Raw genomic sequence first — 144179 nt, forward strand, 5'->3', positions numbered from 1 at the left:
GAACTTGCTTTTCCCTAAACCCTCCTCCACCCCCAGCACTGATGAAAGCAGTGTACACATGCTTTGTGTACACACACACACACACACACACACACACTATTGTTCCATATGTGTTGCTATATATTGAATATATTTTCCCCTATCTTTCCATAATATATTAGCTTTTATTTGAGGACTATTTGAAGACTGAGTCTTAACTTTATTTGATATGTCTTCCAGAGCAACAGAATATATAAATTTTTTTATGTATTAAGTACAATTATTTGAAGATTATAACTAGAGTAGGTAAGGTATTGTCCAAATTCCTAGTCCCTTTTGGCTTGGAGTAGAATGGATTCCCTGGTGGGACCAAAAAATTCTTCTAACCATCTACAGACAAATAATCTGACTCCAGTCCTCCTGTTGTTCTTCCTGTCTACATAACAGCATATCTTCAAACTAATGCCTTTATTAATGAGGTACTTTGGTGTCCTGCAGAGGCTCTCTGTCACAGTCAAACACAGGATTCTCAAATCAAAAAATACATAAAATTAACTTATATAAACTAATCTATTATATACATGTATATATATATATATATATATATATATATGTAAATGTGTGTATACACACATATATACATATATGTCTATTATATATGCATATATAAATGTAGATTATATATACACATATACCTATATAAACATGCACATAAATCACTGCTTGGCAAGTTCAACACCAAACTCAAAGGGGAAGTACATACAGTTTTTTTTTCTTTTTCTGGGCCCTCTCACCTCTTCTTCAGGGCTCTTGGAATTAACTTTCCCTTCCAATATGACTGCACTGTTAATAAGGTCATTCCTCTTCAAGTTATTAACTGAAATGTCTTTTTCATGTGGATTTTCCTGAGGAAAGAATTTTGTAAACAAGCCGTAAGCTTCTGTAAATTCAATTTGCCAAACATTTATTAAGTATTTTCTATGTTCAAGGAAATGCACTAGGAATTGGAGAACAATGTCAGAAATGTTTAGGAATATTTATTTTATTTTGTTGTTCTTCCAGGAACATTTCCTTAGAATGTGGGATTCAACAATAGAACTTCAAAATTCCATGAGATGAAGCAACAACAATGAAATGCCTGGTAGTGAATTTATTTTTGTTCAAGAGTCCATGAAAGTAATTTATTCAGTTAATCAGTCATTAAGTACTTATTAAGAATTTACCTTATATTAGACTTGGTGCTTTGTCTTGAGGGAAGGGAAACCAAGGAAGGTAAAAGGGATCTCACAATTTAATAGGGGAGGCAACATGCCAGGAATATAGTTCCTATGCATTAGACCAATCTTCCTGGAATTCTTTGAATATCCATTAGAATTATAAAATTATAAAGGAAAATCTTTAAATGGCAAGCAGAAGAATTAATATTTTGTCCTAGTGGTAGTAGTGAGGCACATGATTTTTTAGGGGGTTAGTGAATTATCCAAACCTTTCCTTTTGGAAAATTAACATAGTGAGATGTGTGGAAATGGGAAGGAAGAAACTGGTATCATGTAGAACAAATAAAATACATATTGCAGGTATTTGTAACATTTTTTTCCCCAGGGGATTTCTGAAGACCCTAAATGTTCATTGAAAAGAGAGACTACAGGGGGGGCGGAGCCAAGATGGCAGAGAAGACACACACGACTTTCTAAGCTCTTCTCTTACCCTCTTTATCAATATTATATAGAGCCTCAAAAATACTCTTGACTGCTACAATTCGTAAAGATAAGAAGTAGAACAACTCACCAGCTGAAGAAAATCTGCAGTCTAAAAAAAGGTTGGTTCGGGGCCAGGGGAATATGCAGACTGGGAGAAATTGTTTTGAGGAGGCCTCAAACGAAAGTGAAACCAGATCTCGCCAAACCCAGCCCCAACCTGCAGTAGGGGCTTTTCCCTTGGGGGGTGTGATCCTGCTCTGAAGGAGGACACACCCGGGTTAGCCTCCAATCTGCACAGTGGGAGCTCGGCGGGGCCATAGAGTTTTATAGGGGCCGAGCATCAGGCAGAATGCTGGGGCAGAGTTTGCAGGGTCTGCAGTCTACGGTCAGCTGCTAATATTTTGGGGCTTCCTGGGGCAGTGACATTTCACCCCTTAGTCCTGCCGTGGGCAATCCTCCCAACAGCCCTACTGGACTTCAATACCAAGGGAATCCACTTCCTGTTGGGGAAGGGAAACTTCCTCAGAGCACCCATACCTCAGAGGGGAAATTGTTTCATCTCCCCTGCTCTGCAGAGGAAGCTGGAAACTTTCCTGGAAACCCAAAGGTTTAACTGGGGTTAAGGATGGCAGGAAATACAGATTTAGTAATTCTAACCGTAAATGTGAATGGGATGAACTCCCCATAAAGAGGGAAGATACAGACTGGATCAAAAGTCAGAACCCAAATATGTTGTTTAAAAAACACATTTAAACAGGGAGGTACAATAGAGTAAAGGAAAACGGAGCAAAATCATTATGTTTTGGTGAAGTCGGCAAGGGTGCCATCCTTATCTCAGATCAAGCAAAAAGCAAAATCGATCTAATTAAAAAGATAAGGAAGGAAACTATATCCTGCTAAAGGGTAATAAAAACGAACAATATCAATATTAAAATATATGCACCAAGTTAGGCATCCAACTTCCTAAAGGAAAGTTAAAGAGTTGAAGAAGAAATAGACAAAAAACTGTAATAGTGGGAGATCTCCCGCACTCCAGAATTAACAAATCAAACCCAAAAACAAATAATAAAGAAATTAAAGTAAATAGAATATTAGAAAAAATTAGGTATGTTGGATCTTTTGGAGAAAATTGAAGGGATAAAAGGAAATAGTTTTTCTCAAGTTCAGGAACCTGTTCAAAAATTACCATATATTGGGACATAAAGACCCAAAATTAAATAAAACAGAAATAGTAAATGCTTTTTTCAGATCATGATGCAATAAAAACTACATTCAACAAAAAGTTGGGGAAATAGACCAAAAAGTAATTGAAATAAACAATCCATCTTAAAGAATGATTGGGTGAAGGCAAATTATAGATACAATTAATAATTTCACCAAGATAATGCAATGATGAGATATCTACCAAATTTGGATGAGCCAAAGGGTATTAAGAGGGAATTTTAATCCTTAGAGGCTTAGAAAAAACAGAAAAGAAAAAGATTAATGAATTCTTGCAAAAAAAAACTAAAAAAAGACCAAATTAAAACCCCAATCAAATACTAAATTAAATTTAAAATTAAAAGGATAAATTTATTAAAATAAAAAAAAAACTTTGAACTAATTAATAAAACTAAAAGTTGGTTCTTGAAAAGCCAATAAAGTAGATAAGCATTTGGTAAATTGATTAGAAAAAGGAGGAAAAAAATTATAGTCTTAAAAATGAAAAAGGAGAACTTTCCCCAATGAAGAGGAAATTAGAAAGATTAAGGAGTTATTTTTCCAACTTTTATGCCAATAAATTTGATAACCCATGAAATGGATGATCCTAAAAAATTAGACTTCCCAGACTAACAGAGGAGGAAGCAATTGTTTGAATAGTCCCATTTCAGAAAAGAAATAGAACTGCTAATTAAATAACCCCCTAAGAAAAAAGTCCCCAGGACCAGATGGTTAATGTGAATTTTACCAAACATTTAAAGAACAATCCCCAATCTATATAAATTATTTAAAAATAGGGAAAGAAGGAGTCCTACCAAATTTTCATGACACAGACATTATGAACATAAACCAGGTAGAAAAAGAAAAAAATTAAACCAATCTCCCTAATGAATATTGATGTAAAATCTTAAATAAGATATTAGCAAAAGACTAGAAAATCATCTCCAAGATAATAATAGATAAGTAGGATTTATACCAGGAATGGGGGTGGTTTAATTTGGAAAACATCAATAAATTGGCCATGTTAATAACCAAAAAAAAACTATATGATCATCTCAATAGATGGAAAACTTTTATAAAATCCAACATCCATTCCTATTAAAAAACACTTAATATAGGAAAAATGGATTTTCCTTAAAATAATCAGTAGCATCTATTTAAACCATCATAACATCATTTAAAGACAAACTGCAACACCCAATAAGATTTAGGAAAAGGTTGCCCACTATCACCTTTACTTTTAATATTGTACTAGAAACGCTAGTTTAGAAAAGAGCTAAAAGAGATTAAAGGAATAAGAATAGGCAATGAGGAAACCAAATTATCACCTTTTGGATGACATGATGGTTATTAGAGAACCCCGAGATTCTACTAAAAGTTATTAGTAATCCACAACTTTAAAAGTTTTTATAAAATAAACCCAATAAGTCATCACATTCTTATAATCACTAAAAAATCCAACAGTCAAGTTACAAAGAGAAATTCATTTAAAGTAACCCTCAATAAAAATATTTAGGAATCTATCTGCCAAGGGAAAATCAGAAACTTTATGAGCAAAATTTACAGACCACTTTTCCACAAATTAAGTCTGATCTAACTAATTGAAAAGTATTAAATGTTCTTGGATAGGCCAAAAATATAATAAGGATGATTTTAACCTAAACTAATCTATTTATTGAGTTATACCAATCGAGTCCAAAAACTATTTTAATGACCTAGGAAAAATAACAACAAAGTTCATATGGAAAAAAAAGGTCAAGAATTTAAGGAATTAATGAAAAAAAAATCAAATGAAGGTTTAGCTGTACCAGATCTAAAATTATATTATAGAGCAGCAATTCCAAAACCATTTGGTATTGGCTGGAATAGAATTACGGGAATAGATTAGGTTCAAGGATAAAACAGTCAATAAAATAGCAACCTAGTCTTTGAAAACCCAAAGTCCCACTTTTGGGATAAGAACTTACTGTTTGATAAAATTGCTGGAAAAATTGGAAACTAATATGGTGAAACTAGGAATCCATACTTAACCCGTACACCAAATAAGGTCAAAATGGGTTCATGACCTAGGAAAGGAAATTATTAATAAATTAGAGGAACATAGGATGTTTACCTTCAGACCTTGGAAGGGGAAGGCTTTAACCAAAAGAACTAGAGATCATTACTGATCACAAAATAGAAAATTTCGATTTACCAAACTGAAAAGTTTTTTGTACAAACAAAACCAATGCAGACAAGATTAGAAGGAAGAAAACAAAAATATTTTTCAGTCAAAGGCTGATAAAGGCCCTATTTCCAAAATATTAAAATTAACCTAATTTATAAAAAATCGCCATTCTCCAATTAAAAGGTCAAAGGATATGAAAGACAATTTCAGATGAAGTTGAAACATTTCTAGTCAATGAAAAGATGCTCCAAGTCATTATTAATCAAGAAATGCAAATTAAGAAACTCTAAGATACCACACACACCTGTCAATTGGCTAAATGACAGGAAAAAATATGATTGTTGAGGGATGGGAAAACTGGGACATTGATGCATTGTTGGTGGAGTTGTGAACGAATCCAACCATTTTAAGAGGGAATATGCTCAAAAGTTATCAAACTTGCAACCCTTTGGATCCAGCAGTTTTCTGGGATTATATCCCAAAGAGATTATAAAGAAGGAAAGGGGGTATGTGCACAAATGTTTGTGGCAGCCCTTCTTGTAGTGGTAAAAACGAAACTGAATGGTGTCCACGTTGGAGAATGGCTAATAAATTGTGGTAGATGAATATTATGGAATAATTGCTGGAAATAAAAGGATAATTTCAAAAGGCCTGGAGACTTACGAACTGATGCTGAGGAAATGGTAGGACTAGGGAGATCATTATATTTAACAACAATACAGATGATGACCAGTTCTGATGGACCAGGCCATCCTCAGCAACGAGATCAACCAAATCATTTCTAATGGAGCAGTAATGAACTGAACCAGCTATGCGCAGAAAAAGAACTCTGGGAGATGACTAAAAACCATTACATTGAATTCCCAATCACTATATTTATTCACACCTGCATTTTTGATTTCCTTCACAAGCTAATTGTGCAATATTTCAGAGTCTGGTTCTTTTTGTACAGCAAAATAACGTTTTGGTCATGTATACTTATTGTGTATCTAATTTATATTTTAATATATTTAACATCTACTGGTCATCCTGCCATCTAGGGGAGGGGGTGGGTGGGTAAGAGGTAAAAAATTGGAACAAGAGGTTTGGCAATTGTTAATGCTGTAAAGTTACCCATGCATATATCCTGTAAATAAAAGGCTATTAAATAAAAAAAAAAAAAAAAGCTAAAAAAAAAAAAGAAAAGAAAAGAAAAGAGATACTATAGACATTTTGTAGTAGTCTGTTAAACAAAATATTTGTGGGTAGCAGATTTTAAAAAATTGAATTACAATTTTAAAAATTTACCAGATAGCTATCCATTTGATCTATAGATAAGGTTTTGACAATAGATACAGATTTTTATTTAACAGTTTACTGATATAATGGAAGGAAAGTTATACCATTCAAATGTGTATTTGTTAAGGTGATATATAAATGACCTTTTTGTTATTGTTTTTATCCATGCTGAGTATATTTTTTCTTCCTACACAGATGCATCAAATAGCATCCCCAAACTTCATCAAGTTCTACTTTTTTAAAAATAAGCCAAGGTCATTGTTTCCTGCAATTTTCCTGATTTTGTCATTCTAAATTGCCTTATGAAAATTTCAGAATACCTGATCATAATTCAATTGGTTCAAAGAGTTGCCCTTTAAAAAAGTTTAGACTTAGGAATTGAGTCTATGATTTCATCAGTATGGTAACCACTGGGGGAGGAAACATCTAACAGTGCTTCTCTGTAACTCTTAAAAACGTACGCAAGTTATTAAAACTTTAAGTAACTTGTCAGAGACACACTAATATGCATCAAAGACAGAATTTGAAACTGGGAATTTCTGGTTTCTACCCACTATACAATTATGCTTCACTATTAAACTATATTTATGAATATAATTTTAAAAATATACTAAATATATATTATATAAATGTATCTATATACAAAATTTTGCATGATATACATATAGATAGAGGATGTATATGAGTATGCAACATTATCACAGTCCATATCATACCTTGCATATATGTTTATATATTCACATACACACATGTGTATATATATATATATACATGCGTGTATATATGTGTATGTGTATATTATGCACACACATATGTGTATGTGTTTGTGCACACATACACACAAACCACACACACACAAAGATAGAGAGAATAAACATCTTTTTTAAAATGAGAAAGCATCATTTCTTTCTCATGTACAAGTGAAAAAGTAAAAGGAGGAAAAACATTGAAATGAATGGGAAATTGAATAAAACTAATAACTAGCATCTCTTATTGAGAGGAGATATGAAAAAAGGATTACATATAATTAAGATTGAGAGAAAAGAGGGATCTATTTTAGGGATTCCATTGTCTCCCTGGAATATGTTTTCAGATTATTTGACTTGTGATAAAGAGTTATTTTATATATGTATTCAACTACCAAATTAGGTGTGTGTGTGTGTGTGTGTGTGTGTGTGCATGCGTGTGTACATGCTCACAAACACACACACACACACACACACACACACACAAATACCTGCCCTGGAAGCTGAATTGGGTCATCTGAACTATAGTGTTATTATTGTTGTTAAGAATTTTCTGGAATTAGTGTAAGGAAACTGAATGTTATGAAAAGTTGTTAAAAAAATGAATTAGCAATGAATAATTCTCCAGGCCTGGAAAATGCTAAGCATTGTTGGGATCTAGAGTGAGAGCCCTGGGCACACAGATGGTACAACAAGAGGAAAAGGGTGAAATATTCTGATTGAACATCTTGACTTTGAAAACTTTGCCTTTGTCAGACACAAAACACTAAACATTTAGCTACTGTTGTGCTGTCTTACACTGCCTTTGGCCCAAAGACCCTTCTCTTCCCTAAAGGCAATACTAAAACTTTTCTTGACATGTAACTGGAAGAAAAATAAAATACTATTTTTAAAAAATTGAAAGAAGCAACTGAGATACTAAATCTCTTGGTATAGGAGGACCTGGATTCAAACTCATATTTGAGCATAAATTTTAAGTATTATTTCCATAATCCATTGTTCCTACTTCTGCACTGTCTCCATACAAAATTACTTTAATCATTCCCTTTCTTCCTTCTTCTCCCTCCTCGCTCTTCTTTGCTTTCTTCCTCCTACCTCCCTTCCTTCCTCCCTTCCTTCTTTGTCAGCAATTAACTAGCCTACCTGGTAAAAACAGACAATACAGTATTTAAGAAAGTGGATAACATCTTTTGCTCCATCCTAAGTGTATAGCAAATCTTGTAAAGTACAAGTTAAAATATCCTGCCATCTTATTCAAGACTAAAACCTTAAATAGTATTAGGTGATTTGAATAATTTTGCTCAGTTCATTTCAGGAGCACTTTATCCTAAAGGATAATTGAGGGGAAGGAGTTAGGATCTGTTTATTATCCAGAACTGAGGGAGTTATTGAATAAGACAAAGTTACATTATTTAGGAACTGGAGAGGAAGGATATCTGAATGTTGACCTTTCTTGGAAGATAAAAAGGTGGTATGACAGACTAGAGGGTAAAAGGCAGAGATAGTATCACCTGGAAATACTTATGAATTCATTGATCAAACTGAAGATATGATCCAAACTTCAATACAGTCTACTGTGACAGGAATACTAAAGCACTCCTGGCCAATGGAGTCAATCCCAAAGAACTGATTTGCAGGAAAGGAAGGACTAAATCTTAGCTGGGTGCTACAAAGAACAATAGGGAGAAAAGTAGGTCACAGGACTGTGGATGAGTCATTAGGAGCACTGGTCACAGGAAAAAACAACTGACATCTGTTTTTAGTTGAGGAGAAAGGTGCCATGATACTCATTATAATCACATTAGAAAGGTGGTAATGCTCATTAGAATCACTGGAGAACTATCTTATGTCACCATCAGGACTTGGGAATAAAAGGCATCATTTTCTGGGAGCTGTCCACATGCTTATCCTTTCATTCTATCTTTTGGCAACCAATGAGGCTTATGGCTGAGAGATCTATTCATTATATGAATAGGGGTGACTGAGGACATACAAGTCTGTAAGAAGAGATACTTGTTGCCAGATGTTATTTTCTGTTAGCTCCGAAATGAATTCTCTTTGTTTCCATTGTTCTGCAAACAAATTTTTCATTGTTTGTGTTTCACAAATAATGTATGTAGAGAAGGTGTGGGTAATAACAGCTAGGGTGATGGCAGAAAGTGAAATTTCCAAAATATTCCAAAAGAAAAAAACATTTCTATACCTTCCAAGGACCTTATTGTAATTGGAGAGTCTCAGAAGCAATGGTTAAGTAAGCATTAAAATGAAATGGGTAATGCACTTAAAGTTTTAGTCTAAATAATGTTGTTTGATGCAATTCTTATTTGGCTTAAAAATAAAAGGCCATCTAGTACTGCTTCACCGTGGCAAAATTCCCTTGCTTACAGCAATGCTAGAGAGTAGAGATGATAATAGAATAGCATCTTAAAGGATGCTAAATCAAATATCATCCATAAGAAATATATGGTTATTTAAAATTGATCTGTAAGGCTATCTAATATGGAGGCAAAGATGTTTCTCTTGAGGAGATATGCATGAGACTGGTAGATACATGAAAAGTGACTTTACCACTCAACCGTGATCCATTCGTTCTGTTGATATTATAACTTTTATATTAATTCATCAATATATTAAATATTCATTTAGTCCCTCATAAATTAGTGAATATGTTATATATAAAAATGTGTATCATTTTGTTCTCATAGGGCTAGCCATATGAGACCTACTTTCTTTTTAAGTAATATGATGGATTGTAGTTATGCAATTCTATTTAAACATACAGTAAAATCAATGTCCTAAAAATTTATTTGTCAAAATCAGGAAAATATTTATAATTAATATAAATTTCTTTGTAGCTGTAAAGAAAAGAAATCTCATCTAAACTTCAATTAATGAAGTTATTTTGGAGCATAATGACTTAATACTTAAATCCTTTCTGTGAAGGATTCATTTTCATGGATTTGAATGCCTTATACCTTTCTGTCTTCATTGGTTTCTTTGTGTTTCATTTACTTAGGTTTGTTCTATGTTTTTTCAATAGGAAAAAAAAAACTAACAAGTAAACAAAAAGGAATGCAAAAATCAGCTGTCTATGAAAATAAAAAAAGAGGAAAAATGCTGCTATCAAGAAAGAATGAAAAGCAACAAATGCCTATTATTTGCCTTGCATCTTTAAAGGAGCTAGTCCTAACTTTGTTGGTTCTCTTGCCCTCTTCACTCAACATCCTCCAAGGTGTTTCTTTTCTTCTTCTTTTTATCTCTGTTTTTGCCTTTGAATATCTGATTGAAGTCAAAATTTAATATTTCTCCTGACCTTTAAAAAGTTGTTTTTTTATTCTTTGTTGAATAACTTCAATATACTCAGGCTGCACTGTGCCCTCTCTCATTTGACCTCTATAAACCTTTCATTTAATAAAGATGAGAATGAAAGGCAAACCGATATAGTGATCCTTCAATTGGCAGGCTGTGTTTTAATGACATCTATACTGAAAGTCTGCCAGGAGTCTAAAGTTTGTCAACTGGAAATACTGGATTTCAGTTCTCATCCTCTCAATACCAAAATTTTATAGATAAAAATGCACCACAAATATGCTTTTGAGACCAAAAAGAAAAAAAAAATCTTATTTCAATAGTTATAAGGAGAAATATACTCATTAAAAAGTATATTTTGATTGGTGCATCATAAATGCATCTAATAAATGTATTGCTATGTGAAATGTAAATTACATTTATGCTTTGTAGAAGTATTCTTGTGTTGTTTCCCCATAAACAACATACTATTTCCTGCCTTTGTTTCTTTGCCAGGGTTTTCCAGTGTGTTTGTAAAACCCTGCCTTCTCACTTGGGATTCTTAGTAAGTCCTACCTTCCTCCAAAATAAGTATTGTTGCCAACTCTCACATTAGTCCTTTACTGATATGGTCCATTTCTATTTCCAACTTCGATTGATATTCTCTGTCTTGACATTACTTTGTAAATAACTTAATGTTGATATATGTAATATATATATACATATATACATATATCTGTTATATTTGTATATATATTTATACGCTCTCTACCTCCCTCTGTCTAAATGCCATATCCCACAATTAGAATGTATGCTCCTTGAGGCGAAAAATTATTTCTTTTTTTCTATATGTACTTAATCTCTAATATGGTGAATTGAACACTGTAGGTACTTAGTGTTTGTTAAGAGGCATTGCATTGCTTACTTAGTTGAGATTTCCTCTTTAATGCGTTCAATTATTCGTATTTTCATTGCCTCCTTTCTCATCTGTCTCTAAATGAGAACATACTTCCTTCTAAATTATATCTTGAAAAATCATAGTGCAATGATTTTTCAGTTATGGGAGAATGGAACAAATGATTTTTCCATAATAATAAAAAAGGCAACTATCTTATACCTCAATAATAGATGGAGCTTTTATATTCAGACATAGCATAAATACAAGTCAGTGAGGAAATAAAACAATGAAAAGTGTGAGGAAAAACTGGTAATATTTTAAAAGTTTCAAAGCTAAGAAACAATTGTGTTTGAACATGAAGAGAGTGACATCTTTCAATGACACTTCATTTTACTTTTGAAGCTTATCTCCCTACTGGAGCTGACTCTGTTCAGAATGTCTTCAGGATTAATTTTATTTGCTGTGGTCTTGAACCTAGTTCTCTTAAGAGCTACTGAACACATTGAAAGCAATGCTTTAAAATGAATTTGCTAACATTAAAATGTACATCTGAAATTAGATGCTTATAAGAAAAGGTATTTTTCTCATTTATCTTTACAAATTTGATGAAAGTTGAGTTTCAGTGTCTATACATCAGGTTGTATCCTTGTTAATAACACAAATCTTTGTTTCTCAGGGAAGGGGAAAAAAGTCCTCTTTAATCTGTCCTCTGAACTAATTGACATATAAAGTTGCTTCCGAGGCTTTCTATTGCAATATAACTGAGATCTCAGAAATGGATTCCCATGTTACCAATGATAAAATTGAGGTCTAGAAAGCAAAATAAATTACCCTAGTTCTTATAGGCAATAAGTAGCTCAACTAAGATCTGGATCCATTAATCCTAAGAGAAACATTTTTTCCAATTATATTGGGTATCTTCATAAATGATTAAATTTGTGCCCATTGCTGTATGAAATTATATACAAGCTATAGGGGGAAAATGTCACCACAAAAGTTTGAATTACTAGAGATGTGACAGTTACCAATTTATTCACTAACCTCTAGATATAGTTTTTATTTTGTGTGCTTTGCAAGTATAGGTATACTATTGAACTTGGTGCCCACAGAAATTCAGCCTGATATTAATTCATTCATAAATGCATAATATGAATGAATTAAAATAATACATTATTATACATTAATACATTCATATTAATATATTCATATTATTTTGCTGGCCTCATGGAGTTTATACTGTAGAAAGATAAAGAGTAAAGAGACACACAGCAAATAAACAATAATGCTATGGAAAATACTAGGTAAGAGCCAAGAAAGAAGACTCTTTATGGCAGGGGAAAGGATAAGTCAATGAGGAAGGGTTCATGGAGGAGGTGATATTTGAACTGGACAAAGGGAGGTTTTGACTATTCCAGCATAGGGGAATAAGGAACAAAGGCTGAGATAAGAAAACACTTTTGGATCCTATGATAATGAATAAGTGAATTATTATCTGTCAGATTTATTGTCCTATATTCTTACAAGTCATTTATTAATTCACTGATATTTTTTGTGTACTTCCTCAAAGAGATAAGGATTATAGAATAACCCCAGGATTCCATTATCACAGGGAATTCCCAGAAAAGAGAATTCCTTCTAGCAATGGAGGTTAGTATTGCAACTTATACTTTCAGAGAATTGTCTTAATAACTGAGAGTTTAAGTGACTTACACAGAGTAATAAGGTCAGTATATGTCTTAAGCATGACCTGAAATCAGATCTTCCAGCTTTAAGGCCAGTTCTTTATTGACTGTATCATGCTGCCGCTACATGCATCATCATAACAAATTCAATAATGATATAAGCATATGTCTATTATAACATAATAATATTTATATAGCTCTTCATATTTAAAAATGCAATATTTCAGTTCAAATATCATTACTGCTATTTGAAAATGAGGAAACAAATACTGAAAGATTGTGACAGTAGCACTGAGAAAAGAATGTAGTTTGGACACAGAAAGAAAGGGATTCAAATCCTGACTCTGACTTTAATTGCTATATGACCATAATTTACTCAATTTATTCCTCAGTGAACAAGTTGCTACATTTACAGAATGAGGTGGGGTGGACAAGATAATCTAAAAAGCTGTTTTTTTCCCTTGTCCTAAGACTCTAGTGACGGTTCCATTCTTTTTTTTTAAGATTGAAAGATCATTTTTTATTCAAGGAAATCAAGACTTAAATGTGAAGTGCACTGTACAAAGTCTCACATCTAAATGGCAGAGCAAGAATTGAAATTAAAGTTTATGATTTCAAATTCCATTTTCTTTCCCTTCTATCACACTTTTCTGCTTATGATTCACAAAACACGTATTTTAAAAATCCTTTTGTTTTCAGGTAACATTTTTACATGTAAAAGTTCTCTCTTTTAAAGTAATTCTGAATCAGTAATACCCAGATTTTTTCCCCCCTCATCTTTGTTTAACATAAACTTTACAGCTTTCTTCTTCCTTACAAGACAGCTAAATAGCTGCCTTCATATTAATTCATTTGTGTATTATTTCTGAAAAATCACTTGGGAAAATGCCAATTTATTTTTTTAGAATATCATTTTATTTATTTTTTTATTATTATAGCTTTTTATTTACAAGTCATATGCTTGGGTAATTTTTCAGCATTGACCCTTGCAAAACCTTCTGCTCCAACTTTCCCCTCCTTCCCCCCACTCCCTCCCCTAGATGGCAGTTACACAATACATGTTAAATAAGTCAAAGTATATGTTAAATGCAATATGTGTGTGTGTGTGTGTGTGTGTGTGTGTGTGTGTGTGTATTTATACAGTTGTCTTGCTGCACAAGAAAAATCAGATTTAGAATAAGGTAAAAATAACCTGAGAAGGAAAGAAAAAATGCAAGTGGACAATATCAGAAAGAGTAGAAATGCTATGTTGTGGTCCACACTCATTTCCCATAGTTCTTCTTTGGGTGTAGCGGGTTCTCTTCATTACTGAACAATTGGAACTGATTTGGATCCTCTTATTGTTGAAGAGAGCCATGTCCATCAGAAATGATAATCATATAGTATTGTTGAAGTGTATAATAATCTCCTGGTCCTGCTCATTTCACTCAGCATCAGTTCATGTAAGTCTCTCCAGACCTTTCTGAAATCATCCTGCTGGTCATTTTGTACAGAACAATAATATTCCATAACATTCATATACCACAATTTATTCAGCTATTCTCCAATTGTTGTGCATCCACTCACTTTCCAGTTTCTAGCCACTACAAAGAGAGTTGCCACAAACATTTTTGCACATATGGGTACCTTTCCCTTCTCTAAGATCTTTTTGGGATGTAAGCCCAGTAGTAACATTGCTGGATCAAAGGGTATGTACAGTTTGATAACTGTGAGCATAGTTCCAAATTGCTCTCCAGAATGGTTGGATACATTTACAATTCCACCAACAATGTATCAGTGTCCCTGTTTTCCCACATCCCCTCCAACATTCATCATTATCTTTTCCTGTCATCTTAGCCAGTCTGAGAGGTATCTAGTGGTATCTCAGAGTTGTCTTAATTTGTATTTCTCTGATCAATAATGATTTGGAACATCTTTTCATATGGCTAGATATAGTTTCAACTTCATCTGAAAATTGCCTGTTCATATGGTTTGACCATTTATGAATTGTGAATGGCTTGATTTCTTATAAATTAGAGTCAATCTCCTTATATATTTTAGAAATGAGGCCTTTATCAGAACCTTTGATTGTAAAAAATGTTTTCCCAGTTTATTGCTTCCCATGAAGGTTCCAGTCTTAATAAAGATAGAATTAAAGGGCAGATCATCTAATTGCAAGTCTATTGCTATTACCACTAATGAAAACTGGCTTAAAGTTGATTAAAGGTTAATTATAAGTCTTAAAAAGATAGCTTTTGCTTTAACCAAAACAATCTTCTCGAAGGGAAGGAATACATATTTGTGATATTTTCTACATTTTTACATTTATAATTTTGTCCTGTTCTTGATAATTCACAGACATAATTTATATCATTAAACTTTACTAATCCAAGCATTTTGGAACTGAATGAGCTTGTATAAACCATGTAATACAACATGCTACTTTTGCAGATGTTCATACTTCAACAAAGATGTGAAATACTACCCACTTTTAGATGACCTGATCTCATGACTAGCAGCATTATAATTTTGCCATATTCTGGGATAACTCTCTATTGAAACCTGCAATCTAGATTTTTTCTGGCTTTCACTTTTTTAAAGTAAACTAAGTTAATATTCTTCCCAAAATAATCAATATTCAGTATAGAGTAAAGAAAACTGTCTTCAGCTGAATTAAAGTTATAATTTAATGAACAATCAAACATATACCACTAAAGATAAATAGATAATAAAAGGGAGGGAATCAAGTAATCTCAGAGTTTGATTTGGCTTTAGATACTCTATCCAATTACCTTCTTCCAAGTGGTAGGTATTGGAGGAGGGAGAATCCTGAGCCTTAGAATTAGTAAATCCACATATGCAAAAATATTTGTAGCAGTCCTTTTTGTAGTGACAAGGAACTGGAAACCGAGTGGATGCTCTTCACTTGGGAAATGGCAGAATAAATTATTATATAGGAAAGTAATGGAGACTTATTGTTTTAGAAGAAATGACAAGCCGGCTGATTCAGCAAAGCCTGGAAAGACTGATATGTACTAATGTTAAGTGCTTTTGCAGAATAAAAAGAAAATTATGGAGACTGAATGTGGATCAAAGCATAGTATTTTCATTTTTTGTTGTTGTTGCTTTTTTTCTTTCTCATATTTTTTCCTTTTGATCTGATTTTTTATTTTTCTTTCTTTTCTTTTTCTATTCTTTTTTGTGCAGCTTAATGAATATGGAAATGTTTAGAAGAATTGCACATGTTTGGCCTATATTGGATTACTTGCTGTTTGGGAGGTGGTGAGGGAAGTAGAGGAAGAAAAAATTTGAAACACAAGATTTGGAAAGGTAAATGTTGAAAACATTTGTATATATTTGGAAAAAATAAATTACTATTAACAAAAGAAATAATTAGGCAACCTGGATTCAATTGTCATCCATTTGCTTATTTCTGTTACTGTGGTTTTTGGTCTTAGTTTGCTCATTTGGAAAGTAAGAAGTCAGTGCTTGTTGAACTGTATCTATTGAATTCCTTCTACCTTTAACATTTTGTGCTATAGAATTGTAATTGAAATCTTCAATTAAAGTCATTATTATCAGATACAACTAGAAAGGAGAAATAAAATAAATGATACATGTGTGAGTATGTGTTTGATGGTCTAATGGTACAATATAGTTTTTTTTTTAAAAAAGTATGTTAAAATATCCCATCACAAATCACAATAGGTATATGGAATATAAAATGTGTTTAATTTTAAAAGTCTGATTTCTTATTCTTATCTAGACATTTACTCAAGTTATCTTGCTATCAATCTAGTCAAACGGAGCTAGGTTACATTAGACCACAGAATAATGCTTCACCTTTTCATCCCTTTGAGATGTCTACCCAGACTACCTTGTGATTTTCCTCTTCCTGCCCATCACCACACTCCTTACCATCTTTTGTTCTGGACTCAGAAATCAAATCAATATGACTATTGCCTCTGGAAAGGCATGGCCTGACTGTCCTATTATTCTGCTCACAATCGCTGTGACTTACTGGTCCAAAATTTCCTTCTGTACTGTCATTCACCTAAAAATGCTGCTTTCTCTTATTAGAATATAAACTACTTGAAGGAAAGGACCTTTTTACTTTTGTATTTATATCACTAGTGATTAGCACAATGTCTCTAAGATAGTAGGAATGTATAAAACTTTATCCATTTTTTTTTAATAATGTCTTCTATGTGTCACTGTATCCAAAAGAAAGGGTATTTATTCATTTCTTCTTCTGGATTGTAAGATTCTTGAGAAAAGCATGTCTTGCTAATTACTGTAAATACCTCAATATTTGACTCAATGTCTCTTATATAATATCTATTTTATTATTTGAAATAGGAAACAGTAAACTACCCCAGTATCTTTGCCAAGATATCTCCAAATAATGTCAGAAAGAGTTGGACAGTACTGCAAAGACTGAAACATATTCCATAAATAATTGTTGAGTTAAATTTAGTTAAGCTTCCTGGTATCTAATTTTTTTTAAGAAAAAGATATAGAATAATAGAATTTAAAGCTAGATGAGAAATTGCTTGTCATCTAATTCAATCTAATTTCACAGATGAAGAAACTGAAGATCAGGGAGGTTGTATTATATTTTCCTCCAATTTTTATTTTAATCAGCCTTCTATATACAATCTCAGTCTTCAGCTTGTATACCTTTACACAGAGCCTCACCATGTTTAGAATGTGATCCCCTTCTTTGCCTCTTAGGACTCTGAGAACTTCCTTCAAAACATTCCTCATATATATCTTCTATTACTTCCCTGATCCCGTATTTGTTAAGAGTCTCAAAATTTTAAAATAACATTATTTCACATGCTATTTATTTCAGATTACTTGTATCTACTTAGATTGCCAAGACAGACAGACATATGGAAAGCAGTTACTGCTTTTAAGGATCTTGCATTCTACTGGAGGAGGGGAATATAACATATCACAATGAGTGTCGCATCCTAAGCATTTAACAAATTTCAATGAAATGACTTGGCCTGGAAGTGTTATGTTCTGGCTAACAGGGCCTTAATATAGATTAACATTAAACTGAAATTGGGATAATTTCATATATCTCCCCTCATTTGTTTGTGTGCACTACTGAAATAAAATGTAGAGTGATTTTTGTAAAGACTATGACTATAGTTAAATCATTCAGTATCCTTAGGTTCCTTTTCTTAAGTAATATTCTCAAAGACAGGTTTAACTTTTTTTTTCTTATAGAAAAGTTCAATGTCTGGGATCGTGCCCAGGTTTTTGACAGCTGTATCTATCATGTAAAGGTTGAAAGGTAGGAGACAGCTTCCAGAAATAATGAGAACCTAGAAATCCAATAGTCATCTTATCACAATTTAGTTAGGGAGGGCTGGGAGCAAGCCAGAAACTGAAATTGAAGACACAGAAATTAATGGTGGAAATGGATAAGGGCTAAAAATCACCTAAATTTGCATGTCATTGATCTTGTCAAGAAAAATGATTGAACTGTGATTGACAAGAAAGGGTATTAATTTGACAAGATAAAGATTTTAGCTTTAATATGATTTGATCAGCTCATTGGATGTATAGAACAGAAATATTAAAATAGATTGATAGTAAAGTGGGATCAGAAATTATATTACTGTGATGAAAGATCTTAAATTTTGACATATGGTGTTGATAATTGCCATGGGATTTGGTGAGGGAGTAAGAACAAGATAACAGGCATCAAATGAGAGTATCTTCAAAACAGTATATACAGATTTATTCTGTAGTGTACATCAGGATATGTGATATATATTTATTAAATATTTTGCATAACTATATTAAGCTTCACTTAAGTATTAACTATTTTTGTTATCATCTTCCACTGGATCCCTTGCTCACTTAAATTCAATTAACTTGCATGTCATGGCATCATCTCCTTGATATCATGGTCTTCTTGGAGAATGAAGGACAAATAAAAATCTCTGTGGGTAAAGCTGATATGGAATTGGTCATTAGGAAGATTCCTTTTTTTCTTCTTTCCTCCCTCCCTCTCTCCCTTCCTCCCTCCTTCCCTTCCTTCCTTCCTTCCTTCTTTCCTTCCTTCCTTCTTTTCTTTACTCTCTCCTTCCCTCCTTCCCTATCTCCCTTTTCTTCTTCCCTTCCTTCTTTTCTTCTTTCACTCCTTCCTTCATTTTCTTCCCTCCTTCCTTCCCTCCCTCCATCTCTTCTTCCCTTCTTTTATCCACATAGGGTATCACTTTTACCTACAGATGCTCTTAAAAGCATTTTTTTCCCTCTTTTTTCATCTCTAAACCTTCCCAAGATATCGTGGGGTTTATTTCTTAGATATCTTTTTTAAGTACCAGGCCTAAAATCAAAACCATCTGATTCTATCTGGCCATCAATAGGTCCTAAGCCAAGCCCCATTTGGTCATTGTTTGAGTCCAGATTGATTCATATTGAATGTAATAGCAATCATTTCTGGTTTTACCAGAAATCCTGAGGATCTTCTCCCAGTTTCATTCATTCACTTTTAATTTAGATTTTTTTTGGACTATGTGAAAGAGAAGATTTTTTTTTTTGCCTCAATTACTACCTGTTCCTGATCACTGAATGGGTGTGGCCTCAGTTAAAACTGAGACCTGATGAAAACCTTACTTTACAAAGAACAAGGTCTATTGCATCCAGGGCCATCTTCAATCATCCTGATCTATATCTGGCCATTGGTCCCAGATGAGCCTGGAGGGAAACGTGAGGCAGGTAACATTGCACAGCTTTCCCTTACTTAAATTCAATTCACTTGCATGCCATGGTATTACCTCCCTAATGTCATAGTCCTCTTTGAAGGACAAACAATAGTCTTCCATCTACTTAAATTAGCATTTAAAAATGTTTTATAGATTGAATTCACTTGATTCTATCTTGAAAGTGCTATTATTATTCTCATTCTAAAACTAAGAAAACCAAGGTAAATAAAGAATAAGGATCGTGCTCAGTACAAGAACAACCCTATGCACTATATATCTACATACAAACACAATGCATATGTACATATGTATCTATCTATATACATATAAATTCATATAGATATACCTAAATACATGACATATAGATTTTAAACTGTATACAATAAATGATGCCTATGAATATGAGGCATTTAAAAGGCATTCAGGAAGGAGAATTGCCATAGAAATAAAATCCTCGATTTGAGTCATGTCTCTATCATTGAGTACATGAATAGGTAACAACATTTTCATTTGTAAATTGGGCATAACAATATTTCATATAAGATGTTTTGTAAATAGTAAAACTCCTCCTTTTCTTTCCTCTCTATTTTCCCTTCTCTTCTCCTTCCTCACTTTTCTTTCTCCTGTCTTTTTCTTATTCAATTTCTTTACCATTAGTAAGAGAATACCAATGGTAACAATGGCAACTGCTTTTATTGGTGGGCTAACCATATATCAAGAATGAGGGGAATGGATGGGGAACTCTAGAGCTACATTGCTAGAAATTAGGAGACAGACTGAGATACTTAAATGTTAGAGAGTTTCTCTACAAAGCATTTTTAGAAATACATGGATATCCAGGGATATATTGGTAAATTTTTAATAACTGGGACTTCCAAAAACCTGCAATCCATTTTAAGTTTCACTTGAATTATTAACAATTTCTTAAGTCTAGGCAATCAACACTCAAATTATCTCTGATTTGTAGTGCTTGCTGATTTCTAAGGTGTATTACTCACACTGAAATTTTAACAATTGGTTCTGGGGAAGCTGTTTTAAACTCTTTCCAATAAAGTCCCGTAACATTCCATAGGATGAGAAGGTATGAAAGTGGGTATTTATTAGTGGAGGGAGTAACCTGCCTCCACTGATGAACTCATAGATTTATTCAAATATTAGTAGGATCAGTACAATAGTAATAAAGAAACTTTATCCTGCTTATTGGTTATATCTTATAAAATATGGATATGAGAAGCAGCTGAGGATTTGATTATTTGAGGGAAAAAAACATTTATCCTGTTTTATTTAATGTAGACATAAAAAGGCAAAAAATATCGATGCCACTGGCAGAGAGGACTCCTTTTCAGTTCTCCCTCAGATGGCATCATTGTGATATTCTCTTTGGTCTCTACTCAGGCAAACCTAGAGAGCTTTGAAAACATTTTCTTTGAGTCTGTATTTTATTAAATACCATATGATTTGTCAGATCAACAGACTGTGAAGATTTATTCATGACATTTATTTTCCCAACCATATACATACTTAAATTAAGAAGAGTAGGAGCTGATATTGTTGGTCAAGCTGAGGTAGAACTTGAAAATGGAAGATTCCATTTTCTCACTGAACTTCAAGTTCATCTGTCCTTTGGCAAACATAAGTTGCTATTTTAAAACAACAACCTATGTCAAATATAAATCAAATAGTTTCTACCAGATCATAACACACCAAATCACATTTGTATCACTTATGTCAAAAGGATGAGAATAAGACAGTTCAAATGGCAACTAAAAGAGATTTGGATTTTTTGCATCGTGGCAAAAAACAAACAAACAGGAACAGAATATTTTTATCGTGTTTCTTAGTCTCTTCTAACTAATTTCAATATTAAAATTTAGAAGCATAACAGGAAAAAAGTTTGCATAGGTTTCTCTACTACAACTCTTTTAGGTTCTGATCCTGGGACAGACCATTAGCAGTAGGGAGCTTGGTCTTTAGGAAAAACAACAATATTTTGAAAATGTCTACATCAAAAAGAAACCTCTCACATAAAGAGAATCATTAGGAATAAAGTATACAATTAATTTCAAAAGCAGGGGAAAGAAATATCTTGCTAAAATAAATTCAGGGTTTTGGACTCAAGGAAACCTATTTTGAGAGAGATCTGAGAAGAGTGTTTTCACAAAGCACTTGAGATTCACTGCTTTGATGAGTCCTATACCATGTCATTTTTAGGTTATTTTGATTGTTCTCATGTGCTTTGGTGTTACCTCCCTTTGTGCAAATACCTGTTATTTTTTCTTACCTTCTCTTTGTGTTCAATTTGTGAAACATTGCCTTTTTATTATTTATCAGTGGCATAAAAACTTAAACATCCCTTCCCATTTCAGAATCCTTCCCTTTCTCATTTTATATAACGATTTCCTTAGGTAAACTGTATTCTGTATTTCTGGAATTTAAATGTCAATTTTCTGTTCCTCTTATTTTTTAAAAATAATTCTATAGATAATAATTGTATCTCTATGTTTATATATAGAGTTACATTTAACTTTGGGCTATTTTGCATTTCACAATCAAGATCCAACGTAAAAAAAATCCATTGTTCTAATTTATTTAAAGTTCATTTAAACATTCTATTGCATCACTTTGTCTTCTCTGCTCACTGTATAATTACTTGACTCAGCACATATAGTTCTGGATTAACATATAGGTTTTATTGAAATATATTTGTAATTTAATAGATTGTCTCAGACCAGAACTTGAGGTTCAGACAATTTGTGATTTATTTGTTATCTTAGAAGTAGTGTGAGAAGCAAGATTTTAACCTAGGTTTTCTTGACTGGAGATTCAGAACTTTATTCATAACAATATCTTGCTAGTTTGATGTAACAGTGATTTGTCTTCATTCTTCTACTATTTTATATATCTTTACAACTGTTACCATTGATGAGGTAATCTTATTCCTTAACAAGGTTAACCCCTCTATTTCTTCAAGCAATTCCATTCTATCCCATCCCCTTCAAGAGATTTTCCCATCTGTCATTTTCAGTCTCTGATTTATTTTCAATCTCCCCCTCTCTACCATCTCATTTCTCAGTTTACAAACATATGCATTTCTCCTCTTAAAATAACAAAAACAAAAAAAAAAAAATTCTCACTTTATCCTTCTATCATTCTCTCTTCTATCTTTTATAATGAAGTCCCAGAAAAAGTCATTTACAATAGATGCTTCCACTTTCTCACCTCTCACTTTTTTTGGGGGAGTGAGGAAATTAGGTTCACACAGTAGTAAGTGTCAAATATCTGAGTTTGGATTTAAAGTCCTGACTCTATGTTGTTGCTTTATGCATTGCACCACTTAGCTTCTCCTCACTTTTTCTTAATCACTTGTAATCTGGCTTCTGGCTTTATCATTCTACTAAAACTGCTCTCTCCAAAAGAGAGTTATGATTTCTTAGTTGACAAATACAATAGCTTTTCTTAATCCTCATTCTTCTTGAATCTCTGTAGCTTTTGATACTGTAGAGTACTCTTTCTTCCTTAATACTCTCTTCTCTCTAGTTTTTCAGGATTTCACTCTCCTGATTTTGTTCAACTTTTGATTTCTCCTTTTCTTTCTTCTTTATAGGATCCTTCTCCAGCTCATGTCCTCTAACTATTACTATCATTGAGGATTTTGTTCTGAGTCCTCTTCTTATATTCTCCCTTCCTTCTTCACTTAGTGACCTCCTCAGCTCACATACATTTAATTACTTCTCTTTGGTGATGATTCTCAAATCTACCTATCCTGCCCTGGTCTCTCCACTGAAATCCAATCACTTATCAACATCTGATTTTCCATTATTTTGAACTAAATATGCAGTAGCTATCTTAAAATCAGCTTCTAAAACAAAAGTCTCTCCCTAAACCCCTCCCCCTTGCAACTTCCCCTGCTCTTGCCTTTCCTATTACTGTAGAGACAAAATCATCCTCCCATTCCCTCAGGCTCACAACCTAGAAACCATTCTGGATTCCTCATTATGTTTCACTCCCCATATCTATATATATTTTTTTGCTAAAACCTGTCAATTTCAACTTTTCAGCATTTCTCAAATATGTCCCCATCTCTCCTATCACAATGCCACCACATTGGTGCAGGCAATCATCACCTCATACCTCAATTACTACAATAACCTGATGGTGAGTCTGCCTACTTCAATTCTCTCTCGACTCCAATCCATTTGACATTAAGTGTTTGATAATATCTTAGCTCTAGCTAACCAGCTTAAGTATAGCTGTTGCATGAGACACAATGAACTGCTTAGACAATGTACAAATAACTATTAAATATATTTTTGTGTTGCTTTGCTAATTTCTAGTTATATAGAATAATTATAGGATCATATGAAATTGGAATTATCTATAGGTTACCTAGACCAAAACTTCTTAACCAATGGGTCATGAGTCCATATGGGGTCATATAACTGAATGTGGGGGAAATGAAATTATAGTTTATTATCAGTAAATGATTGATTTATATGCCTATTTTATATACCTATATGTCTGGAGTCACATAAAAATTTCTCAGGCTAAAAGGAGCTGCCAGTGGAAAAAGTTTAAGAAGCCCCAATATATACTTACCCTCTCATTTTACTTAGGAGAAAATTTAGACACAGAAAAGTTAAAGGAAATGACTAAGGTGACATAGATAGCATTTTAGGTCCTCTGATTATGGAAATGCATCTTTTCAATAAGATAACTTGATGATATAATTAATCTTAATTAGATTTCAAAATGTAAGACAGAAAATTTTTTGAACCAGTGTGAATGGTATGAGCTGGTTGCCCTACAAATAAAGTTTACTAGTGAAGTAAAAAAAAAAAATAGAGTATTTATTAAGCTTCCAAGGGTGAAGCAAAGATATCAAAGAATATGTCAGAGGAAAGCCAGGATGCTGCTTGAGCTCTTCTAGTTTCCCTTGAAAACCACATGAAATCAAGTCTCTAACCAAAATCTGACAGAATGAAGCCACTCTCCAGCTCAAGATAGATTGCAAGGACTTCAAGAAATGTCAGTCTCATGGGTGGAAGCATGACAGAAGAGTAAAGGCAGGAACTTGGCTCACCTCCAATGTAAAGTGCTCCAAATTCCTTTAAATGATAACTCTTAAACAAATTTTAGAGGATCAGAATATACAAAAAGATGGAGTAGAATAGTTTTCAGCCAAAGACAACCTAGAAAGTAAGCAGAAAACTTCTGTGACACTAGAGAGGGAGTGCTAGCAATACTGGTGGCTTCCAAATCTCTCAGCCCAGAGACAACAAAGAAGACCTAGAAGGTCAGCAGAAAGAGTCAGTGGAACCAGTGTGGTACCCCAGCCGGTAATGACAGTGGAGGCCCACTCTGGTTCCAGCTCTGGACTGGACCCCAGTTTTAGCGAGCCAGGACCTCTGAATCAATAGTAGTGCTGAAAGCTTCTGGATTTCTCATCCTGCGGACACCAGGAAGGACAATGAAGTTCAGTGAGAGAATCTTTGGCAATGGGGTTGGGCTCTGGTGTGCAGTCTTAGTGCAGTCACGGTCAGTGGACCCCTGCCCAGATAACATACCAGATCTTACAGCAGCAGTAAGGCAGGGACATACCTAACAGCTCTAGGGCAGAAAAGAGTGTTTGTGGTCAGATTTTGTAATGTCTGGACTAGCTCTCTGGAGGACCTCTGGACAGGCCTTGGTCTTAGGTGGAAAAGTGATGAAGGCAGGAGAGCCACCACGAGGATGATCAAGGATGGAGTCTGGAGTCTCCAGTCCTCTTAGCCCTTAAATACCTTTGTACGATCATATCACTACAGCACACTGAGCATGTGCCAACTGGGGAACCATTACATCACCATATTGCACTAAGTGTTTACCTACTAGTGATTACATCATTACATCACACTAAGTATATGTGAAGAACCATTATCTCATCAATCCCACAAAGATCCTGGATATCATCTTTCAAGAAATTATCAAGGAAAAATGTCCTGATATTTTAGAATCAGAAGGTAAAATAGAAATTGAAATAATTCACTGATCACCTTCTGAAAGAGATCCCAGATAAAAATTCCCAGGAATACTATAGCCAAATTCTGGAATTCACAGGTTAAAGAGAAAATATTGCAAATATCCAGAAAGAACCAATTCAAGTATAGTGGAGCCATAGTCACACAAGATTTAGTAGCTTCTACATTAAAGAACTGGAGGGTTTGGAATATAATATTGTGAAGAGTAATGGAGTTGGGATTGCAACCAAGAATCATATACTTAGAAAAACTGAGTATTACCCTTCAGAGAAAAAGATGGTCATTCAATAAAACAAAGGATTTTCAAGCATTTGTGATGAAAAGGCCCGAGCTGAATGGAAAATATGATTTTCAAATACAGGGCTTTGGAGAGACATTAGGAGGTAATTAGGAAAGTGATATCATAAGGGACATAATAAGGTTTTTCTGTTTACATTCCTACATGGGAGGATGATACTTGTAACTCAATAGAACTTTCTCAGCTAGGAATGTATACATACACACATATATATATATATATATATATATATATATATATATATATACACACACACACAAAGGGCATGAGTGTAAGTTGAATATAAAGGGATAATATTTTTTTAAATGATGAAATTAAGTTATAAGAGAGGAATGTACTAGGAGAAAGAGAAAGGGAAAAGTGCAAGGGGGCAAATTATCTGCCATAAAAATAGAGGCAAGAAAAAGTTTTTACAATGGAGGGGAAGATGGGGAGAAGAAGGTGAGTCTGTGAACTTTACTCTAATCAGAATTGCCTTAAATAAAAAATAAAATGCATACTGAATAAGGGTATAGAAATCTATCCCTCTCTGCAGGAAAAAGGAGGGAATGGGATAGGGGATTGGAGGAAAGATGAGAAAAGAAAGGGCCTATTAGGGAGGGAGTGGTCATTAGCAAATACTTTTCAGGAGTGATAGGGTGAAAGGAGAGAGAGAATAAATGGGAGGAAATATGATAAGTAATAGTAATTGTTAAAAAAAAATTCAAAGCAAGTTTCACTGATGTAATATTATTGTTCTCTTGAAAGTTATGTGCAAGATACTTTCAGAAAAAATAAAATCTAGAAAGTCTTCCTTGAACAAAGTGAAATGAACTATATACAAAGTAATAGCAATATTCTGGGATGACCAGATGTAAATTATTTTGTTATTCTCAGTAGAAAAATCATCCACAACTACTCTGAAAGACTTATGATCTAAAATCCTGTCCATACCCAGAGAAGGAACTGATCATATTTGAATATAAATTGGAGCATTCTCTAATTTCTCCTTTCATCTTTCTCTGTATTTTAAATTATTTTTTTCTTTAGGGTTTTTATTTTCTCTAGTGTGGCAGATTTATGTTTTCTTTCACAAGAAGAAAAAAATTCACTTTTATTGAAATGACTTGAATAATTTTCACATATGGTTTCTTAATTGTGGGTGGGGATAAGGGAGAGGAGTTGGAACTCAAAAAGTTTAAAAACAAATGTAAAAATGTTTTGAATGCAACTGAGGGAAAATATTAAATAGATAATTTTAAAAAATGAATAAAAATAAAATTTTAAATCAATAAAAAAAGAAAGGTTAGTTTCACTAGAGTGAAAGGAGTATTCAGCCCATCTCAGACAGTGACTTGGAAAGCAAATGAGAGAGTCTTAATCACAGCAGATCAACAACTGAGACTGTCAGTTATTGCTCAATAGCACAGCAGACCTGTAGAGCCTTCTTTAAAATAGAGATGCCAACAAGAAACAGAAAACAAGACAAAAATCCTGAAAGGATAAAAGCATCTTGCAGTAGGAGAAGCCTGCAGTGGCAGAAGGGTTTTCCACATTCAAAAGGAATCTTGAGCATAGTGGGAAAAGAATTATGAACAGTTTGTGGGAAGGGAGGGGAATCAGAGAGGAATGAAGGAGCAATCAGTCCCCGGGAAGAAATAATTATTCATAAAATGGACCACAGGACTGGAGGACTCTTTCAAGGCAAGAAAGCTGTTATGGTATGGTTGTGGAGGATGCTTTCAGAAGGAGAATAGTGAGGGGAAAGTTTTAGAGAGTCAAGAAAAAGAGGAAGAAAAAAATGAATGTAAATAAAGGAAAGCTTATAGTTAGCTAGTTTTAAAAAAAATCCCCAGAGGACATAAAGAAAAATAACCCTTCCATAAGGTAGAAATAAAAATCTCTCCTTTTCAACTCACCACTGATCTCTTTGTAAAGAATAGCTATTGTTTTGGGGTAAATGAAAATTAATATATTACTGGATGTGAAGGATGTAAAAAAAATCTTGACGAAGTTGGATTTTTTCCCCATTTGTAATGATTTGAAGTTTAGAAATGCTTTTGATACTTAAGATTTGTTTTATTATAAAAATTGTTACAAGAAAATCAATGCCATTAGTAAATTAGACAACTCTTCTCTGGTGAAAAGACAATATATGATTGAATCATATGAAGCTTTCAAAGTTCCTTCTATTATAGATAATTGGAGTTATTGCATGTGGAAGTGTTTTCCATAAATGACATAGCTGTTTTTCTGACTGGATTTCAATATATATCTAGCTAGCTGGATAATATGGCTATTATCCAGACAACTTAAAAAATGCAGCTTAATTGTGAAACTCAGTAAGAATCTATTGTGTTTGGACAAGCATGGGAAAACAAACCTGTTTAATTAAGTTGAGAATATTAAAACTTATTCAAAATGTATATCTTTAGAATTATTTTTTTTTTATTTTGTGATTTCTCAAAGGTAGAGAAAGAAATCTTGGAGCTTGGTACTTCTAGTAAAGTAGAATGATAACACATCTTTGTCCAAATAACTGAACCATAAATTCTTTCACACTCAATTTGTTGTTAGTGGTCCAATGGTATACAACCTTTTGGTTAGGTGGTGTTTTATCATTTGTCATGTTTCCTTTATGACTAGCTTAGTGTCTTTTGTATGATTAACTATTTTTAATAGCTTTTTATTTACAAATTATATGCTCGGGTAATTTTATAGCATTGACAGTTGCCAAACCTTTTGTTCCAATTTTTCCCCTCCTTCCCACCATCCCCTCCCCCTAGATGGCAGGATGACCAATACATGTTAAATATGTTAAAGTATAAATTGGATACAAAATAAGTATACATGTCCACACCGTTATTTTGCTGTACAAAAAGAATCGGACTCTGAAATAGTGTACAATTAGCCTGTGAAGGAAATCAAAAATGCAGTTAGACAAAAATATAGGGATTGGGAATTCTATGTAATGGTTCTTATTCATCTCCTAGAGTTCTTTTGCTGGGTGTAGCCAGTTCAGTTCATTACTGCTGCATTGGAACTGATTTGGTTCATCTCATTGTTGAAGATGGCCAAGTCCATCAAAACTGATCATCATATAATATTGTTGTTTAAGTATATGATGATCTCCTGGTCCTGCTCATTTACAATTAACTCTTTAAAGAATATCTATTACCCAAAAGTTCTTGGAATTCCTCATTCTTTATAATATAAGAATTTTTAGTTTGTCTTTCTATCAAACCTTAACTGAGTTAAAGATTGTTCTTGATTTTTGTCATCAGCTAAAATTCCAATGCAAGTCAGAATTACAATCAGAATTGTGGTATTAAATATTTATTTATTAAGCTTTCTGGACATTCCTCCCCGTTCTTCCTTCCTACAGCCACTACTATAATATAATCCACTTGAAGTTTTGTATTAGTTCCCGAAAAAGTATCCTTAAATCACTCTACATTGAAAAAAAATCACTGAATCCTTATTTCTACATACTTAATAATCCACACATTGCTTTTCCTATAAAAATGCTGTGAATAATTATTGATTAGAGAAGTGAAGATTAAAGAGATATCTCATATCTAACAAATTGGCTAAAATGACAGAAGAGGAAATGAAAAATATTGGAGGAGCAGAAGAAAAGTTGTGAAACTTGTACATCAATGATGGAATTGTGAACTAGTCCAAATATTTTGGAGAACAAGCTGGAATTATATCCCAAAGATTTAAAAACCTGTATATACACTCTGAGACAGAAATGACATGATTAGCTGTGTTTTCCAATGTAATTAGGGAAAACAGAAAAAATAAACTCTACATTCTAAAATATTTATAGCAGCTCTTTGTGAGAGCAAGGAACAGAAAAGTTAGGAGATGTCTATCAACTAAGGAATGGCTAATCAATTTGTGATATTTGACTATAATGGCATGCTACAGTAATATAAGAAATTATGAGATGGTTGGTTTTTAATAAAACATGGAAATTGCAGAAATAATGAAAAGTGAAGTGAACAGAACCAAGAGAATATTGTATACAGTAGCAGCAATATTTTTTTGAAGAACAACTGTTAATGACTAAGCTTAAATCTGATACAAATAACATGTCAAAAAATACTCGCCTCCATTCTGGTATCTTGCTGGATAAAGTCTAGGCATTACACTACCTTGTCTTCAATTTTATTGTTTCTCGCGACCAAAGTCCATTTGATATATATTTTGTTTTAAAAAGTTTAATTCTGACCTATTAAAAATAAGGAAATCCAAAGTAATAAAAAAAGGATTTTTCTCCCCATTTCTTCTGATTATTATATTTTAAAACCCTAATTTAGCACTGACTTCCTACTTAAAGAAAAGTTTGCTAAGTTGATTAAAAGAGAATATATATATATATATATATATATATATATATATATATATATATACATCTATGTCTATATGCATAGATATATCTATATCTATCGATCTATAGCTCCTAAACAACATATAGACATTTCAGTGTCTGTTAGTGTCCAAAATATAAAAGTTCCTCTGTGATAATTCTACATATCATATATTACATATATATAATATATATATATATATATATATATATATATAATGATGATAGAGAAATCTATCTCATCTTATCTCTTATCTCTCTTATTCACAAACAATCTGAACTCTAATTCATTCCTCCTTTGTTTAAACAATATATATTATATATATTCATCTTCAAAGAATGAACTGATGAAAGTATAAATAGTGTGATTGTTCATGCACACACACATCTAATAACCTAATATATATTAAGATACTATTTTTCTAACAGATTTATTTCATAGCAGTTTAACCATGAAGCTACTTTGCACTAATTACTATAAACTTCTATTTCCCCAAATAAGTGCAAATAACAATTTTGGACATTGGGAAAGACAGGTGGTTTGAGATTAATCCCATTGTATTTTTGCCTCTTCTAAATGGCATATTTTGTTTTAGTATCAAAATTTCTAAATTTTGTTACTTTGCTTATATTAATTTCCCTATAGCACCCAATTAGTATGCCTTAAGCTGTGGGTGGCAATGCAATAGAGACATGAAATAAAGTTTTAAAATCAAGTTTTAATAGCAACAGCAGTTTGCACAATTAAGCTGGCAAGTCAGTGACTACATCTTTTAGAAACTCCCAGCTTTGACACATCATGGGGTGACTTTAAACCCTACTGTTTTCACATCCTTGTTGATATCTTGAATTAGCCAAGCATCTGTTATCCCAATGAAATCAGATATCTATTTCCATGCATTAGTGCAGTTGTGTTCTGATTGCTTTTTGTATTTACATAAATGAAAAAACATCATTCTATCTGTTGTTTTCCTTTTAACAATCTTAAAAAAGAAGCTGATAAAATGATTTTTGCTATTGTTTTTTTTCTTTTCCTTTTGAAAAAACTTTGCTTATTACAAGCATTATGTGTGGTTCGAGTTCATCTTCGTTAGAGCAGCATCTGTCACAATTTCTACTTCTCTCCTTTGCATATGGGGTTAGAAAGAAGGTTGGTTAGAAGAGACAAAATATATTCCTAAATATAATAAAATAAATTGAACAATAGGTACTAAATGACTTTTTTTGTTTTATATCTCATGAACCTCTATTTCTATATAATTATCTTAAATATTATTATATATTCACTTGCACACTATTCTTAGCCAAACACAGACATGACAAGTGCACCCCATCCCATCCACCTTCACACAAGGAGAATTGTCAGTCATAAATTCATTAAAGGTAGTTTCTACCACTCCAGAGGATAAATTGTTAGAAATGTTTGTATAAACATTAAAACCTTGGAAACTGGTAAATGTTACAAAAAAAGCATTTTTAAAATTATCTAGCCTTAAAAAAGAATGAAAAAGTGTTAATAATTCAGATTAATTTAAAAATATATCATTAATACATTTTTCCCAGAGAGCTCATTTACTGATTCCTGTGGGAAAATGTAGGAAAAATCTTAAATAGATATCTCCTTCAATACTTTGTCTTTGAATTTAATGATATTCATCATGAAATATACATTTCTTAAAAGCAGTAACTAATTTCTTAGTGTGTGTTTGTGTGTGTATGTGTGTGTATGTGTGTGTGTGTGTGTGTGTGTGTGTGTGTGTAAGGTGGGGCTACCACATTATTGTACATGTAGTATATATCTCTTTGGATTGGTTTATAGAATATCAAAGCATGAAAAGTCAATACTCTAAATGTCAGACTTGAATTTCACATTTAGCCAATTAATTATATGATTACATTTATCATTTATTGAGCTATATTTATAAATCTTATAAGTCAATGAAAAGTACATAGTAAAATATGTCCATATAAGGTGAATTTTTCCTAAGCATGCAAAACAATAAAAAGGAAACCTTTAAATATTTTGCTTTATCCATTCTACTCAGGGACTCATCCTAGAAATAGGTATGTCATATTTAAATCCTAAAGCTGACAGTGGAGTGACTGTTGTGAAAAGAAACAGAAAACTTTTCCTTCTTTATATTTTTTGGTGAAAATGTAACACTCTTACCTAACAACTCATCATTTGAGACCAAATTTCATTTTGTAGGTACAGTTATCTCATAAAAAAGAACACCAAGAAACATCACTCTGAGATGCTGAAGTCATTGCTTCAAAACATTGGATGCTATGAGAGTTATAAGTGATGTTCTGGTGCATACAAAACAAAAAAAAAAAAAAGAAAAAATGATTGAATAAAAGAAAAACTAGTTTCAAGAAAAACAATGGCAAGGCATGGTTTATAAATTTTCTATTGGAGAGAAAGAAGAAAATTCAATCAATCACAACAAGTGACTGAAACTTGGTTTTTGTTTGTTTTAAACTAGGTGAATGACATATAATATAATAATGACATATAGAATTCATTCAGACACCATGGCAATATAAAATTGGTATTTCTCCATAAGGGCCCCCCAAAATTATGTCATAATATGACTCTCTCATTGACCCTAGGACTCATTTGATGCCTAAGAAGAGAAAGAGAATAAGGAAAGAAAAAAGATCCCTAAAAAGAAATTAAGGCAGTTCTCTCACTCAGGTCTTAAAGAATTAGCCAACGAATTGCAAATTCTGGAATATTTGGGCTAGGGTGTTGTTAGAGGCTAGTGCTGAATACATTGGAGTAAGGAAAAATTAAAAATGATGGGGAAAAAGAGTTTTGTTTGATAGGCAATAAGAGGGAAAAAACCTAACAACCTAGAAGATGAGTTTTTATAGAAGTCTTCTCAGATAAAATCTTTAGTATATAATGTTTGTGTTATGGTCTTGAATAGAGACTTTGGGGAGATGAGTCTCCCTTGGTAACCTCTCCATTTCCCAATGGATGGGTTGTTTGCCACAGCGATTAACTTTGAGAGATTTCTAAGGGAGCTCAGTTTCTGAGAGTATGATGATCAGAGGAATTCCTCCACTAAATTGTAGTGACTATAATTTATTTGCATATTTGTTGGTATCAAGTAAAATAAAAACTATATCTCATTAAGAAGAAAGTCAAAGTTCTTTTAAAAAATTCTTTGCACCCCTATCATCTTAAAATTTTGACAAATTATGAAGGCAAACCTGGGTGTTGTCTAAATACTATGGATTAATAGAGAATGAGTTTCCAATTATTAAAATAAAGTATGTGGAGAATCTCATGAATTAAAATTTGCCCCAAAACACTTGTCATTTACCGCAGCAAGTAATGTGGGAAAATAGTCTAAGAGGTATAGTATAATCTCAAAAAAACATCAAATGCAAGAAACTCAAATTATTTCAGAGGAGAGCAAAGCAGGCTCTTTAAACAGAATTATGTGAAGGTACAGGGAACTTTACATTCCTTAAAATATGTGTACAAAAGATGAAAGGAAGGAAAGAGTAATTACAAAAAAAGAGGTACATTCTTCAAATAATAGTGTCAGAAATGTTAAAAGTTCATAATTAACTTAAGCAGTAAATACTAAAATAGCAACAAAGATATGTTTTTAAAAATAACTTTGTAAGCTCTGAGGAAGATTAAAACAGGAACACATTTGCAAAATTCCATGACCAGGATGTCAAGGGGACTAGATGCCATATAAGGATTGTGTGATGAACTGAAGATTTCTAGCCTGAAGAAGCTAAGATGAAAGGGAAAGAGTCTAAGTAGACTTGACAGCTGTCTTCAAATATTTGAAAAACTGTCAGATGGAATACCCATTAAGCTAATTTTGCATGGACACAGTGCAGAAATATGGATGGTGTGAAACATAAGATTTATGGTAAAACAAACAAACAAACAAAATATCTATGAGTTTGAATCCAGGCCTTTCTGGATAATCTCTTGTTATTTCAGTTTCCTCTTCGATTTTTTTTAAAGATAGTATATTATTGATGAATGTTGGAGGGGATGTAGGAAAACTGGGACACTGATGCATTGTTGGTGCAGTTGTGAACGGATCCCACCATTCTGGAAAGCAATTTGTAACTATGCTCAAAAAGTTAGCAAACTGTGCATACCCTTTGATCCAGCAGTATTACTATTGCACTTACATCCCAAAGAGATATTAAAGAAGGGAAAGGGACCTGTATGTGCCAAAATTTTTGTGGCAGCCTTTTTGATAGTGGCTAGAAACTGGAAACTGAATGGATGCCCATCAACTGGAGAATGGCTGAGTAAATTGTGGTATACAAATGTTATGGAATATTATTGCTCTATAAGAAATGACCAGCCAGGTTAATACAGAGAGGTTTGGAGAGACTTGCATGAACTGATGCTAAGTGAAATGAGCAGAATCAGGAGATCATTATACACTTCAACAAAAATACCATATGAGGATCAATTCTGATGGAAGTGGCTATCTTCAACGAGAGGATCCTAATCAATTCCAATTGATCAATAATGAACACAACCAGCTAAACCCAGTGAAAGAACACTGGAAATCTGATTTTTCTTGTGCAGCAAGATAACTGTATAAATATATATACATATATTGTATTTAACATATACTTTAATATGTTTAACATGCATGGGACTTCCTGCTATCTAGGGAAGGGGGTAGAGGGAAGGAGGGGAAAAGTTGGAACAAAAGTTTTTGCAAGGGTCAATGTTGAAAAATTACCCATGCATCTGTTTTGTCAATAAAATGTTATGATAAAAAGATAGTATTTTATTTCATTCTAGTTATAAGAAAAAAATTAGTTTTCATTTTCACAAAATTTTGAATTCCATTTTCCTCCCTTCCTCCTCTCACATCTTCCAAAGATGGCAGGCAATTTGATATAGTTTATATAGGTGCTATCATGTAATACACATTTCCATATCAGTCACAGTTGTGAAAGAAGAAACAGACTAAAAGGAAAAACAAACTATGAGAAACAATAAAGTGTAAAAATATGCTTTGATCTGCTTTCTTTACATGGATATGGATTGCATTTTCCTTTGTAAATCCTTTGTATTTTTTCTGGATCTTTATGTTGCTGAGAAGACCTTAGTCATTCTGAGTCGATCCTCACACTATTGTTGATATTGTTTAGAATGTTTTCCTGTTTTTGTTCATTTCACTTGTATCAATTCATATGTCTTTTCAGATTTTTCTAAGAGTGTTATTGCTGGTTTAAAGGGTATGCATAGTCTAATTGCTCTTTGAGCATAGTTCCAAATTACTCTCCAGAAAAATTGTATCAGTTCAGAACTTCTTCAACAGTTCATTAGTATTACAGTTTTTCCACATCTTTTCTAACATTTATCACTTTCTTTTCAGCCCTTCTGTTATGTGTAAGGTAGTATCTCAAAGTTGTTTAAATTTGCATTTCTCTAATCAAAAGTGATTTAGACACTTCTTTACATATCACTAAAAAGCTTTGAGTTCTTCATATGAAAACTGCCTATTCATATCATTTACACATTTATCCATTAGGGAATGGCTTGTACTCATAAATTTGAATTAATTGTCTCTATATTTGAGAAATGAGATTTTTATGAGATACTTAAAAGTGTAAAGATTATTAACCAGCTTTGTGCTTTCCTTCTGATCCTTCCCTTGTTTTTGTTTGTTCAAAAGTCTTTTAATTTAATGTAATCAAAAGTATCTATTTTTCATTTTGTAATACTCTCTATCTCTTGTTTGCTCATGAATTCTTTTCTTCCCCATATATCTGACAAGTAAACTATTTCTTGTTCTTCTAATTTGATTATAGTATCACCCTTTAAAAATTTGGATGTTATACTAATTGGTATATATATGTTTGTACTGACATTACTTTATTATCAGTGGTATCTTTTATCAAGGTGTAGTTTCCATTCTTATCTCTTTGAATTTTTGCATTTGTTTTGCTGAATTTAGGATTACTATTTCTGTCTTTTTATTTTGTTTCCTGGTTATACATGTATATTCATTTAAAAAAAAACATGTATTTATGAATCATGTTGGGAGAAAAAGCAGAACAAAAGGGAAAAAAGCCTTAAGAGGACAAAAAACAGAAGAAAAAGAAGATAAGTGAACATGCATGTGTGATTTTCATTCAGTTTTCATAGTTCTCTCTCTGGATACAGATGGCATTTTTCATCCAAAGTTTATTGGGATTTTCTTGGAATACTGAACCACTGAAAAAAACAAGTCTTTCATAGTTAATAAATGAACAATCTTCCTGCTACTGTGTATAATATAGTCCTGGTTCATTCTGGAGAGTAGTTTGGAACTATGCTCAAAAAGTTATCAAACTGTGCATACCCTTTGATCCAGCAGTGTTACTACTGGGATTATATCCCAAAGAGATTATAAAGAAGGGAAAGGGACCTGTATGTGCACAAATGTTTGTGGCAGCCCTTTTTGTAGTGGCTAGAAACTGGAAACTGAATGGATGTCCATCAGTTGGAGAATGGCTGAATAAATTGTGGTATATGAATATTATGGAATATTACTGTTCTGTAAGAAATGACCAACAGGATGATTTCAGAAAGGCCTGGAGAGACTTACACGAACTGATGCTGAGTGAAATGAGCAGGACCAGGAGATCATTATATACTTCAACAACAATACTATATGATGACCAGTTCTGATGGACCTGGCCATCCTCAGCAATGAGATCAACCAAATCATTTCCAATGGAGCAGTAATGAACTGAACCAGCTATGCCCAGAGAAAGAACTCTGGGAGATGACTAAAAACCATTACATTGAATTCTCAATCCCTATATTTATGCCGACATGCATTTTTGATTTCCTCCACAAGCTAATTGTACAATATTTCAGAGTCTGATTCTTTTTGTACAGTAAAATAACGTTTTGGTCATGTATACTTATTGTGTATCTAATTTATATTTTAATTTACTTAACATCTACTGGTCATCCTGCCATCTGGGGGAGGGGGTGGGTGGTAAGAGGTGAAAAATTGGAACAAGAGGTTTGGCAATTGTTAATGCTGTAAAGTTACCCATGCATATATCCTGTAAATAAAAGGCTATTAAATATATATATATATATATATATATATATATATAGTCCTGGTTCTGTTCGTTTCACTCAGCATCAATTCATGTAAATCTTTCCAGGCATTTCTAAAATCAGCTTGTTCATCATTTTTTCATAAAATAATAATATTCCATTACTTTTATACAATATTATAGGATATTACAGGAACTATCAGAAGATTACTTGTAAAAACTAGATGAATACACCATCTTTTAAAAGAAAAACTTGGTTCACTTTTTTTGTTTTGAAAAAAACGGAAAAAATGTAAAAAAAAAATAATACTGACATAGTATACAAACTCAAATCATAACTTATTCAGCCATTCATCCTAATGTGGGTTTTCCTTTATGTTCTATGTGTTAGTTCTATTTGTTTATTTGGAATATTGTTTCAGATTTCTCTGCCATACAGCAATAATTGTAAAATGTTCCTTTAAAAAAAAAAAAGACATCTTATGTCATGATAAACTTGGAGTTTCATTGGTTGTAATGACACTTTAGAAAAATTATGACAACTGATTAAGGAAAAATAGTTATATACATACTGTTTAAAAACACATTAAATATAACAAAAATTTAGTTTTTTATTGAAGTCTCTTGTTTCCTTTATGTTGAAAGATTTCTGTTTATTAAAAACTAATTTCATCATTAAAATATTTATTTTTAAAATGTTATTGTAGTACACATGGATATATCCTAAAATAGCCCTGCACAGGATCTGGTAAATATTAGAAAAATAAAGATGATACAAAGTTTCCTATGGACCCAAAAAGTCTCAATCTGCAGAGTTTCCAAGAGTACTGACAGCAAAATAAGGCATCTTCTCAATTCTTTTTTGATTTCCCTTTATGGAAAAAGACAGGAAGGATGGGAAGAATGGTAATTTGATTGAGAGGTAGAGTGAGCACCCATTTGATTTCTCACTTATGAATTATTCATTTAATATACATGAACCTGCAAGAAATATCGAAGGAATTCAGCCACCAACACTGTGACTGACAATAAAAGGAATGAGTTTTGATTTCAAATATAGATAATTTTAGTGACCAATAGAATTATGTTTGGAGAAACATAGAGCAAAATTCCATAAAAACATATCATCCTCATGTTAATTTGCATAGAGAAGTATATTTTTGATTAAGTCAAAGAATTTAAAATTCTCTTTATATTTCTAATGCATTAAACTCTTGAGAAACAGAGGTCATCATATATTCACATGAAGGCTTCCTTAACATTGAGCCTAGTTATTCCCCAATTAGAAATTAATAGACTAGTGATTTGATAGTAATAAAATTTATTTTACTATCAGGAAAGAAACAATCTGCCTTTGACTTTTCTTGGTTAATAACATTCTGTAGCTGAGAGACAGTTTGGCCTTGTGGAAAGAAGCCACTGCATCCTATTTCTGCCCTGCTATTGCAGTGAAACAATTAACTGACTTAAAAAAAAAATTATAAAGGAAAATCAAGGTTTATAAAACTGAGAGTGACTAAGCATCCTTATCATAAGATGTGATCTAAAAGATGAATGGTGGTATGAGTGTAGGGACTGTCTGGAGAAAATGGACAAGGAAATTTGACAAGACTGTCAAATGGATACCTAGCACCCATTTTTTATGTGAAAGATAGCACATACTTAAATTTGGACAAGAAACAGAGGAAATTGTTTTACAGGACAATTGGGATTGTCTACTTAGGGAAGCAATCTGCCTTTGTCTAACTTTTGCTTTATTTCTCATTACAACAGTAATGATGGAGGTGAGTGCTTTAAAGAATAGAACCAAATAAATTGGACAAGGCCAAACAGCCTGATAATACAGTGCTGCTGAAAGCTCTCTTTCTTTTAATCTATAGTCATTACGATTTCAGGGACACAAATTGCCATGTAAAAGCTTTAAGGAGGGACTGTTGCAAGAGTAATTGGTATTTATTCCTTATGCTACATTCTATTTGATATGAAAGTCTTCTATTGGTTTCATGGTATGTTTTTTCTAAATATGTCTTTCAGACTCTGAGGGTTTATCTCAGACTGGCTATTACCTAAATCACAATGTGATTTCTATGTAATTCATCAGAACTTGTGAATGATTTATTAATGTTGTAAATTAATGACTCAATTATAATTCTTTTGAAAAAAGTGTGATGCTGGATTTTATGCAAATTTGTTTGCTTACTTTATACTAAAACAAACGATCACTAACTTACTTTGCCTTAAAGTTAATAAATTTCACAAAAACTTGAAGGCAATTGATATGATAGAAATAAATTCATATCTAAGATAATAATTATAACTGAAATGTATTCCATTTAAATGGAAATTATTGCTAAATGCTTATGTAGATTTAATGAGAGTAAAATTATACAAGCTTTATATTGATCTAAAATAATTTGATGTATTTTCATATATAGTTGAGCCAAGTTTAATTAACTTATTACTACTTGACATGCTAAACTACTTTTAATAACAGGTTTCATATCACTCAGGATATAATTTAGTAAATTTAAAGTCATTATAATATTGTATGTCTATCTGCAACCTCCCACACACATTAGAGTAAATTTGAAATTCATTTGTTCATTGTTATTCATTCATAAAATAAATATTGAATGAATGCTAACATATTTAAACAGTACATAGTAGGTAATCTGAGAATTCCAAATAAATATTACTTTCAGTGACATTTTTGGAAAAATGTAATATATAATGTAATCTGGTAAGTGCAAATGAGATATACTAGATAAAGTTGTAAGTTAGGCCAGAGTAACAGGATTATTTTCAAAAGTGGGGATCTTCTGAAGAATGTACACTTAATTTGAGTTTGAAGGATATATGAGAATTTAAGAAGTGAAAAGAGAGGAGAGAATTATTCTGGGGATATGAAATATTGTGAGAAATGATGAGACTAAAATGATAATATATACACAAAAGAGATGGTAATATTGCATAATAGAAAGCATTGAATATCAGTCAAAAGTATTTGTTTTAATTAATCAACAAACATTTATTAAGTGCCTACTATTAGCAGACACCAAACAAACAAAAACCAAACCAAAAGAAACCAAACCAAACCACACCAAACCAAAACAAAGCAAAATAAAACAAAAACCAAGCAATCCCTGTCTTTAATGAGATGATAATCAGATAATCTAAAGAAGACAATATGTGCATATGTGAAATGACTTTCCCTTGATAAAATGTAATCTTAGATGATAAACTGTTAGTCTGTGAATAGGTCTGTTAACAACTCCTCTTCTTAAATTAGAACTGGGGAGACTTACTATATTTGTAAGTAAATGGGAGAAAACTGAAAAAAAAAAGATTTAAGTTTCCATAGATGGGAGATAACTTCTAGAGTGACCCTAATCTTATGACTACCACTATTCTCCAAATGCCCCCATACCTTTTGTCTTTCTTTGTTTTTCTATGTCATTTATTTGATTTCCCTACCTGCTTTTCTCTCTTTCCTCCCTTCATTTCTTTTTTTCTCTCTTTCTCTCCCTCTCATTCTTCTTCTTTCTTTCTTTCACCCTCCCCACAGATTCCACATACCCATAAATACAGGGAGTATAACTTCTCTCAACTTTTTCTTTTCTTCAGTGGTCACAGTTTCATTATTTCTCTACCAGGAAGAAAATATACATTCAAGCTGAATAGTACTCTCCCAAAATTGAATCTGATAAAAAAACAAAGTTTGACATTGATTTAGGACTTAATCACAACATTGGAATGTGATATACATTATACTGTATCTGTGAAAATTATGTAGCACATTCATATGTTCAGGGGGCAGGGTGTCCTAATCCAGGAAGTATAATAATAATAATAATAATAATAATAATAACAGAATATATTTATCATTTTGTGAAGTTTTGAAAATTGCTTTATGATGTCAGTATTTTTTTCTCAGAACAACTCTGGAAGGAATATATTATTATCCCCTTTTTTATAAATGAGTAAAGTAAGACAGACAGGTTACATAACTTCTCCAAGATCATAGAGGTAATAAGTATCTGGCATGGGATTTGAACCTAGGTCTAGTACACTGGCCACTCACCATCTTACTACCTCTATATGTCAAAATGAATCAAAAGTAATGGGCAAATCAATAGATAGCATGTCTTTAAAATTTCTCATCATGATAAAATATTCACACTGTAAAAACAAAATATATTAATAAAAACACTGTACATTCCATCAGTTATGTTACCTATTTACACTCTTTTGGAAAAATGTTATATAATATATTTCTCCTTTTCAGGGAAATTTTAACTGTGCTATTATGATTGGATTAGCAGAAGACTTAATAAAGTATACAATTTGAATATTTGTTATAAAATTGCCATTTTTATTGTTAGTTCTAAAATATGTAGTATAATGTCATAAGTAATAAGATGTGATATAAAATCATAAGTTTTAATTCTTGCTTTATTGGTACAAGAAATATTAGGGCAAAAAGGACATGTCACTAGATATTTAATAAAAGCTTTTGAGGAACACAATATCAATTATTTTTGCCATCTTATTTGCATCCCTCTCCTTGTTTCCTCCTTTTTCTTCCCATTCTATTCCTTCCCATGTCTCTTGTTTTTTTTTTTTTTTTTTTTTTTTTCACCTTACAAAGGACTTTAGTTGAAATATAGAACAAAAATAAGAGTAAAAGAATTTCACCTCATTGACTGGCCCAGTCTGTCTTCATATTACTTCAGTGCCGAGGGAGAGTTGGTATAGAATTAACACAATTTATATATGATATTCATCCCCAAGTGTTCACACCCAAAGTCAATATAATTTATGGATGCTTCAAATTTTGTATAGATGTTAGTGTGGCTGGCCAAAAAAGTACACTCAGGATCAATACATCTTATTCCTATATCACAATGCATATCCTAATAGGTCCTCACTGATTCTCTTTAGACAAATACTGAATCTTTCTACAGATTCATAGATTTCAAGGAAGCACTAGAATTAAAACAAAACAAAACAAATCAAAAATTATAAAGTTCACTGACTTCTTATGCAAGGAACTATAGATTTGGAACTAGAGGGAGTGAATTAAAATTCCAAGTATCCCCTGTACTTTCTGTGTAAACTTGTGTGTCACTTAAGTATTCTTGACCTCAATTTCCTCATATTTGAAATGAGTGCTTGAACCAGATGAATTCTAAGGTCTCTTCATATTCTAAATAAGTGACTAAGTTTCTCAAGAGCTTAGATTTCTGCAAACACTTGACATGCAATAAAATTCTAAGACAGCAAAAGATGGCATCCTTATACTGTAAGGCATATCTAGTTAGCCTTATTACATTCTGTATGATGTACAAAAGCATCTACAGAAACGGTTAACCAAACTTTTTGAGTTGCATCTGTTTTTAATGTTAAAATTTTTGAAGAGCCCCATGTGATTACACTTGTAGTTATAGCATGTGTAAACTAAACACAGAAGTCTGTGATGGATTCAATTATATTTTGAAATAAACTTGTGTTTTGTGCTCAAGAGAGCATCTATATACAATAAAAATGTAATAGAATATGATATTTGATACACAAATGTGAATATGACTCTTATCAACCTGCATGTTAAGGGAAAAGAATACAGTTATAAGTAGGCTTCTTTTCATTTCTTATGAAAGCTCTTTGATGACTGAAGGTCAAGACTAGCATTGCAAATTAAAGTGATTCATAATATGAAAGACTATTTTTGCTTTCTCTTTGGCCTTGAAGTTTTTCTCTGGTTTTCCAGTCTAAATAATGACACATATGGAAATATATCATCCAATTCCATATTTCTTTTATACATTAGGGGACACAATATAGCAAAATTAACAATTGTGGCTGCAGTGGGAGGGTTATCAATTAGAGAGAATTAGGCAAGCATAAGAGAAACTGCCTTTCTGGTGGGGTTCAAGTGCACTAAGATGAAGTCAGGGATATGAATTAAAGAGGGAAAGCTTGAGAACTGCAGGGAAAAGAAAATATAAAGAAAAATAAACAGGTTTTTTGTTTCATTATTATATGTTAATAAAGTGTACTTTTGTTTGCTGTAGAAATCAAAGGAGTAAAAAATGGTATCCTAATGAAACATAAGTCAAAATTGAATTGTTTTTTAATGGACAGCTCTGGGTGGGAGTAGAGATATTACTGAATTATAGAGGGGAGAGTGTCAAATAGATTTTGCTCAATCCATTTGGCTCTATCTAGATTTGAGATCTGGAGCCATGGCTTAGCAGAATTAGACATTATACATTGATATAACAATTATCATCTTTATACATTGGAACTTAAAAAAAAGATTTAAAATGTTTTGTTCACATAAATATTGATGTTAAAGAAAAAAAATTCTGTGATCCAGCAGAGAGCCTGGCTCACAAAGCTAGAAATTACTGATATCCAGGACTCTAGTTACCAACTTGGTTAGTGACAAAAAAAGAAATCAAATATTTCATCTGCATATCCACAGTCATATTAATTAAAATAGCACAGGAACCAAACGCAAGGTTTTTTTAATGACCTCCAGACAAATAAAATCATCATCTGACCCAATGTTTGAAATTGAGCAAGCTAGCTCTCATCTCCTGAAGTATGGCTAATTGTTTCCTCTTATCCCTGATTTTTAATAGGATGTTTTCACAAATCCTTATATAAATTTCAGTGCTTTTTTGGAGAAGTCTATTTGAAGTATTGTTTTCATTGAGAGAAACAAATCTTTTCCTAAGAAAACAATTGGGTTGCCTAGTAATGTTTTGCTGACAAAGATGCAGAATTTCTTACAGAACAAAGTGTAGCCAATAGATTTGATCTGGGTAAAGCACGCCTTACAGTAAATTCCTAAATCAAAATAAACAGCTAGCAAAAGGCCAGCATTGATCTGGAGGAGTACATTTGGTAAACCTGGTAATAAATTACCAAAAGTAGTAACTGTCTCAATTATCTGTGATACCTTTTCATGTTTGCCAACCATTAGAAAAATAGATGCAATGTTGTCTTAAATGAAATTGTGTGACCCAGTATGAGTACAATGTAGAAATCTGTTATTCTATCTCTGACAATTTGAGGAACCCTTTAAATTTTGTCCAGTATATGAAGGTTGAAAATGAAAAATCTTGCTGTCCAGGCTTGCTGTTGCATCCTGTGTACTATCTTTTTTCATAATGACTTTTTAGAATTCATACCAATTATTATAGAGCAAGAAGTTATTTTCTTTTTCTTCCCAGCTAGTTATCATTCTATAACTTTTTCATTGTTTACTTTTACTGTCTTCTATTGTTCAATTTTTTCATCATTTTGATAATGTTGTAATCAGTGAAATTTTGGTTGCTGTTTAACAATAAGCATTTAGGGAGAAATGTGTAAGTGCTGTATTTAATTTATATTATTAACATTTTCTCCCATGTCCTTAGATGTAGACAGTGAAGCTAATAATTAATCAAATCCTGATTTGTAGTGTTAGCTGATTTCTACAATGGAAATGCTCTAACTGAAAATTTTTAAAAAATCATTTTACACTTCCAGAAATGAGCTGACTCTAGCACAATTCAAGTATTCCATGGGAGAGTAAGAGTTAATCGTGTCAGAATAGTTTCACTTCCAATCAGTTTTCCTTGAAAAACAAATTTTGCCAGATATTAGAAAGGGTAAAAGATCCTAGACAATTATGAGTTCCTCTTGGTTTTATCTCAGCAAGTACTGTAAACAATTCATTTAAATTAATTTCAATTAAAATTATTAGATTCCTAAAGTATATCACTGAACTATAAATTGTGAGTGGGTGAAGAGAACACTAATAGCTAAGGTTGTTTTTTTTTTCCCCTGAGAAAAGAATATTTCATGAAGATGATGTAGTCCAGAGGACTGTGGGAGCTGAATATGGACCACAAAATAGTATTTTTATTCGTTTTTGTTTTTGTTTGTTTGCGTTTTGTTTTCTTTCTCAATTTTTTTCTTATGTAGAAGGGAGATTAAAGATGCTATCCTTGTGTCTCAAGAACAGATCAATAGCAGAAGTGAAAGAATGTATGGGAAGTAATATTTAAATTAAATAAAAAAGGGAAAAATAGCTTACTAATAAAAATACTATCATCCAAAAGTTGAAGAGGTTGCTATCTAAGACTGGATTCTCCTTCACTAGAAGTCTTCAGAAGCATCTTGAGTACATTTGGGGATTTTGCAGAGAGTATTTGATTCCCTTTCAGGTACAGATTGAACTCGATGTTGTCAGAGTTTGTTCTGTCTGCAATACTCAGACTACCTTGCCTGGGTCTTATCTTGGGTAAGCAATTAGACTTCTAGCCTAAATTAAATAAAAGTAAATTGTTCTCTTCACAACTTGACAAGAATAGATATGCAAGATATGTAAATTCAGACAGGAGTCTGTAGATTTTTATAAGTGAATGCCAAACTGCCATTGATTTATTCTACTTAGTCTTCTAATGTCTTCACATAAATGTTACCATTTCACATGCCTTCTTTCAAACACTTTTTAAAAACTTCTTCATATGTCAAAATACAAAGTCCAGTTAGAATAGTCCTTTCTTAAGTCTGGAGTAGTCTTATCATCTTACCAACTCCTGCTGTGCTATCTGGGCCATTGTCAATCACATTCTAGGTCAAGACTAGGAAAGAATGACCTGACTGTTGACAAAAACCAGGAAATCAGTATTAGGAGGACGTTTGGAAGTATATCATTAAACATTTTGATTTCCAGTCTGACTATAGGACATCTAAATAGAAATGTCCAATAAGCATAGGACCAGGATCTTAAAAATAGTCATGGCTGAATATGTAGGAAGCATTTTAATAGTTGTGAGTTTTGAGGATATGAGAGTAAGTATTAACTCTAAGGGAGAATTTAGAGACAGTGGAATAGAGGACTTACAGGCTAAATGTCAGGATATTATCACATTTAGAAGATGGCAGGAAAAATCCAAACAAGATTTTATGAAGATGAGAGAAGCAAAGAAGGCAAAAACATGAAAATAGGCAAGTCAGGTATTTTGAAAAGAGACCAGGAGGAGGAAGGTGAATCCAGAATGGATCTATCTAGACATTGTGAATATAGCTGCTGCTAATTAGAGGTACTCATTGCATTAAAATTAAGCCATGACCAACAAATCTGTTAAAAATTACTTACACCTGAGAGAGAGAGAAGCTCATTATACATGGCAACATCAAGATTATATAATGATCAGTTCTGATGGACATGGCTTTCTTCAAGAATGACATGATTCAAGCAAGTTCCAATGGTCCTGTGATGAGGAAAGCCATTTGCACCCAGAGGACTGTGGGAGCTGAATGTGGACAACAACACAGCATTTTTATTCGTTTTTGTTGTTGTTTGTTTGCATTTTGTTTTCTTTCTCAATTTATTTTCCCTTTTGGATTTATTTAATTATTTTTGGCAGCATGATATTTGTGGAAATATGTATAGAGGAATTACACATTTAACATATATTGGATCACTTGCTGATTGAGGGATGAAGGGAAGGGAGGAAACAATTAGAACACAGGGTTTTGTAGGGGTGAATGTCATAATTATCCATGTATATACTTTGAATGTAAAAAGCAATAATTAACAAAAAGAAAATTATTTTCTTGGGTGTGTCCATCATCCCTCTGCTATTATGCCACAATATCAATCTTCTGTAAGAATAGAATATCATTATCTTTGTATCCATCCTCAAATCTAAAAAAAAATGATATTCTTATTAAAATGATATTCTATACTACTAAAACTATTTTAAAGATATTTTTGTTGTTTAGGGCATTTTTCAGTTGTATCTGATTCTTTGTGACTCCATTTGAGATTTACTTGGCAGAGGTAATGGAATGGTTTGCCATTTCCTTCTCCTTCCTGCTCATTTTCAGATCAGATGGGAAACTGAGAAAAATAGGATTGGGTAACTTGCCAAGGGTTGCATAGCTGCTATGTGTCTGAAGTTGGATTTTAACTTAGAAAAATGAGTCTTCTTGACTCCAGGGCCTGCTTGTCTTTCTAAACTACTACTTAGCTTTAGTGATAGAGATGCTTGGTATTAATGTCCAGGGGTTCAAGGTAGACACTAAAGCAAAATATTTACCACTCTAAGTTTTCTAAAATAACTTTTGGTAACATATTGAATATTAAATTCAGCAAAAACTACATGCTTTAAATCAATTAATTAATATTTCTCAAATAACAAGGAAGGTAAGAAAATAGAACAAAGTAATCTCCTTGAAGGCAGGGATTGTTTAAGCTTATATCCCAAGTGCTTAGTACTTGTATACTATGCAGGAAATGTTTGTGATTTTGCCTAATGAAAAGAGTATTTATCAAGTATCTATAAAATGGAATAAGTGTTGATGGTCCTTGTGAGGAAAAACATATGATAAATATATGACACATATGCTGGATGTCTGTAAGTGACACAATGGATAAAGTGAATCACCTGGAGTCAGGAAGGTCTGAATTTAAATCTTAACACTTTTCTATCTCTATAACCTTAATAGCATTGTTTTTTGATTAGAAGGTCACATTACAACATCTATTTAGTATATCAAAATACTATCTAACATATTGTTATTTCTTAACACATATTGTTTTTTTTTTTTTTTTTTATTTAATAGCCTTTTATTTACAGGATATATACATGGGTAACTTTACAGCATTAACAATTGCCAAAGCTCTTGTTCCAATTTTTCACCTCTTACCCCCCCACCCCCTCCCCTAGATGGCAGGATGACCAGTAGATGTTAAATATATTAAAATATAACTTAGATACACAATAAGTATACATGACCAAAACATTATTTTGCTGTACAAAAAGAATCAGACTCTGAATTATTGTACAATTAGCTTGTGAAGGAAATCAAAAATGCATATGTACATAAATATAGGGATTGGGAATTTAATGTAATGGTTTTTAGTCATCTCCCAGATTTATTTTTCTGGGCATAGCTAGTTCAGTTCATTACTGCTCCATTAGACATGATTTGGTTGATCTCGTTGCTGAGGATGGCCTGATCCATCAGAACTGGTTATCTAGTATTTTGTTAAGTATAAATGATCTCCTGGTCCTCTCATTTCCTAGCAGCAGTTCGTTAAGTCTCCCAGGCCTTTCTGGGAAATCATCCTGTTGGTCATTTCTTACAGAACAGTAATATTCCATAATTTTCATATCCCAAATTTATTCGCCATTCTCAACTGATGGGCATCCATTCAGTTTCAGTTTTCTACCACTACAAAAGGGCTGCCACAACAAATTTTACGGTCCTTTCCCTTCTTTTAAACCTCTTTGGGATATAATCCGGTAGTAACATGCTGGATCAAAGGGACACAGTTTGATAACTTTTTTGAGCATGTTCCAAACTTCTCCAAAATGGTTGGATTCGTTCAAACTCCACCAACAATGCATCAATGTCCCAGTTTTCCCGCATACCCTCCAACAATCATATTATTTTCCTGTCATCTTGTCAATCGACGGGTGTGTGGTGGTATCTTAGAGTTGTCTTAATTTGCATTTTCTATTAATAATGACTCAGGCATCTTTTCATATGACTAAAACAGTTTCAATTTCTTCATCGAAATTGTCTTTCTATCCTTTGACCATTTTCAACTGGAGAATGGCGATTTTTTAAATTAAGTTAATTCTATATATATTTTGGAAATGAGACCTTTATCAGAACCTTTGAGCGTAAAAATATTTTCCCATTTATTGCTTCCCTTCTAATCTTGTCTCTTAGTTTTGTTTGTACAAAAAACTTTTCGTTTAATTATAATCAATTTTCTATTTTGTGATCAGTAATGATCTCTGTTCTGCTTTGGTTATAAGACCTTCCCTTCCACAGGTATGAGATAAACTATCCTATGTTCCTCTAATTTATTAATAATTTCATTCTTTATCCTAGGTCATGAACCCATTTGACCTTATCTTGGTGTACGCGTTAAGTATGGATCAATGCCTAGCTTCTGCCATATTGTTTAATTTTAAATTTTTATCAAACAGTAAGTTCTTACCCAAAAGCTGGGATCTTTGGGTTTTCAAGACTGGTTGCTATATTTGTTGACTGTTTTATGCCTTGAACCTAATCTACTCCACTGATCAACTAATCTATTCTTGCTAATCCAAATAGTTTGGTAACTGCTTTATAATATAATTTTTAGATCTGGTAAGCTAATCCACCATCATTTGATTTTTTCATTAATTCCCTTGAAATTCTTGACCTTTTGTTTTCATTGAACTTTGTTGTTATTTTTTCTGGTCATTAAAATAGTTTTTGGGGTCTGATTGGTATAGCGCTAAATAAAAAGATTATTTATAATTTGTCATCTTTATTATATTTCTCGCCTATCCAAGAGCATTTAATATTTTCAATTGGTTAGATCAGACTTATTTTTGTGAAAAGTGGTTAATTTTGCTCATAAAGTTTCGATTTTCCCTTGGCAGATGATTCCTAAATATTTTATTTATCAGTAGTTACTTTAAATGGAATTTCTCTTTGTAACTCTGACTGTTGGATTTTTTATGATATATAAGAATGCTGATGACTTTTGGGTTTTTTTTATAAGCACAACTTTGCTAAAGTTGTGGATTATTTCTAACTTTGGCAGAATCTTGGGGTTCTTTAAGTATGCCATCATGTCATCGGCAAAGAGTGATAATTTGGCTTCCTCATTCCTATTTTATTCCTTTAATCTTTTCTCAGCTCTTATTGCAAAGCTGTTTTTACAATATTAAATAGTAACGGTGATTGGGCACCTTTTTTCCTCAGATCTTTTGGGGAATGGTTGGTTTGTCTCCATTACATATATTTATTGATGGTTTTAAATAGATGTGGCTGATTATTTTAAGGAAAAGTCCATTTATTCCTTCTCTCATGTTTTTTATAGGAATGGATGTTGGATTTTATCAAATGCTTTTTTCATCTTTGAGGAAGATATATGGTTTTGTTAATTTGGTTTTTGGAATTATATTATAATTTTTCTAATATTGAACCACCCTGCATTCCTGGTATAAATCCTCTTGATCATAGTGTATTATCTTGGGATGATTTTCTGTATTTTTGTAAATCTTATTTAAGTTTTGTCAATATTCATTGGGAATTGGTCTATAAATTTTCTTTCTCTGTTTTAGCCTACCTGGTTTGGTATCATACCATGTCTGTGTCATGAAGTTTGGTGGACTCCTTCATTCCCTATTTTATCAAATAATTTATATAGCATTGGGGCCAATTGTTCTTTAAATGTTTGGTAAAATTCACATTAAATCCATCTGGTCCCTGGGGATTTTTTTCTTAGGAGTTTTTAATTCCTGTTCTATTTCTTTTTCAAATGGGATATTCAAACAATTTACTTCCTCCTCTTTAGTCAAAGTCTATATTTTTGGGGTAGTCATCCATTTCATAGGTTATCAAATTTATTGGCAAAAGTTGAGCAAAATAATCCATTATTTCTTAATTTCCTCCCTTGGTGGAAAGTTCTCCTTTTCATTTTTTAAGACTACTAATTTCATTTTTCCTCCCTCCTTTTTCTAATCAGATTTACTAAAGGCTTTCTTTTTTGGTTTTTAAGAACCAACTCTTAGTTTTATTAATTAGTTCAATGGTTTTTTTCCAATATTTTTAATTTCTCCTTTTAATTTTAAATTTCAATTTATATTTTTGTTTTTTTAATTTTTTTTTTAGTTTTTTAGGCAACCCAATTCTTTTTTTTTCTTTCTTTTTTTATTCTAAGAAGGATAAAAATTCCCTTTACCCCTTTTGCCCAAAATTTTGGTATGATTTTCCATATTGTCATTATCTTAAAAATTATTAATTTATCTATGATTTCGCTTCCCCAATCATTCTTTAAGATAATTATTTTATTTCAATTACTTTTTGGTCTTTTCCCCTAATTTTTTTGTTGAAGGTTTTTTATCACTGATCTGAAAAAAAACATTTACTTTTTGCCTTTTTATTAAATTTTAGGGCTTTATGTCCAATTGAATTTTAATATTCTGAAGGAAAAAATTTTCCCTTTATTCCTTTAATTTTCCAAAATCAAATCCTAATTTTCTTATTCTTTTTCTTTTTAATTTTTTTTTTTATTTTTTTTGGTTTGGGTTTGGTCTTTCTAAGGGGTTTGGTTTCTTTCCCTTTCATTTTTTTTCTATTTTTTTAATCCTAACCCTTTGGGAATGGTATTAAATTTGGTGTATATTTTTAAAAGATTGTTCTTTTTATCTCCCTTGGGGATTAATTTCCTTCCTTTCTCTTTTTTTCAATTTTTCTTTTTTGCTTATTGGATAGGGAAACACCCTCTTTTTTGTTCCCAACATTAATTTTTCCACCTTTTTCCAACCTATAACCCCCGTTTAAATTTTTTTCCTTTAAAACCCTTTTTTTTCATTTTTTCCTCTTATCTGCCTCCTTTTTTTCTCCCTTTTTCTTGATTAATAAATCTTTTTCCTCCCCTTCCCCGTTTCTTTTTATTTTGCCCCCAATTTTCCCTTTTAAACTTCCCTTTTTTCCCGTACTTATTTTTAAATTCCCTCCCCCTTTAGGTTTTTTCCTTCCCTTTTTCCTTTTTTTTTCCCTTTTCCTTCCCCCTTTTTGGGCAAAATTTTTCTAAACATTTTTTTTTTTTAGAATTATAATAAATTACAACTTTTCCCCCCTTAAATTCCCTCAGATATTATTTCCTTGCCTCTTTGTTTTTTGGTTTCCCTTTTTTTTTTCCCCTTTTCTCCAACCCTTTTCATTTTTCCCTTTTTATTTTTCCTAAAAAATTTTACAGTTTTTTTATTCCCCTCAATTCCAAAGTTTTTTTCCTTTTTTATTCAGGCTATTCTTGGAACAAATTTTTTTTAATTCTTTTTTTTCAAACAAATTAATTTTTGTTTCTTAAATTCCATCCTTCCCTGGAAAGAAAATTCCACAATTTTTACTTGGGGTGTTTTGGTTTTGGAAATTTTTCAGTTTTTCCAATGTAAGGCAGCCAGATCTTTATCCTTATTTGCATTTTTAAATGTTTTTGGCTCTTTAAAAATTTTTCCAATCATATTCTAAATTTTTCCAAATATTTTCCGGGTTTTATTTTGGGTTTTTTTTCAGGGTTTCGTGAATTTTTTGCCTTTATTCTTCGTTCTTTTAATCGGGTTCCTTTTGTTCTTTTTAAAAAATTCCTTTTTTTTTTATTTTCAAGTCCAATAATTAGATTTTCTTGAATTTTCCAATCTTTTTTTTTAAGTGAAATTATTTTTCTTTTATTTTTTTTTTGATGTTCTTGCTGTCCAATAATCATTGTTTCTTTTTCGTTCTAATTTTGAATTTTTCTTCTTGTTTTTTCTTCTTTCGTTTGCCATTTTTTTGATTTTTTTTGGCTTGGAATTTTTCCTTTTTAAATTTTTTTTAGGAATTTTTTCTTTTTCTTTTGATCCTCTTTCTTGCTGCTTTGTCTTTTCTTCCCAAAATTACTTTCTTAAATTCTTTTTTTTTCAATTTACTGGGTTGGTCTCTTGAAGGTTTTTTTCCTTTCCCCAATTTCTGCTCCGGGGCTTTTAAGGTCTCTTTATGGGCTTTTAAAGGAAGGAAGCTGAGCTTTTCTTTTGAGGGCTTTTGGTTTGTGATGCCTTTTCTGGAAAGGTTGAGTTCTTTTCACACTTTTTGCCTTTAGGGTACCCCCAGGCAAGGGGGACCGCTTTCCCTTCCCAGGGGCCCTGGCCCAAGGGGGGGCTCTAATGGCCCCCCTCCCCGGGAATGGACAACCGGCCTTCCTGTGTAGGGCAGGGAAGGAGCCCTTGGTGGAGTGGGGGTGGGGTGTACTGCCCACCGGGTTTTTGGGACTTGATTTACCTGCCACCCCCGGCCCGAAACAACCTTTGCCCAGCCTGGATCTCGGCCCTGGAAAACCTTCCCCAAAAGCCCCGCCCGGGGGGCCCCGGGTTTTTTGGGGGGAAAAACCTTAAAAGGGGCCCCTTGGGTTGGGGCCCGGTTCTAATTGTGCCCACCCTTTTGGGGCTCTCCTCAATTAATTTCCCCTTTTGTATTCCCCTGGCCCGGAACCAACCTTTTTGGCGAGACTGCAGATTTTCTTCGGCCGGTGAGTTGTTCTACTTCTTATCTTTACGAATTGTAGTAGTCAAGACTATTTTTGAGGCTCGATATAATATTGATAAAGAGGGTAAGAGAAGAGCTTAGAAAGTCGCGTGTGTCTTCTCCGCCATCTTGGCTCCGCCCCCTTAACATATATTGTTGACAGCACATATTAAAAGGGGCATACTTTCATCATAATTCCAAATACAGCCCAATATAGGATTAGAGAAAATACTACATGCAATTCAAAATACTTTACATTTTAACTGAGAAAGAACACTATTGTCTTTTTACTTTTCAAATATGTACACATTCCTGAGGTAGCTGGGTGGGTAGAATGCTAGACCTGGAGTCAGAAAGACACAACTTCCTGAGTTCAGGATTAGTCTCAGACACTTACTAGCTGTGTGATCCTACACAAATCACTTGGCCTCATTTGCCTCAGTTTCCTCATCTATAAAAAAGCTGGGGAAGAGAATGGTGAACAATTCCTATTTCTGTTCCAAAAAACCAAAACAAAACAAAAACCAAAATAAGGCCCTGAAGTCAGACATGAGTAAAGTGACTGAATAATAACATTGCATTCCATGTCTTAGCTTGACCAATTTGTAGTTTATTTGACTAATGTGGTTCACAATTACAGAGATAAACTGGTTCAGGAAGAAAAAAATCTTCATCCATCATGTATTAATAATGAACTGTTTAAAAAAACATTTTAATATGACAAATTATTTTTAAAAAAATAAAAGAGGAAGTTAAACGTAAAAAAAAAAAAATTTACTCATACCTGAGATATAGAGCAGGAAGGGACAAGAATGAAGTGCTTTGAGGCATCTATCTAAAAGTAGAGGTAAAAATTAAAATTTTAAAAAACAAAGCAAAAGCAGGTGAGAGCTATGTTTGTAAAAGTAAGAGAGCCATAGAAGAGAGAGTGATTCTGACAGAAATTAAATAGGAAGATACTGTGGGAATTAAAATTATACATCTACAAATTAAGAGACTGAGACAGAGCTCTGAGTCAATTGGCATTTTATTAAAAGGTCCATGATCCCTTCTAATGAAGTGGACCTCATATCTTCCTCATAATCTGAGATGCTTTTTCTTTCCAGGACCTCTTTTTATAGGTCTTGGATGTCCACTCATTCTGAAACAGCTACCAAATACACAATAATGTCATTAATTAACACATAAATTAAAAAAGGCAAAATAATATATTAGCAGGGCCATAAATTGGGTGGAATAAGTAATATCTTAAGGCAAAATGGACAGGTTTCTTCCTAGATTAGAGATGAGGAAGTGATATGTTATCTAAGTGATTTAAGTGGTTATGAAAATATCATTGGACTTGCTCCATAGGTACAAAAACATTTTGAGGGATTTTCCATGTGATCATAATTTCTGTCATGCTAGAATTGGTTACTATGACAAAGAAAAACAGGGATGGAGGGCCTTTAGTTAACTTCCTAGAGTTAAACAAGTGACTTAGAATCTGCAGCTCATAGCTGTTGGGCCATAAATGAAAACAAGTACAAGGAATTTACACAAATCAGATGAAGTTTGCAATTTGCTTTCTTTTCCTGTGTCTGTATCTTTCCTTGAACTTAGTTTCAACCCTTGTCATGAACAAATCTAGAAGCATTAATTAAGCATCTACCATGTGCTGTGCACTCAATCAGGCAGTAAAATGCAAATGCAAAGAAAAAAAGGGAAAAAAAGAATCTTCACACAGAACATATATTCCATGAAAACAAATACATAAAAAGTAGTTAATATAAGGTTGTTTGGGAGATTATACTATCTATTGTAAAGAATTAATAGAGACTTCATAAAGAGTTGCTACTTGAATTGTATCATATATAAGGGAGAAAGAACATATTTCAGCCATGATGGACAGTAAAAAGGCATAAAGGAGGAGATGTGCCATGAATGAGAAACAGAGAAATTTGGGGTGACACAAATTAACTAGCTATTTATTTTATTTTATTTTTATGTATTTTTTTTTATTTTAGGCACCTATTATATACCAAATATTCCAATAAAAAGTAAAAGCACTGCTGACCTCAAGCAGTTTACATTCTAGAAAATAGAAGGAAACAACTATTACTAGGTATGCACCATATTCCAGTCACTGTACTAAACTCTTCATACACATTATGTAATTTAATCCTTATAGTAACCTTATGAAGGAGGTGCCATTATTATCTCCAGTTGAAGAAGCTGAGGTAGACAGCAGTTAAATGAACAATTTCTTACATACATACTGTGTGCCTAGAGACACATAGCTAATAAATGTTTGAGGATTTGAAAGCAAATCTTCCTGATTCTAGTCCCAGTGCCTTATTAACTCTACCACCCAATGAAGGCAAAAAGCTAGCAGTCAGTGTGGGTTGAGAGAGCAGGAGGAAAGATGATTATACAAAATGCATATGTACAAAACTCTAAAATTGATGTTACTAAGGAGACTGTAGCAACTGAGTTCCAAGTCTGGTTTCCTATTATCTATACTGTGCTTCCTCTTGCTGCCATTATAAGCTAAAAAAAACTGCATTTGAAAATAGTAAGCTTAGACAGGATATATAGATGAAATATTAAAGGGCAGAAAGTCTAGGTGTCACTGAGAGAGGATTATATTGAGGGCTTAGTTGGAGAACAGGAAGAACACCTAGATATTTCTTCTTCTTGTAGCACCCCATCTAGGGCTATTTTAAACCTTTCCACCCCCTCAACTTGAATTCTGTACATGGCCAACATTCATGATCCAGGGGTTGCAAACTTGTGGATGGATATTCCTACAGTTCAAGAGTTCCCATAAATTTCCATTATGTTCCCATAAGTTATCATTCCCATTAACAATCTGCCATTACAATTGTTAATGCTGTAAAGTTACCCATGCATATAACCTGTAAATAAAAGGCTATTAAATTAAAAAAAAGAAAAAGAAACTTATGTACAAAAAAAACCACAATCTGCCATTAGATTAATTAGCTTTTACAAAACCATTTATTAAGATAGGAAGAAGAGTTGGGGCAAATTATTCCCTCATCAAAGCTTCATGCATGCTCTTAAAAACACATATAGCCTCCAAGGTAAAAGGAAGTTGAAATTTTGTTTACAAAAGTAATCTAATTGGTAGGACAGAAAGGTATCTTCTGACTTTACAAGTCTCATTCCTCTGTGTAGAATACAGTACTCATGTAGCTGCTCTTAAAGTAGAACACTTCTGGTTCTGAAGATTTGCAGAGCATCTTTTCTGGATAAACCACTCATTTGAACTTTGAGAATCTGATGCTTCTGCAGCCCATAACTGTCTCTGATTGCATCTGTCAGTGTATCTCTGTTTCTGACTGGATGAATTTTTGCTTACTGACATATATCTCCTGTGTAGGTTTAGGACATTTCTCTTTTTTTCATAAAGCATTTTCAAGCTTTCATAGAAACTTCTACTGTTTGACTGTCAAACTGCTTAAATTGATTGATCTTTTAAATGCCTCTACAAGCATGGTTAGCTTTCTTTCATGTTTAGCTAATGTGTTTATTTCTTTACCTGATCAAAGAGATCCATGTCATAAAGGGATCACAAGATGTAGACAATAGTTTGTACACTTAATTTTATTCTGTGTGACACATTCTGTGACTATATTAGTTTACCTGGGTGTGGGGATGTGAATTAATGCAACACCCCTTCCTTTACCTATTGATATGGGATAGAAAGAGGAGCAGAGTGTCCTAGACTGACCCATTATGGTTTGGAGTTGTAAATATGGTGCTGGGAATTCCTTCTTCCAAAACATCATCTAAAATACAAAAGGATTGCTTTGGGAGATGGGCAGATCCTCATCAGAAGAGATTTAGAAAGATAATCATTGTTAGAATTTATTTAGAAAGATAATATTTATCTTTCATATTTAGAAAGATAATCATTGATTCAGGTACATGTGGGAAATGTATATAAAGTTAGGAAATGAACTATATGGATTCTGAGGTCTCTTCTGCCTCTGAGATTCTGTGATTTCATTAAATTAATTTTTTGGAAAAGGGCTGAAGTGACCATTGTGAATTTTAGATTCACTTTTTGCAGGATAGTTTAAGGACAATATAAAAAGCAGCTAGAAATGTGTGACTCATCACTAAGATGCTCTGTGTTAAAGGTATTCTCTTACCACTAAAGTAACTCCTTTCTGATTTTTAAAAAGGAATAAGAAGGCACTAGAGACTCATTAGTGAGATTACTTTGGGTTTTCTGGTTTCTTTTTTTGTTTATTTTCCCCTGGCCCATTATTTTTTTTTATCTTGGTGATAGTAATTACGTTGCATTTCCACATGGAGAAGGTCATAACTGGGAGGATATTGTTCAGACACAGGGCATAGTATTTCAGAATTAGATGTGGTTCACCAGACTAAAAGCTTCCTTATTTGACAGCCTCAGTCCTAATCCAGCTGGTTCTATCAATGTAAACAAAATTGCCCCCAGTCTAGTCACTTCCCCATCATCTTCATGTAATAACCTGTGTGGGTTGAAAGTAGATTCTTTTTTCTCACTCAATATTTCTTTTTTTAAGATTTGAGAAAGAAAGAAGTTAGGGGATACCATGAAACTTTTCATCCCATTAAAGCAGATGCCATAACACATGAAGCTACCTACACAGGACAACTCAGAATGAAAACTGAGCCAGAGGGAAATGAATATCTAATGAGACTTGAATTTACAAGGAGAAGAAGAATATTTTGTGATTACTTTAAAATTTTCTGTTTCAGTGTTTAACATTTACAAAAACAGTATATCACAATTTGTGATAGAGGAAAGTCTTGTCTAATTAAAGAGAGTCCAATATTTCTTTCTTCTTTAGAAGGAAATATCACTGAAAAACAGTTCCATATATCAGGCACTATGTTAATCAACCTGTTGCGATTTTTTTTAATGTATTATCAGGCTTTCAGTTTGGTGCATGTTTCCACTTTGCCAATACCCCACCCGCTACCCCAAATATATAAAGAATGTTGTTTACATTTACTCCAATAATGAGATATGTGCCTGGGAGAAGTCACTGTTCACACTAAAAGTATATTCCCTTGGTCATCCAACAGGCCCTGTGAACAACAGATTTATTATCTATAATGTCACTAGATCCTCATTTCCAGTGATATCTGGACAGAAGGAAATGTTTTCAAAAGGAAAAAAATAAGACAAGAAATTGAGAAGAAAGGAGGAAAATAACTTAAATGAGAGAGTAAGATAAAGGATGTGATGGTGGTCATAAGTAAAAATAAGGTAAAGTCATGGAAAATGAAAACAGTAAAAGCCATTTTCACAAACTGGAAAACAAGTGAAGATGTCTCAGCTTCTTTGGGACAGGGCTTTGTGTCACTGTCTTTTTGGCACAAGATTAATAAATAAATAAATATAATTAATAGTGGTCTATGAACAAGGGCATAAATCCAGCTGGACAGTGGAGATGAAGTATGGTTAAAATACTGCTTGTTATTGTTGACAGACTTTTTCCACGATATAGAGAAGAGGATTTGCTCAGCAGAAAAAAAAAAATTGAAGACAGAATGTATCACAGAGAGAAAATGTCAATGGGAGATAAATGCCAAGGTAATTTTGGACTAGTTATAAGTATCTTCATATAAAGGTAGACAAAGCAAGAGAAACTCTTCACTTCATACATACTCTGGAAAAAAAAATAAAGGATTCACAGAAAGATACATTTGATCCTATTTTACAAACCTCAGTGAGTAGTCTCTTCTGTTTTCAAGTTTAGGGAAGTGGCATAGCAGATAGAATGCTGGATGTAGAATCTCTGAGACTTGAGTTTGAATCCTTTATCAGATACTTGCTAATTCTTTAATCCTGGGGAAGTCAAAAGCAAACATCTGTGAGGTGGATTATGATTCAGCTCACATAGGGAAAAGGACCTATATGCATAAAAAAAAGTCAACTTCCCTCAGCCTCAGTTTTCTCATCTGTAAAACAGGATAAAAATAGTACTCACTTCATAGGATTATTAAGATGAAATAGCATCATACCTGGAAAGTGCTTTGCAAACTTTGGAACACTATATAAATGCCAGTTATTTTATTATTTACTAGGGAAGAGGTTTTATATGTACATATATATATATATATATATATATATATATATATATATATATATATATTTGTGTGTGTGTAATATGTATATATTTTTGTTATATTATTAAAATATATACATATATTATATGTAATATATGTTATATTATATATTATATAAAATATTAATTTCCTAGGATGCAAACAATTCAGATTGAATGTAAATAGCAATGATTTTTACTTTGGCCAGAAAATCTGAGCATCTTCATTTCCCAGGTTTATTTATTTATTTAGAGGTTTTTGTTTTGTTTTTGGACTATGTGAAAGAGGAGATTTTTTTGCCTCGATTTCTATCTACTCTTAATCACTGAATGTGTATGGCCTCAGTCAAATTGAGATCTGTTGAAGACCTTAGCTTAAAAATGTCAAGGTCCCCCTTTTCATCCAGGGCCATTTCCAGAAGGCTGGCTCAATATCTTGCCACTAGACCCAGATGGCTCTAGAGGGGAAAGTGAGGCAGGTGACCTTGCATAGCTCTCCCTCACTTAAATCCAAATACACACATAAACACACACACACACACACACACACACACACACACATATAGACACACACCTACTAGGGAATGAATTTGTGATTTCAATTCTAGACAATTTCCTCACTTTTGAGTGAAATTGTACAATGCAAATTGTTTACCCTCTCCGAAATTTATGAAGACAGCTAGGTTTCTCAATGGATAGGGTTCAGGGCATGGCGTCAAGACAACCTCAGTTTAAATCCAGCTTGATATACTTATTATTTCTGGGACCCTAATAAATCACTTAATCTCTGTTTGCTTTGATCTTATAGAAAAAAGAAATGCAAACCACTCCAGTAGTTTTGCCAGGAAAAACCCACACACAGTGCTGGTGAATTATAGTCCTTGGGTTCACAAAGAATTGAGCAAAACTAAATGCCTGATAAAACAATTGTAATTTATAGCCTTAGAGGATTGTCTGGATTATGGAGAGGGTAAATGATTGCTGCACATATGTATGAGAGGTAAGACTTGAATCAACATCTTTCTAGCCTCGAGGCTATCTTTCTATCCAGTTTCCTTCTACAGCAAAAATGTGCTTGCTTAAGATTCTTTTTTCTAGAGATAGGGGTTTGGAGATACTTCCTATTGAATTCAAGGATAGTCAGTGCTTCTGGGTCCAATTTATATTCCAGTGACCTAGAATTTCAGAATTTGGTCATATTCTCATGAGATTTATATAAATTTGACAAGTCATTTTCCTAAATGACTTCCTGTAGTTTCCTGTACATTCTACAGTAAAACTGTAGATTCCTATACATTCCATATGAGAGAATAGGATTAAATGAGCTCCAATTATTCCTTTCTTGTACTAATACTAAGCAAAGTTTATTTAGTGCGTTGTAGGATCAAAAAGATAGCATTGGAGGATATTTCATTTGAGTCCACCGTCTTATTTTACAAAGAAGGAAACTGACATACAGGAAATAAAATGATGTCCTCAAGCTCAAGAAGAAAGTATCTGTGAGGTGGGTTTATGATTCCACCCCCTTAGGGAAAAGGATCTATATGCATCAAAAATATTTATAGCTGCTCTGTTGTAGCAAAAAACTGGAAACTGAGGAGCTACCCATTAATTGGGTAATGGCTAAATAAGTTGTAGTTTATGTTTTTTGATAAAACATTACTGTGCTATAGCAAATGATGAGCCAAACACTCTCAGAAAAACCTAAAAAGACTCAGACTGATGAAATGTGAAATGAACAGAATTAGGAATTTTTTTTTTCGTAATAGCAATGCTGTGTGATGAGCAACTGTGAATGATTTAGCTGTTTTCAGCAATATAAGGACAATCTGAATGTCTGATGAAAAATTCTATCCAACTCCAGAGAGAGAAGTGATATATCCTGTATGCAGATTGAAGCATACCTTTTTTATTTTTTTTTCCTTTTCTTTTTTGGATTGTGTTTTCCACAACTTGACTAATATGGGATCTTCTTTCACAAAATGACTGTACATGTATAACCTATATCAAATTGCTTGCTTTCTCAATGAGGGATCTGGAGAAAGAGGAAGGGAAAGAATTTGGAACACAAATTTAAAAAAAAAATCTTAATTTTTAAAATTTTAAACTTTTCAAAATATGATATCTTAAAATGATCCATTCTACATTTTATGACTTTTGGTCCAGTGCCATAGTATCTTTACCATATGGATTTACTAGGATTCAACAGGAAGTGGTTTAGGTTTTCCTTTTTACTAAAGGTCAAACATGTTGAATAAAAAGTCTACATTTGTTAGAGTAGATGGCATTCTCTGAAAGCTTCTGCATTAGATTTTTTTTTCAGGAATTTGGGCCTAGGACATTTCAAACTCAAATTCACTGAGGATCTCTAAAACAAAGAAGCCTTTCAAGGAAGCATAGGGTGAAATGAGGTTGGCCATTATCACCATTACCATTCAATATTGCTTTAGAAATGTTAGCTTTAGCAATAAGATATGGAAAGGAAATCATAAGTATTAGAGTAGGTTCTTTTTTATGGGTGATGTAATGAGATACTTAAGAATATCTCTTAAAACTAGTCTTAGTTTTCAACTAAAAACCTACTAGAAACAATTGTCAACTTTAGCAAAGCTGCAGGATACAAAATAAATCCACATAAATCATCAGCATTTTTATATGTTACCATATATATTCCAAATCCAGTAGCTAGAGATACACAGAGGAATTCCATTAAAAATAACTGTAGATTATATAAAATACTTGCAAGTCTACCTACCAAGACAAAGTCAGTAACTATATAGACACAATTACAAAATATTTTGTATACAAATAAAGTCATTTGGAAGAATATCAACTATGCATGGAAAGGCTGAGCAAATATATGAAAAATGACAATTCTGCCTAAATTAATCTACTAATCTACAGTGGCATAGCGTTGCCAAGAAAGTATTTTACAAAACTTGAAAAAATAATAACAAAGTTCATCTGGAAGAACAAAACATCAAGAATTTCAATGGAATTAATGAAAAAAAAAAAAAAAAAAAAAAAAAAAGATGTCCTAGCTATACCAAATATAAAAATATATATATATATATATATATATATATATATATATATATATATATATATATAGCAGTCATCAAAGACATTTATTATGTGCTCTATGAGTCAGTGTTCTTTTTCATCATGCTTATCAGCAGAAGCAGCATCATCACTGAATTGTTCAATATCAGAGTATTGGAGAATTTCAAATTAGAATCTATATTCCCTACCTCACCCTTCCAATCCCATAATGCCCTGAAGTATCTATTTTCTACACTCTGATTCCTTTCCCATTAACTGTGCTTTAGAATACAAAATATATAGATGGGAGTGGAAGATGAAAATAGGATTGGGAATAGCAACAACATTGATGATTAGTAACATTTTTCTTAATGTTTCTACAAGAAAATATTTGATTTTTAGGAAATATCTGCTTCTTTTTCTAAAGGAATAAACATAGAAAAATACCTTATGCTTTTTCATATAAATAAAATTTTTGCATGTAACTACTCTTAAGAAATGTACTTTAAGCAATGCAGTTTTACTAGTAATGATAAAAAATTTAGTAAATAATCTCTGAAAACCCATAAAAAATTCAGATGGCTAGAGTGGAGGATTTTGCCAGCCATTAGATTGCTAAAAAGAGGGAAGTTCATTTTTTTTTGTAAGTCCAATTTCTTCCTTCCAGATCAATAAATTCCAATAAAGGCCTATTTACACCTTCTATAATCTGTTAACTGGAGCCATAAAATTTACAAATGAATAGAACAAACTTTCACTGCATTTTTCACAAAGATTGCTCTTGCTTGACATGTTTAGCATATCTATCTTACTGGAGAATAAAAGTAAGTAAAACTGTAGAATGAGAGTCTTAAATATTAACACAGAATTATTATTTATCTATTTCTGGCTGCCTTTTGCTGATCTTCTCTGCCTCTAGATTTTGCCTTTTTGGAGTATAGAGGGCAATAAGTTCTTGATCTGAATTGTATAATTAGATAAATCATCTTTTTTCCCTATTTCTGGTATATCCTTCCTTTCCTGGTTTGGATCAACAGGTGAATGTGAGTACTTATTTTATTCAGAAGTCACTAATTCTCTGAGATCACCTCTTTTTATGCTAGTTATCAAGTTTATGCAAGTCATCAAGAGGAACAGGGGTTCCTCTTCCTTCACTTCCTCATGCTCCATGTATACAGTGCCTCTGTCTGTCTTTCTCTGTCTTTGTCTCTATCTCTCCCTCACTTTTTATATGTATATGTGTATATGTGTGTGCATGTATGTTTGTGTTTCTACACACACATTTGTATATATATATATATATATATATATATATATATATACACACACACACACACCTATATGTATATTAAATGTGTGGATACATATACAAATATACATACATATGTATGTATGTACACATATATAATATATATCTGCATCATTGAACCCTTTAAACCATTTTAAAAATCAGATTGTAAGAAAGTTTAAATGACTTGTCTTTGGTAAAAATATGTACGTGACAGAAATATTACGTGAACTCAGTTGTTCTGATTCTAAAATTGATGCTCTTTCTACTATACTATTCATCTTTTTGGTTTGTCCTCCCTTCCCTTCCACCTTTACTTTCCTCTGGGAAATAGAAACTTTAGCTTATTTGTATTGAAGCTTAAAAGTGTCTTAGAAGCCATGCAACCATTTAATACAGCAGTCCATATTTAAAAGAGAATAGCATTCGAATCCAACCATTCTGGAGAGCAATCTGGAATTATGCCCAAAAAGTTATCAAACTGTGCATACCCTTTGACTCAGCAATGCTACTACTGGGCTTATACCCCAAAGAGATACTAAAGAAGGGAAAGGGACCTGTATGTGCCAAAATTTTTGTGTCAGCCCTGTTTGTAGTTGCTAGAAATTGGAAAATGAATGGATGCCCATAAATTGGAGAATGGTTGAGTAAATTGTGGTATATGAATGTTATGGAATATTATTGTTCTGTAAGAAATGACCAGCAGGATGAATACAGAGTCTTGGAGAGACTTACATGAACTTATGCTAAGTGAAATGAGCAGAACCAAGAGATCATTATATACTTCAACAACATTACTGTATGAGGATGTATTCTGATGGAAGTGGATTTCTTTGACAAAGAGAAGATCTAATTCAGTTTCAATTGATCAATGATGGACAGAAGCAGCTAAACCAAAAGAAAGAACACTAGGAAATGAATGTAAACTGTTTGCATTTTTGTTTTTCTCCCCAGGTTATTTTTACCTTTTGAATCCAAATCTTCCTGTACAACAAGAGAACTGTTCATTTCAGCACACACATATTGTATCTAGGATATACTGTGACATATTTAACATGTATAAGACTGCTTGCCATCTGGAGGAAGGGATAGTGGGAGGGAGGGATAAAGTTGGAACAGAAGTGAGTACAAGGGATAATGTTGTAAAGAAATTTTTTTCAAAATAAAAAAAAATAAAAAGATAATAGCCTTTATTTCATCCCATAAAACATATGAAGAAAATACAAATGTTCATAATAGCAGTAGCTCATAATAATTTTTTGTGATTATCTTCCATCTTTGATGAATATCCCTATCTCTCTAGGACTGTAGTCTATCAAACTCATAACACAATGTGATCTATATTCATCTTGAAAAGAAATGAGTCTAAGGATGCTAAAGATTTTGCTTCTTCTCCTACCATTATAGTGAGTCCTTGTGTGATTTGCTTCTTGTTGTCAGAGACCCACACAGGTCTGTAATCTTGTAGTATTATCCTTCCCTAGGAACTCTCCCTTCTCACTCTAAAACAGAGGTATCAAACTCATAAGGCAAAACTCAAGTGGACTCCTTGAACCAGATTAAAATGTAATTGGCAAATGTTTAATGAAGTAAATAAAAATACAACTCAGTTGTGTCAATTTGTGGTTTTCAAGAGTATGGAGCCTACAAATATCCATTTCTATTTAAGACCGACATTTCTTTGGAAGATTAGGGACAAACTTGGCCATGTTATTCCCTTCTCTTGAGAAACTTGTTTGAAAATACATAATCTCTTCTACTGCATCTATGAGATAGACTCACAAGCTCTTGTTGCTCTACCATATGCCCAACTATTGTCATCTCCTTACCCCTTTTAAGTCCCATGATACTATACTGTTTACTAATTCTTGGACAAAATGATTCACTTCCCAACTGCATTTGCTCTGGCTGTTCCCCTTGCCTGAAATGCTCTCCACATTCATCTCTGCCTTTTTATGTCCTTGGTTTTTTTTTCAGTCTGGATAAAATCATACTCCAAGAAGTCTTCCCTCATCCTTCTTAATGTTAGTGTCTTCCCTCCCTTGATTATTTTTAATTAATCTTGTATATAGTTTGTTTTTACAATTTTTTTGACTGTCTTTTGGCTTTTCTTATAACCTTATCACTTAGCACAGTGTCAGGTGTACATAAATATTTAATAAATTGTTCTTGACTGACAGTAGAAGTGGAGATGTGGGCAGAGAGTAAGTTATAAAGAATATAATTGTCCATTAAATTCCTTCCTAAACTAATGAAACTTTTTTTGAGCATTTTCTAATTGATTTTCTTCATCAATTTCTACTTTTCTACTTTTCATCAATTTTCTAAAGTCTCCAATTTTCTACTTTCACATTGGTAATTATCACTTTCAATTAGATGCAAATACCTACTCATGAGATGTATATCTAGAAAGATATATTAATGTGTATGTTATATGCACTCTCATAGCATATATATATATATACATATATATATATATATATATATATATGCATGTGCATGTGTATATGCATATATGTGTGTGTATACACTCATAGTTCAGTATTTTTTCTCCAATTGATATCTTCATGGTTGATTATTGCTATATTATAGCTTATGTAAGTAAAAGCTCAAACTACTGATAAGTTTCTATTCTTTTTTTTGAAAATTCTACATCAAAAATTAAGGCAAAAATGGTACATTTCTCTTTTTCCTTTTCATTCTACTTGTCTTTGTAAATATGCACCCAGATATTATATATCTCAAAATTATCAGACAATTTTCAATACATTTGTATGTAAATTATTTATTATTTAGTTTACTTATAGGAAAATATCTTGAAATTTGAAATTTATATTATTGCTCAAATATCTGATTTGATACCGATGCTGTATTATACTTTGACCATGATATAATGAATGCCATTAGTATGTGATGTATTACATCATTAGTGCCAACTGGTGATTGAATGGATCTGTTACCTCTTTCAAGTCTTTATTCCATTCCTTTTTTCCTTTCTCCCCTATAATAGCTAAATCACAAGTCATGCTATTTTATCCTAAGAGATGCTTATATATGTTCTGCCATAAATCAAAAGATGCATCAAACATGTTAGGGCTTTGCTTGGTATATTTCAATATAGAGTAGATATTTTTGGACCATACAGATATCCAAATAGCATTCACAATTTGTCTTTCAAGAAGTCATTGGCAAATGTAATGAGAAACAAAAGATTATGTGTAGCAGCAGAAAGTTGTCCATGGGATTTGAAAGAGATCTGGGTTAAAGTCCTACATCTAGCAAATGCAGAACATGTGAACTTGGTCACTTGATTTCTCATTTCCTCATGAAAATCTGTATGAACATAAATTATAGAATGGTTGTTGATTTTTTTGGTGACAAGGAGTTACTCCCCCCCAGTAGAAAAAAAAACATTAAAAATTGATTAACCTAAAGACAGCATAAATTATCAATTATATTACATTTATAAATATCTTATTAATTTTTAAATTACATGCACATTTTAAAAACACATGTAAATAATAAATCTGAAGTATAATATATTCATATACTCACATGTCTATACGCACATTTACATGGATGGAATACAAATATGGTGAAGTAGTACAAGTATATCCTTTTAGTTCTAGGTCTACCTCTTACTTGTTGTCATCATGAATAGCTCCCTTAACTTTTATATCTTAATTTCTTCATTCAAAATATGGGAATAGTAATATTAGTCTTATCTACTTTGTTAAATTATTCAAAGGTAGTGAATTATCCCTCACTGAAGATCTTAAATCAAAGATTGGACAGTCTTGACTTGTTGGCTTTCTCATTTGAGATGTGATACATTAAGTTAGGTGGTCTCTGGGACTGTGTGAAAGACAACATGCAAATCTATATAAATCTATACAAAACCTCTCTATATATAATAGAATCAAATTATATGTTTTTGAGAAGCACCAACAATAGCCATCATGTCCAGATATCTTGCCTTACTAATATAGGGTAGTACAGAGCTTACGTTTCTGGAATTAATGCATTCATATATACCAAACTTTTTCAACTGTGGTTTGGGACATCATATGGGGTCTTATAACTGAATGTGAATGTCAAGAAACGATGATTTATTATCAATAAATGTTTGATTTGCATACCAATTTTGCATACCTATATGCCTGGGGTAATGTAAAAATTTCTTCAGCAAAAAAGAGATTGTGAGTGGAGAAAGTTTAAGAATTCCTTTTAAATACTTCAGTGTCTTCAGATATATGAAAAAGAGTCATATTTCTGAGAAAGCAATTAGACCTGTTCTGTTTGACTCCAAAAGGAAAAATTAGGGGCAATAAGAAGTTACAGAAAGACAGTTTTCAGCCTAAGGAAAACAAAAGTACTAATTCACCCAACCCCACCTTGCATATACACAGGTCCACAAATATGAAACATTGCATATAATATCAGAATCTTTTTGATGAATTGATCAATTTTGCTGTACTAAAAGTACAAGAACAAAAACTTAATTTTGAAATAATCTTTCTTACAAGAGGTAATTCTCTGGAAAGGAGGGAAGGAAAGAAAGAGAGACAGATAAAAGCAATATATCACAAAACATCTATTTTTTTTTAAGTCTTAGTAACTGATCTGTCCCTATATGGAATATAATGGTGGTCTTGTAAATGAAAATATTCAAATAAAGACTGGCTGAGTATATTCTTAAGAATATGGCCTCTGAGAGTCTATGCAATGTGACATTAAAATTGTTAGATTCTAATTTGTGTTTTAGAGTGTCAAGAGCAAAAGCTAGAAATGGGGTATTTATATTTCATATGGTTATTAACTCAAATTTAAATATTTTCATCTTTATTATATATTTATATGTATGTATATATGTATGCATGTATAAAAATATGTTTGTGTGTAGAGGCAGCCATGTGGATTTGTAGATAGAATATTGATCTTGGAGTAAGAAAGATCTAAGTTCAAATTTGGTCTCAGATACCTACTAGCTGTATGACTGATCAAATCATATGACTTTTAAATGCCTTAATCCATTAGAGAAGGAAATGATAACTACAGTATATTCCCAAGAAAATCCTATGAACAATATGGTCTAGAGCCATAAAGAGTCAGACATGACTGAATAAGTGAAAAATAACAATACACAAATGCATATAGATACATGAATTTATGCCTACTCTGTATATATATTTTTGTGCATACACACATATATATTTATATATGTGTATATCTGTACATGTATTACAAATGAGATCTGACAGCATTTGAAGAATGTAGCTTTCAGAGAAAGTCTGTCATTGTTTCTCACCTCCACAGGTGTATATGCCTTTACTATTACCTTTGTTTGATTAATATTGTCATCCAATATTGGGTTTTATGTGTTATTACTTGTCCCAAATCTGTTTGTTTGCTTGTGATCCCTAAGGACATTAAAACAAAACAAAACAAAACAAAACATGATATTAGTTCTCCTGGGACTGTTGCAGTAAACAGTCTTTTTCAGTAAGTAAACAAATTAGTGAAGGGTGCTAACTGCAACTGCTAAATTATGCTAGAGTAACATTTCCTACTGGCTTTGGACTACAAATGTCTCAGTGGAAAAGCGGTTAGTTGGCCAATAGCTTCTTGAAATAGAAGATGTGAATTTTAATTGGCAAATCTACCTAAATGCAGTATTGTATGCTGTTTAGTGGTGTTGCATTAATGGTGTGGTCTTAACAGCAATGATTCCTGGGTTACACACCTGGAGCTATCACTGAATAGTTCTCTTCTTATGGAAGGAAATATAGGGACTCAGAACTATGGGAATTGATTAAATATAATTTACAGTTGGGTAGTTAAAGATCAGAAAATAAACTACAACCAGCCAGTTTGCATTCAAAGACAATTCCCAGAAGATATTAAGTTCCTTGGAGAAAGTTAAGTTCCTTGGTTAAGGATTAGCAGATAAAAAGGGAAAACTATAGCATAATTATAATTATGTCATATCGACTCTTAGTTGGTCCTACATTTGTTCTTGTATAGCATCCTGATATTATTTTTGTCTTTAATAAGATCATCTAGAACAGCACTTTTCCATGGGGCAGAGAAGGACAAATAGCCTTTATATTTCTCCCAGAGAATATTACTACAATCTGATGCCATCTGCATTTGGATCCAGGTTAATGTGTTCCTGGGGTAGACAATATTCACAGAAACCTTACTTTCTCCCAGGTAAATCAGCATGGTTCTTCTAAGCCACAAGGTCAGTCCACATGCCACAATAGTAACAGAGAGAATGTAGTTCAATAGGCATTTAGGATTTTCAAAATCCAATCCAATCAATTTCTTTGAAAATTTATTCTTCCTGTATGTCTGATTCTTATAGATTAATAAGGAATCACAACAAAAAATTTATCACTACCATAGAATCCCAAGTCTACCTGTAATCAAAGAAAACTTTTATATATAATCTTTCCCACTCTGCATGTATCTCTTTCTTTACCAATTTTTATTTTTGAGGTTAATTCCAGTTTTTTTTATCCTTTTATGCATGTATCTCCAAAGTTTTACTTATGAATGTTATACTCTTTCCACAAAATAAACTTCACATGGATATAGCAGAAAAAAAGACTATTTTAATCTAACAGTCTTCACAAACTTTTTTTTTATTGCACAGTTCATTCAACAAAAAATAAACATGCACTCTGATATGTGTACATATAACTTTTTTATAAATTATGTACATATGATATGATAATGATTTATATTAAATGTTTGAAAAAATAGGCATGAAAAAGTTATGAAATACAGATGAAATAATATGTGAGCCTGAAGTCCATAGGAAGCCACTGGAGTATATTAGAGGAGTATCATAGCTAAATCGTTACTTAAGTACATATTGACATGGAGAGAAACTGAGGTCAGAAAGAACAATTTAGGAATCCTTTGCAGTAATCTAGACCTGTATTAGCATAGTAGCTATGTGAGTAAATAGAACACATATGATAGATCATGTGGAAATAAAACTGGAAAATAAGATTGAATATAGGAAGTAAAAGACAGTGAGGAATTGAGGTTGACATTTAGATAGGGAATGTGGATGATTATAATAATAGTTGTGTCATTGAAAGCAAAAAGGAAGGTTGTATAGAGAGTCAATCTTTGAGGAAAAATATGATAATGATTGGGTAGCTAGGTGGTGAAATGGATAGAGGGCTAGTGAAGTCAGAGGGATTCATTGTTGTGAGTTCAAATCGAGCTTATTAACTGGGCAAATTCTTCATCCTGTTTGCTTCAGTTTCCTCCTCTATAAAATGATTGGGAGACTATAAATCATTCCACTCTTTTTGCCAAAAAATAAAACAAAACTAATGGGGTCACAGAGTTAGACCTAGCTGAAAAGAGTGAATAATAATAACAGTGATACTCCCATAAGTAATTATTTTGAATAAATGAAAATTTGCAGATTGGGGTGGGGATTTCTTACCTTGTATTTCCCTGAATAATAGATCTGACACTTTAGCATCTAACCTTTCACTTTTCAAATATAATTTGGCAGCAAAGGGGTGGACTTGCTGAAGGTAATAAGGCAGATAATTTTCTCCAATAACCCAAGAATGGTTATTGTTGTGAGTCCTTTGGTAAGAAGTCTGATACCTCATACATCAGAAGGCTGGAATGATTGCAGTGGGATAGTGCCCAGAGAAAAGCATTGGTGTATGTTGGAGAGAGACAAACCTCCCCCTGACCATTGCACAGAGCAAGAGATGGGATTCATTTTCCTATCCTACCCTCTTTTCTTCCCACCTTGAAACTATGCTCATATGCCCTTTGATGTCAGGTCACAGTTCTCACTAACTACTATTTTGACCTACCTTCTGGAACAGGCATTGGGATAAGACTTGAATCTATGTGAAGAAGTTGAATAATTAACTACACCTTGCAGCATGACTTTTGGATCTCTGACAGCAGTAAATAGGACTGTTCTTAACTGACTTTCAAATACAAAGGATAACTGCCCATTACTTAGCAAATTCCACATCGTTTAAGGCACCCTTTAGCCCAATTAAACTGTCTTTGTAGGACTGGAAATATGTATTACATGTAAGCTATGATGCCAGGTGTGTACCTTTCCCCCATCTTCATTCCAGATATCTGCTATTCTTCCATAATACAGAGGCCTCTCCAGAGGTTCTCTACTATATTGTAAATTCTTTTGTCTGATTTGCAAGCTTAAAACTTTATTTCATTCATAGCTTGAAGTTAATTTCATTTGTAAGATCAAAATCTAAGATGAGAATATAACATTTAGAAATGAAACCATGTGAAAAAGAAAGGGACATTTTTTTGAGAAAGGAAACAATTTTTTGGAAGTATTAAATTTGTTAATGTTTTTAATTAATTAATTTTTTGATTAAAGCTTTTTATTTACAAAGCATATGCATGGGTAATTCCTCCAAAATTGACCCTTGTATAACCTTTTGTTCCAAATTTTCCCCTCCTTCTCCCCACTCCCTCCCCTAGGTGGCAGGTAGTCCAATACATGTTAAATATTATTGAAATATATGTTAGATCCAATATATGTATACATATTTATAGTTATCTTGTTGCACAAGAAAAATCAGATCAAGAAGGAAGAAAAAGAAAAACTGAAAAAGAAAACAAAATGCAAGCAAATAACAACAGAAAGAGTGAGAATGCTATGTTATGTTCCACACATACGATTCTCTCTCTGGGGGTAGATGGCTCTCTTCATCACTGAACAAGTGGAACTGGTTTGAATCATGTCATTGTTGAAGAGAGCCACGTCCAAGAATGGAGACAATTTTCAGGTCTGAGAATGGATAGTGTAAGGATACAGAGTGTCCTTAGGCAAAGAGGTCCAGGATTATGAGGCAAAAAGGTATGACTTTTGGTCTCCACCCACGAGTAACTGTTTGGAATGAAGAGGGGTGGGTGATAAAATAGTATAAGCAAACTGCTCAGCTTCAGAATTTTACTTGGGTTCAGACCTGTACATTTAGAATGCATCAAGGGATTGGCTCTATAGAATGGACATTTCATTCATTCATGGCATTTGGAGAGACTTAACCTCTCTTTAATAATCTTCCCCTACTAAAATAAGCTACTTGAGAGCAGGGAGTGAATTTCTTTTTGGTTTATATTTGCATTCCCAGTCTTTAGTACAATATATTGAATCCAGTACTTAATACATGCTTTCTCTATCTGTTCAAACCATAGAAAGAGACAATTTTCACATGATGAAATTGAAACTATTTAACCATATGAAAAGGAGTTCCAAATCATTATACTGACCAGAGAAATGCAAATTAAGACAATTCTGAGATACTATTACACACCTCTCAGATTAACTAAGATGACAGGAAAAGATAATGAAGAATATTGGAGGGGATGTGGGGAAACTGGGACACTGATGCATTGTTGGTGGTGTTGTGAATGGATCCAACCATTCTAAAAAAAAAACAATTTGGAACTATAATCAAAAAGTTGTCAAACTATGCATACCATTTGTTCCAGCAGTGCTATTACTGGACTTATAACCCAAAGAGATATTAAAGAAGGGAAAGGAACTTGTATGTACAAATATGTTTGTGGCAGCCCTCTTTGTAGTGGCTAGAAACTGGAAATTGAAGGGAAGCCCACCAATTGGAGAATGGCTGAATAAATTTTGATATATGAATGTTATGGAATATTATTATTCTGTAAGAAAGGACCAGCAGGATGAATACAGAGAAACTTGGAGAGACTCACATGAACTGATACTAAGTGAAATGAGCAGAACCAGGAGATCATTATATACTTCAAGAACAATACTATATGAGGATCAATTCTGATGGAAGTGGCTCTCTTTAGCAATGAGTATCCACATCAGTTTCAATTGATCAGTAATGAACAGAACTAGCTACACCCAGCAAAAGAACACTGGGAAATGATTGTGAACCACAACATAGCATTAACACTCTTCCTGTTATTGTTTATTTGGATTTTTGTTTTTCTTCCCAGGTTATTTTTACCTTTTTGTGTAGCAAGACAACTATATTGTATATGTATACATATATTGTATTTAACATATACTTTGACATATTTAACATGAATGGGACTACCTGCCATCTAGGGGTGGAGGTGGAAGGAAGGAGGGGAAAAAGTGGAACAGAAATTTTTGCAAGGGTCAATGTTGAAAAATTACCCATGCATATGTTTTGTCAATAAAAAGCTATATTTGAAAAAAAACAAATTAGAAGAATATAGGATAGTTTACCTCTCAGATTTGTGGAGGAGGAAGGACTTTGTGACCAAAGAACTAGAGATCATTATTGATAATAAAATAGATAATTTTGATTATAAAGTTAAAACATTTTTGTATAAACAAAAGTAATGCAGACAAGTTTAGAAGGGAAGTAATAAATTGGGAAAACATTATTTTACATTCAATTGATTTGATAAAGACCTCATTTCTAAAATATATAGAGAAATAACTCAAATTTATAATAGTTCAAGTCATTCTCCAATTGATAAATGTTCAAAAGATGTGAATAGACAATTTTCAGATGAAAAAATTGAAACTATTTGTAGCCACATGAAAAGATATTCCAAATCACTATTGATCAGAGAAATGCAAATTAAGACAACGCTGAGATAACACTACACACCTGTCAGATTGGCTAAGATGACAGGAAAAGATAATGACAAATATTGAAGGGGATGTGGGAAAACGGGGACACTGATATATTGTTGTTGGAACTGTGAATGGATCCAACCATTCCTGAGAGCAATTTGGAACTGTGCACAAAAAGTTATCAAACTGTGCATACCTTTTGATCCAGCAGTGTTACTACTGGGCTTATATCCCCAAATGATTCTAAAGGAGGGACAAGGACCCACATATACAAAATTATTTGTGGCAGCTCTTTTTGTAGTGACAAGAAACTGGAAACTGAGTGGATGCCCATCAATTAGAGAATGGCTGAATATATTTTGGTATATGAATGCTATAGAATACTATTATTTTGTAAATAATGACCAGCAGGATGATTTCAGAGAGATCTGGAGTGATTTGCATGAAGTGATGCTAAGTGAAATGAGCAGAACCAGGAGATCATTATAAACAGCAACAACAAGACTATATGACGATCTATTCTGATGGATGTGACTCTCTTCAACATTGAGATGATTCCATCTTGTTCCACTTGTGTAGTAATGGAGAGAACCATCTACTCCCAGAGAGAGAACCATGGGAATAGAGTGTGGAACACAACATAGCATTATCACTCTCTCTGTTATTATTTGCTTGCATTTTGTTTTCTTTCTCAGTTTTTCTTTTTCTTTCTTCTTGATCTGATTTTTCTTGTGCAACAAGATAAATGTATAAATATGTATACATATGTTGGATTAAACATGTATTTCATCATATTTAATATGTATTGGACTATCTGCCAGATAGGGGAGAGGGTGAAGACAAGGAGGGGAAAATTTGGAACAAAAGATTATGCAAGAGTCAATGTTGGAGAAATTACCCATGCATATGCTTTGTAAAGTAAAAGCTTTAATAAAAAATAAGAAAGTTGGTGAAAGGTTCTTAATCATAGCAAATCACCAAATGAGACCCTCTGTTCTGCTTAGTAGAGGATCAGATCAGTGTGACAGCTTTTAGTTCCAGCTCACAAGGTAAACTCTTGGAAACCAGGCTGCCTCCTGAAAAGAATAGGCAAAGCTTCCCCCTGAAAAACAAAGGGCGTTTGTGCTCAACGCCAAAGCTGAGAGATACACAGGAAGCTTGAATAAGCATTAGTTTTACCCCAGAAGCAGAGTTCAATAATACAATTAAAAAAAGAGTCAATACCAAAAGAAAAAGAAAGAAAATGAATAAGAAACAGGAAAGAACCTTGACATTTGAAAACTATTATGGTAATGGGGCAGACCAAAACACCAACTTAGACAAGGACAAAATGTTCACAGAGGAAAACTCAAACAGTGATATGAATTGGTCTCAAGCCCAAAGAGGATTCTTGCAACTGGTCATAAAAGACTTTAAAAGGAAAAAAAGACAGGTAGAAGAAAAAATGATAAAAAGATGAGAGTTATGCAAGAGGTTCTACAGGTTTGAAAAGGAAGGCAATTCCTTAAAAATACAGTCGGACAAATGTGAAAAAATAGACTGAATAAAACACCATCTTTAAAAGTAGAATTAACCAAATGGGAAAAGAGATACAAAACATAACTGAAGAACATCACACATTAAAATCTAGAGTGGGGCTAATGGAACCTAAAGCCTCTATGAGACATGAAGAATCAATCAAATTAACTAAAAGGAATGAAAAAAATGAAAGAAAATGTGAAATGCCTCATTAGGAAAATGGCCCACCTAGAAAGTAGCTCCAGAAGAGACAATTTTAAAGAATGTTGTTCTATTTGAAAGTCATGAGCAAAAAAAAAAAAAAATCCTGGATAGCATATATAGTTATATATAGTTATTTCCCCTTTGGGGTTTTGTCGAGATTGTCTGCTGCTAGTCTCCTCGGGATTGGAAACCTGTTCTCTTTCTTTATAGAAGCTATCTATCCTTGGAGCTTGCTTTGCCTTTTTACTCATTAAAAAAAAAAAAAAAAAAAAAAAAAAAAAAAAAAAAAAAAAAAAAAAAAAAGTTGTGATCTGCTTTTTGGGCAAGGAGTTTCCAAGCTTCCTCTACAGACACCCAGAACTGGCAGCAGAGTGGCCCTGGCTGCACTGAGATTGCACTGGGTCACTCCCTGTGCTGGGTGGGTGTGGCCAGTTCCCTTGAGACTCCAGTGCTTTGGGCTTCACTCTTTACCTTTTGCATTTGTGTTGGAAGATTCATAACTTTTTTGCTGGTCTACTGGCTTGCAACCAGGGCACAGTAGGCAACACTGTGGTAGTCCTTCTTGTAGATTCTCTGCAGTGTATATTCTGCATCACCCTGCTGAGACCACACCCCACCCTGGGTATGTACACCATGGGCTAGCCTCTGTGTTCTGCCTCCCTGCTTGCACCTGGCCACCTCCCCCACCTGACCGAAACAGACCTTTCTTGGAGATCTTTGAAATTATCTTCTGTTGGTAATTTGCTGCACTCTCAACATTCATGGATTCTGCCAGTCCTGCGCTATTTCAGAGGCTGAATTTCATAATTAGTGTGAGGGTAGTAGGAGAGCTCAGAAAGAAACATCTGTCCTCTCTGCCATCTTGGCTCTAACCCCCCCCCAATATCACTCTTTATGTCTAATTTGTGAATATATTTGGATCTTATCTTGGTATAGGGTGTTAGGTATGAGTCAATGTTTAATTTCTGCAATTCTAATTTCAATTTTCCCAGAAGTTTTTATCTAATAGTGAGTTTGTATCCCAAAAACTGTAGTCTTTGGGTTTGTCAAACACTAGATTGCTATAGTCATTGGCTAGTTTGTTCTATGAACCTAACCTATTCCACTACTCCATTTCTTAGCCAGTACCAAATAGTTTTCATGACCACTGTTTTATAATATAGTTAAAGGTCTGATATATCTAGGCCACCTTGCTCTGCATTTTCATTTTTAATTAGTTCCCTTGAAATTTTGGATGTTTTGTCCTTCTGGGATGAACTTTGTTATAATTTTTCTAGCTCAGAAAAGTAATTTCTTGGGAGTTTGATTGGTATGGCACTGAATAATTAAATTAGTTTAGGTAGTACTGTCATTTTTATTATAGTAGCTCGACCTACATATGAGCACTTGACATTTTTAGTTGATTAGATCTGATATTTGTGTGGAAAGTGTCTTGTATTTGTGTTCATATAGTTCCTGAATTTGTCTTGACAGGTAGATCCCCAAATATTTTATATTATCTCCAAGAACTAGAAAAATGAATGATGAAATTCCTTTGAAGAACTATAAATACTATCAAGGAAATTAATAAAAAATAGAAAGGATTTTTGCTTATCAGTACCAAACCTAAAACTATATAATGAGGCAGCATAATCTGAATCATTTGGTACTAACTAAGCAATGGAGTGGGGAATCAGTAGAATATATTAGATTCATGTGGCACATTAATCAAGGCCATATAATCTATTATTTGATAAACCCCCAAACTCCAGCTTTTGGAATAAGAAATCACTATTAGACAAAAATTCTAGGAAAATTGGAAATTAACATATCAGAAACTTGGCATAGACATACTGCTCACACCCTATTCCAAAATAAGCTCAAAATAAATACATGATGTGGACATAAAGGGTGATACCATAAATTAGGAGAGTAATACAATTTTTGGAGAATGGAGGAATTTGTGACCAAAGAACTAGAGAACACTATGAAAGGCAAATTACACAACTTTGATTACATTAAATTAAAACTTTTTGCACAAACCAAACATGCAGAAACAAGATTAAAAGGCAAGTACGAAGTTGGGAAAAATCTTTACAACCAGTGTTTCTGATAAAAGTCTCATTTCTAAAATATATAAATAATTGCTTCATATTTATAAGAATACAAGTCATGCCCCACTTGAGAAATGGTCAAAGCATATGAAAACTTTTTGATAACAAAATTAAAGCCACCTATATTCATATGAAAAAATTCCTCAAATCAGAGAAATGCAAATTAAAACAACTCTGAGGTACCTCCTCACACCTCTCTGATAGGCTAAGATGAAAGGTAATGATAAATTTTGGAGGGAATGTGGGAAACCTGGGACGCTATTGCATTGTTGTAAAATGATATATTTGAGAGGGGAATCTGGAACTGTGTCCAATGGGCTAAAAAGCTGTGCATACTCCTTGAACTAGCAGTGCCACTATTAGTTCTGTATTCCAAGGAATTCATAAAGCAGGGAGAAGATCCCATATGTACAAAAATGTTTGTAGCAGCTCTTTTGGGGCAGCAAAGAATTGAAAAATAAATAGATGCCTATCAATTAGGGCATGGCTGAATAAATTGTGATATATAAACACAATTGAATATTATTATTTTATGAAAATGATGAATAAGCTGAGTTTTGAAAGGCCTGGAAGATTGACATGAACTGACACTGAGCAAAACAAGCAGAACTACAAATACATTGTATACAATAACAGTGAGAATGTGTGATGACCAACTATGAAAGACGTGGTTCTTCTCAGTGTTTCAAGGATCCAAAGAAATACTAATAGAGTTTGGACAGAAAATGCCATCTGCATCAAGAAAAAGAACTGTGGAGATTGAATGTAAATCAACACATGCTATGATCACTTCTTTTTTCTGGTTGTTTGTTTGTTTGTTTGTTTTTTCCTCTATCACTGGTTTCCCTTTTGTTCTGATTTTCTCTCCCAAAAGGATTTATAAAGTAATGAATATTAAAATAAATTTATTAATTGAAAAAATTAGGTGGAGAATGTAGGATGGAAGGGACTTGGGTATACCCTAAAAGTCCACCTTATATGTTGAGATCATTACCCAAAAATTCTAATTCAAAAACAGTTTAGTAACACTGCAATGTGTTCTGTCAGATGTATGCTAATAAACTCTAAGGTGAGACTAAATCTATGAAAGTGTTTGCAAAGTTGAGAAGTGTGGTTCAGCTCTTTTTAAGGTGGTTATTATTGTTTAAAAGTGTGAAAGGAGCCTAGGAGCATCAAAATGACAGCTTTAAAGTATTTTGAAAGTCATAACATTAAGTCATCTGTTGGCATGTGAAAAGTAGTGTGCTGTGACTGGAGAGATTTCTTGCAGTTAAGTAAAGATAGATCAACTCCTCATTCTCTGATTTCATCTGATCCCTGAACTAGGAAGAATAAGTACTTATACGTTTTGAACCTGTATAGGCATATGCTTTTAAGCATTAACGAATCAAATAGAAGAATGAAACAGACTATTGTATACTCTGGGATTAATATTCAAAAATGACCCTTTCAAGAAAAGGCAGGCTCGTGAGGTGACAATAACTTTGGGGCCATTAGCCATAGATTTGAAACTAAATGCTGTACCTTGTGAGTATGATATTGGACAAAATACTTTTAATTCACTTGAAACTTAAATTTTGTTTATATTTTATATTTTAAGATAATTCACTGAGTCATCTTTAATGTTTCAATATTCTTTCAGTTACAAGTTCAAAACCAAATGGGACCTAGAAGTCATTCATTCCAACACTCTTACATATTAAGAAATGAAAACATTGTGGGAGGGAGGGTTAATGATGGTGAAGAATAGACAGCAAAAGATATTTTGAATATACTTCAGAAAAAGTCTGTTTTAATCAGGCTGAGGTAAGAGTGGGGAGGGGAGGCAGGAGAACCCATTTTGATTCGGGAACCTAAGGCAATTCGGCATCCCTTAACAATAGATTTAGTGAAATGGAAATATAATTTAACTCCTTACAAAATAGATTTGATGAAATGGAAAAAGCATAGAACATTTTTGTTGAAAATAGATTTGAAAAAAAAATCAATTTGTGAAAAAACAGAATTTGTAAAATGGTAAAAAAAAAAAAAAAAAAATCTAGTGAACAAAACACTTCATTTAAAAGTTTAATTGGCCAAATGCAAAAGGAGATAAAAAAGCTACTTGAAGAAAATAATTCACCAAAATTAGAATGGAACAAATATAAAAGAATAACACAATGAGACATCAAGAATCAGTCAAACAAAACAAAACAAAAAAAATGAAAAAAAAATAGAAGAAAATTTAAAATACCTCATTGGAAAAACAACTGACCTAGAAAACAGATATAAAAAAGACAATCTAAATTTTATTGGACTTCCTGAAAACCAGGATGAAAAAAGAGGCCAGATCTCATCTTTCAGGAAATCATCAAGGAAAACTGCCTTGATGTCCTAGAAACAAAGGATAAAATAGCCTTTGGCAGAATTTACCAACATCCTCCTGCAAATGACCACAAAATTAAAATAAATAAATAAATAAATGCCAAGTAGCACTGTAGCTAAATTTCAGAATTATCCAATCAAGAACAATATATTGGAAGCAGGCAGTAAGAAATAATTCAAATATTTGAGGAGCCATAATCAGGATTATGCAAGACCTAGCAGCTTCTGCTTTAAAGGATCAAAGGACATTAAATCTGATATTCTAAAAGGCAAAGAACTTGGATATCAGCCTAAAATCAACTACCCAGCAAAATTAAGCATTTTGAAAGCAAGGAAAAATATGGATATTCAATGAAACAGGCGAATTTCATTTACCAGAACTGAAAAGAAAGTTTGATCTTCAGATAGAGAACTCAAGAGAAGCATAAAAAGGTAAAAAGGAAAGAAAAAAATTACTTCTTTTAAAAGCTAAAAAGCTTATATTCCTATTTGGGAAAATATGTTTACTTTACAGAACTGTATCTCTATTATGGGAATTTTATTTTATTGTAAATATATAAGAAGAAACTAAAACTAGAGGAGGAAAGGGCATTCTACTGGAAGAAAAGAAAAATTGAGCTAAATGGGCTAAATTACATCTCATGGACAGTCAAAAAAAGGTCAATTAGAATTGGGCAAAAGAAGGGAGAAGGATGAGCATTGTGTGACTATTGCACTCATCAGATTTGGCTCAAAAAAAGAATATCAGATATATTTGGATTCACAGAGCAACTTGCCTTACCCTTTGAGGGAGGTAGAACTCAGAAGGGAAATTACTGAGGAGGAGGGAAAAGAAGAAAGGGAAAAAAAAAGAATAACTTGGGGGAAACAAGATGGAAGAAAATGCAAAGTTAATTTTAACTGTGAATGGGATGAACTTTCCCATAAAATGGAAGTGGATACCAGACTGGATTAAAAGCCCCAAACCTATAGTATATTGTTTAAAAGAAACACAATGGAGGTGGTGGTGGAGCCAAGATGGCAAATAGAACATACATGTCTTTCTGAGCTCCCCTCTACCCTCAAAGTATTTTATAAAACTTAATATCTGAATTCTTGCTTAACTGTCAGAACTCACAAATATTGGGACTACAACACATTACTAACAAAAGATAATCTCAAAATTCACTAGAAAAATTCTGCTTTTGCTTATATGTAGTGATGGAATGGTGCTAGGCCAAGCACAGACTCAAGCAGATAGGCAGTGAGAGCACAGAGAACAGCTCACACTGAGCAAACTGGAGGAGTACAGGGTGTGGTCTCCATGGAAAATCTGCAGGGGAGAACTCTACCATAGTATCAAATCAACTACTCTGCCCTGGGAGCAAGCCAGTAGATCAGCAGAAAAGCTATAAACAAAGAGGGTAAAGACTATAATCCCAAAACACTAGAGTCTCTTAGGACTTGGCCATACCACCCAGCATGGCAGGGATGGGGGGGCACCACAATCTCAGCACACAACTGCTGATCCCAGTGCAGCCACTGCTGCCCCACTGCTGTTTCACTGCCACTTCCTGTTGTCTGTAGAAACAACTTGGAAACACCTCACTGCCCCCCAAGCAGACTGTAATATTTTTTTGTTGCTGTTTGTTTGTTTTGTTGTTTTTTTAATGAGTAAAAAGGCAAAGCAGGCTCTAACTATAGATAGCTTCTATACTGAAAGAGAGCAAACTTCAAACATTGAGGAGACTAAAAACAGTTTGTCTCTAGATAAAAACCCAAAGGTAGATATGATCTTATCACCACCACATAAGGCTCTCATAGAAGAAATTAAAAATGATCTTAAAAGAAGACTATAAGAAAAATGGGGAAAGGAAAGCTTTGCAAGAGGGTCTGGATAAGGCATATAACTCATTAAAAGTTAGAATGGAAAAAGAAAAAAAAATTCCCTGAAAAACAGAATTTGTGAATTAGAAAAAGAAAATAATTCCTTAAAAATAAAATTGGTGAAATAGGGAAAAAAATTCCACTGAACAAAACAACTTATATGAAAATTCAATTGGACAAATACAAAAAGAAATAAAAAATTAAATGAAGAAAATAATTTATTAAATCAAAATTGAACAAATGGAAATGAATGACTCAAGGAGACATCAAGAATCAGTCAAGCAAAACTAAAAAAATGAAAAAAAATGTAAAATACCTACTTGGGAAAATAATAAACTTGGAAAATGGATCTAAGAGAGATAATCTAAGGACTATTGGACTCCCTGAAAATCATGATTGAAAAAAAGAGCCCAGACACTATTTTTCAGGATATCATCAAAGACAACTGCCTAGATGTCCTAGAATCAGAAGATAAAATGGCCATTGAAAAATCCATCGATAACCTACTAAAAGAGATCCCCAAATTAAAAGTCAGAGAAATATTGTGGCTAAATTCTAGAACTGTTATACCAAGTTAAAAAACTACAAGCAAAGCCAGGAAAAAAAAAAAAAAAACAAACAAACAAACAAACAAACAAACAAAAAACAATTCAAATAATGAGGAGCCACAAGAAGGATTACTCAGGATTTAGCAGTGTCCACATTAAAGGATCAAAGGGCCTGGAATCTGATATTCTGAAAGGCAAAGGAACTTCGTATGCAGCCAAGAATAACTTACCCAGGCAAACTGAGCATTTTCTTCCAGGGAAGAAGATGGACATTCAGTGAAATAAGTGAATTCCATTTATTTCTGATGAAAAAACCAGAGCTGAACAAAAAGTTTGACCTCCAAATATAGGACTCAAGAGAAGCATAAACAGGTAGAGAGCTCTTGAGAACTGTATTTCTGTTATTGTTATGCATAAAGACTACATGCATAATTTGGTTTTACTGTTATAATATAAAAAAAGGATCTAGAGGTGGAAAGGAAAATGTACCAGAAAAAGGGAAGAGTGGAGGTACTACATTTTACAAAGAGGCAAATGAAAACTATTATATCTGAGGGAAAGAAGGAAGGGACATGAACATAGTGTGAATCATACTGTCATCAGAACTGGCTCAAAGAGAAAATATTAAACATTTTCGGTTTACAAAGAAACTTCTCCCATCTTATTGAAAAGTGGGAGGAAAAAATTGAAAAGGGAAGGCTAAATAGAAAGGAATACAGAAATAGCAAGTGAAAGGTATAAGAAAAGGGGAGAGACTCTAAGGGGGAGAAGGGATCCTGAAGAAGGATTGTTGCCTGAGGCAAGGGGTGCTCATACTTTAATACTTGGGAGGGGAGTAAAAGGAAAGGAAAGAGAAAAGCATAATCTGGTGATAATAAGATGGCAGGAAATAGAGAATTAGTAATTTTAACCATAAATGTGAATGGAGTAAACTCCCCAATAAAGTAGAGGCAAATAGCAGACTGGATAAAAGCCAGAATATGGTAATATGTTGTTTACAGGAAACGCACTTGCAGCAGGGTGATACATACAGAGTAAAGGTAAAAAGTTGGAGCAGAATCTACTTCAAGTGAAGTCAAAAAAGCAGGGATAGCCATCCTGATCTCAGATCAAGCAAAAACAAAAACTGATCTAATTGAAAGAGATAAGGAAGGAAAGTATATCTTGCTAAAGGGTAACATAGACAATGAAGCAATATCAATACTAAATATATATGCACCAAGTGGTGTAGCATCTAAATTCCTAAAGGAGAAGTTAAGAGAGCTGCAAGAAGAAACAGACAACAGAACTATAATAGTGGGAGATCTCAACCTTGCACTCTCAGAACTAGGTAAATCACACCACAAAATAAATAAGAAAGAAATTAAAGAGGTAAATAGAATACCAGAAAAGTTAGGATAGATCTTTGGAGAAAACTAAATGGAAATAGAAAGGTCTATACTTTCTTCCCAGCAGTTCATGGAACCTATACAAAAATTGACCCATATTAGTACATAAAGACCTCAAATTCAAATGAAGAAAAGCAGAAATAGTAAATGTATTTTTTTTAGATCACGATGCAATAAAAATTAAATTCAATAAAAAGCCAGGCAAAAATAGACCAAAAAGTGGAAACTAAATAATCTCATCCTAAAGAATGAATTGGTGAAACAAGATATCATAGACACAATTAATGATTTCACCCAAGAGAATGACAATAAATTAGACAACATATTAAAATGTGTGAGATGCACCCAAAGTGGTAATAAGGGGAAATTTATCTTTCTAGAAGCCTTGCATAAAATAGAGAAAGAGAAAATAAATGAATTATGCTTGCAACTAAAAACGATAGAAAAAGAGCAAATTAAAAACCCTCATTCAAACACTGAACTTGAAATTCTAAAAATAAAAAGAGCAATTAATAAAATTGAAAGTAAAACAAAAAACTATTGAATTAACAAATAAAATTAATAAAATTAAGAGTTAGTTCTATGAAAAAACAACAACATAGATAAACCCTTGGTAAATTTGATTAGAAAAAGGAAAGAAAAAAATCAATTTATTAGCCTTAAAAATGAAAAGGATGACCTTTTCTACCAATGAAAAGGAAATTAGAGAATAATTAGGAGTTACTTTGCCCAACTTTATACCTAATAAATTGGATAACTTAAATGAAATAGATGAATACCTTCAAAAATACAGGTTGCCCAAATTAACAAAGGAAGAAATAAATTGGTTAAATAGTCACATTTTAGAAAAAAAAATAATTAGAACAAATTATTAATCAACTCCCTAAGAAAAAAATCCCCATGACCAGATGGATTAATATGTGAATTCTACCAAACATTTAAAGAACAATTAACTCCAATGATATATAAACTATTAGAAAAAAATAGGGATTGAAGGAGTTCTACCAAGTTCCTTTTATGACACAGACATGGTAATGATACCTAAACCAGGTAGGACAAAAACAGAAAAAGAAAATTATAGAACAATTTCCCTAATGAACATTTATGCAAAATATTAAATAAAATATTAGCAAAAAGATTACAGAAAATCATCCCCAGGATAATACCATGACCAAGTAGGATTTATACCATGAATATAGGGTTGTTAAATATTAGGAAAACTATTAACATAATTGACAATATCAATAACCAAGTTAACAAAAACCATATGATCATCTCAATGGATGCAGAAAAAGCATTTGATAAAATTCAACACCTATTCCTATTACAAACACTAGAGGGGATAGGAATAAATGGACTTTTCCTTAAAATAGTCAGTAGCTTCTGCAGAGTGATAATGAGGTTTCCTCCAAACATTCTGACTTTGAATGATAGTGTGTAACCTTTTTCCTCAGGTAGTAAAGAAGATATTCTGTAAATTTAAGCTTTGATAAAGTTATAAATTGTTCCTAGTAGTTTTTAGTTGATAATTTGGTTTTCTCATTACCTATTATAATTTTTTAAACTTTTTCTTTCCTTATTGACAAAGCTAGCATATCTAATACAATAATGAACAGTAATGGTAATAGTGGGCAACCTTGTTTAACCCCTCATGCTATTAGGAATGGTGCTAGTTTATCCCCATTACATCTGAAGCTTGCTAATAATGGCTTTAAACAGATGCTATTGATCATCTTGACGAAAACTCCACTTATTCCTTTACTCTCTTCCTTCCTCCCTCCCTTCCTTCTTTCCTTCTTTTCTTCCTTCCTTCCTTCCTTCCTTCCTTGCTTGCTTGCTTCCACGCACAAAGTTCAAAGAAAAATAACATTTAAATATGATACACACATTCAATGAAACTCTTGAATAATGATGATAATTAATGACTAGCAATTAAATAATATCTACTATATTTTGGCAATACATACAACCATATATATAAATATACATATGTGCATACAATTATAAGCATTTTCTTGTGGCCATTTCCCAGAGATTTATTTCCTAGCTAGAGTTTGGATAATACTTTTTGTAATTCTGAACACTTTTGATGTGGAAAACAGAATTGAAAGGAAAGAGATCTGGTTTTCTACAAACAAAAGAACACAATACATATGGATTCAACCTTTTAACATTTTCATCCTTGGGAGCTTTTAAAAAATGTATGTGACAGTTTAACTTAGAGATATTTTTAATTAAGTTTAAATTGAATGACCTACAGAGTAGACATGTGAGCATAATTGGATTCTGGGAGATGTTTGCATGCAGAATGGCATTGATATTTTCGATGGAATGATGAATGGCTGAATGTATGTCCTGACATCCTTAGGCCAGGGCATGATGGATCAGAGGGGAGTGCCCTCGTTTATCAGGTTTCTCTGTTTTTGAATGGCTTGTTTGGTTTCTTAGTATAATTAAGTTAAGGGATAGTTTTGTAATCTCTCCTTTATAATGCAGAGCTTTTACTCTTTAGGGTTATTCTAATCTACTGCTGTCTCCAAGCATCAGAGAGACTTACAAATCTAGTGCTGTATTCTGTTCACTGTTCCAAAGGAAAAAAGACTTTGCTTTTATTTTTAGGGTATAATTCAGAAATATTGATTCAAAGGAGCTAAGCATTTACTGATGACTTGTCACTAATGGCCTTCCCCTCCCCTCCCTGCTACTTCTGGGATTTAGTCTTCTTAGATACATCTTAATGTGAAAACAAAATGGGGGTGTTATTTGCATAGATAGGGTGTTATATCCAAAAGGCCACCTGTTGGCACGAAAAAGTGGTAGCATATGGAACTCCAGAGCTGTGTTAGGATCCCAGGAGGGCAAAGTCAGCAGGTCCACAAAAAGAACACAGTTAGTCTCTCTTGTAAAGCTAGCAAAATGAAGATAAGCTGTTTCTAAAGTCATTCTCAGTTCAATACTACTCCAGTTATCCCTTTATTTTTCTTTCCATATAAAGAAAGAAAATTATCTTTTATTAGAAGGTGCTATAAATCCTAGTTATTACTTTATTATTAGCATCATTATGATCATTATTATACATAAGTTCCCTTGAATGTATGTATCATATTCTAAAGGGAAGTACAAAACAGTGAATTTAAAAGAATACAAATAGGAATCTAAACAGTATCACATAAAACTTGATTGGAGAAAAGAGTTATATTGATTCTTTTGTTTTCACTTCATAATTATCTGTGAATATGCCTTTAATCCCTGGATTTAAACTCTTTATTATAATATAAAAATCTATTAAAGCAATAATATAAGACATTAACTGTAGCATACCCCACTAATATTTTCCCACTTCTCTGTCAGGAAAAGGGAGATAATTTATTAATCAGAGTTCAGCTTCCCTTTAAGATGCTTTTCATTTGCACATTGGAGGCAATATATATATGGTTTTTGGGGTTTTACTGATTTCATTCTGTTTTGAAGATCAGATAATCATTTCTTTATAATCCATCCTGTTCAGGCCTAGAGATAGGCTCATTTTCTGTGAGGACAGTTGCAGTCAGCCCATCTTTCCTATGTGATGTATAATTGATGCCTGGTTTCTTGACTGGCATCCCAGTTAAATCTTCTGAAGTTGTTTTTATATCTTTCTTAGGTCAGCATTCTTTCTTCTTGTCATCTCCTCGCCTTGTTTCTCTAATCTTAAGTAAAATCTAACCTTAAAAAGTTTAGACTAAAATATTCCCTTCATTAATGAACTCAGGACTGACTTGACAGGAAAAAAAAAGGGGAAAAAAAGCCTTTATGACTTAGAACGAAGTCTCATAGTTAAAATTTAAATGAATAGAAAGAAGCTGGTATAATATCAATGTTTTCCTCTTTCCGTAGACACATTATCCTAACTAAATGTAGTTGGTAAATGAAGCAACATTTGTAAAAGATAATTTGATTCTTAATTGAAAGATGACTGTTTTGCCCATTGTCAAATTCCTAAAACAGAGGAGTGTTGACTTACAGTTGTGAATTTCAAATAGCCAATAATGTAATTATATGCAAAATATAAGTAAGAAATAGGAACAAATGGGTTATGATAAAAAGACTGTTTCATGGAGCAAACATGAAGATTGTTTTTTAACTTAATGAACTGGGAGCAAGAAATCCTGGCTCCTTATCTAGGATTGGGAAGTCAATCATAGAGTGAAATTTGTTGAATCATTTCACTTATTTCTTCATCTATAAGATGTAAAATAAAAGCCTTGGGGGGGAACATGATAGTGGTCTTTAAATTTTTGGAAAGCTGTCAAGAGGAAAAGGGGTTAGTCTTTTTTTCCTTGGTCCCAATGACATAATTTGAAGAGAGACAAATACACACATAGGAGACAGAGAGATCGATTCACTTTCTCAGGAAAATACACGCACATGCACATGCACATATATATGTATATGTATACACATGTATATGTAAAATATAATCTCTACACATATATATTCTCATATAATATGCATTTTATAATATATGTGTATGTTTATGTGTGTATGTGTGTGTGCTTATATTTATAAGATCCTGGATCTAGTACTATAAAAATCTAAAGCCATCTATTCAAAGAAGGAAATGGCAAACTACTGAAGGATATTTGCCAAGAAAATCCCAATGTGGTCACAAAGGATTAAATATGACTGAAAATGATTGAACAAATATCATATTTTGAAGGAAATGTGAAAAAAATATGAACAACTTCATTCTGGGTTTAATTTTTCAAAATGGAAGTACAAAACAGTAAATGTAAAAGAATATAAAAAGGAATCTAAAATAATATCAAGTTTGTTTGAAAAAACATGAAACAGTTCATTGTGAAATGAATGATATAAGAGGGATGTGATATATTTACTAGTATATAACATACAAAAAGCCATTATACTTAGTTTGTATGGTGCTATGAAAAAGAATTAGCCCAAATAATATCAGTCACAGAGGAATCATAATTTGAAGTATCTTCCTTGTTAAATAATGAGTTTCTTATCAGTAGCAGTGTCCCAATCATCAGAGACAGTATAAAAGGGATTTCTGCATGGGTTATAAACCCTATATTCTTTATAAACCCTATAATTCTTTAATAAATAAGTCATTTTAATCAAACATGTATAATGTCTATTATGTTCTACGTATTGAGCTAGGCATTTTGGATACAAAAAAAAAAAAAAAAGAAATAACCCCTGTTCCCCTGTATTTACACGCTATTTTGGGAACAGTATTACACATATTAATAAATCCAAATATTTAAAAAGAGGTAAATTTATAGTTGGGTACAGGTTAATGATTAAGCTGAACTTTGAAGGGGTAAAAGAGATTTTTAAAGTAGTTTTGAGGCAGAAATTAGTTCTAGCCATGGGTCAAAGTTTCCACAAAGATGTAAAGATGAAAGATGGGAATTCCACATGTAAAGGAGAGCAAGAAGGTTATTTTGGCTACAATGGAGAGTACAAAAAGAAACGCATCACTTCAAAAGCCTACAAAGATAGTCTTAAACCTGTTTGTGAAAGGCTTTAGATGTGAAATCATGGGGAATTATTTGAACTTTCTGAACCTAGAAGTGACTTGGTCAGAGCTGTGCTTCTGTAATATTACTTTGTCAGTGATTAAGCTCTGCAATGGATAGGATATTTTGCCTGGAGTCAGAAAGATGAAAGTCCAAATTTAGCCTCAGACTTTAACTGTGTGATCCTGGGTGAGTCACTTAATCCTTTTTCAGCCTCGGTTTCTTTTTCTATGAATACCGACCTGTAATGGTTCTACAGTTGGCACATTCTCAGTGTGCTGTAGTGATGTAATCATACTTAGGTATTTAAGGTCTGAGAGGACTGGAGAGAAGATAGTGTGGTTGCTGGAGCTCAATCTCAGACTCAGAGACTCAGATACAGACATAAAGAAGACTCAGGACTCCATTTTTGACCATCCTCGTGGTCTCTCCTGCCTTCATCACTTCTCCATCTAAGACCAAGGCCTGTCCAGAGATCCTCCAGAAAGCTAGTCTGGACCCTATACTGTCCCACCAACATTGTTGTAAATATATAATAAGATAATATTTGTCAAGCATTTTCCAAATCCTAAACCAGTTCAATAAGGGATATATATGGAGGCAAGAGAACTTGTTTGTTGTTTCTCTCAAATCCCCTATTTATGGTATACTATCCCTCAACAGGTGATTACCTATCCCTGTGTAAGCCCTGGCTCAACACTTCCTAATGTTTTGAATATGACTCTACCAAGGCCTCTGTACCAGTTTATAATGAAGGAGTAATAATAACAATACAAGGTTATTTTGAAGATTAATTAGTTAACATTTGTCATGTTCTCTGGTGATGAGGTGCTAAGTATTCATTTTTTAATACATTCTATTGTACATAATGCTCCAAATGTTCCAATTTAAAATAAAAATGTGGTTTTCAGTAGGAGGATGCAATTATTAATGTTTTACACCAATTATAGGCTGTGAGTTTGATATGAAGTTTACACTTGAAATACAGACAAAACATCTGTCCTTTCAATATTTTTTAATTTTCCTTTTCCGTTCTTGTTAAGCATTTGCCTGTTATTTAGAAGGCAACTTTGATCAAATCCAAAGGCATAATAATCACCACTTTTTTATTTTAGCGTTTAATGACCTCATTAGTTTTCAGAAGCTTACGTATATCTAGGCCAAATAAACACTTTTTCAGCTGCTCCTTTGAATTAGCTGATATATAACAAACTCATTCTTCCCATGGAAAGTATGATACTTGCTATTAATGTGGGTTTGACTTTTCTAAACTAACAACATTATATAATTTCTTCTGAAGTGTTGGGTATTACTAGTTGGTAGGGGTACAAGATTTATGCATTTATCCCTTAAACAGAAAATTTTCTATAGATATGAGTCATATATTATGCCCATGATTTCAATAATTATTGGATAATAGGTGAGTAAAAGATGAACTCCTTATATATTTTGAGAAATTGGGAGGATAATGATACTCTCAAACACAATTTGGACTTTTGAAGGAAGGGCAGATTAATAGAGGAGGTAATAAATTCTTTTTATGGTTGGTGTGGGGAAATGTATATGTGAGAAGACATTAAGTCTGAGTTGCCAAGAGACTATACAAATTAAATTATCCAACATGCATCTGAAAATGTGAGATAAAAGTTCATAAAAGATATTAAGTTGGAATATAACTATAGACCAATTTGATATTTTAGCAAAAATTCCTTACATATACTTGTGGTGTGTGACAGAATACTATTTCTAGGGATAGTTTACTATACATATTGCTAGCTATCTTCATGAATTTTTCCCTGGGGAGCTAACATGTAAACTTAACTACTGTAAGCATAACATAAAGGAAAGCTTGTGGAATGACTGCCTGTGTTCTACCTCTTCTTAACAAAAGTTAAAAGGGCAGCTGCCTTGTATTTGTCAAATCTTCTCCCTTCTCAAATGAGGCATTCATTTTAAAAGAATGAATAAAACATTTCCCAAAATATCAATGATTATATATATATATATATATATATATATATACATGTGAATTTCTTCTTGATTATCAGTTTAATATTATTTGGTATTGTATAGATGAATGAAAACCATTCAGTATCAGCATGAACAAACAGTAACACAGTAACTCCTTTATTGATGTATCCTAAGTAGAAAAATGAATACCTACAGACAGAAAAAAATTAGATCTGAATTACACACACACTTACACACACACACACACACAGTTGCTTCATTCTGGAGATTCAAAGATGTGCAGACCATTATATCATTTTTGTCATTCCTTTTAAATTTCATGCAAAATTTGAGCTTAGCCTGGTATGATAAAAGTGGCCAAAGGGAATTATTTTTTATAATATTTTTAATTCATCCTTCCAGAACCAAGAACTTAATTCAATTTCACAACCACAATTGCTGTTTGGTGATTTCCATCTTGCATTTTCTGACATAGATGATCCAGATAATTTCCTGAATACCCATGTAAATTTCATTCAAATTATTGAATTTTCTCTATTGAAATAGCTAAACTTAGGATAAAAATCCAAGCACTGATATCATTAAGCACTCAACTCTCCAGGATGTGTCTTGGAATGCCAGATACATTAATCAAGAAGCATTTATTATGGCCCTACTCCATACCAGCATTTCTGCTAGACGTAAGGGATACAAATGAAAAAATGAAAGGCTTTTTCTTAAAGAAGCTTACATTCTTGTGAGAGAGAAATCATTTATATTCATATCCATGTACACTATACAGAGAAATAAATATCAGCCTTTTTTTTTGGTGAGGAGGGGAACACTCGTAAGTGAATGATCAAGAAAGCTTTGATATAAAAGTTGTCTCATGAGCATGGTTTTGCAGAAAACAAGGAATCCTAAGAAATAAAATCTATGTAGGAGGTATAGGTACAGTGAAAGCTGATAGAGAAATAGGAAAAGAAATGGAAAGTGAGGTTCATCAAGGAAATCTGATCATAAAATATGGCTGGAAACTAAAGCATAAGGATGGGAAGGTAGTTTGGGATCAGGTCAGAAAGAAAGGAACCGAGTATAACACTGAGATTACAACCTAAAATTATTCCAACAAGATGGTGATAACCTTAAGGGAAAAGTGAGTTCAGAAGAGGGATTGCTTTGAAGGGAAAGATGATGAGGTCTGTTTGGGGTGAGTTCTTTTTTATTTTTTATTTTTTTTTATTTAATAGCCTTTTATTTACAGGATATATGCATGGGTAACTTTACAGCATTAACAATTGCCAAACCTCTTGTTCCAATTTTTCACTTCTTACCCCCCCACCCCCTCTGTTTGGGGTGAGTTCTTTAAGATCCTGAGTTTTATTCATACTGCAAAAATTTTATTTAGCCTTACTCATATTTATTTTCATATCCCTGCCCCTCCTCTGATGTCATTGCTTTGTACTATCTTCCATAAAAGTAATCTTGGAGGATCTGGGCCTCTGCTTTCAAAAGAAAAAATAAGAAGAAAAAGTAGAGTTTGATTAAATAAAAAGGTGGAGTAAAGCAGAGAAAATAGTAGATCATGTAAGAATTTTTGTCAAATGTTCTAATGTGATGAAGAAGAGCATATACATCTTGAAGGATTTCTCCTTTGTTCTAGGAGTGTCTTTAACTAGGAGTATCCAAAACAATGTAGTCATAATTCTAGAAAACAAAAAAAGTCATTTAAACATATATTTATTGTTCAGGCATTTTACTCACATCGGACTCTGTGACCACTTTTAGGGTTTTCTTGGCAGACACTGAACTGATTTGCCATTTCCTTCTACAGCTCATTTTACATAGGAGGAAACTGAGGCACAGAGTTAAGTGACTTGTCTAGGGTCACACAGTATTTGAAGCCATACTTGAACTGAGACCTTCCTGATTCAGTCCTCTGTATTACTTAGCTCCCTTAAATGTTCATATACTTTGAATCAATGATGCTACTAAGAGTTACACAAATATACAGTGATTAATAATTTGCACAGTGCTCATTAAATATATACCAAAGAAAGCCTGAAATACCTTCCTGTGTACTAAGACATTTATATAAACATTGGGAAATAGTTAAAGATAATATGGTATATGTATGTTACATCATATTGTTGTGATATGAGAAATGTTGGAAAGAATTAAGATAGAGAAACTTCTGAAAATTTGTATCCTTGCAGAATGTAATGAGCAGAATCATAACAATTAGCATTATATAATAATCAAAACAATATTAAAAACTTTTAAACTAAGATTAATATAACAAACAATTATGGCTCCAGCAAAATTATGAGGTCATAGATTTGTGGAGTTAGGCAAGACATTAGACTAGCTCTGACTGAAGCAACATACTAATCATGTGAAGGGTTTAAAGGAGTGGAAAAGTAGAAATGATCACCACCAGTACTTCTGGTTTTGAAGAAATCATTATCTCTTGGCCAGATTGTTTTGGGGCAGTTATAAATTTTAGATTTATCTATCACATATTAAATGTGAATCTGAATTCTTTTAACTTTCATCAATGAGTTCCAGTTCTTCCATTCACTTATTCATGTAGAATAACTCTAAACTTCCTTTTAAATATAACATTTCATATATTTGAAAGTCATAATTCAAATATACTATATATATATATATATATATATATATATATATATGTTTGTTCTGCACACAAAATCTTTTCTTTTCCTACCCTTAAACAACAACAAAAAAAATTTCCACAATTCTATAAACAAATGCTTAAAATCATTTATGATGAATATTCTTGCTCAGTTGACTCTTTATGCCATGTAGGTAATCCTAGGTTTTGAATATTAAGTTTAAAATCCATAAGATTTGATGGGTTCTCCCATACAAGTAAAGTTTTCAATAAAGCCCAGTCATAACTGAGACTTTTTTCCAATGTCCAACCTAGTTAACTACAGAAAAACACATCAATATATAGATGCCTAGTTGATTATTATTATCATTTTTTTAACCATGGTAATCCATGAAATAAAAGAAAAATTTAAATCTAGGGCTCAGTCATACCGATTCTCTAGTGATAATGGCAGAGTAGTAGGAAATGTGGGGATGGTATTATGAATCACACTTTTCAAAATCATTAAATTGTAATTGACTATTGACTACTTGGTATGTTTGGTCCTTGTCCAAATACTAATGAATGACTTATTATTGCTAAAGGAAACAAATTACATCAATCTTGACATTCTTGCTATAGATGAAACTCAAAGAAAGGAATAAATTGTATTTAATTGAAAGGATGCTAAAATACTCCTTGGAGGAAAAAAGAAAGCATTTTATTCAGTTTTATCATATGTCCAAAGGCAACAATAAATATTATTTAATGATAGCTTTCCTCATTTTATATTTTACTATCAATCTCAAGTATTTCCAAAAATACCACCTTGAAAATAATTAACAACTTACTCATCAACACTGGTTTGCCAATGATGAAGTAGGTAGAGAAGTTTTAGTTACAACTTGATAATACACACTAATTTCAATCAACTTATACTGGGATACATGACATCTTCAATGAAAAGGGAATAAATGATGCAGATGGAGAAAAATAAATGGAAAAGTTTCATTGAGGAGTAAGGAAGGAGACGGTGAGCAGATTTGAAGATTATGCAGAAAATTCACTTCTTCATATTAGAAACAGTTTCTTTGAGAAAAATAAAAAAATCACTAGGTTCTTGATATACTGAGGACCAAATACTTTAAAGAATTAAAGAGATGGTATTTTAACAGACTGGAGAAAACATATTTTATTGACAGAGATGTGTCCCTCATTCTAATTAGTATTTATTAAGTTCTTAATATTTGCATTGGATATACAAAGTAAAGCAAAAAAAAACTGTGCATGTTCTTAAAGGATTTATAATATAAAGGGGAGATAACATGCAAATAAAAACTTACATACAAGACAAAATCAATAGAAGGAAGGTACTATTAATTCATTAGTGCTGAAAGACTTCATATAGAAAGTATGACTTTAGTTGGAACTCTGAGGGAAATTAGGTTGGAGATAAAAGTGGAGAGACTTTGAAGCATGGGGGACAACTAGAGAGATAGGTTTTGATCAAGGAATAGTAAGAAGATTAATGTCACTGAATCACAAAAGAATATTAGATAAAATGATATTTTCTTTGGAATCAATGTATTGCGGTTCCAGTGCTGTGCCTGCCACTAATTAGCTGCGTGATTTTGAGAAACTCATTTAAACTCTTTAGCCTGAAGTCTCTTATTTATACATATAAAATTATAAATTCAATTTGTTGAATTAGATGACCTCTAATATCCCTTCCAAATCCTTGTGATCTTTCTCTCTTGCTTTCAAAAGTTTACCATCTAATAGTAAGATTATGTAGTATTTTCATGTTAGAGTTTTTACTGTCCATTTGTGATGCTAGTATGTGCATAAATTATCATAATCATTTTAACTGGGAAATTTTAAAATATATGTTATTCTAATTCAATTGAGCCAATCCATTAGCTAATAAATTTTTTAATTCCTATTTAACTATTTCCTTATCTCACCATCCATGGAAGAATACATGAAGAGGAATAAGTTACAAGACACTGGAAGGTTAAAAAATGAATAAGGTTTTGAAGTATTAGGGTAGAATGAGAGAGAGATAAGAAAGGAAAGTTTGGGTAAAAAAAGTTCTATATGAAAAGTTGGGAGGCAGAGATCACTTCTAGCTGATATGTTTAGAGAAGCCTTTACATTAAAAAGCCTAAGATGGGTCTTAAAGAAAGTGAGGATTTTCAAGAAGTGGAAAAGTAGAAATGATCTTTACATGTTAAAGCTTTGAGTTCCTTCACTGTTAAGTTACTTTCCTTAATATGAGCCATTAGTATAATGTGACTATTTATAAAAGCTAATATTATGGGAGGCTGAATTATAAATACATCGCTCAAAACAAGGAAAATAGTAATCCCATTGTATTTTGTTCTGGGTAATCTACAGCAGATATATCAGATAGATTTGGGGAACCATAATATTTATAAAGCCAATGAAAAACTGACATGTTTTCAGAAATGAAAAATTAATATCCTTAATAATTTTTTAGCTTTATTTTTTTTATTTAATAGCCTTTTATTTACAGGATATATACATGGGTAACTTTACAGCATTAACAATTGCCAAACCTCTTGTTCCAATTTTTCACCTCTTACCCCCCCCACCCCCTCCCCTAAACGGCAGGATGACCAGTAGATGTTAAATATATTAAAATATAACTTAGATACACAATAAGTATACATGACCAAAACATTATTTTGCTGTACAAAAAGAATCAAACTCTGAATTATTGTACAATTAGCTTGTGAAGAAAATCAAAGATGCAGGTGTGCATAAATATAGGGACTGGGAATTCAATGTAATGGTTTTTAGTCATCTCCCAGAGTTCTTTTTCTGGGTATAGCTAGTTCAGTTCATTACTGCTCCATTAGAAATGATTTGGTTGATCTCGTTGCTGAGGATGGCCTGGTCCATCAGGACTGGTCATCATCTAGTATTGTTGTTGAAGTATATAATGATCTCCTTGGTCCTGCTCATTTCACTCAGCATCAGTTCGTGTAAGTCTCTCCAGGCCTTTCTGAAATCATCCTGTTGGTCATTTCTTACAGAACAGTAATATTCCATAATTTTCATATACCACAATTTATTCAGCCATTCTCCAACTGATGGACATCCATTCAGTTTCCAGTTTCTAGCCACTACAAAAAGGGCTGCCACAAACATTCGTGCACATACAGGTCCCTTTCCCTTCTTTATAATCTCTTTGGGATATAATCCCAGTAGTAACACTGCTGGATCAAAGGGTATGCACAGTTTGATAACTTTTTGAGCATAGTTCCAAACTACTCTCCAAAATGGTTGGATTCGTTCACAACTCCACCAACAATGCATCAATGTCCCAGTTTTCCCGCATCCCCTCCAACAATCATCATTATTTTTTCCTGTCATCTTAGCCAATCTGACAGGCGTGTAGTGGTATCTTAGAGTTGTCTTAATTTGCATTTCTCTGATTAATAATGACTTGGAGCATCTTTTCATATGACTAGAAATAGTTTCAATTTCTTCATCTGAGAATTGTCTGTTCATATCCTTTGACCATTTTTCAATTGGAGATGAGCGATTTTTATAAATTAGGTTAATTCTCTATATATTTTGGAAATGAGGCCTTTATCAGAACCTTTGACTGTAAAATATTTTTCACAGTTTATTGCTTCCCTTCTAATCTTGTCTGCATTAGTTTGTTTGTACAAAACTTTTTCAGTTTGGTAGAATCGAAAATTTTCTATTTTGTGATCAGTAATGATCTCTAGTTCTGCTTTGGTCATAAAGACCTTCCCCTTCCACAGGTCTGAGGAGTAAACTATCTATGTTCCTCTAATTTATTAATAATTTCATTCTTTATGCCTAGGTCATGAACCCATTTTGACCTTATCTTGGTGTACAGGCGTTAAGTATGGATCAATGCCTAGTTTCTGCCATATTGGTTTCCAATTTTCCCAGCAATTTTTATCAAACAATAGTTCTTATCCCAAAAGCTGGGATCTTTGGGTTTGTCAAAAGACTAGAGTTTGCTATATTTGTTGACTGTTTTATCCCTTGAACCCAATCTATTCCACTGATCAACTAATCTATTCCTTAGCCAATACCAAATAGTTTTGGTAACTGCTGCTCTATAATATAATTTTAGATCTGGTACAGCTAAGCCACCATCATTTGATTTTTTTTCATTAATTCCCTTGAAATTCTTGACCTTTTGTTTTCCATATGAACTTTGTTGTTATTTTTCTAGGTCATTAAAATAGTTTTTTGGGAGTCTGATTGGTATAGCGCTAAATAAATAGATTAGTTTAGGTAATATTGTCATCTTTATTATATTTGCTCGCCCTATCCAAGAGCATTTAATATTTTTCCAATTGGTTAGATCAGACTTAATTTGTGTGAAAAGTGGTCTGTAATTTTGCTCATAAAGTTTCTGGTTTTCCCTTGGCAGATAGATTCCTAAATATTTTATATTATCAGTAGTTACTTTAAATGGAATTTCTCTTTGTAACTCTGACTGTTGGATTTTGTTAGTGATATATAAGAATGCTGATGACTTATGTGGGTTCATTTTATAACCAGCAACTTTGCTAAAGTTGTGGATTATTTCTAATAACTTTTTAGCTGAATCTCTGGGGTTCTCTAAGTATACCATCATGTCATCGGCAAAGAGTGATAATTTGGCTTCCTCATTGTCTATTTTTATTCCTTTAATCTCTTTCTCAGCTCTTATTGCTATAGCTAGCGTTTCTAATACAATATTAAATAGTAACGGTGATAGTGGGCAACCTTGTTTCACTCCAGATCTTATTGGGAATGGTTGCAGTTTGTCTCCATTACATATGATGCTTACTGATGGTTTTAAATAGATGCTGCTGTTTATTTTAAGGAAAAGTCCATTTATTCCTATACTCTCAAGTGTTTTTAAGAGGAATGGATGTTGGATTTTATCAAATGCTTTTACTGCATCTATTGAGATGATCATATGGTTTTTGTTAATTTGGTTATTAACATGCAATTATATTGATAGTTTTCCTAATATTGAACCAGCCCTGCATTCCTGGGTATAAATCCTACTTGATCATAGTGTATTATCTTGGAGATGATTTTCTGTAGTCTTTTGCTAATATCTTATTTAAGATTTTAGCATCAATATTCATTAGGGAGATTGGTCTATAATTTTCTTTCTCTGTTTTCAGCCTACCTGGTTTAGGTATCAGTACCATGTCTTGTCATAGAAGGAATTTGGTGGGACTCCTTCATTCCCTATTTTATCAAATAATTTATATAGCATTGGGGCCAATTGTTCTTTAAATGTTTGGTAAAATTCACATGTAAATCCATCTGGTCCTGGGATTTTTTCTTAGGGAGTTGTTTAATTGCCTGTTCTATTTCTTTTGCTGAAATGGGACTATTCAACAATTACTTCTTCCTCTGTTAGTCTGGGAAGTCTGTATTTTGGAGGTAGTCATCCATTTCACTTGGTTATCAAATTTATTGGCAAAAGTTGAGCAAAATAACTCCTTATTATTTCTCTAATTTCCTCTTCCTTGGTGGAAAGTTCTCCCTTTTCATTTTAAGACTACTAATTTCATTTTCCTCCCTCCTTTTTCTAATCAGATTTACCAAGGCCTATCTATTTTATTGGCTTTTCATAGAACCAATTCTTAGTTTTATTAATTAGTTCAATAGTTTTTTACTTTCAATATTTTTAATTTCTCCTTTTAATTTTAAATTTCCAATTTAGTATTTGATTGGGGTTTTTAATTTGGTCTTTTTTAGTTTTTTAGTTGCAAGCCCAATTCATTAATCTTTTCTTTCTCTGATTTATTCAAGTAAGCCTCTAAGGATATAAAATTCCCTCTTATTACCGCTTTGGCTGCATCCCACAAATTTTGGTATGATGTCTCATCATTGTCATTATCTTAGAGTGAAATTATTAATTGTATCTATAATTTGCTGCTTCACCAATCATTTTTAAGATGAGATTGTTTAGTTTCAATTACTTTTGGTCTATTTCCCCTAACTTTTTGTTGAATGTAGTTTTTATTGCATCATGATCTGAAAAGAACTTTACTATTTCTGCTTTCTTGCTTTAATTTTGAGGTCTTTATTTCCTAATATATGGTCAATTTTTGAATGGTTCCATGAACTGCTGAGAAGAAAGTATATTCCCTTCTATCTCCATTCAATTTTCTCAAAGATACAACATACCTAATTTTTCTAATATTCTATTTACTTCTTTAATTTCTTTCTTATTTGTTTTGTGGTTTGATTTGTCTAATTCTGAGAGTGCAAGGTTGAGATCTCCTACTATTACAGTTTTGTTGTCTATTTCTTCTTGCAACTCACTTAACTTCTCCTTTAGGAAGTTGAGTGCCATACCACTTGGTGCATATATGTTTAATATTGATATGCTTCGTTGTTTATGCTACCCTTTAGCAGGATGTAGTTACCTTCCTTATCTCTTTTAATTAGATCAATTTTTACTTTTGCTTGATCTGAGATAAGGATGGCTCCCCCTGCTTTTTTGACTTCACCTGAAGCATAATAGATTTTGCTCCAGCCTTTTACTTTTACTCTATATGCATCCCCCTGCTTTAAATGTGTTTCTTGGAAAGAACCTATTGTAGGGTTCTGACTTTTGATCCAGTCTGCTATCTACCTCCTCTTTATGGGGGAGTTCATCCCATTTACATTTACGGTTAGAATTACTAAATATATTTCCTGCCATCCTAAAAACCCCAGATTGTCTTTACTTATTCTTGCCTCCCCAACCCTCCTTCCCCTTTAAAGCTTATGTACCCCTCTTGTATCACGATACTTCATCCTCTTTATAAGTCCTCCCTCCCCCTTTGGGTCTTTCCCCTTCCTTCCCTTATTACTCTTTTTCTTTTCCCTTTTCCTCTCCCCGTTTTTAATGGGAGGAAATTTTCTCTAAAACAAATGTCAATTATTTTTTCTTTGAGCCAACTCTGATGAGGTAAGATTCACACAATGTTCCTCCCCTCTCTAAATTCCCTCAGATATGATAAGTTTCCTTAGCCTCTTTGTGGGATGTGGTTTCCCTCTTTTATCCCTCCTTCCCACCTTGTTCTGCCATCATCCACTTTTCCATATCTACTTCCCTTTTTATGTTATATCAGTACAATCAAATTCATATCATGTATTCTTTTGTATATCCACAAGAAATACAATTCTCAAGAGTTTTTTACCTTTTCTGCATCTCTTGAGTTCTATTCTTAGAGATCAAATTTTTGTTTAGTTCTCTTTTTCTTCAGAAACAAATGGAATTCATTTGTTTCATTAAATGTCCATCTTCTTCCCTGAAGAAAATGCTCAGCTTAGCTGGGTAGTTTATTCTTGGCTGCATCTCAAGTTCTTGTGCCTTTCGAATATCATATTCCAGGCCCTTCTTTCCTTTAATGTAGAGCCATCTTGGGTGATCCTTATTGTGGCACCTCGTATTTAAATGGTTTTGGCTGCTTGTAAAATTTTTCCTTAATCTGATAGTTCTGAAATTTGGCACAATATTCCTTGGGGTTTTATTTTAGGATTTCTTTCAGAAGGTGTTCGATGAATTCTTTCAATGCCTATTTTACCTTCTGATTCTATTACATCTGGGCAGTTTTCTTTGATGATTTCTTGTAAAATAGTATCTAGGCTCTTTTTCATCATGTTTTCAGAAACTCCAATAATCCTCAGATTATCTCTCCTAGATCTATTTTCCAAGTCTGTCGTTTTTGCAAGTAGAAAGTTCGTGGTTTTTCCAGTTTGTCATTTTTTGTTTTTGCTTGACTGATTCTTGCTGTCTCAATGAATCATTAGTTTCAATTGTTCAGTTCTAATTTTTAAAGAATTATTTTCTTCAATAGCTTTTTTACTTCTTTCTGTATATGTCCAATTGAGTTTTTGAATGTATTGTTTTGGTCTGTGGAATTTTTCCATTTCACTAATTTTTTTTTTTTAGTGAATTATTTTCTTTTTCCAATTCACAGATCCTACTTTCTTGCGTGTTCTTTGTCTTTTCCAATTCACGGATCCTACTTTCTTCGAGTTCTTTGTCTTTTCAATTCACAAATCCTACTTTCTAGTGAATTCTTTATTTTTCAATTCACAATTCTTACTTTCCTGAGATTTTTTATTTTTCAATTCCAATTTGTTTCCCTGCACTTCCTGGGAATTTTTAACTTTTCAATTCGTATTTCAGGAAGTTGTTGCTCTCTTGTAAGGCTTCTCTTTCCTCATTTATCTTCTAACTCTCTTTTGAGACTTTTAATGGTCTCTTCTATGAGAGCATTATGTAAAGGAGGACAGTCTGATGCATTTTTGCTGTTTGAGGTCTCTTCAGGTTTGCTGACCTGCTCTTTTTCTGCATAGAAGCTGTCGATTGTTCTTTTCATCTTTTTATTCATGTTTTAAAGGCTTTAGGGTAGGTCTCCTAGGCAAGGGGGTTACCAGCTTCCTCTGCAGAGCAGGGAAAAATGTAAACTGATTTCCGGCTCAAAGGTATGGGAGTGCTCTGGGTAAGAGTTTTCCCTTCCCCCAACAGGAAGTGGATTCCGCACTGGCCGAGCTATCAAACTGCTTAGTAGGGCTGAGTGGATTATCGATTGCCCTCGGCTGGAGACTAAGTGGTGAAAGTGTCACCGCCCCAGGCCGGAGCCTCTTGTGGGACTGTGAGTATTAGCAGCTGACAGCAGAATGCAGACAGCCACAAACTCTGCCCAGCGTCTCTGCCTGATGCAAATCGGCCCTGGAAAAGCTCTATGTCCCCAAGCCGAGCTCCCCACTGAGCAGATTGGAGGCTAACCCGGGCTGCGTCCTCCTGCTGTGCAGGATCACAACTGCCCCAAGGAAAAGCCCGTACTGCGGGTTGGGGCTTCGCACTGTGCTGAGATCTGTGCCTTCACCCTCGGTTTGAGACTCTTCTTGGAACCTAATTTCTCTCCCAGTCTGCGCCGATCTCCCCCCTGGCCCCGGAACCAACCTTTTTTGGCGAGACTGCCGATTTTCATCGGCCGGTGAGTTGTTCTACTTCTTATCTTTACGAATTGTAGCAGTCAAGACTATTTTTGAGGCTCGATATAATATTGATAAAGAGGGTAAGAGAAGAGCTTAGAAAGTCGCGTGTGTCTTCTCCGCCATCTTGGCTCCGCCCCCAATTTTTTAGCTTTAAACATTTAAAATTATCCTAATTCTTTGAAAATTAGAAATGTCGGGGGTGAAGGCACAGATCTCAGCACAAGCGAGCAGCCCCAACCCGCAGTACGGGCTTTTCCTTGGGGCAGTTGTGATCCTGCACAGCAGGAGGATGCAGCCCAGGTTAGCCTCCAATCTGCACAGTGGGGAGCTCGGCTTGGGGGCATAGAGCTTTTCCAGGGCCGATTTGCATTGGGCAGAGACACTGGGGCAGAGTTCTGGGCAGTCTGCCTTCTGCAGTCAGCTGCTAATACTCACAGTCCCACAAGAGGCTCTGGCCTTCTGCAGTGACACTTTCACCCCTTAGTCTCTAGCCTAGGGCAATCGATAATCCACTCAGCCCTACTAAGCCGTTTGATAGCTTAGCCAGTGCTGAATCCACTTCCTGTTGGGGGAAGGGAAAACTCTCACTCAGAGCACTTCCATACCTTGGAGCCGGAAATCGGTTTAAATCTTTCCCTGCTCTGCAGAGGAAACTGGTAACCCCCTTGCCTAGGAGACCTACCCTAAAGGCTTTAAAACATGAATAAAAAGATGAAAAGAATGATCGACAGTTTCTATGCAGAAAAAGAGCAGGTCAGCAAACCTGAAGAGACCTCAAACAGCAAAAATGCATCAGGCTGTCCTCCTTTACATAATGCTCTTAGAAGAGACCATTAAAGTCTCAAAAGAGAGTTAGAAAGATAAATGGGGAAAGAAAGAAGACACTTAAAGATGAGGCAACAATCCTGAAATATCGAATTGAAAGAAGTTAAAAATTCCCAGGAAGTGCAAATTGGTGATGGAACAAAAAAAATCACAGGAAAGTAAAGAATTCCGATGGAAAAAATATTAAAGAATTCACTAGAATAGATAGGATACTGAGTTAGAAAGTCAAAGAACTAAAAGAAAGTAGGATCTTGAATTGGAAAAGAACATAATTACTAAAAAAATGTAGTGAGAATGGAAAGAAAATTCACACAACCAAAAAATCTAATACATTAAAAATCAGATTGATATATACATGTAAAGAGTAGATGAAAAATAGATAGGAGAGATAAAGGATATTGACTTTAAAACATGATGAAAAAACTAGATACAATTTAAAAAATATGCAATTGAGATCCAGGTAAAGAATCAGAAGGAAAATAGGCATTAAAAAATCATCAGACACTTCTGAAAGAAACCTAATACATAAAAAGTCAGATTTGGAAAATAATCGGAGAGATATCAGATTAGGAAAATTTACATAGCAAAAACCTTTAGAGTGCAAATGATCACAGGCTCCTTAGTAAAGGAAAGAAGCTTGAATATATATTCCGAAAGACAGAACTGCATCAGAAGAGAACTCCCAGTAAGCTGAGCATTTCAGGAGAAAGATGGCATTATGAAACAAAGAATTCATTGAACTTCTGAAGAAAAACCAATAAACAAAATGACCCAAGGAATGATGATCAGAATTCAGAAAAGGTAAAAAATAGATTAGGAAAAATTCTGTTAGTGATATAGCAAAAAAAACATGAAATTGAGCTGATGTCAACATAATAAGGAAGTCAGATCTGGGCCAAAGGGAGATGGCAAAGCAAGGTTGGGAAGAGTGATAAAAAATACTCGCTAAAAGTGAGAAACAAACTAGGAATTAGGAGGCAAGAATACCTCAAGGCAAAATAGAGCATTGAAAAATTCTTCGGTAAAAAGGGGAGAAGAGAGAATATAAGATGGAAGGAGATCAGGGATATAAAATGAATTCCATATAAAAGGTTACATATCTTGGGAAGGCAGGCAAAAACAGCTAGAACTAGTAGGCAGATAAATTTATCAATGTAAATCAAGTGAACTAGGATGAACAAAAGAGTAGGAATAAGCTAGACTGGATAAAGTAGAACTAATATGTGTATTACAAGAAAACATTTAAAGAGGGATGTACGATATAAAGTAAAAGGGTAAAGAGGCTGAAGCAGAAATTATAGCTCAGGGATGAGATCAAAAAGAGGGTAACCTACATCCAATCAAGGCAAAAGAAACAATTGATGCTAATTAAGAGAAGGAGGAAACACATGCGCTGAACTTACTCACAGGTGTAGACAAAATAATCGAAGCAATGATAATATTAAACATTATCCGCATAAAAAGGCAGGGGGAACAAGCATTCTAAGAAGGAGAAGTAAGGAGAGGGTTAAGAAGAAATAGACAATCAAATAAAGAGGAGGTTCAACCTGATAGAATTTGACAAGGAAACACAACGAGTGGAGAAAGAAATAAAGAGCAAATCTGGAGGTTATTAGAAGATAGGCATGTGGAATCATTTAGAAATTGAAGAGATATGAAGGGGAATACTTCCCTCAAGTATGGAACCATAAGACAATATGAGCTGGACAAAAGACTCAAAGTAAAGCAAGAAGCGAAAAGTAATGCTCTTTCAGTAGATCAAGTAGAACCAGCATTTCAAAGCAAAGTTGGATACCCATAGAGAGACTGAACTAAACAGGACATCTTAAAGAGCATGGGTAGAGAAATCCTATGATACATTAATAATGTTATCAGAAAATGACAATGAGTGAGACATCATACCAAAATTGGATCAGCAAAGCAAGTAGGGAATTAATCCTGAGACTTACTTGAATAAGATACAGAGAAAGGAAACTACACTTAAGTTGGCTTGAAACTAACCAAAAACAAAAGCACTTCATATTAAACCATAAATGACAAGTGGAAATGCTCAAGATTAAAAGGAGAATAAAAGAATTGAAAGAAAAACCTATTACAACAATTAACGTAAACTACAGAGTTGGTTCTACTGACAATGCTAAAATTAGAAAACTTATGCGAAATCTGATAAAAATGAGAGAAAATGAAATTAAAAGTACAAGAAACGGAGAACTTCGCAGAAAAAATAGAGAATATTTGGCTCTTGGCAAAAATGTTGATAACCTTGAAATGGATGTACCCGAAGATGACTTCCCAGACAACAGAGGAGAAGTAAATGCTTGACATACATTTCAGAAAAAGACTGAACAGACCATCAACAACTCTAAATTGCAAAAACTAGGACCAGATGGTTAAGTATTACAGACATAAAGAAAATTGCATTCTATATAAAATAATTGAGAAAATAGGGACAAAGAGTACTAGCGCAAATCCTTCTAGACAAGAATGTACTGATAACCTAAGAAATACCAGTAGGCTAAATGACAGAGAGAACAAGAAATTATAAGAGTACCAAGCATAAGATAATATTCATTCTAAAATGGCTTAATAGAATTACGAAAAGAATCATGTAGAAAATGTGCAGCCAAGGAATGAGCATCAACAATGATAAGTAGGATTTTGCAAGAATCAGGGCTTACGGTTCAATGAAGGAAAACTATCAAGTATGAATTGGCCATGCCTAAAACAAATCTAACCATTAAACAACATATAACATCTCAATAGATGCAGAACAAAGCATTGATAAATCAAATCCATTCTATTAAAAACACTGTGAGAAATGAAAAATGGACTTAATCTCATATGAAAATAATCAGCACCATCTAATTGCATAAAATAACCAGAGATGCACTCCAAGTTAGCTTCCATAAGGGAGGAAGTAAATCATAGTCGCATTCAGAAAAATACAGGCAATTAAAAAATCTAAAAAAAATCCTAGACCAGAGGTCATGATACCATAACATTAAAGAACATTGTCCATGCTTAAAAATCAAAAGTACAGGTCTACAAATTGTATACATCACATGGACTGAACTACGGCTAACAGAGAAACAATATGCAATCCAAATTATCTAAACTGTAAATAAATATTAGCAAAGACTAGAAAATCATCTCAGTAATCACTATCAATAGATTACATTAATAATGATGCAATGAAAACACAATCAAAATGATTAACAAACAAATTAAAAACCACTATGAATCATAATGAGAATAAGACCAGATAAAATCCAATACATCTAAAACATTGAAATAGAACAAAACTTACCTATAAAAATAAAGCAAGCATCTATTTAAAAATCAAAACATCAATGAAATTAAAATTGAGAAATAAGTGCATAATCACTTAACATTAACATTTGTATTGAGAAACTGCAAGAATTAAGAACTGGAAATAGATAGGTAGAATAAGATAGAGAAATAACCACTTTCATACAAGAACTAGAGACTACCAGAAAGCAAATTCTGCAAAAATATAATAAATATGAAATAATACAAACTAATCTATCTATATGTCTAGATATATAATTAATAAAAGACCATATAAAGCATAACATTCTTATATATCATGAACAAAAAGTCCAACCATGTTCAAGGAAGGTTATACAAAGAAAATCAATTTAAAGTAACTTATGATCAAGATCCAAAAATATATTATAGAAATCTATCTCAAGAACTAAGCTAAAACTTGTATGAGACAAGATTACAGGACAACTTCAAAATTGTAAGTCTGATCATAAATCCAATATGGAAAAATATTAAAATGCTCAAGTAGAGAAACAATATGCAGACAAGACTTACATATAATACCAAACTAACTTTATAGCGTCAAAATAGTTCAGACTCAGCAAAAGAACTAATTATTTAATACTGAGAAAATATACTTAACTTAATAGAAGTCATATGGCAAAGCAAACTAGAGATCATACAATTTCAAAGGGAATTCAGATGAAAATTTAAAATACAGAACATGAATGAGTGGCATTAGCTGTTCAATCTAGAATATATTATAGAGTCAGAGTTACAAAACTATTTCAAATATAGCAAAGAACTAATTTAGTAAAATAAGCACTCCAGTGAAAAAGATTAGGTTCAAGGACATACAGTGAACAAATTAGCAACCTAGTCTTTGAATAACAAAGATTCCACAGCTTGGGATAAGACGTAATGAATTGATACTACACATTCGTGGAAATTGAAACTAATGGCAGAAACTAGGATTTGGAGGATCTGAAAACGCCGGATTACACAAGATAAGGTGAATTTGAATGGGTTCATGACCTAGAGTAGTAAAGAATATGCTAAATTAGTTAATAAACTTAGGAGGAACATGGATCAGAGTTTACTCTGATCTACCAAGATTTAGGGAAGGGACTATGCACGAATCTTTTATTATTCTACAGAAGCTAGAACTAATGGAGTATCATTACAGAATCACATAAATTGAGATATATTAATTATGGACAATACTGAAAAGTTTATGTACAATGACCAAAACTAATGGGATCAAGATTAGAGGAAGCAAATGGAAAATATTTTACAGTCAAGGATTCTGATAATGAGAGGACCTCATTATCCAACAATATACTAATGAGAATTTAATGATACATTAAACAATCAACCAATTCCAATCTGAAAAATGGAGTCAAAGGATATGAACTGACAACTTCTCAGATGAAGAAAATTGAAACTACTAGTCATATGAAAAAACATCTCCCAATCATCTATATTATGCAGAGAAATGCATATTGACAACTCTAAGATAACTACACACCTGTCAAATTGAGCTAAGATTCTTGTACAGGAAAATAATAATGATGATTGTTGTGTTAGGATGAAAAATCACTTTAGACATCTGACTGGTCATCCTGATTAGGTGGAGGTTGATGGTACCATTTTGGTAAGTAGGTTGAATATGTCAAAAAGTTATCAAGTTACTGTGCAAGTTACCCTTTAATCCGAAAAAAGGTATTAATAAGGATTATAATCAAAGAGATATAAAAAGAAAGACCACATATGTGCTTACGATATATTTGTGGCAGCCCTTTGTAGTGGTAGAGTGGAAACTGAAATAGGCATGTCCATCAGTTGTAAGAAATGATGAATAAATTGCTGGTAAATAAAATTATGAATAATATAAACTGTTCTGTAAGAAAATGACACATAACAGGTCTGATTTTCAAAAGGCCTGAGAGACTTCACATGAAGTGATGCTGTAGTGAAATGAGCAGTGAATCCAGGGGATCATTATTATACTTCCAACAATACTAGATGATGATCAAAAGTTTAGATGATTAGAAGCATTTCCTCAGACAAAACACATTATTATTCAGAAGGAAATGATCACTTTTTTTTCCTAAAGAAAAAAATCTCCCTACCATTAAACCATCAATCAAAACTTGAAGCTAATACTTGATATAAATAGGCTGATTTGGAAAACAAATGAGGCGATGAACTGAATAAACTATCTTTAATATTAATTAATATAGAACTAATAAGGGCATGTAAGGTTTAGAAAATAAACATACTTGGATACATGAGATGCCATGGAAACTGTAATCTTATTAGAAACATATTCACTTTTTAAAGGTGCAGCATCCTATGTCACTCAGGAGAAAGATTTAAGCATAGTACTCTACTCTGCTTGAACACAGGTGGTAGAATTAGAAATTAATAGGTAGAAATTCAGGAAGGGATTTTTTTTTTTGCTCAGCAGAAGGAAGAACCTCCAAATACCAACAGATATCCAACAAAGAGGGAGCCTGACTTGTGAAGCAGTAAGTACATGGTTCCTAGAAATAATCAGAAACCAGATAATTATTTGTCAATGATCATAGAATCATATAATATGAAACAGAAAAGATGATCAAAATAAAAAAAAAAAATCTAACCCCCAAACTTTAGAAATAAAAAAATCAAGGCTGAGAGGAGAAAAATTATTTTCCCAGCTCATACAGGTAACATGTAGCTGAACTGGTATTTGAAGTCAGATCAATCAGATGTTGAAGGGGGGATTCAAGCTTTAGGGATTATTGGCGGATGTCTGAGCAATAGTCACTTCCATCTCTCTATGGTGCTATCATCTTGAATTAAGTGGTTTCTATGTGGGAATGATTCTTGGATATCTTCCAGAGGTACTCCTGGTTTATGTCAGGTATCACTACAAAATGAATTTCTCCTTTGAAAATTTTCCTTCTTTATTTTTCTATTCTCCTTTTAATTAAGTGAATACTTCCCAGTACTTTTGTGACAGAAATAGGACCTGACATCACTGATCCTGTGACAACAGTCTTACTCAAGCCTGAATTACTTCTTTTGACTTTACTTAAAGGGAGAAAATAAAGAATAAAGAAGAAACCTCCAAAGTCCTTTATGTTTCTTTTTGGTTTAATTTCCACCCACTGGAGTTCTATATATTTCATATGTTTCCTAAGGTTGTTTGAATGATCAGTGATCATTTAAAAAGTATAAGCCAACAAAATAGGGAGTCATGTTTCTGTCCCAGAGCTTCATATAGTATAAAGCAAAAAAAACAAAACAAAACAACAAAAAAAAAAAAAAAAAACAATTTTATTTTTCTTTTTAAATAACAAATATTTATAATTTAAATACAAAAATACAAAATAAGAAAAAACAAAATAGAAAAAGGCAGAAAAAGGAAAAAAAAGACCAAAAAACTCCAAAACAAACATTGTTATGCTTCCAGCAAAACATCAAGGAATATTTGAAATATGTAATAATAAGTTTACATTTTAAGAAAGCATGTATAATAATAGAAGATATATTTATGACTGGACAGTGATCTTTTTTTTGCCTCCTTGTAGGTGCTATACAGGTTTTACTTTATGCTTTTTCTCCTTTCATTTCCTCCATCTGCCCCAATCAGGCTGCAGTTAAGCACATGTTTATGTATACATACATAATATACATATATATGTATATAAATACACATATGTGTATATACATACAGAAAAATACATACATACAAAGTATCTATATGCATGAATATGTACACCTATCTACATATATACACATACATACAAGCACATATACATCTATATATGCACAGAGAAGCTTTTAAACATTTATAGACATGGATCTAAAACAATTTTAATATGGCTGAGGTATAATGTAGATATCTCTCTTGATTGAATCTTTATTTGACAGTCTCTGAGATAAATGATTGTTAGCCCTAATTTTTTTTTTAAATGAATTCTACTCTTGATCATTGCTATTGTGTTTATGCATATCTCTTTTGTTTCCTATCCCTGCTAAATCTTTTACTTTATGGTACTCTTTAACTTGCCTTACTATTATTTAATCCACAGCCACTCATTGATCCCTCCCTTATCTTCACCCCTCTTCTTTTCCTTCATCTTATCTCATTCTCATTGACCTACACACCTTTATTTAAAAAAAATATTTTAATTTCAATATCCCTTTCTTTTGCCCTCTTTATTAAGCTGTGTCCAATAACAAAGATTAAAAAAAAAAAAACTGATAAAAGAAGGCATTTAGTAATACCAAGTAATATATAAATTAAGAGTAATTGCAATGTTCCATAGCCCTTAATTTTCCTTTTTTTTTTTTTTTTTTTTTTTTAGAAAAGAGAGAGGAGCATTTTCAAATTTCTCTTTAACCAGAATTGGCCATGATACCCTGTCTTTCTTTTCAACTTAATTTTTCTTTAGGATTTTTAATTTTCATTAGGGCAGGAAATCTGTGTTGTTGTTCCCCACCCCCACAACTTGACTCTTATAGAAATGTTTTGCATAAATTCTCAAATGGTTTCTTAATTGTGGGTGGGGATAAGAAAACCTAGAACTGAAAAATCTTAAAAACAAATGTAAAAAAAATGGTTTTCAATGTAACTAGGGAAAATATTAATTAATGAAATGAAAATTAAAAATTAAAAAAAAGTTTCAAGTTTTCCATTATATGAATTCAAACTCTTTTAAAAAATGTACATTGAATTTTTATTGTCTGTATTAAAGATAATGATACTCATGTTGTATTGAAGTTAATAGAATTAATAGACAATGGAAATCAAAGATTAAAAAGTTTTTGGCAAGAAAGATACCTAACTATCCTTCAGAGACAGCACTATGTGATCATTGAGTACGGTATTTTAGACATATGGGAAATACAAATTATAATTTGTTTTAATTTTTAAAAATTGTCTAAAAATGTTAAGATAAGAAATGACCAGCAGGATGAATACAGAGAGGCTTGGAGAGACTTACATGAACTGATGCTAAGTGAAATGAGCAGAACTAAGAGATCATTATATACGTCAACAACGATAGTGTATGAAGATGTACTTTGATGGAAGTGGATTTCTTTAACCTAATTCAGTTTCAATTGATCAGTGATGGACAGAAACAGCTACACCCAAAGAAAAAAACACTTGGAAATGAATGTAAACTGTTTGCATTTTTGTTTTCCTTCCCTGGTTATTTTTACCTTCTGAATCTAATTCTCCCTGTGCAACAAGAAAACTGTTTGGTTCTGCATACATATATTGTATCTAGGATATACTATGACATATTTAACATATATAGGACTGCTTGCCATCTAGGGGAGGGATTGGAGGGTGAGAGGGAAAAATCGGAACAGAAATGAGTGCAAGGGATAATGTTGTAAAAAAAAAATTACCCTGGCATGGGTTCTATCACTAAAAAGTTATTATAAAAATTTAATAAATAAATAAAAATTAAAATTAAAAAAAACTTCCAAAAAATAAAAAATGTTAAGATAATGTACAATTAAATGTTATCATCCAACATGATTTAAGGTCATAAGTGGTACTTCTGTACATCTAAAATGTTATACTTACTATTGTCATGATGCTCTCTAGGAGGTAACTTAAGATGATCATCAAATACATTAAATGCAAATTGTAATATTCTTCTCTAAAATACAATGTTGTCTGAGAGCAGATTTCTTGGGAGGGTGCTTCTGGAGGCAGCCTTAGTTTCAAATTCAGAATAATCACCTGGAATGCAGCCAGGAGATAAAGTCCAAATCCTTTATGGTCTCCTTCAAAGTTTTGTCTCCTTCCTTGAGCTCAGCTAACTTTCTTAGAGGTCTGGCTCTCTCCTTGGTTCCTGCCACTAGTCCTTTGCCTCTGCCAGCTTCAGCCTCCCACCAGCACAAAGGTGGAAGATGGAATGAATCTGTCTCCTCTGAGAGCATCTTGTGGGCTTCTGTGTCTGGCCCTGAGAGCTCCTCCTTATATGCCCCACACTGAGTATACACAAATCATTATATCACTAGGAAACCATTATTTGTTGTAGGATCAAATCAATGTTAAACTAGATTTAACCAGAGACTTCCGGCTAAGATGGCGGAGAGAAGGCACACAGTTGTGTAAGCTCCACATTTTCTCTCAGAATCCATCTCATGACAAGCCTCTGAATTAATGCTTGACTGAAAAAAAAACCCACAGATAGTTACCAAGTGAAGACATCCTTGAGATTCGCCAGGAAAGGTTTGTTTTTGCTCAAGGGTGGGACAGTTTTAGATCAGGCACAGGCTGAGGGCAGGCAGCATCAGTGAAATCCTGGCAGGCAACTTACAGCCAAGCAGACCAGAGGGGGGTGGGGTATGATCTCAGCCGTCTCTGCAGAGAGAGCTTTACCACAGAATTGGATACTTTGCCCTGGCAGCAAGTCAGTAGCCCAGCAGAGAAGCTAAAACACCAGGAGTGAAGAATACAACCCCAAACAGCTGGAGTTTCACAGGACCTGGCCACCCCTCCCCCACACCATCTCAGCACGCTTTCAGAGTCTCGGAGCACAGGCCCAGCACAGTCCTGCTAGTGCCTTGATATTGCTCCCCCACAGTCTGTAGAGGAATCTCCATAATACCACCCAGCACCTTCCCCCCAAAAAGCAGATTCCGTTTGTTTTTTTTTTCCTTTTTTTCTTTGCTAGTTTGTCTCTGATTCTTCTCTGACAAAATGAGCAAAAAAATGAAAAAGACCTTAATGACTGACAGCTTTTACACAGACAGAGAGCAGACTCTAAACCCTAAGGATACTAAAAACAGACTATCTTCAGGTGAATCCCCACAGGAAGAGATCATCTGTTCCTCAGCACAGATGAATCTCATAAGAGAAATTTAAAAGGCTCTCACAAGAGAGCTAGAAGAAAAATGGGAAAAGGAGAGGGAGGCTTGGCAAGAGAGTCTGGAGAAGTCATCCCACTCACTTAAAGACAGAGTGGATAAAGAAATCAAATCCTTGAAAAATAGCATTAGTGAACTGGAAACAGAAAGTGGCTCTCTAAAGCCTCTAAATCTCCAAATATCTAAAAAACAAAATTGGGGAAATGGAAAAAAAATTCCATAGAACAAAACAACTCAATTGGATAATTAGAAAAAGATATTAGAAAAGTGAGTGAAGAAAATACTTCACTGAAAATCAGAATCAAACAAATGGAATTGAATGACTCAAGGAGACAGCAAGAATCAGTCAAGTACAACCAAAAAAATCAAACAATGGAGAAAAATGTGAAATACCTTCTTGGGAAAACAACAGACCTGGAAAATAGGTCTAGGAGAAACAATCTGAGAATTATTAGATGCCCAGAAAAATATGATGAAAAAAAGAACCTGGACATCATTTTCCAAGAAATTATTAAAGAGAACTGCCCAGAAGTCATAGAAACAGAGGGTAAAATAGACATTGAAAGAATTCATCGATCACTTACTAAAAGGGATCCTAAAAATCAAAACACCAAGAAATATAGTGGCCAATTATATTTGGCCCTCAAACGAAGGAAAAAAATACTCCAATACTTTTGGCTAGAAAAACTCAATTCAAATACAGAGGAGCCACAATAAGGATCACCCAGGATCTCACAGCATCTACATTAAAAGATCAAAGGGCCTGGAATATGATATTCTGAAAGGCTAAGGAACTCGGTATGCAAACAAACATAACTTACCAAGCTAGAATAAGCATCTTTTTCCAGGGAAGAAGATGGACATTCAACAAAATAAGTGAATTTCATCTATTTCTGATGAAAAAACCAGAACTTAACAAAAAGTTTGATCTACAACTATAGAACTCAAGAGAAACCTAAAAAGGTAAAAAGAAATCTTGGGAACTATATTTCTGCTATAAATATGTGTAAATAATTAATACATATATACCTTGTTCTAGAAACTAGAGGTGGAAAAGACATTGTACCAGAAAAAGAGTAAAGTGGGGGTACTACATCTCACAAAGAGGCAAAGGAAACCTACTATATCTGAGAGAAAGAATTGAGGGGGATGAATTTAGTGAGTATCTTACTGCCATCAGAATTGGCTTTAAGAGAAATACTTTAGACATATTCAATTTATGGTGAAACTTCTCCCACCATATTGAAAAGTGAGAAGGGAAAAGTGAAAAGGGAAGGAATAAGCTAAGTGGAAGGGAATACGGAAACTGTGAGGGAAAGGAGTAAGATATGGGAGGAACTCTAAGGCGGGAGGGGGAATACTAAAAAGGGAGGGATGTGAGAACAAGTAGTGCTCACAAGTTTAATACTGGGAAGGAGGGGAAGAGGGAAAAAAGTGAGAAAAGCATAAACAGGGGTTAACAAGATGGCAAGTAATACAGAACTGGTAATTTTAACCATAAATGTGAATGGGATAAACTCCCCCATAAAGAGGAAGCAGTGAGCAGAATGGATTAAAAGCCAGAATACTACAATATGTTGTTTACAGGAAACACACCTGAAGCAGGGAGATACATGCAGAGTAAAGGTAAAAGGTTGGAACAGAATCTACTATGCTTCAGGAGAAGGCAAAAAAAGCAGGGGTAGTCATCCTGATCTCAGATCAAGCAAAAGCAAAAATTGATCTAATTAAAAGAGATAAGGGAGGGCAATATATCTTGCTAAAGGGTAGCATAGATAATGAAGCAATATCAATATCAAATATATATGCACCAAGTGGTGTAGCATCTAAATTCTTAAAAGAGAAATTAAGAGAGCTGCAAGAAGAAATAGACAGCAAAACTATAATAGTGGGAGATCTAATCCTTGTACTCTCAGAATTTGATAAATCAAACCACAAAATAAATAAGAAAGAAGTCAAAGAGGTAAATAGACTAGAAAAGTTAGATATGATAGATCTCTGGAGAAAATGAAATGGAGACAGAAAGAAGTAAACTTTCTTTTCAGCAGTTCATGGAACCTATGCAAAAATTGACCATTTATTAGGACATAAAACCCTCAAATTCAAATGCAGAAAGGCAGAAATAGAAAAATGGTCTTTTCAGACCATGGTGCAATGAAAATTACATTCAACAAAAAGTCAGGGGAAAGTAGACCAAAAAATAATTGGAAAAAATAAATTTTAAATAATCTCATACTAAAGAATAATTGAGTGAAACAGCAAATCATAGATATAATAACTTCACCCAAGAAAATAACAATAATGAGACATCATACCAAAATGTGTGGGATGCAGCCAAAGCGGTAATAAGGGGAAATTTCATATCTCTAGAGGCCTACTTGCATAAAATAGAGAAAGAGAAGGTCAATGAATTGGGCTTACAACTAAAAATGCTAGAAAAGGAACAAATTAAAAATCCTTAGTCAAGCACTAAACTTGAAATTCTAAAAATAAAAGGAGAGATCAATAAAATTGAAAGTAAAAAAAAAAACTATTGAATTAATTAATAAAACTAAGAGTTGTTTCTATGAAAAAACCAACAAAATAGACAAACCCTTAGTAAATCTGATTTAAAAAAAGGAAAGAGGAAAATCAAATTATTATTCTTAAAATGGAAAGGTAGAACTCGCCACTAACAAAGAGGAAATTAAAGCAACAATTAGCAATTACTTTGCCCAACTTTATGCCAATAAATTCGACAACTTAAATGAAATGGAAGAATATCTTCAAAAATATAGCTTGCCCAGATTAACAGAGGAAGGAAGTACTTATGCTAAATAGTCCCATCTTAGAAAAATAAATAGAACAAGCTATTAACCAACTCCCTAAGAAAAAATCCCCATGGCCAGATGGATTTACATGTGAATTCTACCAAACATTTAAAGAACAAATAACTCCAATGCTATATAAACTATTTGAAAAAATAGGGATTGAAGGAGTCCTACCAAACTCCTTTTATGACACAGACATGGTACTGATACCTAAACCAGGTAGGCTGAAACCGAGAAAGAAAATTATAGACTAATCTCCCTAATGAATATTGATGCTAAAATCTTAAATAAAATATTAGCAAAAGGATTACAGAAAATATCCCCAGGATAATACATTATGAACAAGTGGGATTTATACCAGGAATGCAGGGCTGGTTCAATATTAGGAAAACTATTAGCAATAAGGAAACTAACAAAAATCATATGATCATCTCAATAGATGCAGAAAAAGCCCTTGATAAAATCCAATATCCATTCCTAATAAAAACACTTGAGAGTAGAGGAATAAATGGACTTTTCCTTAAAATAGTCAGGAGCATATATTTAAAACCATCAGTAAGCATCATATGCAATGAGAACCTTTCCCAGTAAGATCTAGAGTGAAGCAAGGTTGCCCACTATCACCATTATTATTCAATATTGTATTAGAAACACTAGTCTCAGCAATAAGAGTCAAGAAAGAGATTAAAGGAATTAGAGTAGGTAATGAGAAAACCAAACTATCACTCTTTGCAGATGACATGATAATATACTTAGAGAACCCTAGAGATTCTAATAAAAAGCTATTGGAAATAATTCATAACTTTAGCAAAGTTGCAGGATACAAAATAAATCCCCATAAATCTTCAGCCTTTTTATACATCACCAACAAAATCCAACAGCAAGAGATACAAAGAGAAATTCCATTCAGAATAACTCTTGACAGTATAAAATATTTGGTTATCTATCTACCAAAGGAAAGTCAAGAATTATATGAGCAAAATTACAAAAAAAAAACAAAAATCTTTCCACGCAAATAAAGTCAGACTTAAATAATTGGAAAAATATTAAGTGCTCTTGGATAGGCTGAGCGAATATAATAAAGATGACAATACTCTTAAACTAATCTATTTATTTAGTGCTATACCAATCAGACTTCTAAGAAAATATTTTAACAATCTAGAAAAAATAACAAAAAAATTCAGATGGAATAATAAAAGGTTGAGAATCTCTAGGGAATTAATGAAAAAAAAAATCAAATGAAGGTGGCCTACCTGTATCTGATCTAAAACTATATTATAAAGCAGCAGTCACCAAAACCATTTGGTTTTGGGTAAGAAATAGATTAGTTGATCAGTGGAATACGTTAGGTTCACAAGACAGAATAGTCAGCTATACCAATCTAGTGTTTGACAAACCCAAAGATCCTAACTTTTGGGATAAGAATTCATTATTTAACAAGAACTGCTGGGATAACTGGAAATCAGTATGGCAGAAATTAGGCATGGACCCACATTTAACAACATACACCAAGATAAAATCAAAATGGGGCCATGATTTAGGCATAAAGAATGAGATTATAAATAAATTAGAGGAACATAGGATAGTTTATCTCTCAGACTTGTGGAAGAGGAAGAAATTTGTGACCAAAGATGAACTAGAGATCATTATTGATTACAAAATAGAAAATTTTGATTACATCAAATTAAAAAGCCTTTGTACAAATAAAACTAATGCAAACAAGATTAGAAGGGAAGCAACAAACTGGGAAAACATCTTCACAGTTAGAGGTTCTGATAAAGACCTCATTTACAAAATATATAGAGAATTGACTCTAATTTATAAGAAATCAGGCCATTCTTTAATTGATAAATGGTCAAAGGATATGAACAGACAATTTTCAGATGATGAAATTGAAACTATTACCCCTAATATGAAAGAGTGTTCTAAATCACTATTGACGAGAGAAATGCAAATTAAGATAACTCTGAGATACTACTACACACCTGTCAGATTGGCTAAGATGACAGGAAAAAATAATGATGGTTGTTGGAGGGGATGCGGGAAAAGTGGGACACTGATGCATTGTTGGTGGAGTTGTGAACGAATCCTACCATTCTGGAGAGCAATCTGGAATTATGCCCCAAAATTTATCAAACTGTGCATACCCTTTGACCCAGCAGTGCTACTACTGGGCTTATACCCCAAGGAGATACTAAAGAAGGGAAAGGGATCTGTATGTGCCAAAATGTTTGTGGCCCTGTTTGTAGTGGCTACAAACTGGAAAATGAATGGATGCCCATCAATTGGAGAATAGTTGGGTAAATTGTGGTATAGAATGTTATGGAATATTATTGTTCAGTAAGAAATGACCAGCAGGATGAATAAAGAGAGGCTTGGAGAGAGTTACATGAACTGATGCTAAGTGAAATTAGCAGAATCAGGAGATCATCATATACTTCAACAATGATACTGTATGATGATGTATTCTGCTGGAAGTTGATTTCTTTGACAAAGAGACCTAACTCAATTTCAATTGATCAATGATGGACAGAAGCAGCTACACCCAAAGAAAGAACACTGGGAAATGAATGAAAACTGTTTGCATTTTTGTTTTTCTTCCTAGGTTATTTCTACCTTCTCAATCCAATTCTTCCTGTGCGACAAGAGAACTGTTTGGTTCTTCACACATATATTGTATCTAGGATATACTGCGACATATTTAACATATATAGGACTGCTTGCAATCTAAGGGAGGGGGTGGAGGGAGAGAAGGGAAAAATAAGAACAGAAGTGAGTGCAAGGGATAATGTTGTAAAAAAAATTACCCTGGCATGGGCTCTGTCAATAAAAAGTTATTATAATAAAATGAGAGAGAGAGAGAGAGAGAAGAAGAAGGGTAAAAGCAAAAATAAAAAAAAAAGAAAACATTATGAATGGCAAAATGGACAACTTTGAGACATTAAGTTCAAAAGGTTTTGTGCAAACAAAATCAATAGAAACAAAATTAAAAGGGAAATACAATCCTGGGAAAAATTTTTTACAGTCAGTATTTTAATAAAGGTCTTATTTTTAAAATATATAAACAAGTCTGTCAAATTTATAAGAATACATATCATTTCCCATTTGATAAATGATCAAAGTATATGACCAGATAATTTTCAGATGCCAAAATTAAAGCCATTTGTAGTTATGTGGAAAAATGCTCTAAATCACTATTGATTAGAGAAATGCAAATTAAAACAATTCTTAGGTACCACCTCTCACATCGCATATTAACTAAGATGACAAGAAAAGGTATTGTTAAATTTTTGAGGGGATGTGGGAATTGCATTGTTGGTCTGGAGAGTAATCTGGAATCATGCTCAAAGGGTTATCACACTGTGCATACCCTTTGATTCAGCTGTGCCATTACTGCATTACTTTCCAAAGAAATCGTAAGGAAGGAAAAGGACTCACATGTGCAAAAATGTTTCAAGTAGCTCTTTTTGTGGTAGAAAAGAACTGGAAAATAGTAGATGACCATCAATTGGGGAATGGCAGAACAAGTTGTGATATATGAAGGTATTGGAATACTATTATTCTATTTTTTAAAAAATGATGAATAAGCTGACTTAAGAAGGTCTAGATAGATGTACATGAACTGATCCTGATTGGAATAAGCAGAAAGAGGAGTATATTGTACATAATAACTACAAGAATGTATGATGAGCAACTTTAAAAAAAACTTGATTCTTCTCAGTGGTTCAGTGATCCAAAGCAATCTCAATAGACACTGGAAAGAAAATGCCATCTCAGGAAAAGAACTAAGGAAACTGAATATAAATCAATACGTGCCATGTTCCATTCTTTTTTCTGTTTTTTAAGTCTCTCCCATTGTTTTTCCTTTTTGCTTTGATTTTTCTCCCAATATGATTCACAAAGCAATATGTTTTAAAAACAAATAAAATAAATTATCTAAAAAAATATCGTTTCTTAATAATAGCTTTCTCCTAGCTTTTGTCTTTCCTGTTAATGATAGAACAAGTATGTTCATTTTATCATCACAGTAATCCCTCTAGTTTTCTTTCTATATATCTTGTTTAAAGCTAGTTGGGGGCTTTTTTTTTTGAGATTGGCTTTACTGAGGCGGAACCAAGATGGCGGAGAAGACACACGCGACTTTCTAAGCTCTTCTCTTACCCTCTTTATCAATATTATATCGAGCCTCAAAAATAGTCTTCACTGCTACAATTCGTAAAGATAAGAAGTAGAACAACTCACCGGCCGAAGAAAATCTGCAGTCTCGCCAAAAAAGGTTGGTTCCGGGGCCAGGGGGGAGATCGGCGCAGACTGGGAGAGAAATTAGGTTCCGAGGAGAGTCTCAAACCGAGGGTGAAGGCACAGATCTCAGCACAAGCTCGAAGCCCCAACGCTCAGTACGGGCTTTTCCTTGGGGCAGTTGTGATCTTGCACAGCAGGAGGACCCAGCCCGGGTTAGCCTCCAATCTGCGCAGTGGGGAGCTCGGCTTGGGGCCATAGAGCTTTTCCAGGGCCTATTTACATCAGGCAGAGACGCTGGGCAGAGTTTCTGGCTGTCTGCATTTTGCGGTCAGCTGCTAATACTCACAGTCCCACAAGAGGCTCCAGCCTGGGGCTGTGACACTTTTACCACTTAGTCTCTAGCCGAGGGCAATCGATAATCCACTCAGCCCTACTAAGCAGTTTGATAGCTCGGCCAGTGCTGAATCCACCTCCTGTTGGGGGAAGGGAAAACTCTCATACAGAGCACTCCCATACCTCAGAGCCGGAAATCGGTTTACATCTTTCCCTGCTCTGCAGAGGAAGCTGGTAACCCCCTTGCCTAGGAGACCTACCCTAAAGGCTTTAAAACATGAATAAAAAGATGAAAAGAACAATCGACAGCTTCTATGCAGAAAAAGAGCAGGTCAGTAAACCTGAAGAGACCTCAAACAGCAAAAATGCATCAGACTGTCCTCCTTTACATAATGTCTCTATAGAAGAGACCATTAAAAGTCCTCATAAAGAGTTAGAAGATAAATGGGGAAAGGAAAGAGAAGCCTTTACAAGAGAGCAACAACTTCCTGAAATACGAATTGAAAAGTTAAAAAATTCCCTAGGAAGTGCAGGGAAACAAAATTGGTGAATTGAAAAATAAAAAATCTCAGGAAAGTAAGAATTGTGAATTGAAAAATAAAGAATTCACTAGAAAGTAGGATTTGTGAATTGGAAAAGACAAAGAACACGCAAGAAAGTAGGATCTGTGAATTGGAAAAAGAAAATAATTCACTAAAAAAAAATTAGGAAATGGAAAAAATTCACAGACCAAAACAATACATTCAAAAACTCAATTGACATATACAGAAAGAAGTAAAAAAGCTATTGAAGAAAATAATTTTTAAAAATTAGAACTGAACAAATTGAAACTAATGATTCATTGAGACAGCAAGAATCAGTCAAGCAAAACAAAAAATGACAAACTGAAAACCACGAACTTTCTACTTGCAAAACGACAGACTTGGAAAATAGATCTAGGAGAGATAATCTGAGGATTAGTGGACTTTCTGAAAACTAAGATGAAAAAAAGAGCCTAGATACTATTTTACAAGAAATCATCAAAGAGAACTGCCCAGATGTAATAGAATCAGAAGGTAAAATAGGCATTGAAAGAATTCATCGAACACCTTCTGAAAGAAACCCTAAAATAAAACCCCAAGAATATTGTGGCAAAATTTCAGAACTATCAGATTAAGGAAAAAATTTTACAAGCAGCCAAAACCATTTAAATACCTGAGGTGCCAAATAAGATCACCCAAGATCTGGCTGCCTCTACATTAAAGGAAAGAAGGCCTGAATATGATATTCGAAAGGCACAAGAACTTGAGATGCAGCCAAGAATAAACTACCCAGCTAAGCTGAGCATTTTCTTCCAGGGAAGAAGATGGACATTTAATGAAACAAATGGAATTCATTTGTTTCTGAAGAAAAACCAGAACTAAATAAAAATTTGATCTCCAAGAATAGAACTCAAGAGATGCAGAAAAGGTAAAAATAACTCTTGAGAATTGTATTTCTGTAGATATACAAAAGAATACATGTATAATTTGATTGTACTGATATAACATAAAAAGGGAAGTAGATATGGAAAAGGGATGATGGCAGAACAAGGTGGAAGGAGGGATAAAAGAGGGAAACCACATCCCGCAATGAGGCTAAGGAAACTTATCATATCTGAGGGAATTTAGAGAGGGGAGGAACATTAGTGAATCTTACTCTCATCAGAGTTGGCTCAAAGAAAAATAATTGACATTTGTTTTAGAGAAAATTCTCTCTGCCTCATTAAAACGGGGAGAGGAAAAGGAAAAGAAAAGAGTAATAAGGGAAGGAAGGGGAAAGACCCAAAGGGGGAGGGAGGGATTATAAAGAGGATAAGTATCATGATACAAGAGGGTACATAAGTTTAAAAGGGGAAAGAGGGTTGGGGAGGCAAGAATAAGTAAAGCACAATCTGGGGTTATTAGGATGGCAGGAAATACAGATTTAGTAATTCTAACCATAAATGTAAATGGGATGAACTCCCCATATAGAGGAGGCAGATAGCAGACTGATCAAAAGTCAGAACCCTACAATATGTCGTTTACAAGAAACACATTTAAAGCAGGGGATGCATATAGAGTAAAAGTAAAAGGCTGGAGCAAAATCTATTATGCTTCAGGTGAAGTCAAAAAAAGGGTAGCCATCCTTATCTCAGATCAAGCAAAAGTAAAAATTGATCTAATTAAAAGAGATAAGGAAGGTAACTACATCCTGCTAAAGGGGAGCATAAACAACGAAGCAATATCAATATTAAACATATATGCACCAAGTGGTATGGCACTCAACTTCCTAAAGGAGAAGTTAAGAGAGTTGCAAGAAGAAATAGACAACAAAACTGTAATAGTAGGAGATCTCAACCTTGCACTCTCAGAATTAGACAAATCAAACCACAAACAAATAAGAAAGAAATTAAAGAAGTAAATAGAATATTAGAAAAATTAGGTATGTTGGATCTTTGGAGAAAATTGAATGGAGATAGAAGGGAATATACTTTCTTCTCAGCAGTTCATGGAACCTATTCAAAAATTGACCATATATTAGGACATCAAGACCTCAAAATTAAATGCAAGAAAGCAGAAATAGTAAATGCTTTCTTTTCAGATCATGATGCAATAAAAACTACATTCAACAAAAAGTTAGGGGGAAATAGACCAAAAAGTAATTGGAAACTAAACTATCTCATCTTAAAGAATGATTGGGTGAAGCAGAAATTATAGATACAATTAATAATTTCACTCAAGATAATGACAATGATGAGACATCATACCAAAATTTGTGGGATGCAGCCAAAGCGGTAATAAGAGGGAATTTTATATCCTTAGAGGCATACTTGAATAAAACAGAGAAAGAAAAGATTAATGAATTGGGCTTGCAACTAAAAAAATTAAAAAAAGACCAAATTAAAACCCCAATCAAATACTAAATTGGAAATTCTAAAATTAAAAGGAGAAATTAAAAATATTGAAAGTAAAAAAACTATTGAACTAATTAATAAAACTAAGAGTTGGTACTATGAAAAAGCCAATAAAATAGATAAGCCTTTGGTAAATCTGATTAGAAAAAGGAGGGAGGAAAATGAAATTAGTAGTCTCAAAATGAAAAGGGAGAACTTTCCACCAAGGAAGAGGAAATTAGATAAATAATAAGGAGTTATTTTGCTCAACTTTATGCCAATAAATTTGATAACCTAAGTGAAATGGATGACTACCTCCAAAAATACAGACTTCCCAGACTAACAGAGGAAGAAGTAAATTGTCTTGAATAGTCCCATTTCAGAAAAGAAATAGAACAGGCAATTAAACAACTCCCTAAGAAAAAATCCCCAGGACCAGATGGATTTACATGTGAATTTTACCAAACATTTAAAGAACAATTGGCCCCAATGCTATATAAATTATTTCATAAAATAGGGAATGAAGGAGTCCTACCAAATTCCTTCTATGACACAGACATGGTACTGATACCTAAACCAGGTAGGCTGAAAACAGAGAAAGAAAATTATAGACCAATCTCCCTAATGAATATTGATGCTAAAATCTTAAATAAGATATTAGCAAAAAGACTACAGAAAATCATCTCCAAGATAATACACTATAATCAAGTAGGATTTATACCAGGAATGCAGGGCTGGTTCAATATTAGGAAAACTATCAATATAATTGGCCATGTTAATAACCAAATTAACAAAAACCATATGATCATCTCAATAGATGCAGAAAATGCATTTGATAAAATCCAACATCCATTCCTATTAAAAACACTTGAGAGTATAGGAATAAATGGACTTTTCCTTAAAATAATCAGCAGCATCTATTTAAAACCATCAGTAAGCATCATATGTAATGGAGAGAAACTGCAACCATTCCCAATAAGATCTGGAGTGAAACAAGGTTGCCCACTATCACCGTTACTATTTAATATTATATTAGAAACGCTAGCTATAGCAATAAGAGCTGAGAAAGAGATTAAAGGAATAAGAATAGGCAATGAGGAAGCCAAATTATCACTCTTTGCCGATGACATGATGGTATACTTAGAGAATCCCAGAGATTCTGCTAAAAAGTTATTAGAAATAATCCACAACTTTAGTAAAGTTGCTGGTTATAAAATAAACCCACATAAGTCATCAGCATTCTTATATATCACTAACAAAATCCAACAGTCAGAATTACAAAGAGAAATTCCATTTAAAGTAACTACTGATAATATAAAATATTTAGGAATCTATCTGCCAAGGGAAAATCAGAAACTTTATGAGCAAAATTACAGACCACTTTTCACACAAATTAAGTCTGATCTAACCAATTGGAAAAATATTAAATGCTCTTGGATAGGGCGAGCAAATATAATAAAGATGACAATATTACCTAAACTAATCTATTTATTTAGCGCTATACCAATCAGACTCCCAAAAACTATTTTAATGACCTAGAAAAATAACAACAAAGTTCATATGGAAAACAAAAGGTCAAGAATTTCAAGGGAATTAATGAAAAAAATCAAATGATGGTGGCTTAGCTGTACCAGATCTAAAATTATATTATAGAGCAGCAGTTACCAAAACTATTTGGTATTGGCTAAGGAATAGATTAGTTGATCAGTGGAATAGATTGGGTTCAAGGGATAAAACAGTCAACAAATATAGCAACCTAGTCTTTGACAAACCCAAAGATCCCAGGTTTTGGGATAAGAACTTACTATTTGATAAAAATTGCTGGGAAAATTGGAAACTAATATGGCAGAAACTAGGCATTGATCCATACTTAACGCCATACACCAAGATAAGGTCAAAATGGGTTCATGACCTAGGCATAAGGAATGAAATTATTAATAAATTAGAGGAACATAGGATAGTTTACCTCTCAGACCTGTGGAAGGGGAGGTCTTTATGACCAAAGCAGAACTAGAGATCATTACTGATCACAAAATAGAAAATTTCGATTATACAAACTGAAAAGTTTTGTACAAACAAAACTAATGCAGACAAGATCAGAAGGAAGCAATAAACTGGGAAAATATTTTTACAGTCAAAGGTTCTGATAAAGGCCTCTATTTCCAAAATATATAGAGAATTAATTCTAATTTATAAAAAATCAAGCCATTCTCCAATTGAAAAAAATGGTCAAAGGATATGAACAGACAATTCTCAGATGAAGAAATTGAAACTATTTCTAGTCATATGAAAAGATGCTCCAAGTCATTATTAATCAGAGAAATGCAAATTAAGACAACTCTAAGATACCACTACACACCTGTCAGATTGCCTAAGATGACAGGAAAAAATAATGATGATCGTTGGAGGGTATGCAGGAAAACTGGGACATTGATGCATTGTTGGTGGAGTTGTGAACGGGTCCAACCATTTTGGAGAGTAGTTTGGAACTATACTAAAAAAGTTATCAAACTGTGCATACCCTTTGATCCAGCAGTGTTACTACTGGGATTATATCCCAAAGAGATTATAAAGAAGGGAAAGGGACCTGTATGTGCACGAATGTTTGTGGCAGCCCTTTTTGTAGTGGCTAGAAACTGGAAACTGAATGGATGTCCATCAGTTGGAGAATGGCTGAATAAATTGTGGTATATGAAAATTATGGAATATTACTGTTCTGTAAGAAATGACCAACAGGATGATTTCAGAAAGGCCTGAAGAGACTTACACGAACTGATGCTGAGTGAAATGAGCAGGACCAGGAGATCATTATATACTTCAACAACAATACTAGATGATGACCAGTTCTGATGGATCAGGCCATCCTCAGCAACGAGATCAACCAAATCATTTCTAATGGAGCAGTAATGAACTGAACTAGCTATGCCCAGAAAAAGAACTCTGGGAGATGACTAAAAACCATTACATTGAATTCCCAATCCCTATATTTATGCACACATGCATTTTTGATCTCCTTCACAAGCTAATTGTACAATAATTCAGAGTCTGATTCTTTTTGTACAGCAAAATGATGTTTTGGTCATGTATACTTATTGTGTATCTAAGTTATATTTTGATATATTTAATATCTACTGGTCATCCTGCCATCTGGGGGAGGGGGTGGGGTAGGTAAGAGGTGAAAAATTGGAACAAGAGGTTTGGCAATTGTTAATGCTGTAAAGTTACCCACGTATATATCCTGTAAATAAAAGGCTATTAAATTAAAAAAAAAAAATAAAGCTAGTTGGGGGAGAGATATATGCCTCATGGATATATACTATCCCTATCTGTTTTCTTCTAACTGTGTGATATAGCTACAATAAAAATAAGTGGAAAATAAACTAATAAAAATGATTCAAATGAACAAAAACAGCTACCATACCACTTTTAACTAGTTAAGAATACTATAAGAAACTTGTGAGTGAACAAAATTATAATCTTAATAATGACAGTATTTGAAATCAAGCTAGATAGCTTACAATACTTGGAAGAGCTATTTTTAAATCCTACTTCTCGTGTTTATTAGCTATATAGCAATGAGTAACACTAAATTTCTATTTCCTCATCTCTAAAATGAAAAAGTTTGATATATAAACCCTACTGTATCTTCAAGTTCTTTCTATATGACTCTGTGACCTTTCTTAGAGCAGCTAATAACACATTTTATAAAATCCTGGGTCTGAAGTCAATCAGTCACACCTTCATTAGTTTAAATCTGGCCAACACTTACTAGTGGTATGATTCTGGGCAACCCACTTAATCCTGTATGCCTCAGTTTTCTCATTTGTAAAATGAGCTAGAGAAGGAAATGACAAAACACTCCGTTATCTTTGCCAAGAAAAATGCATGTGGGATCACAAATAGTCAGACATGATTGAAAGAATTTAACAGCTACAACATTGCCTTCTTATAAGGGTCTCTTTTATGTTACTCAGTACATGGTGAAGTAGTCTTTATTCCTTCCATTATTTTCTGGTTGTTCATTGATAAGATCCCAATAATTGTCCAATATGACATCAAATTTTTCAGGCTGCTGGCCCTGGATCTAAAGAGAATTGTATTTGATGTTCTTGGTTTGGTAGTTCTTGTTTGTCCTCGTCCTTGCTATAGACTTCACTTCAGTTAATAACAGCAATCCTCATATACTCACTTCTACATTTCTTAATTTAATAGAGCCCTGATAGATCCCAGCTTTTGGGATAAGAACTTACTGTTTGATAAAAATTGCTGGGAAAATTGGAAACTAATATGGCAGAAACTAGGCATTGATCCATACTTAACGCCGTACACCAGGATAAGATCAAAATGGGTTCATGACCTAGGCATAAAGAATGAATTTATTAATAAATTAGAGGAACACAGGATAGTTTACCTCTCAGACCTGTGGAAGGGGAAGGTCTTTATGACCAAAGCAGAACTAGAGATCATTACTGATCACAAAATAAAATTTCGATTATACCAAACTGAAAAGTTTTTGTACAAACAAAACTAATGCAGACAAGATTAGAAGGGAAGCAATAAACTGGGAAAATATTTTTACAGTCAAAGGTTCTGATAAAGGCCTCATTTCCAAAATATATAGAGAATTAACTCTAATTTATAAAAAATCAAGCCATTCTCCAATTGAAAAATGGTCAAAGGATATGAACAGACAATTCTCAGATGAAGAAATTGAAACTATTTCTAATCATATGAAAAGATGCTCCAAGTCATTATTAATCAGAGAAATGCAAATTAAGACAACTCTAAGATACTACTACACACCTGTCAGATTGGCTAAGATGACAGGAAAAAATAATGATGATTGTTGGAGGGGATGCGGGAAAACTGGGACATTGATACATTGTTGGTGGAGTTGTGAACGAATCCAGCCATTTTGGAGAGTAGTTTGGAACTATGATCAAAAAGTTATCAAACTGTGCATACCCTTTGATCCAGCAGTGTTACTACTGGGATTATATCCCAAAGAGATTATAAAGAAGGGAAAGGGACCTGTATGTGCACGAATGTTTGTGGCAGCCCTTTTTGTAGTGGCTAAAAACTGGAAACTGAATGGACGTCCATCAGTTGGAGAATGGCTGAATAAATTGTGGTATATGAATATTATGGAATATTACTGCTCTGTAAGAAATGACCAACAGGATGATTTCAGAAAGGCCTGGAGAGACTTACACGAACTGATGCTGAGTGAAATGAGCAGGACCAGGAGATCATTATATACTTCAACAACAATACTATATGATGACCACCTCTGATGGACCAGGCCATCCTCAGCAACGAGATCAACCAAATCATTTCCAAAGGAGCAGTAATGAACTGAACCAGCTATGCCCAGAAAAAGAACTCTGGGAGATGACTAAAAACCATTACATTGAATTCCCAATCCCTATATTTATGCACACCTGCATTTTTGATTTCCTTCACAAGCTAATTGTACAATATTTCAGAGTCTGATTCTTTTTGTACAGCAAAATAACGTTTTGGTCATGTATACTTATTGGGTATCTAATTTATATTTTAATATATTTCTACATTTCTATTTATACATTTCTATTTATAGTACTTTGTGAATGATGGAACTCAAATATCTAAATGATTTATCCATCTATCCAACAAATCTTTAGTGAGCCTATTATTTAAAACATACTAGGACAAACACAATTGGAAATATATAGATGAATAAGACTGGAGAATAAGGTAGAGGTTCATAGAATTTATCATCTATTCTGCATGAATAAATGTGCTTTATACAAAATAATAATAAATGAGGGTATTCAGCAGTAGTTTTTTTTAGAATACTGTGTTATTGAGAGCAAAATGACAGGTTTTTAATTTTGTTGGGTTTATTAGAAAAAAATAAAGGAACTCATACTTGTCCTTCTATTAAACTTAATCATTTTGTACAAAGGATCATGGATTTGGAATTAGAAGATACCTCAGAGTTCAAGTATAAATTCTTCCAAATAAATTCTATTAATTCAGAATGCTACCTCTAAAAGTATTTTAAAATATATGAGGTATGCATAATCCATGAAAAAATTTAAGTATATTACTCAGTGTTAGCAGTAACAAGTTCAGCAGAATTTCTGTATCTCCCTAGTTGTAACCAGAGAAAGCAAAGGAAACAAGGATTGTGCTTTTGAAAAACAGGATAAAGAAAGAGAGGAAAGTCATCATGAGCCAGCATAGTACACTTATTTCCTTAAGCTGTGTTCTAGTGGTGAGTAACATTCTATCTTTTATTACTTTGCTTAAGAAGTGGAGTCAAGGGAGGTGGAGCCAAGATGGTGGAGAAGGCAAAAGCGACTTTCTAGACTCTCTGATACCCTCATGAGCAACATTAAATTCAGCCTCAAAAATAACGATTGACTGGTAAAACACACGAAGACTTGAAGTACAACTCCCTAGCCAAAAATAATCTGGAATTTTGTCAGAAAAGGTTTATCCTGAGGGTCCGGGGAGAAGATCAGCACAAGCAGGGAGAGAATTAGAGGCAACCATATTGTGCAGACCAGGAGTTAGTAGTCTCTGTGGTTAGAAAAATTACAGAGACGACACTGGCATAGACCGATTTCTCTGCCCTGTTTACAAAACAGTAGATCAACAAAGAATTCAAAGACACTCTAAAAAAATGCCAGATCCTAACAGGATCTGGCTTTACCCACCCAAAACCAATGGGAAGTGACAGCACAGATCACAGCACAAGCTTGTAGCCCCAATCCGCAGTACAGGGCTTTTCCTTGGGTCAGTTGCAAACTTGCTCCCCCCTTACCCTGAAGGCAGACTCTAAAGGCTTCAAAAAATGAGTAAAAACATTAAAAGGACAATCTATAGCTTCTATACCGAAAAAGAGTAGGCTTGCAACCCCAAGAAGATTAATACCAAACAGTCTCCAGACTATACCCCAAAGGGGAATGTTACCTGTCCCCTTTTACATAACACTCTCCTGGAAGAGACCATTAAAAGTCTCAAAAGAGAGTTAAAAGGAAAATGGGGAAAGGAAAGAGAAGCTTTGCAAGAAAATAACAACTTGCTGAAATATGAATTGGAAAAGGTAAAAAATTCCCAGGAAATGCAGGGAAACAGAATTTGTGAATTGGAAAAAGTAAAAAGAATTCAGGAAAGTAAGACTTGTGAATTGGAAAAGATAAAGAATTCACTAGAAAGTGGGATTTATGAATTGAAAAAGACAAAGAATTCACAGGAAAGCAGGATTTGTGATTTAACAAAAGAAAATAATTCACTAAAAATAGTGAAATGGAAAAAAAATTCTGTAGAGCAAAACAACTCATTTAAAAACTCAATTGGACATATACAAAAAGAAGTATAAAAAGCTAATGAAGAAAATGATTCATTAAAAATCGGAACTGAACAAATTGAAATCAATGATTCATTGAGACAGCAAGAATCAGTCAAACAAAACCAAAAAAAATGATAAATTGGAAAAAAATCATGATATATCTACTTGGAAAAATGACAGACTTGGAAAATAGATGTTGGAGAGATAATCTGAGGATTACTGGACTTTCTGAAAACTATGATGAAAAAAAGGGCCTAGATACTATTTTACAGGAAATCATCAAAGAGAATTGTCCAGAGGTAATAGAATCAGAAGGTAACATAGGCATTGAAAAAATTCATAGAACACCTTCTTAAAAAGACACTAAAATAAAAACTCCAAGGAATATTGTGGCCAAATTTCAGAACTATCCCATTAAGGAAAAAAATATTACGAGCAGACAGAAAAAACAATTCAAATACCGAGGTGCCACAACAAGGATCATCCAAGATCTGGCTGCCTCCACATTAAAGGATCAAAGGGCCTGGAATCTGATATTCCAAAAGGCTAAAGAACTTGGAATGCAGCCAAGAATAAACTACCCAGCTAAGCTGAGCGTTTTCTTCCAGGAAAGAAGATGGACTTTTAATGAAACAGATGAATTTCATTTGTTTCTAAGGAAAAAACCAGAGCTAAACAAAAAAAATTTGATCTCAAACCATAGAACTCAAGAGAAGCAGAAAAGGTAAAAGGAACTCTTGAGAATTGTATGTCTGTCGTGGATATACAAAAAGACTACATGTATAATTTGATTTTACTGATATAACATAAAAAGGGAAGTAGTTATGGAAAAGGGATAATGTCAGAAAAGGAGGAAAGGGGGGATAAAAAGAGAGAAACTACCTCCCACAAAGAGGCAAAGGAAACTTATCATATCTGAGAGAATTCAGAGAGGGGGAGGAACATTGTGTGAATCTTACTCTCATCAGAGTTGGCTCAAAGAGAAAATAATTGATATATTTGTTTTACAGAAAATCTTCTCTCACCTCAGTAAAAAGGGGGAGAGGAAAATGGAAAAGTAAAAGAGTAATAAGGGAAGGGTACAATAAAGAAGTGATTCAAAGGGGGAAGGGAGGGATTCTAAAGAGGGTAAGTGGCATGATACAAGTCGGGGATATAAGGTTAAAACTGGGAAAGAGGGTTGGGGGGCAAGTAAAAGAAAAGCATAATTTGGGGATAGTAAGATGGCAGGAAATACAGAATTAGTCACTTTAGCCATAAATGTGAATGGGATGAACTCTCCCATAAAGCGGAGGCAGATAGCAGATTGGATTAAAAGTCAGAACCCTACAATATGTTATTTACAAGAAACACATTTAAATCACGGAGATATATGCAGAGTAAAAGTAAAAGGCTGCAGAATAATCTATGATGCTTCAGGTGAAGTCAAATCCTTATCTCAGATCAAGCAAAAGCAAAAATTGATCTAATTAAAACAGATAAGGAAGGAAACTATATCTTGATAAAGGGTAGTGTAGAAAATGAAGCAATATCAATACTAAACATGTATGCACCAAGTGGTATAGCATTTAACTTCCTAAGGGAGAAGTTAAGAGAGTTGCAAGAAGAAATAGACAGCAAAACTTTAAGAGTGGGATATCTCAACCTTGCACTCTCAGAATTAGGCAAATCAAACCACAAAACAAATAAGAAAGAAATTAAAGAGGTAAATAGAATATTAGAAAAATTAGGTATGATAGATCTTTGGAGAAAACTGAATGAGATAGAAAGGAATACACTTTCTTCTCAGCAGTTCATGGAACCTACACAAAAAATGACCACATATTAGGACATAAAGACCTCAAAATTAAATGCAGGAAGGCAGAAATAGTAAATGATTTCTTTTCAGATCGCAATGCGATAAAAACTACATTCAACAAAAAAGTTAGGGGTGAATAGACCAAAAAGTCATTGGAAACAAAATAATCTCACTTTAAAAAATGATTGGGTGAAACAGCAAATTATAGACACAATTAATAATTTCACTCAAGATAATGAAAATGATGAGACATACCAAAATTTGTGGGATGCAGCCAAAGTGGCAATAAGAGGAAATTTTATATCCTTAGAGGCTTACTTGAGTAAGAAATAAGGAAGATGATGAAAAGATAAGGAAGAGGATGAAAAATGTAATCAAAGGTTAAGATTTGGTTAGAAATGAACAATAATAAGATAAATGAATTCTAGATTACAGGGGAGAGGAGCTGAACTGGTTCAAAGGGACTGAGATAGAGAAAATAGAAAAGTAAAATATACCTGTTTAGGTTACTAAAATACTAAGAAATGGAATGATCACAGGTTATGGTGAGAACAAAGAATATTTAGGGGATGGTGATGCTTTTTGAATCACTTTAGCTCTTACAGAGCTCCCTTTTTCCAAATTTTTTCAGAATTTACCCATATTATCCATTTTGCCTCTTAGTCACCCACTAATAGAAAAGAAAGAACATAGCAGGCTTTTGTTCTCAGCTCCTCTATTTGCTGTCCTTTATAACCTTCCACAAGTCATTTAACCTGAGGTTCAGTTTCCTAACTAATAAATATTGCAATACTTGTAATATTTACTCAAGGGACTCTTAGAAGAACCAAAGAAGATAATTAATGTAAAATGCTCCAAAGTCTTTAAAGGACAATATACTTGTTGGCTATTATTGTTGATTAATATCACATTTTCTCCATTATTTTCAGGATCCCTCAGATTCCAGATTTCCTCTATAACACATAAACTTAAGGCTTCATTGATCCCCCATTTTGTTCTTGTAACTATTGATTATCCTACCCTATGCCTTGCCCCCAACTGAGAGAAATATTGCTCTATTTGAATTTAGTGATGGTATTGCTAATTTTTAAAAAATCAATCCCTCTAAAAAAGAGTGGTCTGATTGAAAGATTCCAAGTTTATCCCTAGCTGAAATCTACAAATTAGGAAAGAAAAAACAAACAAAAAATTGTGACGTATTAGATTGTCAATGATAAGATGAAGTGAAGGGCTAATTCCCAATTTAAAATCTAAATTACCAGCTTATAGATAATCAATGTATCACTTCAATATACTGCAAAAGGTCCATTGACAGCTGGACTCTTCCCATTAAGGAAGTGGAATATTAATGTTCCCATCTAGAGATTCTAACTAATTGCTTTCTTCAACCATCACTCTTTGCTGTGTTATTGGGAGGTGAATTTCTCTGCCAAACAAACAGACAAAAAAACCAAGTCAAATATTTTAAGACATATTCCAAACTATTAGAAATCACTGTATAATGAAAGCCATTTTTACACCACCAACGATAAATTCCATACAATAAAATTCTGCAACAATTGAATAAGGATTTATATTAGTTTGTTGTAAGAATGTATTACCTATACATAAAATAAATTAAGAAAAATAATTTTCTTGACTTTAATTTACATCTGTATGTGAAAGCACATATAGGCATAGCTAAAGTCAAGAATGCCAGGTTAGATTTTCCTAAGTGTAATTTGTTGTATGTTTATGTATGGTCTATGAAATATTATAGCATACTTCCTGAAAGGAGTACTAATAAGGAAGAGGGAATAAAAGTAATGTGTTGCCTATGTCTATTTCTATTCTTTTCTCTACCATCAAGAGGATTTCTTATGCTTTTTGTGAAGATTCTGCAATTCTGTAGGGATTTATGTTTTATAACTTTATAGAAAAACATGAAATAGAATGGTTTATATTTTTACACATATATGAGGTGGTTCTGCATAATTTACTCTTGGGTTTTGATACTAGAGCTAATTTCTGGACTCATAAAGATTAAGGGACTTATGACACCTAGTTAAGAAATAGGTGCTCAGTATTTAAAAGTCCCTGCTGATTGATCACTTCTGATGTATCTCCCTGAATTTGGAAGATAAGTTTACTAGTACTATGAGTTCCTTTTTTATGTTCCAATCTACATTTTGATACATGGGAATTTGGCTCAGCGTTCTTATGCATAATGACTCATTAATAATTAATAAGCTGATAGTACACAGTCAATTCCTTATAAATTAAAAAAAATGTGCTTGAACAGAAAAGAACCAATTTCATCTATGTTTCAAGAAGGACCTCAAAATTAACATTTTAAATGTAGACTCTATTTTCTCTCCTACATAATGATTTTTAAAGTTGTAATCTTTTTTTAGCAGAAAGTAAAGTAAAAGGATTGATTTACATCCTTTGAAAGATCAAATAGCTTTCCCTTACCCATCCTCCTCACAAAAAAAAAAAAAAAAAGGAAAAAGAAAACACTGAGAATAATTGTAAGCAGAAGTATGTATGAGTCATAAGCCTGTGCAAAATGTTTTCCTAAATCTCACAAATGGACTCCTACAATATATTTTTTATTTCCCTTCTTACATCTCTGACAGGTCTCAAATGGTTAGTGTGGCTTTTGAACTGTGATAATAGCTACAGGAAATGCCACAGTTTATAAAGCTCTTGTACTTCCAGAAATCGCTCCTGGATTATTACATTTATTGACTGATTGAGCTATGAATTTTCAAGATTAATGTTTGCCAAGGTATTCTCCCAGTGCTTTATACAGGAACTATATACAATCTTCAAATTCAGGAATATTAACTTTAGTATCTGGGCAGCCAATTATCGGAGAACATCCTTTTGCTATTGAACAGATTTGTTGATTCAATATTGTTCACAAGTAAATTTGATCCCCTAGAATATGGGTGAATTAGTTTCTTAGCACACAAATTGCATTTTCCTCCTGGCCGTTTGATATAGATTTTGTCTTCTAAAGACAAGCAGTTGCTTTGAGCTGAAAATATTCCTACCGAACAGTAGGTGGCACTTTCAACCAGAGATCAATGGCAATTCTGAAAAGTATACATGAAATGTAGACTTGTTCTAGCGGCCTTGTCCTTGAAATACCAGAGCTGAAATCAGATTGATTTGAAATATTCACTTGGCCTTTCACCATAAATCTCAAAGTACATCAATGGTCACAGAAATAAAGACTAAGTTAATATGGCATTATTTTACTCAACACTTTTCTGTAAAGACCAAGGATTTAGCTATCTTTGCACCTCCTCCATTCTTCCCAGAAACCAAGATCAGGGGAATTACTGAAGATTTAAATGGGTGTTCTTATGACATTCAGTTTGTTTCTGACACAGATTGACTTGTGTTGTATTATTCTCTCCTTAGTTTTCTTTTCATGTGATATAGATAACAAGATAATGCTGGTAATGATATATGGAAAAAAATCCGTTTCATTTTTAATCCCTGAAGGGGGAAATAAGTTTGTAAGGAAAGACTATCTTTAAAACTAGTTTTGAGGCAGACATGTGATTTCTTCACATGCCTTTCAAACTTAGCAGTAGATACATTTTAGGAAGTAGACTTGATTTTGAAATGACTATCAGGATCTTAAAGCTAATGTATAGAAGTTGTAATAAATTACAGTTTTGTTTTATTTTGTTTTCTTAATTCAATCTAAGCACATTATATACTACTTTATATTTTTAACTTTGTTCATATTGTCATTATTTTATTCTTACTATGTCAAATTTCCTAAATTTGCATGGCCATGACAGCACATACATGGAACTTATCTTGGGAAGTTGCCTAGGACTTGTTTGGTCCATTAATGACTTTTTGAGGATGGTGGTTCTACATTAAATTGAGTCTCTAAATCCAAAATTAGAATAGAAGTTAAATTGTTGTCTCTAAAGCTAAGTCCTTTTCCTAAGAGACATGACTGTGTCAGTCAAGTAACTATCATTGACTAAATATATATTAGGTATTGTAAATGAAGGGTAAGAGAAATAAAGCTAAAAGCAAACCCTGCTCTCAAGGAATTCACAGTCTAATGGGGCAAGACAATATGCACTTGCAAAGAATGATATATAAACAAGATATATACAGAATAAATTGAGGGTATTCTTAGAGAAAAAATTTAAAGATAAAAATATGGGGAAAGTTTCTTTTCAAAAATTTATTTTTTAAACAACATTTTACTTTTTTTCAATTACATGTAAAAAATTTAATTTTTTTTTTAATTTCTGAGTTCCAAATTCTCTCTTATTTTTCCTATCCTCTTTCCCTGAGGCAGCAAGCAATTTGATATAGATTGTACATGTATAATCATGAAAAACATATTTACATATGTCACATTATGAAAGAAAGCACAGATCTCCCTCTCCCCTCAAATAAACCTCACAAAAAATAAATTTCTATCTGAATTCATACTCAGTTCTTTCTCTGGAAATAAGTAGTATTTTTCATTATGAGTCCTTTGAAACTGTCTTAAATCATTGTATTGTTGAGAATAGCTAAGTAATTAACAGATGATCATCACACACAGTTTATCACCATACAATGTGCTGTTACTATGCAATGTTATTCTTGTTTTGCTCATTTCATTTTGCATCACTTCATGAAAGTCCCCTCCCCCCACCCAGGATTTTCTGAAATAGTCTTCCTTGTCTGTTCTTATACCACAATATGATTGCTCCAATCCCATACCAAATTTGTTAGTCATTCCTCAAATGAGGAATCCCTTTCATTTCTAATTCTTTGCCACCATAAAAAGAGCTATTCTAAACCTTCTTGTTCAATTAAGTTATTTTCCTCTCTCCCTTCTCCCCTTTTAAATCTTTTTGGGATGCAAGCCTGGGATTAGCATTGCTAGTTCAAAGGATATGCACACTTCGGTTAGACTTCTTGAAAAACAAGAAACTTAAACTGAGACTAAAAGGAAGCTAGCAAAGTTGAACACACACATTAAGGAGGCTTTACATGAGATGAAATTAGGGAATTTTGAGGATGAGGAGATATGTATTTTTTAAAAGTAGTTAGTAGACAGGGAATCATTAAACATTAGTAAGACAATAAAAAGCATACAGACGACAATATATTGCAAAAGGATGACATGGAGTAAGATCACTTGTGCATTTAGAGGAGTTAGAACAGACAAAGAGAAAGACCATCATTTATGCAAAACAAAAAAATGTTTATCGAATGAACTTGAAATAGAGATTACTGAGTGATGGTGGTAGAAGAGGAGCCTAGGAATGGCATGATGAAGAATTCTACCATCTTGAATGAGAAAATAGAGAGAGAGGCCTTTGAGTGATATGATATAAAGAACAGAGAAGCAAAACAAGGTTTCTGCAAATGGCCACTGTTTTGTTTGTTTGTTTGTTTTGTTTTGTTTTGTTTTTACAATGAAATAGGAGATCATAGAAGGAAGCAGAACTGCAGAAGACTTGAGATAAGATAAAAGGTTTCTGGAGCTGGGGTGTTTGGAACAGTGGATCAATTAAGGAGGGTTAGACTAATTGCCATTCTATAGCAAGGTCCCATTTGAATTTATCTTAAACTTGTAACCCACTCAGCATGTTTTCATGAGTTTCATTCAGGAACATATTAGTAGAAAGAAAGGAAGTGGATTTTAGGAAAAAATCTAAGAATGTAATCTGGAAGGACAAATTCTTCTACAAACAATAAGGGGTCAAGATATCTGAAGGAAGATGACAATGTAAAGCTGAAGTCTTCACCAGGGGCTCAATATGAGGAAGGGAAAAGAGTGAAGTCAGTGCAGCACTGGTGGCCTAAAAACAATTTAGGAGTTCAGAGAATGGAGATTATTGTCAAGGAAAAGTGCTTAGGTTTACAAAATACCAGGAAAAGTGAAATAACAACAGATTATGATCAGAAAAAAATGAATTTCAGAACTCATTAATATGGATGTCAAATATTTTGGAATGATGGCAAGATAAAAGATATGATGTCTGTATATAGGGTAAAGAAGCAGATTAGAGAAAATTAATAAATTGAGGAATCTAGAGGTTAAGGTATTTAATGAACTACTAATATTATCTATCTACATTGAAGTCCCCTAATAAGATGGCAGGAGAAGAGAAAGACAAAAATTTTAGGCACTGAAATCATAGAAAAAGACAGGAGATTATTTTAGAAATCTGTATGCAACAGCTATCAGAAAACTTGATTGGGTGATAAATGTTTTGAATAAACCCTTCAAAAGAGAAGCTACTGAGTGATTGTGGTAGAGGGAGAACCTGTGAGTAGCAGTGGGGAATAATTCTAACACCTTAAACAAGAATTAATGTGTCTTTGTAACTGAATGAAAGCAAAAGTAGTTCTTGAAGGGGTAATCAGGCAATCTATGTCATCAGGGGAGCTCCAAGTCACACCAAGTACAAAAATACAGAGGGAACAAGTAAAGAAAAGAATAAGATCAAATCTATTTATTGCTCATAAAGAAGGCATTCTGGAAACCACAGTGGAAAATTTGGATACTTTTAGCTTGTGTGTATATGGTTGCGTCAGAACTGAGGATAATGAAAATAATGAAGTTGTCAGTAGGGCATGGGGAATAGGGTTTGAGCAAAGGTAACTAGATATTCTGCATCACAGGGATGGGCAATGATTGAGTAGAAGTATATTAATATTTGAGGAATAGATCAATTTTGGTTTCCCAGTGGCTACGGTATGAACTCCTCAGGTAGAGTTGTTCGAGGGCATCAGGGAGTTTGTGAGTAGCAGGACAGAAGAGAGCAAAGGTGCTGAATGGAAGGTTCTTTGAAGGAGGCAGGGAAGACCCTGAGGTGATGTGGATAGTCATAGATGATTCTCTTCTGCAACTTCCTGGAAAGGCTTGCTTGGAAGATATACTAGGTATATCAGGTATGTTTATTGAGGGCAATCAAATTTTAACTCTAAACTCTAAAACCTAAACTGGAATTGGGATTATATTGGGATCCCTAAATCTAGTTCCTTTTTATTTAGGGATAAGGGTTTGCATATGTAACTGATGTATATAAGTAGTGGTAGGAGGAAATAATACAGTCAATATCAGGGTTAAGGACAGAAAAAAAAAAAAAGAAGATAGGTAGATTTCTAATTTTCAAACTTGTGGTGGAAAAGTTTGTGGTTTTTGAATTAGATAGCTGTGAAAAACTATTGCGTTAGGGGCAGAAAAATTAGCATAAATCATAAAATACCATAAAATTAGAGATGTACAGGTCACATCTCAATCTCTTTTCTAAAGTAAAAAAACTGCACCCCAAAGTAATAAAGTACGTGTACCTTCATCTTTCCAGACATTTACTTACTACTTTCCAGCCTGATACGTGCAACATGTCTCCTTGGTATCTTCTATTTCAACAGAAAGAATAAAGCATAACATTTTCAGAGAAAATGAATTAAAGACAACTAAGGACTTACTATCCTCCTCAAAGAAGAATATACCTTTTGTTCCCCCATCCCTCATATCTATTTCTATTTTACTTACAGATCTTTATGATACTGGGAATTTTTTGGGTCAAAGAGAACAGCATCCTTTAAGGAAAACATTTTGGATAACGATAATAGTTCCATAGTTTATAAACATTTGTTCAACAAATGGGAATTTTTTCAAACCTCTATATGGACTTTAATAAAACTCTAGAGCTAATAAATTAAAAATAACAATAGTGATATAACATCAGCAATTTTTTGGAATCACATGTTTTATGGCCTTACAAAATATGGTTGTCTAAATAATAGAAATGAGGATATATACCACATTTTACAAAGGTTCCCAGTTAATATAATTTTAAGTGATAGAAATCCTTATGTGTGATTTATCAATGTAAGGAAAGCTTATTTTGATTAACAAATCATCTCCCCTTATGTTATTAAAGTTTTTTTTTGTTACTTCAAGTGATTAATTTTGTAATTACTATGTATTAGGGACAGGACTTGAATCCCAGAGGTTTTGACTCTAAACTGTGGCTTTTATTAAGTACACAATTCTATCTCTTAGTAAAAAAAAAAAAAAAAAAAAAAAAAAAAAAAAAAAAAAAAAAAAAAAAACTGTACCACATCTCCTTTTCTCCATTCCCAACTCTTGACATCTATTTCACTTAGAGATATTTTTAAGACTTGTTTTCAGCCCCTCCTCCATATCAAACCATGAATTTAGCCCTGGTGCGCTTATACATTGCAGCACACATGGACATTTAATTAGAAAGCATGGCAATCCTGAAAGATGTTGCTAAATCTGTTATTTTTTTCCATTTCACTTTTAATTTTGTATTATTATTTTCCACAATTAGATTTAAAACAATTTTTAGAGTTGTTTTTAAAACTTTAGAATTCAAGCATCTTTCTGTTATCTCTACTCCAATTAAGAAGCCACATGTGAAATTTTGTGAAATATTTCTATAAAAGTTATGTTAGGAAAGAAAACATAGGTCTCTTACCCTAACAAAAAAGCCCTCAAGGGAAAAAATGAAGTTGAAAAGACAGAGAAAGAGAGAGCGTGCTTAAATCTGTATTCAGACAGAATCAGTTCCTTCTCTGGATATGGATAGGATTTTCCATCATAAGTCTTTCAGAGTAGTCATGGATCATTGCTTGTACTACTGAGAATTGCAAAGTTATGTACAGCTGGTCATCCCGGAACATTGCTATTACTTTGCATACAATACATTTCACTTTTCTTGAGTTCATGGAAGACTTTCCAGGTGTTTTTCTGGGAGCATCTTGCTCGTTATTTCTCAAAGAACAATAATATTCCAACACAAATATATACTACAACTTATTCAGCCATTTTCCAATTGATAGGCATCACCTCAATTTCCAATTTTTTTTTGGAATTGAGAAGAAAACTGTTATAAATATTTCATACCCTTAGGTCATATTTTCCTTCAGATAAGATTGAGTGTGTATGCTATTTCCTCTTTGAGCCAATTCTAATGAGAGTAAGGTTCTCTCCCTGTTTTCTCCTTCTCTTCCCCTCCATTGTAAATATTTTTCTTGCCTTAAGATAATTTATATCACTTTACATTTCTCTTTTTTTCTCCCAGTAAAGTCTTCTTTCACCTCTTAATTTCATCATTTTTAATATATTATACTTTTATATTAAATTCACATGTGTCCTCTATGTATATTCTTTTTAACTGCCATAATAATGAGAAAGCTCTAATGAGTTATCAGTATCAGTTTTCCATATAGGGTATAAACAAATAAACCTTTTAAGGTTCTTATAATATCATTTTCCTGAGCCCAATTTTTATATTTCTCATGGATGTAGGGGATTTGACTCTGTCATCATCTTCTGGGTGTGTGTTTTGATCTTCCTTATCACCATACTAACTTTCTATGGTCAGAAACTTTTTTCATTGTCTGCTCTGAGGATTAATTGTCCCAAGCTGTTTTCAGAGATCATTCTAGGGATATGATTACAAGCCCTCTTTTCTGCCTTGGAATTGTTAGAAGTGTTCTTTCTCCACTGTTGCTCTAAGATCTTGTGTGCCAAAGCATCAGAGTCCTGTTTAGCTGGTGTAGAGACCAGGCCCAGGGTTGGAACTGGGACTTGGACTGGGTTTGGGACTATACTAGCATAGCCTGTGCTGGTATTATGTGCTGGACTTCTACCCTATTGTCATAGATATGTTCATCTGACTTTCCATCTCTTTGGATTGAGAGATCTGGAAGCCACCTGTACTGTTCCTGATTCAGAGGTCTTGCTTTGCTGAAGCTGGAGGCAGGCCAGAGCCAAGGTTGAGGGTTAAGTCTGTGCTGGCACTTTCTGTACTGGAACTGGGCACTGGACTCCCACCCTGGTTGCATAGACTTTTTCTGCTGACCTTCTAAGTTGTCTTTAGCTGAAAAATGTTCTACTTCATTTGTGTGTATGTGTGTGTGTGTGTGTGTGTGTGTGTGTGTTCTGATACTTTAAAGATATTTGGGGCGATTTAAGAGAAAAGTTTGGTAAGTTCCTGCCTTTACTCCATTTCCTTGGCTTCCAGCCTCTCACTTATAAATCTTTATGGTGGCAGTAGAAAATACCAGAGTCCCCCAAGGTGAACACTTGGAAGTCTGATAGCAGTTCCATAGCTAACAAGTATTTGTTGAACAAATGAAAATTCTCTCAAATCTCTGTTTAAACTTTAATGAAAATACAATGAT

This window comes from Sarcophilus harrisii, chromosome 3, assembly GCF_902635505.1.
Source record: "Sarcophilus harrisii chromosome 3, mSarHar1.11, whole genome shotgun sequence".
Classification (NCBI taxonomy): domain Eukaryota; kingdom Metazoa; phylum Chordata; class Mammalia; order Dasyuromorphia; family Dasyuridae; genus Sarcophilus; species Sarcophilus harrisii.